The following is a 142,926-nucleotide window of genomic DNA, read 5'->3' as shown; positions in this document are numbered from 1 at the left end:
TAATTATTGTTTGATTTCATACTAATGTTGTATATCTGATGTTAGCTGCCCTGAGCCCGACTTCGGCTAGGGAGGGATATAAATAAAAGTTGTTATTATTATTATTATTATTATTATTATTATTATTATGTGCTCAAGTCTCTCATTGAAATCTATGGGATGTAAAAATGCTCCTTTGAGGCTGGAGCATGCCCAGCGTTCAGAGATGCATTTTGGTTATGACTTAGAGGGGACAAAAGTCTACTGTCATCAAAAATGTCGTTTTCTCAGGGCTGACATTCCCCATCCATCCTGCTTTACTGGTTTTATTACAGGTGCCTGCAGTGACATACAATGAATGTTTTCCCCATGTGCACATTGGCTTCTCATTCTCTTACCTGCTAAAGTAATTTCAGCAATGAAGCAAGCCCTTAAGATAACAACCAGCTGTGCTCCTTAGCAGTCAGAGTGTATATTCTGTTTCAGCAGGCTTTCCGTGCTAGGCTACAGCAAAGGAATTAGAATGAATCCAAAGCCATTTTAAGCTATTAACATTTTATCCTGGGTGAGAACTTTTGAACTGGATATGATTGAAAAGAGACTCCAGTTCCCTGGGATTGTATGGTGTGGTAAGAACAAGCAAGCAGAGTGGGACCAATATGCTGCGTTCACAGTGAGCCAAGAAGTTATTGTTACTATAACTTTTATGACCCCTTTAACACACACACAGGGGCCTCCTCTGTCATTGGTTTTTGGGAGATCTGCATACAGAAATTCCATTAGTTTATGTCAATTACTTATTCGGAGCTCACCAAAGCTTAAAAAATATGGATTGGTTCAGCAGCTGGATTAAAATAGGCCTGTGCTGTATGATCCAGAGGAAAGATTGACCCAAAACAGCTGTAATGATGTAACCAAATGGAGAATTTGATGGTGTGCACTTCTGGGCCAACTGCTAAATATCCTTACTCATACTGAATTTGACCTAAACAAAGTCCCATTAAAAACTAAAATGAAAGGACTTACCCATCACCCATATATGCCAGGTTTGTTAACGTAAAACAGTTAGCATTGTTATTAATTGTTGGCCCCGTCAAGGGCTCCTTTGCAGATCAATTAGCATTAGGAAGAGTTCCCAGCCTGCTGCCATGGGAGCCTGCCAGGTTCATGCAGTTATTGGGCAATTAGTAAAATAGCCTAGCAAGCTATAAGGAACAGAAATAGACATTTGCTCTTGGCATATCTGCAACTGTTATTCTGGGCCAGGCACTCTTATCATTAAGATTGTGCTGGACTGGTCACCTGAAGTTTAGCACTCATTATCTTTAATACTACATGACCAATTGGCATGAAATTTGGCATAGGAATTAAAATTTCAGGCTTTAATCATGCTAATTGTTGTAACTAAAATTTTAATCGTAGGTCAAGATGAATCCCCATTCAACCAGTGGGGCTGAGAAGCTCAGTTCGCACGTAATGCTAAGCCAAACTATGGCTTGGAATGAAGCAACAAGTATGCTGGTGGTGCACATTTAGCAAATCATGACCAAATGTGTGGGCAGGCGGAAGACCTGCTGGTGGGTTTCCCACCCGTGGAGGCTAATGGAAAGCTCCAAAACGCATTCTGAGGATGCTGACTGGCAGAGCTTTCCAGGACGTTAAGCAGAGATTTCCCACATCACTAGCAACTGGACCATTTCAGACAGAGATTCAAAAAGCTAAATTTTAGGACTTTGTGTAGGCAAAAACAGATGTTCCACCACTGGTACCAGTTGGCAATTGGGTCAGTGTGCCTGGCCTCACCCATCTGCTGCTGCCACTGTGAATGGCCAGGATGCAGCCTCTGTGGTGGAAGCAAGCAGTTTGGATGGGTCTCTCCATATAGAAAAGAATACCTTGAAGTTCCTGTCAAGTCTACCTGCTATTCAAGAGTTGCTGTTTTTGGTTTGTCTCAATCCAGGGGCCATATTTTATCAGGAATTCCGAGGTACTGGTTTGCTGAGTGGCTTCATGTTTCTCTTTGGGTAAGCATATTCCTTGAATACTTTACTCACGTTGGTTGTAAGGCATTTAGGCGAATGTAACATTATCGAGAAAGGCAAGGATACATGGCCAAGTCAAACCATGGGAGCACGAGGGCAGGCTGGCTCTGCCTTTCTGCCTACAGCTAAGGAGGGCAACATCGGAGGAGTCACCCTGACTGTGGCTCCCATTCCACAAATGGAAGGAAATGGAACTGGTCGTGTTGCAACCTCACAAAATAGGCTAAACAGTTATGGGGCTTGTGCCAGTGGGGGTGAACTTTTCATTATGTTTATCAGGGATGGGGAATGTGTGGCCTTCTGGGTGTTGCAGGAGTACAGATCCCATCAACTCTGGCCATTGACCATGGATCAACCAATATATATGAGCTAGACTACAGATTATCTCAACCTTAAATAGGCCACTTCTGAATGGCTACAATTCACTTGTGGCATCTACCATCTACAGCTTGTCACTTGAATCCTCCTGATGAACAGAACAAAACAGAGAACAATTCTGATGGATGGACTTCTCACTTATTGTAGCTCCACACATTTCATAGTAAAACACTCCTTCAGGAACTTGAAAAGCTTACACCTTAAAATCTTTTTAAAAAAACCTTCAAGAACCAACTTGAAAAGTGGTAGATCAACATTTTATTCTCACTGCAGTGATGTTCAGTCATCCCAATTCAGGACTGGGCCTTAAGCTTAGCAGCAAGGCATTATGTTCTAGCATACAGAAGGTCTTGTTCAGTTCCTTGCATCTCCAAGTAAAGAGGTTGGGTTGCTAGTGATGTGGGGAGTCATTGCTTAAGACCCTGGAAAGCTCTGCCAGTCAGAGGTGATAGGGAGTCAGAGGGACAAAATGGTCTGACCTGGTGTAAGGCAAGTTTCTGTGCATTTAATTTGTGGAGAGTTTGCACACCAATGCTGGGTAGTGATGGGGACAAGAAAGATTTGTTATGTATCTAAAAGAAAGCAAGGCATGATGCAAAACACAGAATTAAGAGCAACAAAATCCTGATCATAAGCTTATAAGCTTATAAATGTAGTGCTGTTTTACTGTTTTATTGCACTGTAATCTACCTTGAGATTATAGGATGAAGGTCTGAAAATTCTCTTATAAGTAAATAATCTAAAGAAACACAGGAAACAGCTTTATGTTGAGTCAGAGTTTTGGACGATTGAATTCAATATTGCATTGAATAGCACTGGCTCTCCAGGGCTTTCGGGAGATGCAGGGCAGTGAACCTGAGGCATTCAGTGTGTTAACCACGTAGTTTTATCAATGAATTATGGCCCTTCCCTAAGAATACATGTTTACTCACTTTAAAGCACTAGGACAGAAATGCAAGTGCGTTGAAGAGATGCAGTCTCAAAGTCCAACTGTGGTAATCAAATGGTGAATGTAGCACACTCTGAGACACACTGGGAGGAGGAGGAAGAGAGATACTAAATGCTGTTGCCATGGAAAATCTCTGCACAATAGGGAGGACCCGGATTGCCAATTGTGCTAGATGTTGGAGCCAGGGTGTGAAGAGAAACCAGGTGGAAGCAACTTTCCCAAGGGAGCAAGATACCGTGTAAGACTGCCTTAAAAGTGCTGTGTGAGATTTTGATCTCAGTGAGTGGAAACTAAGCTTCCACTTGCTGATACGTTCCGTTAAAAAATCTCACAGAATTATGGCTGAGCTAGTAGAATTCCTCAGACTGCATTGCTTCGCACATGTCCACAGACAGGACTAGAGATGGAGGAGAAATTCACATTTGAAAGCAAGCTTATTAATTTTTCCAAAACAAAAAGTAAACTGAAACACAGCTATCCTCCAAAATTCACACGTCTCTGGATTTTACAACACAGTTTTCCAGCCAAGTAAATTATACAACTGTGTATGTACTGGGGAAACTCTGCATAAAAGGCATGCATTAGTGAAAATAGCATACAGAAATGCATTGTACTGAAGAAAGTTGCATACAAAAATGTGTATATTAAGAGAAATTCAAACTAAAATGCAGATGAATTTCCATGAGGACATTCTGTGTGTGTGTGTGTGTGTGTAAGAGAAACCAAAATTGACTGATTTGCCCACCCTTGGACAGGACAGATGCTATTTATTCTCCCACGTGTCCCCTCACTTCTCACATACACACACATCAGTGGCATGGGATAACACAACCTGAAGGCTGTGCTTTCAACATCAAGCACCACACTCAAGTTCTCCAGAGGTGAAACTATCACAGCACCAGACAGTGGCTGTATCAATGGCATTTCACCATAAAAGTGAGCGCTGGGCACAATTTTGGCTTTAGGCACGATCCCTGGAATGCAACCCTGGCATATGTTGCAGGCTTACTATATGCCAGCTGCTTCACATAGCAATTGGGTGGGTTTAAAAGAGGTTCAAACAAGTTCGGATCCTGCTTGAGGGCAGATCCCACAGGCAACTGTTTGGCCACCCTAAGAACAGGATGCTGGACCAGATCCTGCAAGCTGTTCCTGTGTTCACTTGCTGGAGTAATACAATAAATGCTTGGACTTTAGTGACCAGAGCAGGCCTGGCACCCTTACCTTTTATGACAGACCCCTTAGTTTCTGATTTTAGAAGATTATGAGGCTAAAATGGAAGAGAATAGCAGGTCTGTAGATTTCATTAATCAACAAGCTTATTCCCTCCCCATCATTTTGACACACTTCTCAGCCTCATGGGAAGAGTTGTGTCACAGGCTCCTTCCACATGGCCTAAATCTCCAGACCTTACTGAAGCAATTTGGCTTTCCTTGCCAGCAGGGCCCATAATTATACTGTGGTTTCCTTGGGCACTCTCTTTTGGTATGCAAACCATGGTGTCGTCTGACTTTACGACTTTGACAATTCTTCTGCAGGTGTTTTCTGTCATTTGTTGGGGTGTTTGTACTCACACGGAGAAAAGGCAAGGAATGTTTGAGAAGTTTTTATATCGACTATGGACAGATTCCTGGTAAGTTTTATCCTGGAAATATTTTGCCTGTCATCCCTATCCACACAGCTGAAAAGCATCCATGAGCAGAATGGTCAAAGGGGGGAAAAACAAACCCACATCAGATAGCTCTTCCAATCATGTTTAATAAAAATTGCTTCCCCTTAATTTCTCTTCCCATTTCCAGTAGATTTTTCTTCTTTAAAAAACCCCGAATGACTTCCATCCCATTGCCACAGTCTATCATAGCAAAACAAAATGAAGCCTGCAGTGAGAAGCCTTTTAAGAGGAACATAATTAAACTTGTTAGATTTGATTTATCATTGTTGCTCCGAGTCCTCCTTTTTTTTAAAAAAAACTTCTTCTTTTAATCCCACAGGAAAGGAGATGAGGAGTAAAATACAGCCAGATTCAACCAGCTTATCCTACGGCTCTTTATGTAATGAAGGTGACTCTGTAAAGACTCAAAGCTAAGAGAATAGAGCGTTTTAAATTCCAGTTAACAAGAGAAGCTTTCCATTTATTGGCTCCGTATTCAACACCACCCTTTTATCACACTTGTTCATTACGTGTCAAGTTATTTTATCCTGACAGTTCTTATGGTTATTTAATCCTCTTTGAGGATCCCCTGGCTATCACAAATGCATTGCGGTTTAAGCCAGCTATTGTGCCTGAAAAAAAGAAGAAGCAGCAAGCAAGCAAGCAGTCATTAAATGGACCCAGGGTGTTTTCCTTCTTCAGTGGTTCTTCCTTGCTTTCCTGCAGCCAAAGTGGCTTGGGGCGGGTGGGGATGAGATAAACACACAATTGTGCAAACAGTCTCCTCGATTTCCATTTGAGTGGAACAACGTGAAGGCAGCAAATCAGAATTGCGCCTGAACTGTGGTGGCCACTGACACATCACACATCCCCCCCCCCCAATGCATCACAGAAAGGACAAGAGGACACAGATTTTCATTAAAAGGGCACACGCTATTTCTATGTTTAGATGCAAATTTAGAAATAATTGCTGTAATTTAAATAGAAATATAATACATCTTGCCAAGACTGTCACAAGGTGACTTGTCTGCCTGCTCAGGCTGCTGTCCATACTGCTAATTGTTGATGGGTTTAGAGGACCTGTTGTCCCTTTTCATGGTTGACTTTAAGCCAGACTTGGACTAGACAGGCCTTCAGACAGAGGCTTGGCTTGTAACCGAATTTCAGACGCAGCACCTAGAGGGTGACAGGTCACCCCCAGCCTTTGAAGAAGACGGGTCTTCTCTGTAAAGTAAGACACATAAGCCACCCTACGAAGAACATATCCTCACACTCAGTGTTAAGTCATCTGGAATAATTATTCCTCCTGGATCCAGGACTCGCATTGCCCAAGCAATGCTTCACATCTTGGATGATCTGGAAAAAGGCAAGCTACGTAAATCCAAAATTGTTGTTCTGCTTATGCAAGAAGACACGAAGGCTCTTGAGAACTGCTGTAGGACCTACCAATCAGAGTGCTCCGCAAACCCTTAAGCATTTGCAGAACAGCACTATTTCCCTTCCAATCACAGTTTCTACCCGTCCAAGTTTGGATTCAAAGCCATGTGTAGAAAGCAATAGGATTTTTATTTTTTTTAGCCCCTATCTTTAGTAACCTTTTCCAAACTCATTGGCTGGAGATGTTTCCTCTGTGGTGGGCAGCTTTGCCTAAGGATTTCCTACTGACCGGTACATGAGGTCAGAGAGATAAGTGGAGGCATCTGCACTATGTCACAACCACCCACCCCTGCATTATTAGAGCCAACAGCATCAATTTTGATGGTGTACGAACAGGTTGGGACCATCACACACACATTAACACTAGGTGCTGGTTGTGGAGATTTACCTTAATTGCCATAAATGGAATTTCTAGCTTTCCAGGATTTCCCCCATAGGCAGTCCAAGACAATACTATATACAAGGAAGATAATGGGATGGAAACCTGGCAATTCCATTTAAGATGCTTGATATATTTTTCACATAGAATACAGCTCATCTGTGCTTCAGATGCTAACTAAAATTCAGAATGTTTGTGATGCATTTACTGCCTGCCAGCGGCGTTCATATGGCACTAGTGTTTCTCATCCGCAATCATTTTTTTAGCTTGCTATATTAAAGAGACAAGAGTTTAAGCATGTTTCTGGGCATGCTGAGCCGTTCAAAGAAATGTGCTGTTCTTAGTGCCAAGTTTTCCGTTCTGAATATGTGCCTATGGGTATCAGCTATCAGAACAATTGCCAGTTGCCGTGCTATTGCTGTAGTGGACAAATGTTGTAAAGGCAGCCACAAGCAGATTCGTCTAGGGCAGAGGAGGTTTGCTCCAGGAGCAGCAGAACTTATAACTCCAGGATTGGCAAGTGCATGCAAGGATGTTGAAGGTTAAAATCAACATATTCACTTAGAATCTAGGCCAGAGCTTTCCAAATTGTGTCACGACACGTTAATGTGTCGGCTGCAGTGTGTAGGTGTGTCACACAAACGCTACCCACACTCATCCCGGGGCTGGAAAAGGGTTAGGTTTAACCTCCGGTTTGCTAGTAAAACTGAATTACTGTGTTGTGAAATGATGCATGTCTAAAAAGTGTGTCACCCACATGAAAAGTTTGGGAAGCTCTGATCTAGGCCTTGACTTCATCGCTGAAGCAAAGGCCATGTGCCACTTCACACACAACATCAGAATGGTAGCGACTAACTGCATTTGGCATCACGCCAGCTGCTCCGTCACTTTCTCTGTGGCTTCCTTGCTGGAAAACTGCCTGCACCTTTTAGCACCCTCCTGATTTCATGGTCAAACGAGGTCATTGTTTGTTTCCTACATATTGAATATAACCTGTCATTATAGTGAAGCGTTGTGAGTCAAAAATTCTCCCCCTTCTAGTGTGATGGCTGAAGCTTATCGTCTGGTTCTGCTCTGTTGCTGCAGCCCCAAGAAGAATTACTGCAACCTTACTAGCACTGGCTCACCCTTGTGTTGGCACAGTACTACAGGCTTGTCAAGTGTGTGTGTATGTGTGTGTGTTAGTTGCGCCTGTGCCTTTCACAGAAGTTTAAGCTGCAGGAATCAGTAGGTGCAGCTTTGCATGGCATGGAGACATGGATTATCACCTGCTAGCGGGCTACTATTAAAAGGCACAAGAGAAGAAAAAGTGGCAACCTTTTAATATGCCAAAATGCCTTGTGCTGATTGCCCTTCGCCTCACTTTTTGGTTGCTGCTGATCTCCCCTGAGTAAAGTGGTGGGGAAGGACCAGAGGCACCAGCTTAGGCGGGTGATAGGGTGGACCGACGTTGCGGGTGTGACATCAGGACACTGGAAGGAGCCAGAGGCCGAGCTGAACACAGCGGCTGCTCGGCTTCAATGGCCGGTGGCAGTGCCACTGGCAGGCGGCTATGTCAATCCTCCTTCCCCTCTGCAGCAGGAGGAGAATGAGCCTCCATGCTTTTTGGACATGCCCAGCACCAGCCCCAAAAGCATAGGGGGGGTCAAAAGGGCTTGGGCCCCTGGAGCTGGTGTCCCTAGGAGGGACATAAAGGTAAAGGTACCCCTGACTGTTAGGTCCAGTCACGGATGACTCTGGGGTTTCGGCACACATCTCACTCTATAGGCTGAGGGAGCCAGCATTTGTCCGCAGACAGCTTCTGGGTCATGTGGCCAGCATGACTAAGCCATTCCTGGCGAACCAGAGCAGCGCACAGAAACGCCGTTTACCTTCCCGCCATTTATCTACTTGCACTTGACATGCTTTCAAACTGCTAGGTGGGCAGGGGCTGGGACTGAGCAACGGGAGCTCACCCTGTCGTGGGGATTCGAACCGCTGACCTTCTGATCAGCAAGCCCTAGGCTCTGTGGTTTAGATCACATAGAGACTGACAAAAGGGAGAGGTACCCATCTCTGTTATTCTGACATTTACGCCTTCAGACATAGCACCAAGGCACATAGCCTGCTGCCACTTACAGAGGCATATCTGGGTGCTGCCCTTTCCCAGAGATTGCTCAAAGCTAATGTGCATTATATTTTACCCTTCTAAATTTGATGCATTGATGCTTCATGTTCTTAGCTGGAGAAAGATAGTTTTATTGGAGCTGCTTAAATGTGTAATTCATTTAGTTGTTTGATGTTAGGTGAACGATACATTTAATTAATTCTGTAATCATCACCATCATAAAGAGGGACCTGGAACTTAGATGTGGAAACATCTCAAAAAGAACCATGTACTGGCAGTGGCGTAGCGTGGGTTGTCAGCACCCGGGGCAAGGCAAGTAATTTGCGCCCCCTAACCCGTGGATTTGCGCCCCCTAACCCATGGATTTGCCCTAACCCCAGATGTTGCGCCCGGTGCGGCCCGCCCCCCCTGCACCCCCCACGCTACGCCACTGTGTACTGGCAGCATTGCAAATCCAGCATTCAATCCACAACCATGTTGGCTCTTAAAAAGTCAGCACCCTGATCACCCTGCAGCTCCCTCTAACACAGCATTTCTCAACCTGTCCCCAGATGTTGTTGGACTACAACTCCTATCACCCCTAGCTAGCAAGGCCAGAGCTCAGGGGTGATGGGAGTTGTAGTCCAACAACATCTGGGGACCCACAGGTTGAGAACCGCTACTCTAACATAACATTAATGAATCTAGAGTGTGTGCTGCCATACAATGAGCTATTTTACACAAGAGATGTAGGGGAGTTTCATGTCATCCTACTGGCCCCAACACCAGCAGTCCCCATCCTGGAAGAAGCTCCACATACTGAACAAGAACTGGGCACAGGAAGAGCAAACCGGAGGATACATGAAAATGCCATTCTGTATTATTTATGTTTTCTAGACACATGGGGCATATTCAGTGAAACAGATGGGCCTATGGTAGCTAGTTCAATGAGTCACACTAATGCAATGGGACTTCTCCCCAGAATAGCACATGGGGGAAGGACAAATGCTTGCGTTGACAGAATGACTGCAATAGCGCAATGTTGACTTCCGCCCATGGGGTTGTATCCAATTCTAGCCCTATTCAATGTAAACCCATTGACATGAATAAACATGACTAACTTAGGTCCGTTAATTTCAATGGGAGCAAAACATAGCTGGCTACAACCCATGCTTAGTGCTCTGAATAAAGCATGCAACAGGAATCCAAGAACCTGCTTGCATTCCTCTGCCTACGGTGCACATGTGCATAAAAGAGGAGAAAATATGCATGTGCAGCTCACACTGGATGAAGAGCATCACTCAGAAAGCCCAGCCCACATGGCTCTTGCAACTGATCCTAGGGCTGCATTCACACAGTCCTAGCAGAAAATCAGCAATAGCACCAAGCAGCTGCTTAGGAATGAGAGTAGGTGGGTGAGCTTTGGTCCCTGGTCCTAAGCACACATCTAAGAAATATTTTTTTCAGAGCATCAAAGGCACTTTTGTTAGTCTTTAAGGTGCCACAGGACTCTTTGCTGTTTTTAATGTAATGCGTCCAGGATTACATTGCAAATCATTTGAATTAGCAGAACGGCAATATCATGACTAAAATGCTTACTTTGACCGAATTCCCAGCAGACCTTTCCTCTGCTGTCCAGCTTCGCATGTGTTCCTTGAGAAGCCTACAGCGATTTGCTCTGCGATTGGGATGACTCATTTGCTAATGGCTATTTTGCGACCAAAACCTCTTCCAGTGAACCAGGGTTACTGCTCTTTTCCACACATAACATGAAAAATATCCTTCCACCAAGCAGAGTGAGCTCTAGCACATCTGCTGGAACTTGGCTCTCGTTCACTTAAGCATTACACATGCCCTTTGGTAAAGCAAACCACCTGTTGCCTGCGCACAATTTAGCCCCAAGCGCTCTAAATGTTTCTCTGAGGAGGAAATCCATCCAAACCACTGATGGGGAGTGACAACCTTGGCATTCTTTTCTACTCCATTTGCTGGTGTGCCATTTATTGTACTCTCCAAAGAGCCCTGCGGTCTTTAGCCTAGTTTTTGCCCCTGCAACGAAAACAAAATGGGTTCACACGATGCCAAAAGCAAACAGATTCTGCACTTCCCATTTATTAAGTTCTCTCGTTTCCCAAGTGGGAGCAAAATTCCCTCTTTCCCCCCATGTCACCATTCCAGAGCCTAAGAACGTACGTGGTAAATAAGGTTGGGGGGAGGGAGGGTTAACATCCTACACTTTGCAACGTGATATGGTTAAATAAGCTGCTATGCTAATCTAGCCTGTATTTTGTTTCTGGTGCGAGGCCAAAAATTTACTCGTACTTAAATATTTTATTTTTAGAAACATAAGCTAATCAGTAAGAGTGTGCCAGAAGTCCGTTTCAGGCCAGATCGTTTGAGGAATAAAGTTACTAGAATGTATTTTTGCTGACATTTTGTGAGGTTACTGGTGTTTCCTTTCACTTAGACCCCTGCGTGGTGAGAGATCCGAAGATGACCATGTCGAAGCATAACTGCGAGGCAGGTTGAGCTTCTACTGGCTGTGGTAAATCGTTGTTCTCAGCATGAGGAAGGGGGATGCTGGAGAAATGTTTGCCAGATGAAAGTGAAGGTCGCCTTTTCTGTTGAACTTCCGTCGAAAACAAACATTTAGAATCCACGCTTGGATTCCTTGAAAGCTGTGTGTATCCCAAAATCAGGCCCATGCACTCACTAAAGTTGACAAGAGTTTTTTGAGACAGGGGAATAGGAGTAACTGCTTCCCTCAACCACCTAAAGAACATTGAGCACGATGCCCATGACCACCCAAGCACACTGTTTGTCCAATTCTCCCGGGGCTCCTGAGAGTATGCACCTGAAGCAGTTTCAGCACTGTAGGAAAATCTTATGGCAGTTGTGTGCAGAAGAAGAAGAAGAAGAAGAAGAAGAAGAAGAAGAAGAAGAAGAAGAAGAAGAAGAAGAAGAAGAGGAATAGTAGTAGTAGTAGTAGTTTGGATTTGATATCCCGCTTTATCACTACCCGAAGGAGTCTCAAAGCGGCTAACATTCTCCTTTCCCTTCCTCCCCCACAACAAATATTCTGTGAGGTGAGTGGAGCTGAGAGACTTCAAAGAAGTGTGACTAGCCCAAGGTCTCCCAACAGCAGCTTGTGGAGGAGCGGAGATGCGAACCCGGTTCACCAGATTATGAGTCTACAGCTCTTAACCACTACACCACACTGGCAAATCTTGTCAAGCTCAAGTGCCATGTTTAGGAACTGGCTTTAAGAATAGTGTCATGTGAGTTGCCAGGGACTCCAGCAATGCTTGCATCCAGGCTGCTGAAAATCCCAAACGAAGAACTCCGAGCATGTGTAGGACTCTCCACCATCCTTAGAACAGGGAACAGGGGACAGCTGGTAGAATACGTATAACCTTCACTGCTTATAAAAGCTCTTAGCTGCATTTCATTGCCTCATTTCCAAAACAGATCTATCTACATATGCTAAAATTGCCCTCCTCCAGAGTCCTGAGGCACAACTGGGACAAGCAAGTATTTTAATGCTCTTGCTTTAAAATTTATGGCCGAGGCTACAGCGCAGCTTTTTTCCCTGGCTGCTCCAGCTAATAAAAGTGGCTCTGATGTGATCTGTTTGTCTGTTTGCTCCATCTACAATATTATTCCAACAATGTCACCACAGGCAGTAATGATACATTCTGTTAATAATAATAAAAAAGGAACCAAATGGAGATATTTTTACAAGGTAAAATATAGCACACAATTAAAATTCCCCTTCGAAATAAAAAAAACAACAACAAACATCTGTTTTCCTAATAGCAGGGTTGTATCAAATCTATCTTGTAAAAAGAAGGCATTCCTGACCTTTGGGAATTTAAAAATCCACACATTTTTATAGCCTTCTGCAACCATAAATAAGTAATTTGCATATTCCCCAGCAGACATAGACAAACCATCTGCACTGGGAAGCAACAGCCTCCAAAACTTGTAGATTCCTCAACGGATGCCAAGATGCTAGAATCTGCATGTAGACATCTTTGAGCAATGGGTTTCCATGGGCGACTTCTGAGTAAGAGGGGCCCACGTCTTGGCAAAGGAATATGTGGCTCACTTTCTTTCTGCTTTGGATCTCACTATGCAATTGGGGGGACGGGCATGGTTAGGTTCAGTGCTATTTTTCGAGAAAAGAGGTGCCAGAACTCACCAAGAACACCTCCCATGTTGTGTTATAATGGCAATGGCGCCCACCTAGTGGCATAGCGGTGGTTGCCAGTGCCCGGGGTGGGTACATGTCAGGCAGGGTGTGCCAGCCCAGCCCTCGCCGCCACTGCCAGAGTGACCCCACTCCCACTGGAGCAGAGCAGGGCTGTGCTGAACCGCTTGCCCTCCAGCCCCAGGGGGGCAGGAGCCTGGCCGGCTGACATGGCCCCTGGCAGGTGGGTAGGGCCACATTGGGGCCACCTGCGTGGGTGTGCCTGGTTCACCCCCCTTAAAAATTGTGCACCTGGAGCAATGCCTCTCCCCCAGCACCCGCCATGTTGTGTCTCTGTGCCCACCTGAGAAGTGCCGAAACGGAGTTCTGGTGAGTTCCAGCTGGGGGGGAAAACCCTTGTTATGTTCATTTGGTTCACTCATTTATCTGACTTTTGTAAAGCCTTGTTCTGCATGTGGGATGGCTTTGCCCAGTGGCCCATGGCCTGGAAAGAGGTGGAGAGGCAGAGTTCATTTTTTAAAAAGCAGAAGTTGGTAAAATAAGAAGAGCCCTGCTTGTTCAGACCACTGGCCAATCTTGGTCTACCATCTTGTTTCTTATCCAACAACCTGCCGCTCCTTCACAGTTACTCTGAGCCTTTGAGTTCACATCCAATGCTATGAACAAGAAATTTCTATTTTAATTATTTATATCCCGCCTCTTAAGGAGACAAATCCTTCCAATGTGAGTTGCAAGCAAAATCAAATTACCTTGATAGAATCACAACGAAGCATTATCAAAGCGTCTGCAGATGTTAGTCTGTGGGCAGAAAACTGCAGCGAACAGGAAGCCACGGGCTCTTATGCTTCCTGTCCCCACACCCCCGTGCCCCATTATGCCCCCAAATCACTATGAACACATATCATTTATAAAGAAAATTCAGCTCTACAGACTCTGCATTCATTTGACAATTGCTCTTAACTCCCACTGGATGACGGGCAAACAGGAACTCAAGACACATGGCACTTAAAGGTTGCTTAGTTACAATCAACATGCTTTCTGTGGGATTAAAAGTAGTTTTTTTGAAAATCTGATTACAGAGCGTATTTAAGTCCTTCCCTGCACTCGTCCTGGTGTTCCTATGCATCTCTTCATCTGCTTTCCTTTGGAAAGATCTGGTTATAGTTCTTAGCTAATTTGATACATTTTTGTGATATAATTTGGAGTCCCTTGATATATTTGCCAACTAACTTACAAGAACTATTGCACCGCGAAAGTATTCGGGAAGCCTGGATGCAATTAATATGCTGACAAAATGGCTTGCAGAAAGCAGTTCTGGTTTCGTTAACTCTTTAAACTTGGCAACAGACTAAAACACCTCAACCAAAGTGCCTGCATTACTGCAGCAAGTTGGTCACGTCTTCTGAAAGCCACATTGCATTGGGGAATACTAATCTAGGGGGAGTCTCTAGGTGTGTGGACCACATGTGCTGTTTTGCATATGACAATCTGCTGTGTGGGCCTGGTCTTATGTGCCAAGCATAGCAATAATCAGCCCAGATCAGACAAACTGCTGGTGGTCATTTCTAGTAGACTTTTTTATTAAGCATTTGTCCTTATTTGTTAGCACAAAGCTTGTGGGGAGGTTATACGATGTTGGCTGCTTATGGAACATCCGTGCCAATTTGTTTGTGGGGAGGTTATACAACGCTATGCCAAGCAATTGTTATCCCACGATTTTCAGTTTGCTTTCCTTCCCACAAAAAGTCCAGATCCTGGTTTTTGGAAGCGGTGTCATTGGGCAATTGCACAACCTGAACTTGCCCCTATTTGACAGAATCACACCTGCACAATAGTGACATTTTGGAAACATCCTTGGTCAAGTTGGGACCAAATCTAACAAAACTATGCAACTTGAGAGGAGGGGAAACACCTGATGTAACTGTGAGCCCTTGTGTGTAGCTGTTGACACTTAGCACAGAGGTCTCAGCTCAGCATTAAGATCCTATCCTGGCACCATTGCTTTTTTCACTGTTATGGGCCATAGGCAACCACAAAGAAGTCACGGATATAAATCTTCCAGTTCTTAAAAATGGCTCTTTAAGTCTCAGACATCAACTGTTCCACTAGTGAAAAACAAGTAAGGAATAAAGGGGCTTATTATGACCGCAGCATAATTAGGGGTATTTTATTGAACTCAGAATGGACAAAGGAAGCTGCCTTCTACCAGACTATTTGTCTGTATAACCAAACAGTGTCTACTCTGAACCTGCAAAGTCACTGACAGACAGGCAAGATCTCTTAAATTACCTTAATCTTTTAAACTGAAGACGCCAGAGCCCTAACTCACCAGCAGAACACATGCAGAAGCCAAAGCCCACTTCTCAGCACCTCAGGTCGAAAGATCATTGTCTGAAGCCTTAGGGAACTGACACTCATTATCTATGTGTGCTTCACATGTTTTTATTATTTATTTAATTTATATACTGCCCTATACCCGGAGGTCTCAATTTCCATCAGAACCAGATAGCAAGGCCTGATGGGAGTTGTAGTCAAACAACAACTACTAATTATTGTTATCAATAATCAATAACCATTCATTGTTATCAATAACAACTCATTTAAAGCAACCTACAATCACCAAAATATGGTGAGTACTTTACTCAGAAGATACATCTCAGGCAATTGCCTCTCTCCATAAATACTATTGCTGTTTAAATATTCAGAAATGGTTTTTTCGGTCACCTGTTTCTAAATTCACACTTCTAGCTAAAATATCAACACAGAAAAAATATAGGCGTGTAGGAACCCTCATATTCCACGTAATTCTACCCAAATAGCCATTAAGTGTTTATTTAAAAAGAAAAGAGAAAAAAACACACCAACCACTCACAGAAAGCTACATTTTCAACATTGCCTCAGGCAACAAGAATTTACTGAGGAGGCCTACTACCTCAAACAATTCAGAACTAGAAAAATATCCTAAAAGTGGGCAGCGGTGAATCAGTGGTCAGAAGTGATGAATTGTCCAAGACCTTATTTAAAACTTTTTATACAGACACAAGACTCAGAGGAGTAGTGGGTCTTTTTCAAGAGTGAGTTTCCAGATGAGACAGGCATTTGGTACTTATCAGTTAGGTATCAAATCAGGTAGGATTTGAAATTCTGTGTCAAAGGAAGAGTGCCAGGAAAGATGGTTCATCAAATAGTGTAACGTTGTGTGTTGGTCCCTGGCACTTATCTGAGAGTTATGAGGCAAGATAGTCTCCATTTAGTAGTCATGAAGCTCTTTGGGCTTTGACATTCATTCTAGGAAAAGGGACCCCTTTGCCATCTTAAGTACTGAGAAGAAGAAGAAAGAGAGTTTGGATTTGATATCCCGCTTTACCACTACCCAAAGGAGTCTCAAAGCTGCTACCAATCTCCTTTCCCTTCCTCCCCCACAACAAACACTCTGAGGTCAGTGGGGCTGAGAGACTTCAAAGAAGTGTGACTAGCCCAAGGTCACCCAGAAACTGCATGTGGAGGAGCGGGGACGCGAACCTGGTTCACCAGATTACGAGTCTACCGCTCTTAACCACTACACCACACTGGCTCTTTGTATGGATGCTAATATTGTAAACAGGGATGGGGGAAGCTGTAACCCTCCAACTGTTCTTAGACTACAATTCCCATCACCCCATGACCATTGGTCATGCTGGTAGGAACTAATGGGACCCGGAGCCCAACAATATCTGGGTGGCCACAAATTCCCCCATCCCTTATCTTAGCAGTAGCTTTGGCAAAGATTCCCCTTGCATCCTTTGCTGTGGTCAAGTTGGCTTTGTACCAGACCAATTAACCTCAGATATGACACTCTTCTTGATCATCCATGTTCACTACAACAGAAAAGACTTACCTTTTAGTCTCCCTCACCAGAGGGAGGGGGGGGGAATGCTGTTGATGGATTTCCCTGGGAAGAAAGGCTGACTGTGAAACCGCTCTGGAAATTGTAGCTCTGAGAGGGGAAAAGGGGTCTCCCGACAACTCTTGGCGCCTTTAAGAAATTACACTGATTCCCATGATTCTTTGGGGGAAACCATGGCTGCTTAAAGAGGTATGATACTGCTTTAAATGTATAGTGCAGATGGTTAAAGGGCCATAAATGGCAACTCTTTAACAATGGGAAATAGCAACACGTAAGCAGAAATGCTTGTGATATATATTCGGAGTGGGATATATATCACATAGCATTTCAGCTTATTCTGGCAACCAGATGGAGAGGACAACTCAGCGCAGTCTTCTGATTGTTCTAGGGTGGACTCGATTTCTTGTCAAAAACCACCCCCATATAAATTTTTTTTTTTGCTCGGCTTTAGATTCATAGGCTGAAATGCCCTTCCTGCTCCACATCAACGTGGCGGCGCAGTGTCAAATACCTAAATAAGGATTTCATCAATACTCCTAACTCGAAGTCACCAAGTTAGCACGTACACCCCCTGTTCAAAATAATAACTGGGAAACTGGCCAGCAAAGGGAATCAAATATGTAAGTGGATTTAAAAGAAACCAGGATATATTAGCGAAGTTTGCAAAACCGAAGCTTGTATTTCCCCCAAGAGCCAAAGTGTTAATTCGGGAGAATGCTACCTCCTTACCAAACCATCTGACCCCAAGGCCTGCACCATCTCTATGGCATCTAAATAACTGGTTAAATGTATTTCCTGGGTTTCTAAGTACAGGTTGAGCAGCTCCCCGAGATGAAATGGGGCGGGGAGAGTCATGCAACATACAGCGTGAAAAAATATGGTAAATTAACATATCAAAATCCACACCAGATTACTGTATAAAATTAACTTGCATGCAAATGGTTTGCTGGAAACCTAGATGCACACTCTTGATACACCAGGATGCAAGCACTGCAAAATTTAAGACTGAAACAGTCATTTTATTCTAGGCTTCCTATACCACATTTAAATCTAGATAACAATGTTATTTGTTGTTCTTTAGTCGTTTAGTCGTGTCTGACTCTTCATGACCCCATGGACCAGAGCACGCCAGGCACTCCTGTCTTCCACTGCCTCCCGCAGTTTGGTCAAACTCATGCTGGTTGCTTCGAGAACACTGTCCAACCATGTCGTCCTCTGACATCCCCTTCTCCTTGTGCCCTCCATCTTTCCCAACATCAGGGTCTTTTCCAGGGAGTCTTCTCTTCTCATGAGGTGGCCAAAGTATTGGAGCCTCAGCTTCATGATCTGTCCTTCCCTTGAGCACTCAGGGCTGATTTCCTTAAGAATAGATAGGTTTGATCTTCTTGCAGTCCATGGGACTCTCCAGAGTCTCCTCCAGCACCATAATTCAAAAGCATCAATTCTTCGGCAATCAGCCTTCTTTATGGTCCAGCTCTCACTTCCATACATCACTACTGGGAAAACCATAGTTTTAACTATACGGACCTTTGTTGGCAAGGTGATGTCTCACAATGTTATAATGACTAGCAAAATCTGGACTGTCAACCAAAGAACAGAAGAAAACAGACCGTCAGGACTTCCTCAATTGCCAAATCAATGAAGTGCTAGAAGCAACCAGTTGCTGGAAACCACAGATGGGGAGAGTGCTCTTGAGGCTGAGGCATCTGGTTGGCCACTGTGAGAAGATGGACCAAATGGGCCATTGGCCTGATTCAGCAGGCTCTTCTTATGTTCACTCCAGGCTTTACTTATTGCAGTTTGTCAAAAGTGCAGCTAAAGGAACAAATGCTACCTATGGAGAGACAGGACAGGCAGACACCAAGGAAGCATGGTCCCAACTCTGCAACTCCCATCATCCCCGACCAGTGGCCATGCTGGCTGTGGCTGATGGGACCTGGAGTTCAACAATATCTGGCAGCAACTAAATTGTACAGTGCTGCCCATCGTGAGCCAAATATAGGAGGCTACGTGCTAAGGCAGGGCTGGGGAACCTGTGGGCCTCCAGACGTCATTCCCTATCGCCCTTGACCGCTGGGGCTGATGGGAGATGGAGTCCAACAGCATTCAGGGGGCCACAGCTTCCCATCCCTGGCTTAAGGGATAGACAGGGCAACAGGAAATCCTTCCGTTCTTCTTTAGGGAATCAAGAAGCAAGGTGTGATTAGCCTCACCACTGGCAATTGTTAATGACTTATCTCACTGTGTTCTGTAGACCAAAGCCCATGCTGGTAAGCCAATAAAAACTGTTGGCTTTAAAAAGGAAGAATGAGAAAGAGGTAGTTCAAAACAAACATGATAAAGAGCCTTGGAACTGTCTTTGAATGGGAAACAATTCAAAAGGTTGACTAAAATCCATCATTGCTGACCTGAGAAAAACACGCTCAGCCTATTTAAAGGTTTTTATTATTTGCACATGGTTATAGGACACGTTAAGATTCAAAACCAGCCATTGTTTTTCCTATGGGGACATCTTGTGGCCATTTTCAATGTTGACAGCACCGTTACTTGAAACCAGAATATTGCTGTGGCTTCTGGAAATAAGAAAAACCCAAGAACCAGACACCACCACAAAATAACCAGTTGTAAGCTCCTTAAGCTGCCGCAACCTGCTTCCTGTCTAGCAAGCAGGTGCACTGTGTCAGGCTTAGCACAGGAATGACAAATGTCCCTTAATGAGCTACATGGAAGCGCCAGTGACCCAGTGCACAACAAAGAGTCTTTTCTGCAAAGCAGCTAATTAGGAGGACATCTAGCTGGAACTAAGGAGTCTACAATGCATGGCAAATGCAGCCTTTGAGAAACCCCACCAGCAACTAATCCATCCAGAGCACATCAGTATCTGAATTATTTAACTCCAAGACAAATAGCATTAACCCATGTCTCTCCTCTGTCCACAGCAGCCACTTAGCGAACTTAAGTACCTTGAAGCAGCTGAAAACATGCCAAAGCAAAACCTTCAGTTTCTACAGTTAAAAGCTTTTTGATGTTAAGCAAGCCTGAAATACAAGCTGCCCTGGACTTCTTTTGGAGGAAGTCAGTTAGATCAAGCCCTTCCTTTTATTATTATGCTGAAAGGTTGTGTATTTTATATACCTGATTTTTGAATGGTGTTTATTGTGTCAACCTAAGCCAAACCTTAGCTTAGTGCGAGTTCAGATGCTCACAGCCGCGTTGTTTCTCCCCAATCCTTTTCATTACTGTACAGTGCTAAGATAAGCCAAGACTTGGTTTAGACTTGAGCATCATCTCAACCATGGCTTGCAGTTAAGCTTGTATTACAGTGGTACCTCTGGTTACATACGCTTCAGGTTACAGACTCCGCTAACCCAGAAATAGTACCTCAGGTTAAGAACTTTGCTTCAGGATGAGAACAGAAATCGTGCTCTGGTGGCACGGTGGCAGCAGGGGGCCCCATTAGCTAAAGTGGTCTTCAGGTTAAGAACGGACCTCCAGAATGAATTAAGTACTTAACCCGAGGTACCACTGTATTAGGTATTTTGTGTTCTCATTTTGTATTTTCGTATTATGACCGTCCTGTGATCGTCAGATGAATGGCAATATGCAAATTAAATAATTCAATAAACAAATCCTCACCATGGTTTGGCTTAATGTGGTGTGCAAACTGTGTCTCTGTGCTGAGTTGCCAGAAGCCATTCTTCCTTATTTTGCCCATGCACAGCCCAACTCAGTCATGAAACTCATTGCTTGACCTTGAGCCAATCACCATTTCTCAAGCACAACCTATCTCAAAGGTTTGCGGGGAGGGGGAAGGGGGGGAGAGAATCATGTATCGTAAGCTAACCTGAGCTCCTTGGAGGAGGAAAATGATAATAATAATGATGAAGATAATAATGATAATAATAATGTCAGTTAAAAGCATGCAGCTCATATAGTTTAAACTAGTCATATTATCTTATACTCTAATACGGAAGATGCCATTACTCAACACTGGTCCTCTTTGACACTGTTGCTCCAGCAGTGCCACCAGCAAATGAAGGGATACATGAAGACTGAAATCAACCCAGGCTGGAAAATATACAATAGTATTTAGGATAGTTCCACACTTGGAAGAACAGTTGACTTTCAATACAGTGGTACCTAGGGTTAAGAACTTAAAATTTGTTCCGGAGGTCTGTCCTGAACCTGAAACTGTTCTTAACCTGAGGTACCACTTTAGCTAATGGGGCCTCCCGCTGCTGCCGCCGCACAATTTCTGTTCTCATACTGAAGCAAAGTCTTAACCCGATGTGATGGGATGGTGAGCTGCTTGTGCGTAAAATCCTGATCCCTCAGAGTTTGGCTAAGTTCCCAAACCTCTGTCTGTGATGGAGCTCCTTAAGCATGGCTCCATCAATCGCTCGTTGAATCGGACAGTGGGCGTTTACGGAACTTCTTCCAGCATAAAAGCTCCTTAACGGAAACGCGTCTTCTGGACTCTCGGCGTGACAGTTTCCGCCGAGGAGTGGGTGTCCCTACGGGAGGTCCTGAAACCTCTCCACTGTTCTCGCTTGAAGTATCTCTGAGCCCTCCCTCCGACTCACTTTCCCTTGTAACTCCACTTCTCCCCCTGCTGGTCCCCTCCTCCGCTGAGTGGTCTCTCTCACCCTCCATGAGCCCTTTCACCTCCTTCGTCTCAGATGACAGTTCCCTGACATCCACCTCCCCTCTAGGGCCCCCTTCACCCCCTTCCCTCCCCTCCTCTGCGGGAGGCGAGGGAGCAAAACCCCTGAAGGAACCTCCCTCATCTTCCGAAGTTTCGAACACTTCCCTCCACCTTTTGCTGTTCCCGGTTTCCAAGTACTCCTCCTCCTCGGAGTCTGTACCCCCTTCCAACTCCGATTCCCTGAATCCCTCCAGTTCCTCCTCATCGTCGGTGGTGCCAAAGTACTCCCTCCGGAACCTCGCTACTGTCTGAGGTTTCCTGGGGAACCTTTGGTGGAACGTTTCGATCAAGACCTCGTCATGGACCTCCTCTGCCTTCACCCAGGTGTTTTCCGACTCCGGTTCCCCTTCCCACGCGACCAAATACTCCACCTGATTACCCTTCCAGCTGGAGTCGATGATTTCCGCCACATAGTTGCGGCTTTCCCTTTCTTCTATGGCTGGCCCCCGTGTGGACACCCCTTCACCTTCCCCCCTGTATGGTGACAGTAATGACCTGTGGAATACCGGGTGCAGTTTCATGTGGTTCGGTAACCGGAGTCTGAAAGCCACTGGGTTGACCTGTTGGATGACCTCAAATGGTCCCAATCTTTTGGGTCTCAATTTCTTGCAACTCCCCTTGAACGGCAACCCTTGGGTTGATAGCCAGACCCGACTCCCCACCCTAATTGTTTCACCTTCCCTTCTGCTCTTGTCTGCCTGCCTCTTATATTCTTCTTTGGCCCTTTCTAAGTTGTGTTGGAGTTGACGATGGATCGCTTCCATTTCTTCTACAAAAAGTTCAGCCGCCGGAACACTCCATCTCTCTCCTCCTTCCCCTGGAAACACCCTGGGGTGGCACCCATAATTAGCCAAAAAGGGGCTCATCCCTGTGGACACATTCTCTGCATTATTGTAAGCAAATTCCGCTAGTGCCAACTTTTCGACCCAATCGTTTTCTCTGTCATTGACATAACACCTCAGGTATTGTTGAAGGATACCGTTTGCCCTCTCCGCCTGCCCATTGGTCTCAGGGTGCCTGGCAGTTGAAAAGTTGACCTCTACGTGCAACAAGCTCATAAGCTTCCTCCAGAATCTGGACGTGAACTGTTTCCCTCTGTCGGAAACCAGCCTCAAGGGGGCGCCATGCAGCCTAAAAATATGTTCTACAAACAATTTTGCTGTCTCTTCCGCCGTGACTGCATGTGAGCAAGCTACAAAGTGACCCATCTTAGTTAACTGGTCTACTACGACTAGTATGGCGGTTTTCCCCTGGGATTTGGGCAGATCAGTCATAAAATCTATCGACACCGCCTCCCACGGTCGTTCTGGTGTGGGTAACGGTTCTAATAACCCAGCTGGTGCCCGCCTTTCTCCTTTGGCTCTCTGGCATTGGTCACACCTTCTCACATACTCCCGTACATCCTCCCTCACCTTGGGCCACCAAAACTCCCTGGTCACCAACCACATGGTCTTGTGTTGCCCAAAATGCCCCGCTGTGGGATTGTCGTGCAGCTGTTTGAGTACTCTCCCCCTCAATTCCCCTTCGGGTATATATAGCGCCCCTTTGTAATACAATGCCCCGTTTCTTTCTTCAAAACCTCCGGGGTCTTCTCCCTCTCTCCTTAAACCTCTGAGCTTCTCCTGGGCGTACTCATCATTTACCGTTCCCTCTACCAGTTCTCTTTGCCCCACCCAGGCCGCACCACACACCCAGTGGTCCTCTGGGATAATATGTCTCTCTTCTGGCGCTCCCTCCCCCTCCAAATATTCAGGTTTGCGAGAGAGAGTGTCCGCTCTGATGTTTTCTGGACCTGGCACATAGCAGATTTCAAAATGGAATTTGGAGAACTCCTGGGCCCATCTCACTTGTCGTTGGTTGAGCACTCGTGCCGTTCTCCAATACTCCAAATTCTTGTGGTCCGTACACACTTGCACCTTATGCTGTGCGCCAATTAGTAAGTGTCTCCATCTCCGGAACGCTTCGTGAATGGCGAGTAGTTCTCGGTCATATACCGTGTAATTCCTCTCGGATTTGTTCAGCTTACGCGAAAAGAAGGCACACGGTCTCCATTCCGACTTATTGCTCCCTGGCTGAAGCAGCACCGCCCCCACCGCCCGGTCTGAGGCATCAGTTTCCACTCTCATGGGTTTTTGTAAATCCACATGCAGGAGCTGTTCTTCCGAAGCGAATGCCCTTTTCAATTCCTCAAAAGCGTGCTCCGCCTCCGCCGTCCAAACGAATTTCTTCTTGCTGCTTAGACAGTCCGTGATGGGAGCCGTTAAGTGGGCAAAGTTCTTGATGAATTTACGGTAAAAGTTCCCAAACCCTAAGAACCTTTGCACATCTTTTTTCGTTTTCGGTGTCTTCCATTCCAGCACCGCCTGTACCTTGCCTGGATCCATGGCTAATCCCTTGTCTGATAAGCGGTACCCCAGGAATTCCACCTCCTTGGCGTGGAACTGACACTTCTCCAATTTCACCCACAACTGGTTTGCTTGCAGCTGGCTCAGCACTTCCCTGACATCCTTTACATGCTGCTCCTCATTCTCTGAATATATCAGCACGTCATCAAGGAAGGCCACGCAATTCTTGTAGAGCAAAGGTCCCAGTACATGGTTCATGAGCGATTGAAAACAGGCGGAGCCTGCTTGTAATCCAAAGGGCATAACGAGATATTCGAAAGCCCCTAGGGGGGTGAACATCGTTGTCTTCCATTCATCCCCCTTCTTTATTCGTATCAGGTTGTACGCTCCTCTCATGTCCAGTTTCGTGAATATCTTTCCCTTCCTCACCCTGGTCAAAATGTCATCAATCCTGGGCATGGGGAAAGTCACTGGTTCTGACACGGCATTTAGCCGCCGGTAGTCCACGATCAATCTCGGTTTATCCGTGTTTTTTTTGTCCACAAAAAACACTGGGCTGCCCCCCACCGCTCTGGACTCTCTGATGAAACCTCTCTTCAGGTTTTTGTCAATAAACTCCCTCAACTCCTGCATTTCCCTGTCTGACATGGCGTACAGCTTGCCCACGGGGAGCTGGGCCCCAGGGACCAGGTTAATTTGGCAGTCAAAGTCTCTATGCGGTGGTAGTTTATCTGCTTCCCTTTCGCTGAAGACCTTGCTCAGGTCAGCGTATTGTTTGGGCACCTTCCCTTTGTCCGCCACTTCCATCCCTGCTAGGGAGGCTTTTGCCCCTTCTGGCACCTTTCCCTCTTTGCAGTGTTCCAGGCAATGTGCTGACCCAAAGGAGACCACTCTCTGATGCCAGCCCACTAGCGGGTCATGCAACGCTAGCCAGCTCATTCCCAAAATGACTGGCGCCCCTCCCAGGGTGGCTACATTGAACGCTATCCTTTCAGTGTGCCTTGCCACCCTCATAACCATTGGGGCGGTCTGTAGGCTAACTTCTCCCCCCAACAGCTCCCTCCCATCGATCGTGGTGACCTGCAGGGGGTTGCTTAAAGGGAGTGTCTGTATCTGGTGTTCAGCTGCAAACTCCTTGCTCATAAAATTACAGGAGCTGCCTGAGTCCAACAGCGCCTTGGTCTTTAGTGGGTATCCATTTGCCAGCTCTACCAGCACCTCTATTACTAGAGCTGGTCTTGGAGGTTCCGGAGTGGGCACTTTTACTGCTCCTTGGCCTGTCTGCAGTGCCCTGACAGTGGCAGACAGGCGTTGGCTTTTACTGGCTCCTGGACTTCCTCCTCCTTCCCCCCAACAGCTCCCGCCATCCCTTGCCATTCCTTTCTTTGCGGGCAGACTCTGGCAAAGTGACCTGGCTGCTGGCAGAGGTAACATTTCTTGGCGCTCTTTCCCTCCTTCTTCCTCCCTTCACTGGGATTTGAAACTGCGCGCGCGCGCGCTGTTCCAACTTCCATCGGCTCTCCGGGCGGGAAACTGGGTTCTGGAATCTCTGGAATGCGGAAATCCCTCCAACGCTCTCCTTTCCCCTCCCGCTTCTCCAAGGCTCTTGCCTCCTGGCGCGCTCCAATGGTCAGCAATGATTTGGTCAGCTGGTCCATAGACTCCGCCCTGGGCGCCCGGGAAAGTTCGTCTTTCACCGCCGAAGAAAGCCCCTCTTCAAAGAGCATTTGAATGGGTTCCGCCGATAGATCCCACCCCAATTTATGTATCAACATTGTAAACTCAGTCCAGTACTCACGAACCGATCGGCTCCCCTGTTTGCAAGCCATCAATTGTCTGCGCACCAGTCCCTGTTCAATCTCGCTGGAAAACATCAAATCCATGGCGCGAAAAAACTTCCTCGCGTCCTTCAGCATGTCACTATTCCCTGCCATCAGGGGCCGGACCCAGTCTCTCGCCCCCCCTTCGAGATGGCCAATCACAAACGCCACTCGCGATGCCTCATCGGGAAAGTCGTTAAACTGCAGTTCGAGAGCATACTGCATCTCTGTCCTAAAGGCTTGGTAGTTCCTGGGGTCCCCCCCAAACTTCTGCACCATTCCTGGCATCTTTCTTGCTAGTGTAGCGCCTTTTGCCTTTTCTGCATCCTGCGCCCTCCTTTCTTCTAGCCTCGCCGTTTGCATTGCTAGCTGGAGTTCCAAAACTCTGTACCTTTCTTCCAGAGTTGGACCTTCTCCAGCTCCTGCTGCTCCTCCGGCTCCGGCTGGGTTGCTCATGATGCCTCTCTGCACAAGCTGCTTTCAGGGACTGTCCGATTGCTGTGATGGGATGGTGAGCTGCTTGTGCGTAAAATCCTGATCCCTCAGAGTTTGGCTAAGTTCCCAAACCTCTGTCTGTGATGGAGCTCCTTAAGCATGGCTCCATCAATCGCTCGTTGAATCGGACAGTGGGCGTTTACGGAACTTCTTCCAGCATAAAAGCTCCTTAACGGAAACGCGTCTTCTGGACTCTCGGCGTGACAGTTTCTGCCGAGGAGTGGGTGTCCCTACGGGAGGTCCTGAAACCTCTCCACTGTTCTCGCTTGAAGTATCTCTGAGCCCTCCCTCCGACTCACTTTCCCTTGTAACTCCACTTCTCCCCCTGCTGGTCCCCTCCTCCGCTGAGTGGTCTCTCTCACCCTCCATGAGCCCTTTCACCTCCTTCGTCTCAGATGACAGTTCCCTGACACCCGAGGTACTATTTCTGGGTTAGCGTCTGTAACCCGAGGTACCACTGTATTCATATAGTGATACCTTGGCTCTTGAACAGCTTAGTTGTCGATCAAATTGGCTCCTGAACGCCGCAAACCTGGAAGTGTTCTGGTTTGCGAATGTTTTTCGGAAGCCAAACATCCGATGCAGTTTCCGCTTGAGAGCAGGAAGCTCCTGCAGCCAATCAGAAGCCGCGCCTTGGTTTTTGAACGGTTTCGGGAGTCGAACGGAGTCCTGGAATGGACTAAGTTCGAGAACCAAGGTACCACTGCATTCATTTTGATGAACTGAACTTATCTGGCCCGGCTGTTGCGTTTTTTGTCAATGAATTATGATCCCACCACAATTTTATAACAAAGAAATGTTAGCAGACAGGTTACACAACAGATGAAACTGTGCTTTCTTTTTTTAAAAAAATATTTCTGATTTGACTTTTGCTTAGTTGTCTCAAGCAGGAATTCTTTGTTGAAATGGCATCCCTTTGACATAGATGAGTTTTGTTTTTTTTCAAAAAATGAAAGTAATATTTAAAAGTTTGCATTCACCAGATGGTAAAGCAAACTAAAAATATGGCAACAGGTGCAACGATTATCTACTGGTTTGGAGAATATTATGTATGTATCCAAAACTATTTAAGGCAGGGGTGGCTAAGACGGGAGCCTTCAGATACAGGTGGGGGGCCACAACTTCCATCTGCCCCAACCAGCATGGTCAATACCAAAACCATAGGAAGCTGCTATACACAGTCAGATATGTCCACACTAACTGTCCACACTAACTGGAAGCAGTTCTCCATTATTTCCAACAGGGGCTCCCAACCTTATCTATCTTTACAGGAAGTCAAAACATAGCTGTCAAGTGTCCCTTATTTGAAGGGACAGTCCCTTATTCCAGTGCCATGTCCCGTTGCTGTCCCTTATTGATGGATGTCCCTTAAATGATGTCCCTTAAATGTCAAAGGAAGCAGCTCCTCTCCCTCCCTCCCTGCCGGCCAGGGAGGAGGGAGGCTCCAACTGTGTTGCTTGGCTGCGTTGCTCACCCAATAAGAAGTCTAAGAACGACTGGGGGGTGGAGCTTGCATGCCTTGTGTGTGGCTAGTTAATGCAAGCTGAGGGGTTTTTTGAATGCTGGACGCCGTTTTGTTGCACGTGCTGCTGCAAACTTTGCAGTGCAAAGCCAGGCCAGGGAGCCATCTTAAGTTGAGGCTGCATAGGCCTTGTGGTGCATGTGATTCAGATTCTATTCAGTTGAACCTCTGGTTACAAAGTTGGTTGGACAGTGTTCTCGAAGCTACCCAGCATGAGTTTGACCAGACTGCAGGAGGACAGGAAGACTGGAGTGCCTGGAACAGGTGAGGCTGCAGGTCCCTTATTTTGGCTGCTGGTCCCTTATTTTCAAGGCTGCTGGTCCCTTATTTTCAAATCTGTAAGTTGACAGCTATGGGTCAAAACACTACGACAAATATTTTTATATTGTGAGCAAGTTTATTGCCTTCTATGTGTTTCAGTATACTTACTGATTACAGAATATCACCTCTCGCAGTAAATTCATATTTAAGATGAAGGTAACATGATTCTTCCAACATGATTCTTCCACTTGATCATAAAAGGCAGTGTGGCTTACAGGGAAAGTCAAGCCATCTTCTCTCAGGAATAGTGAAGGACTTTTGTCCAAAGTGGAACACTTGCGCAGTATAATTTGTTCAGAAAAGCTGAGGCTAAGGTGAGGGAGCCAACCCTTCATGTAATTTCCATGGCTTTATTAACATTATTTCAATTCAACATCCAGGGGGTAGGGGGGCAGATTTGGGGGGAATTCTTCCAGTATTAACTGAACATGAGGGAATACCGTGGTTCCAGAAAAAGTACCATCTTAAATACCCTAAAATCTTACTTGCTAAATGTATGGGCCCCAAAACCCACTCTAAGCCTGAAATGTGCAGCCAAAACCACTATGTTACAAGGGGGGACGGGGGCAGAATTCCTTAGTTGAGGCAAATCTGTATGTAAAGTGGGGGGGATAGTATACAACAATGTGGGGAATTCCCCCCCCCCCGTATTGCTGAACTACAACTCCCATCAACCCCATCAAGCATTATCAATTATGGGAGTTGTAGAGCAGCAACATTCAGAGAGCCAAAGGTTCCCCATGCCTGGTTTAAACATAAAAAAGCAATTAGCATTTGTTGTTAAGTATAGATGTTCAGTGTGTGTGCCTCTAAGCAATGGAAGAGATATTTGATATTGAACACAATACAGAATAGTTTTAAAGTCTATTTCATGTCACATATGCACAAAGGTAAGGTATATTTTTGGAAGCTCCGACTCAAAATTAAGATGCCTGTACACGTTCAAGAGAAAAGCGTCTTTGGTACTTTTGAATGCCAATGAGTTCCAACCAAAGTTAGACTTCAACCGTAAGCCTAGCAAATCTGTATTGTAGGGATGCTGGGTTTCTTAACACCACAAGCCCTTTCTTGTCCACTGGCTGACCCACCAACATTTGCAGCAACCCTGTCAGACTAACAAACCCTAACGCCTCACCACAGCCAGAGGCCAAGGAGAAGTCCCCTTGAGTGACAAATCCCAAGAGCACTCTGGAACAGTGTGCTGTAAGATCTGGCAAAGGGTTCGGCCATAAGCCCAGAACCAGATCTTCATGTTCCGTCGGTGCGGCCTTCGTTGTATTCAAGGCACTGCTTTCTGTGGCCTTCCCGACGTCTTGCCTCTTCTTCCTTCCCTTTCGTTTCGACAACTTGCTCTTAAATCTGTCGCTGTGCTTAGGTTCCCGAGGACCACAGTAGTCTTGGTCTTTGCTGAGCTGCAATAAATCTCCTTTCGTTGGAATGCAAATCATTGCGTGTAACTCGGGGCTACCTTTTTTGAGAAGGGACAAGCTGACCCAAACCAGTGACCTGGGATAACGTTGAAGGATAGGCAGGAGGGCATCTTCAGTCAGATCCTTCTGATCTGACTTGGCAACAAGACGCTGTAGCCTCCGATTTCTCCCAGGTGTTGGCTGGCACCAGACCGATACCTGCCTTAATAATTTTCTGCTCCTATTGAAAAAAATACAACAAGAAGTTATGTTTTCCTGCAGTTCAGTACAGAACAAGTGGGCCCTGCAACATAATGTTGCAGTATGGAATACTCCCGTACAGAATTCCCACCCTTTGCTAGGGAACACCGTTCCCCTTCCTTGTTTTCCTGTAGTTAGTCAACTGTATGTGGTCACTGAGGTTGCTCAAGTCTCAATAGGCTGTTTATATAGTTTTATTATTATTATTATTATACTTCTGCCTTCCCTTTGGCATATGGATCCATACCACATAAGGATCCATACCTGCAGAATGAACTCACTGTAAGTATATAGGATGTTTTGCTATGAAAAAGTACAGTATCTGTAAAGATGCGATTTGTCTCTCTCTCTCTCCGTGGATGATGAAGAGCTTACTGAGACTGCACAACTTTGTTCAGAGTTTAAGTACTGCATTTATTACATGTTTATCATGCCCTTCCTTCAAGGAGCACAGGAGTGGCATACAATGTGCTCCAGTCCACCTTTTAGCTTAACTTTCACCCTGCAAAGTAGGCCAAGAGATAGTGACCCAAGGTCACCCAGTACATTTTGGAGCAGAGTTGGATTTTGAATATAGGACTCTTGCACTCCTACGCCACTCAGAAAATATAAGCATGGGCATCTGCAGGGCAAGAGACTCCTATTTAAGAGCTAATTGCTACAGTTCTGGCTTCAGCCTGTTGAAATAATCAGGTGCTAACTGACTACACTCACTTGAAACAAGCCTTTAAAAGCTCCAAAGTGAAGAGGACATTTGTGTACGCAGGTAATAAGCAATTCACAAGTTTGTAAGACAGCTCATAAGCAGAACAGATTCTAAAGCTTGTTACATCTGACCAGGGTAAGCCTCAGAAGATGAAGTACTCAAGGATCTAAGTCTTGTTCCATGGCAACAGCTTGCACACTCAAAATCCCTATGTATGGATTCACATGAGTTGCAAGTTGATTTCCCACTATGGTCAATGGGGGAATTGATTTGGTGTGCATACCTTAGAACACAGAAGGTCCAACCTGATTCAGCTTCATCTCTCTTGCATAGACCCATCATTTTTCTCTCTTCTTCCACCTGCATGTCTGGGGAGCTCATCTCCATTTGATGTTCTGAACTGACAGCCACAGGTGATTCAGCCGCATGTGCTCCACAGCTGGGGCCACAAGAAGCCTGTTCCTCAATTGCACAAGACTCCTGGTCTGATGTGGGTACATGTTTTGCAAAAGCTCTGTTTCTGGCCTCCCAATCTCTGTTCAGCTTATCCCAGGGACAGAGGAATGGTGCCAAGGTCCCATGCTTAACATAATTGGCTCTTTTTGCAGGAGGACGCCTACGATAAAGAAAAAAACTTCTCATTTAGAAGCAGCCAAACATAGAGGGAAATGCAAAATTATTATTATTAATATACCGTATTTTTTGCACCATAACACTCACTTTTTTCCTCCTAGAAAGTAAGGGGAAATGTCTGTGCGTGTTATGGAGCGAATGCCTACGGATGGTGGGGGGATCTGCTGCAGTCGTGAGCAGAGGATCCATGGTTCCCCTTCCTTCCCTCCTCCGCAGCTCGCTTTGAAACAGCAAAGCGGGAGAAGAGCCACTGAGTGGGGAGGAGAGAGGGACAGAGAGCCTGCTTGCTTTAAAGGAGCAAAGCGGGAGAGGAGAGGAGCCGCTTACACGAGTCCGGAGCTGTTTTTTTCAGCGAGCCGGGGAGGAGGGAGAGAACAGCTCGCTAAACAGCAGCAAAGTTTTTCGCAAGCAGGCTCTCTGTCCCTCTCTCCTCCCCACTCAGCTGGCTTAATAGCAGCAAAGTTTTTCAGCGAGCCGGGGAGGAGGGAGAGAAGCAGAGCCTTTAAAGGAGCAAAGCAGGAGAGGAGAGGAGCCTTCTCCTCTTATACCCCCCTTCTGCATTATTAACAGCATCCTTCTCCACCCACCCCACGCATGTTCCTTGTCCCTTGAGTGCTTTTCCTTCCCTCCCCACTTAAAACGTGGTTACAAAGCACGGATCCACATGGATCCTCAGGATTTTTGCACTGGGTCACCCCAAATTCACCATCAGATCACATAGCATGTCCATGGCTACAGCTTGCACCAAAAAAATCACGCAGCCACTGTTGCCTGGGGCCGCAGTGGTGCAAAAACGTGGTTACAAAGCATGGATCCACATGGATCCTCAGGATTTTTGCATTGGGCTACTCCAAACTCACTGTCAGATTACATATCTGTGGCCACAGCATGAACCACAAAAATCATACATCCACTGTTTCGTTTAGAATATTTTTTTTCTTGTTTTCCTCCTCTAAAAACTATGTGCGTGTTATGGTCGGGTGCGTGTTATAGAGCGAAAAATACGGTATTTATATACTGCCTAATTGCCAAGAATTACATTGGTAAAAAGGATAAATTCTTTTTCCCCCCTGTTTTTTTAACCTTGGCTAGATTAAAAGAAATCCTTTCCCTAAATTATTGGCTGGAGGAAAGTGCTTTCACGTCTTTTGCCATACTGAGTTGTGACCTAAAATGTCATGTTCCCATTGCCTTTGGAAAGGTAATTTTTCTGAAGATTTAATCTGAATATATACCACATGTACTGGCTGAGGTAAGGGGGGAAGCTCCCAGGTGCATCTCAGATACCTACCTCTTAAACTTTTCAAGAAGATTTCTCTCCAATGTTTTGGCAAACTGCATGGCAGCAGGAGAGTCTGGGTAATCGTGTGGGATATGTGGTGTCCTCTTATACAGAGAATGTTTCAGAGCCTCCTGCAATCCCCCAACACGTGCACCTCGATACAGCTACAAAACAAATGTGTAAGATTGACTTTCATTTATTTATCAGTTATGAATTGCCTTTTAGGTAAGCCTCAAGGAGATTTACAGACAGGCCATAAAAGCAGTTAAAAAGTACAAACAACAACTGAAGGTAGACTTAGAAACAAAACAAAATGAACACCTAAGGAAGGACCTTTTCATCGAGGTGGGAAAGTTTGCTGGAACAAAAACTTCTTCATTGTTTTTCAGAAGATACAGATATCAGGCGCCTATTGTATCTCAGTGCAGATGCTGTTCCGCAGGCTTGGAAGCTTCAAATTGTAAGAAAAGCTAAGATTGACAAGGTTCTTAGAAACTGCCCAGCTCAGTCCAAATAATCTACTTTCGGTTTCATTATGAAGAGGATCTTTTTTTAATAATCCACAGCAGTTGCAACTTTTGGTTTGCATTTTGTAGCCTTAGGATCTAGTCATAGGGACGGCAGTGCGATATAAAAACTCCTTCTGCAACCATTTATACCATTGACAGTTAAGAGAATGCAAGAACAAGAGGAAAGGTCCGTAAACTAAAGTTACCGCTGCTTTTCTGGATTGCATGAAAACATGGCAACAGATTTGCCTGCAATGAATCCTCCTTTTGAACACCTAAGGCTGGTGTTTAGGAAAAGTGAATCTCGTGTGGATGCTCAGCTTGCATTGCCTTTGGGGCTCTGTTTCTCCAGTAGAATGGAAGGAACATTCTAAGTGGTATCAATATAAAACCACCATGGGATACTTCGTAGAAAACATGGAGTTAATTTCATCATGAGCTTTCAGTGTGTGTGCATTTTAAAAAATGTTTTAATCGTCCTGAAGAGCAAAGGTATGTTAGTCAGCAATTATAGTTCATTACCCACGGTTTTTCGATCTGAAACGTAACTTACAAAAGGTAGCCAAAAAGCCATGCCCCAACCTTTGGGCAAGCAAATATCCCAGCCACTTCCCCATCCTGGTCGATCTTCTCCAGCCATTTTTCCAGGCTGCTGAACCAGGAGAATAGGAATCTTGGATTCTCGGGGGCCTAAGTCAAGATGTGATCCAGGCACCAAGAGTTTACTTCTCAGATGATTCAAGTCCTGGGATGAGAGGGGACACAAAGCACACAAAGGTTTGCTTAAAAAAGGAAAAAGAGGTACCAGAAGAAGAAGAAAATATTCTTATTCTGCATTGTAAGCACTTATACCTTAAAACAATTTAATAAGCCATAAATAAAAGCTTCACTGAAAGCTATTCCTGGAACACAACAATTTTTCTTTAATGCAGTACGTTTCCTGTGTGTTAGTAGAGGAATACGGCAGCTTACAGGCCTGATCTGAATTTCTTTCTGTCAATGGCTCTGTAGTTTAGTAACTCTTATGAATCACTGTTGAAAGGAGAGATAGAGACTGACATGTCGCCCATCTATATCAAACAAAACTATGTCTGCTATGATGCCATTTCCATGTTTACAGATCTCAGGACACAGGATCCAGCCACCTTGCTAAAACCAAGTAGGTCTAAGTCTGGTCTGCATCTTGATGGGAGATCGCCTAGGAATCTCACATATACTTCTTTGAGATCCTGATGGAAGAAAGGCAGGATATAAAATGTACTCAGTAGATTGTCTGTGGGAGGTATCAAACTAAACACGTCTGCAAGAACAAAGACTTCTGGCTGTGCAACGAAACTTCCCCTCCCTCTCCTCTCCCCATGTGCCCCCTAAGTCTGTGGTGGGGGTTCCCCCGTCCAACACTCCAGAGCAGACACAGAGGGAGAGGGAAGGAGGGAAAGGTCCATTTCGTCAGCTGCAAGTCCTTGCACTAGCAGAATGGTTTAGCGGGATATTGCCCTATGTAAGTGCAAATTATGTAACTAGAGATGCAAAGTAAATGAGGAGGTAACATTTTCAAATTAGAAAGCCAAGCCTACTCTGGTACACTTCGCCAGCTGGAAAGAAATGGGCAGGATTTTGAGACAGACATTTCAAATCTCAAAGTAATTGGGCTTAACAGAAATGCACTGAGCGGCTGACATTTATATCCAACTGCTTCATTGTTATTTCTGATGTAAAGGTTACCTGTTCTGGCATTTTATTTTCTGTGACGTTCTTGCGGACGTTCTGGTCCCAGAGAAAGCTCTGTGCACACTCTGCTGGCACCCCTTCCAAGATCAGCTGCTTGACTTTTTCATCCTCTAAAGAAAAGGAAAAAAGAGGGACCTGTTGTCACTCAAAGGTTAAGAGCATACAAAGGGGAATGCAGAACAGCAAGTAGTGGAAAGATCATTAAAGCTTCTAACCTTAATAATTTCAGTTCATATTCCACGAGAAACTAGCTGAATGTTTTATCTTAGGAGCATAGCAACCCTTGCTACTTCATTTAAAGGGGTATTTTGTACAAAGAGCAAACACACATTTAACAGCACAGAGAGAAATGAACTTTGAGCTCTACTCTAACAGAAGTCAAAGCCTTCTGGGAGTTTGTGGAGCTGTAGGCAATAGTCCTAATTTTACAGAAGTCTAAAGCAAGGGAGAAACATTTTATAAGACACAGTCTCACTTTAAAAGCATGAGTGGGGAACTTGTGGTCCTCCAGATATTGATGGATTCCATCTACCATCATCCCTAACCCCTGGCCAAGTTAGCTTGGACTGATGGGAGCAGCAACAACATCTGGAGGGCCACAGGCTTCCCATCCCTGCTTTAAAGGCTGATGTGAAGGTGGTGATTTTGGAGTTCCCCTTGAACTTTACGTTCTGGAACTGCTCTCCTTTTCCTGCCTGAGCATATTGAGATCCAAGCGTGACGCACTATTTTCTCACTGCAGAGTCGAGCACCACTCTCTAAGAGAATATTTAAACATCTCTTCCCTCCTATCTACAGATCTTCAGGAACTGTGTGACAGGATCAGTGTGCACTCATAGTTGGCATTAGGTTTTGGGTGAAGGGTGGGGAAATTGTGGTGCCAAAAGATGCATGTGTTTAAGAGAATTGTTCTATTGAAAGGTTGATATGCCTGTGGCCCATTGTCACCCTTCTTATTTTTAGTACAGTGGAACCTCGGTTGTCAAATGCAATCTGTTCCAGAAGACCGTTGGACTTCTGAAATGTTAAACAATCGAGGCGCAATTGCCGGTTGGCAAAATCCATTGAAAAAATAGAGAAATGTGCCTTGGAAGCCATTCGACTTCCAAGATGCATTTGTAAATGGAAACATTCACTTCCAGGTTGTTGGCGTTCAGAAGCCAAAATGTTCAACTTCCATTTGGCAACCGAGGTTCCACTGTATTAGCTATTCCAGCAAAAGAAAACTTTAGACTGTAACGACATGCTTTGCAAATCAGTATACCCTGCCTAAAGTACCCAACTTCATGTGTGATATTTGGAACACTTTACCCAAAACACACGGCGTCATGAATCTTCAAATGACTACACCTGAAGAAATCATACTCCACCACGTATTTTAAGGGAGATTGCACAACCTTAATGAATAGAATGCCACCCTAAGAATGTGAAAAGCATGCATGCCAAGTAAGAGAATGAACTACTAAATAACTATAGTGAATAAGGAAGATACAGAAAACCAAATCAATGTTTCCTCCATGACTATGGGTTGTATCCAATGCCAGTCGTACTCAAGAGGAGACCAACTGAAATTAAGGGACATGGCTAACTCATCCCTCTAATTTCAATGGTCCTCCTCTGAGTAACAATTTAAGAGCCCTGCTGGATCAGGACCAGCATCCTGTTGCCAGTGGACAACCAACCACATGCCTATGGAAACCTGAAAACAGGACCTGAGCAGAACAGCGTTCTCCCCAGCAACAGAAAGAGAACATAATCTGAGTGGTCAATAGCCACTGATAGCCTTTTCCTCCATGAATCCTCTAATCCTCTTTTTAGGTCATCCAAGTTGTTGGCCAACATTACTTTTTGTGGGCTCTCATTTTCAGCAGGACATTGTTGAACACAACCCTAAGCTAATGGAGGGGAAGAGCTGTGGAGCACTATCCAAAAGAAGCACCAGCTTTCCTTAAGATTTCTTTCTTAGGTGGCATCTTCCCCTCTGCCTGTTTGCAAACACGAGTCTTCAGCCATCCAGGCTCCCATTGCTGGTTCCCCACATACATCCATTTAAGATCTTCTCTTGCTACCCTTTGTTCTTCAGCCATCAGCCTTAGCTTGCATGCACTGCTTATGGGCATGCACTGCCTGCAGAATGCCTCAAAACAGAAAGGGTTATTAAATTCACAAACATATATAGTGAAAGGCTATGGTAGACAGCAGAGTCACACAGGCTTGGAAGGGCTGGCGTGTCCCTGGCTGCCTTGCACAACCCAAAGTTTCTCACAGGGCTAGCTATATATATATGTGTGTGTGTGTGTGTGTGTGTGTGTGTGTGTGTAGAAGATCTAGACGCATTTGTGAATCTACACCGAAGCAATCGGAAGTATCAAACCACGGCTACCTGAGTGCATATTTATGTCTGAAAAGCACTTTATTAGGAAACACCAAGCAATGTTGCCCTGGCAAGTGGAGAAGGGCCTTATAATGTAGAAGAAAAGAACCAAAGTTTTAAGATTTTCTTATGGATTGGTCCAGGAGCAGAAGCCACAGCTCAAGATCATGGCACATCCTTTGCAAATAGAAAAAAATCCAAGCATTAATCCCTGGCATCTTCGGTTGAAGGATCCCAGGACTAAGAGTTACACCTTGCATAACAAAATGGAGAGTGGCTTCAAGTCAGAATATACTGTTTGGTTTGATGGGTGAGTTGTCTGTAGCGGTTAAATCCATATTAAAAGGGAGAGATGTAGATAAGCTTAAGTGAAGCAGATACCAAATGTAGACAGGTAAAAGAAATGTGTGTTCAGAGGGATTCTTTTTGCCCCAAACCTGCCCCATTACTGAAAAATAATTGTTTGTGTGCAAAAAAAATGGTGAAAAGTGAAATAATGAATCCAGTGCCGTGGAATTAATTGGCAAATAAGTACAGTGGGACTGAATTGTGGAACTTCTGATTCTTACTCTCACTACAGAAAAATATTTCTAAGGCTAAATTAGCGTGGTAAGCCAAACATTCCGTTGTTATATGTGGAGAACTCTTTCACACTTTTTCTGAAGTGTATGTTTGTAGGCAATAAGAGCACGTAGAAATGAAGTGTTGCATCTTGAGGTAAAGCACCTGTTGGCCTCGCCAGGATTCGAACCTGGATCATCTGTACCATTTAACAGAGGCTTCCATTGAGCACAAGACCAGTTTGGTGCCAAGTCCCTTCCTGACAACTGCCAGTATTCTCTACATAGCATTAATATAGGATGTGTGCATCTATTTGGTATGTTTAATGGAACCCTAAAAAGCCATGAGATAAGAGAAACGCTCCCTGGAATATACTATATGTTTTAGGAAATGGTTTGCCTGTTTGTTCTCTATAGGTTTGGCTACCTCTTGAGATTTCACTGACAAACTCACTACAAAAGTTCCCAAGGTGGGAGAAGTGGCCTTTATCAATGTTTGGGTGTCAGCCATTTTGAATCAAGATGGTGGACTAAAACGTGACTTTGGCATGACTCCGCCCGATTGTTAGCATGATGGGTCCAAACTCACTACACTATCCATTTAAAAATCACAGTAAGTTTTGGTTTCGAAAAATTCCCAGGCAGCTCTGGGCACTCTCTGCTAATGCTTAATAAAGACACATTAACTTAACCTGACATAAAAGTAGATTGATGTACTCTTTACAGTCACATATTAGATGAGATACTTTACCTTGATATCTTTCAGGATTTGGCTTGGCTTTCACTCTCTTTTTAGGCAAATTCACTCGAGGGTCCCCCACAGTCAAACCCAGTACAGTACCTGATGGAACGTCTGATGAACTTAACCCTTTAAACACATAAAATGGACGCACCTTTAAACATAAACATTTTACCAACAAGTATTATATTTTGATATTTCAAGATCAAATGTACACCAGCAAGTATATAAAGCATGTAAACAGAAGGCACTACTAGAATGCTACCTTGCAACAATTCAAAGATGGCTTCTTGACGGCGATGAAGAGACACCAGATCAGGATCTCTGCAATTATCTATCCACCAGCAGTTGATTTCGGAATCTGTAGGCTCCACTTCCTAGATAACCAATCACAACACGTAAGGTAAGAGGGGGAAATATGTAATTCGCTGCTACAAAGCTCAGTTCCTCCCCTTTTACCTCAAGGGCTGCCAATGGACATATGTGTAACTGTCTCCTAGAGAACCAACTTCTACATGAAAGCTGGTTCTGGTACAACTGCCAAGACCTCCAAGAAGTGGTCAAAGGCTTGGTGACCAAAGTATGGTAATGTATAACTCAAATATATCCAAAACACTCTGGCGTAACCAAGTCAATTGGTCTTCCTGCTCATACCAAAGAGAGCCACAAACTTCAGCTTCTTCTACCACCATGCACACAAGATTGCCACAGAATTTATTTTGCAGTTGGAACACAGGAAGCAGTCTGACACTCAACCAGATCCCTGGTTCACCTAGCTCAGTACTGTCTACACCAGAGCATCCAAAATGGGGCCCTCCAGATGCTGTTAACTACAACTCCCATCATCTCTGACCACTGGCCATGCTGGCTGGGCTGATGGGAGATGAAGTCCACCATGTTGGTTACCACCAGTCTATTCTAATGTCAAGGGCTACCCAAAAGTTTTTCCCAGGAGATGCCAGGAATGGAACCTGGGATCTTTTGCAAGCAAGTGATCTACTACAGTTTTAAAATGAGGGCTTACTATACAGCTCTATCCATTATACAGCTCTAGGCGTTATCCTGTATTATTTTATAATATGGAGGTTCAGGACACTAAGTCAGTGGTATGACTAACACAAGATGTCCCAAACTTTTCTAGATGAGTTGGGAATCCTATGCTAATGTAGTACAAACATGTGCAGTACCACAATACTAGATTCTAGCAGTTGACTACACAGCAATGCAATAACAGCAATGTGATCTTGAGCACATGACAAAAGCAAGCATGAAAATTGCTGATTAGCTTACAGTATGGACGCAAGCAGCTTTGAGTGCCTCTGTAAGGACGCAGTTTGAGAGGGGACCAATTAACCGATATCTGAGAATCTCCATTGTTAGGTCGCTGGAAGAGACAAAAGCTACATGTCAAAACATGAAGTCAGGAGTGATGAATTAATCCACTTCCAGTTTCTGCCCACTTCACATGTGTTGATTCATAAATCCTTTCTATCACATTTTGCATTCATCTGTTGTTGTTTTTTAATAATCTCAAACATTATTATTTCAGTGCCTAATTAAAACTGTATAATCTCATGGCTTTCCCACAAAGAATCCTGGGAACTGTAGTTTGTCAAGGGTGCTGAGAATTGTTAGGAGACTCCCATTTCCCTCACAGAGCTACAATTCCTAGAGTTCTTTGGAAGAGGGATTGGCTGTTAAGCTACACTAAATTGTAGCTCTTTGAGGGGAATAGGGGTTTTATAACAATTCACAGTACCTTTAAAAAACTACAGTTCCCAAGATTCTTTCTGTTTAAAGAGGCTGTTTAAAGTGGTATGACACTGTTTTGAAAATGGGGCCCTAGTTCAGGTGATTAGGCCAATTTGTTTACCAAAGTTCTTCTTCATCCCTTTGTATAATGAGGCAACTTGACTAGACTATAAATGAGAAATGTGTTAAGAGTACCCAAACAAGTACCTTATCACAACTCCAGTAGTTTGAGATGTCCAGCGATAGGACTGGTGGAGATCTCTGGTCCCATCGCCAATAATTTTTTTCACTGGGACAGCCATTTCGCCTCCATTGTCTTTCCTCTTCCTTTTCTGGCCAACTTCCTCAGCAACAACCGACTGGCTTTCTTCGTGAGGCAGTATTGCAGCTGGTTCAGGGTTACAGACTTCCATGGGCTCAGAACACCGGAAGGCTGCTTTTAACTCAGCCAAGATCTCCTAATGGAAAGCAGGGAAAAGGGCTCATCAAATGTGAAGGCCACCATCTTTTATGCAGGTTTCAGGCGAGAGATTAACAGCGGCGTCCTTGGAAATAAGCAGCTGAAAGAGAGGGCTGGCAGGTGGACTATTTAGCTCCACATTCTCAGGTTGCCAGCCCTCTAGATGGAGCTTAAGTCCACTCAGTAGCATATCCTGCTGTCAAAAGAATAAAGAGGCTTTTTATACAGTGGTACCTCGGGTTAAGTACTTAATTCGTTCCAGAGGTCCATACTTAACCTGAAACTGTTCTTAACCTGAAGCACCACTTTAGCTAATGGGGCCTCCTGCTGCCGCCGCGCCGCCAGAGCACGATTTCTGTTCTCATCCTGAAGCAAAGTTCTTAACCTGAAGCACTATTTCTGGGTTAGCGGAGTCTTTAACCTGAAGCGTATGTAACCTGAAGTGTATGTAACCCGAGGTACCACTGTATTTTAAAAGATCTCAATGACCCTACAAACGATTTACGTAAGACTCTTTTTAGAAAGCACTTTCTACAAATCTAGTTTCGCCAGTACTGCGTAAGATGAAACAGTTGCTCAGGCCAAATGTTTGGGTTCTTAGCTCAGCTTGTACAACTTGTGCAGAAGGCCCCAGGCTCAAGCCCTGGCATCTGTGGCTAAAAGCTTCAGGTAGGCTGGGTGGAAGGCCTTTGCTCGAGTTCATGGAGAGAGCTTCTGCCCTTGGGCTAACTGAACAAACAGGCTGGTCTGGTATAAAGACAGCTTCCCCTGATCTTCTACCTGTGTTAAAGGGAGGGTTCAGGCACTCCCTTCACCCACATGACCTTTCCAACCTTTTTTTGGTGGGAATCAACCATGTGAAAGGGGACGCGGGTGGTGCTGTGGGTTAAACCACAGAGCCTAGGACTTGCCGATCAGAAGGTCGGCGGTTCGAATCCCCGCGACGGGGTGAGCTCCCGTTGCTCGGTCCCTGCTCCTGCCAACCTAGCAGTTCGAAAGCACGTCAAAGTGCAAGTAGATAAATAGGTACCGCTCCAGCGGGAAGGTAAACGGCATTTCCGTGCGCTGCTCTGGTTCGCCAGAAGCGGCTTAGTCATGCTGGCCACATGACCCGGAAGCTGTACATCGGCCAATAAAGCGAGATAAGCGCCGCAACCCCAGAGTCAGTCACGACTCGACCTAATGGTCAGGGGTTCCTTTACCTTTTTAACCATGTGAAAGGCTTCCACTTCAAGCCTACTTCCCCTTCACAAGAGGTTAGCTTTTTAATAACAGGTATTTTTTTTACTACACTAATTATAAATGTTAAAAAAAGAAATGAAACGGCTTGTACCTGCTTAAAGACAGGGTGGGTCCATATCCACAGCTGTCTGTTTTCAGAAGTACTGCCAGTCCCAGCTCTGGGTTTCCAAAGGAAAGTAACCGGACCAAGTGCACCTGCAGGGTATCGGTCTGCCTGGTACATGGTGAGAGCACCCTGGCGCTTCCCAGATAGACAAGGAATAGCTGCAAATGTTGGCCCTGAGAAGAGACAGGCTAAAAATGCTCAAGAAAATAGTGCCCACTTAGCAAGATATCATAACCTTTTTAACTGGACGACCACATCTAGAAATAGCATTCCGATTTTAAAATTGGTCAACTGTAACGAATTGATGTAGCAACTACTGCAGTTTTTTCCTTTGTTATTGTTGAATTCTAAATAAAGTATTATTCTTTAAAAAAATAAAAAATAGAAGTAGCATTCCGAAGTCTAAACTGCAGAGTTAAGAGATGGAGCATGGGGATGGTGGGGAAAAATAGCTCCTACAGTAGTTCTTGCTTTAAAGACCTCAGAGCTGGTCACACACCAGGTCCACAATGAAACTTCTTAAGATCATTTTATCCTGCTAAAGTTGTATTGGGAGTGGAAAGGAAATGATGGCTTAGTGTTTTTTCTAAACAAACTTTATGACTAGTCCTGATTAGCTATGACAATAATTTCTTCTAGCTGATCAACTATAGACTTGTTTTGTTTTCCCCCTCACAGACCAACATAACATAAAACAAGCTATCTTGAGAATCTTGAACAAGCCATGTATGCATGTGCTTGCTTGTACTTCACCCCCTTCTTGATTTAATTCCTTATTTTGCCTTTTGTTCTAAGCAGAGTTTACGGCAATACACAAACTAGCAAACTATGGTTTGAACCATTCCTCCAAAGATGTACGGGAACCATGGTTTGGAGGGTTGCTTCAGTATGGGAGAACAGCTTTGGAAGACTTATCTGGAAGGCTGCTCTAAACACAACATGGCCATCACAAGTGACCACTGCTGCAAAAGTCACAGTATGATTTATTTTACAAACTTATAACGTGCCACACTAATCACAGGCATCTATGCCATAGTGGAGCTAAACTATATTCAACAGCAAAATAGATAATTGACTTTCTTGGCATCAGCAAATTAGGTGGGAGGAGTAGGAACAAATAATGGAGTGCAAAGAACTATTAAATATACACCTAGCCCTTCATTATGCTCTTCCCCCTTGCATAATACGCGGTTGTATTTTGCAAAAATACCAAATGAGCATACTTAGTACCACCCAGCCCTAGACAGTAGGCGCCCATGCCCAACCCAACAGTTAGCATTCACAATGTATGCATTTTAAAATAAGGAAATATTACCTGCATCTATGCTACACATTCGAGCAAGTGCTGTAAGCAGCTCTTCCTCTTTTCCAGTCAACTCCAAGCAACAATAATAAGATAAATCCTGATGTAAAAGAAAAGCTATTGAATTTTAAGCTGGGAAAGAGAAACCTGGCATGCTTGAGAGGTCAGAGGAAAATGATGGATTTTGTTTATAAAAAACTGAGTCATTCTTCTAGACTAATTCACATATCAGGAGACTGAGTTTGCAGAAGCGTGGCAAGCATTTAGACAATGTGAATAGAAGCACTACTCAAAATCTATCTCATGTGTTAATAAGCAACATTCTCCGACTATCTTACGAGGTGCATGAAGACCAAAAGCTAACTCTAGATATGCAGATTATAATATGTTAACAAGGACTCAACAGCCAGTATACTGAAGACACGAGGACAGGGTGGTACACAGAAACAGCCAGATACTGATAAGAAAACTTCATTTTCTTTCTCCACTCAACAGGTGCTTTAGAACAGGAAGGAGAAAGACAGTCTATGGGATTGACTTTCCCAAGAGGACATGCTCTGTTTTTTTAAAAAGCTGAAGTGTTTCTCCTGCCAAGTATGAAGGCATAAAAAGCCACAATACCTGAAGGAGACAGTGGCCAGTCATGGCCCGGTAGCAGGCCCTATAGCTCTTGGTTGTGGGCCTGTCTCCTAGGCAGTACCCCCACTTCTTCACCATGTGAAACCGCTTTGCATGCCAGATGTGCGTTTCCAGCCACACATTCTTCTTTTGCCTGCGGTTGAACTCCACCACCAAGTTCGTATGGCGCCGCCTGGCCTTACGGCACTTGCTCTTGGACAGTTCCTTCTTCTGATGTTCAAATTTCTCTGTCTGCATAGGTAGAACAAGGGAACAATGTTTTCCCTCCCTTGAATCTGTTTCCCAAAGGGAAGGCAACCCAATTCAATTCACCCATATGACTTTTAGAAGACATCTGAAGGCAGCGCTCTACAGGGAAGTTTTTTTTATTTTTTATATGTTTTATTGTGTTTTTAGTATTTTGTTGGGAGCTGCCCAGAGTGACTGGGCAACCCAGTCAGATAATTAAATTATTATTATTATCTAGGGTGGAGGGCACAGGGACTCGTGGGGTTTATATTGGAGACACCACAAGATAAATAGAAAATTCTTGGAAATAATAAATAGGCTTAGGGGTAGAATATGTTAGAGTAAATATTAAGGATTAAAATACTAATAAAGGAGAAGAGGTTAGTAAATGAAAGGATTCAATATTATTAGAAATATGAATTTGGAGAACTGTTATATAGGCGACATAATGAAATTCAGTTAGAGGGGATTTGAGGAAGTCAGTTATCAATGTAATGAGAATTAGGTATTTGAAGAAACAATTTTTTGTGTTTAGTTTATTGTAGTGTGATGTGTTTTTCCTTGTTGTGTGTTTTATTATGTTATTTTTGTAATAAATGTGGAAAATCAATAATTTTTTTTGAAAAAAAATATATATTGGAGACAGCACAGTGACCTATCACTACCCTCCAAGCCCTCCTGCCAAAGAATATGGAGAAACCGTCTGGCGTGGGGGAAGTCCCACAGAGGCCTGCCATGCGTTGCTGCATTAACACCATCCTACGTGCAACAGCAATTACATTCCCCCACCCCCCAACACACACAAAAGGAAAGGTAATGTACAAGGATGAACTATTACACGGAAGCACCAGCAAGCTAACTGGGAAAACAAGCTAAAGACACACCTCTATTCTGGCAAGCTCACGAAGTCGCCTGGGCAGGCGTTTGATATTGTGGCTCATAGCTCGCCTCCTCATGTGTCTCGGTAGAGACTGAAACACTAAGGTGTTGGAAGACTTCTGCGTAACAGCTTTCAGCATAGCTTTTATTTCTGCAGCACGAGCCTGAACAAAAGGAGACACTGAAATAAAAAGAGAATTTGTTTAGCACCTGAAAGAACTAAATGAGGACAGTTTCCCACTTGGCAGCAATGAGGTTCATAAATTTTATTAAATCTCTTAAACCTATTGGTGTGTAAGTTAAGGTTCAACATGGAGAATGCTGAAACATTACTGGAAGAAGAACTGTGATTATTAAAAGTCTGGGGTTAATTGTAATTATAAATGAAAATCTCTTAACTCCTCCTCCTTGGCTGTGCAGATGAGTCTCTGACTCTCTTGGCTTGTTCTTATTGCATTAAGAAATAGGTTTGTTTGACATCTTAACACAGACATGTTGGGTGATATTCATTGTTCATGTATGCTTACCTGTGACATATTTGGGCATTTCACAGGAAACTTTTTGTTGCGAAAAGCCCTGTTGTGAGGTTTCAGAACGCATATCTGTTGGCAAGTCAAAGAAGAATTACCATGTAAATTGACTGAAGTCACAAACTAAGAGCATACTACAGCCTATAGCGATAGCCCTGAAAGAAAATTGATTCTAGAATTTGGCAACAACTCTCCTATCACTTAATTTGATCTGTATAAAAGTTAAATCCTTCCTTTATCTAAACAGCATTTTAAACAAGAATTTTTACACTGAACCACGTGAACATATTGTAAAGAAATTTAGATGAAACTACACTTAGAGATAGTTAACATTTTACAGCAGTGAGAAGTTCTGGAGTTAAGCTGTAGCCTCTTCATAAACACCTAAATACCACACCAAGTGACAATGAAATACATCAGCTGAAGCTTAATGAAGCTTCAGGGTGGTGCATGGTATTCCACTCACAGGGTTTTTTGTAGTAACTGTAATACACAATCCTGTAAGATTTTTAATTACATTTCTATAGGCATGCTGCAGACCATTGGTGATCTGTGGACTGCAGTTTGGGATTCTGTCCTTTATTCCTACGATCACTGTTGGACACTCCAACAATGCCGCTTTTCAAGCAAGGAATGAAACACAACCTCTTCTTTTCCAACTGGAGGTATCTGCTGGCCACCTAAGCTACTACACGCATACAAACTTGGGGACCAATCAGTTCTGCCTCCTTATGTTTGACAAGTGGACCAACTAGCCCTAAAGCAGCACACAAGGGAGCTATTTCTCAACCAATCAGCCAGTCCCCTTCCCACCACAAATTTCTCCAGACAAATCTCCCTTCCTCCCTTCCTCAAACTTATATGACCACACATCGCCCTCCTTTGGACCAGGACAAGGGCTGTGTCAAATTTAGCCTTGTTTTTAAAAGACCCCTTCTCTAAGGTTTCATTCTTATCTCCAGATTACCTTTATTTTTTTTAGAGTCAAAGTTTCATGGATAATTCATACCAAATCAGATGTCTGTACTAGTAAAATGGGGATGGGGAACCTCCAGACGTTTTGGGATTGAATTAATTCCCATCCTCTTTGCCCATTGGCCATACTGGCTGAGGCAGATGGGAGCTGGAAGTTCAACAACATCTGGAGGACCATAGATTCCCTAGACTTGTACTAAGCCACAACAGCTACCTTGTTTCTTGCATTCAGAGGCTCCATCACCACCATTTTGAAAGTGTATCTCACTGCGGCTTGGCCCACCATCAAAGGTAAAGGTCACATTGGTAGGCTGATTTTTCATCTTCTTGGCTCTTTTCTTTTCTTTTGCATTTGACATTCCTGTGGTAGCAAAACGGAAGCAACTAAAGATGCAATTCCACCATTACAACCTAGCATTGGAATATAGTAAGCCTGCAAATCATGTGGGAATAATGTTTCAGGGATCATGCCTAAAGCCAAAATCATGTACAGTCAATGCCCTTCGGGTTCAAGGGCAAGTGGAAGTGACAAAGTTATTTTTCCTGGAGGCCTACCATTCAAGTTTTTTTGTTTTTGTTTTTTTTGGCCACTTGCATAAAGCTGAATGTGCACAAATTACACGTGCCTAAGTTGTAGCTCCCGTTGCTCGGTCCCTGCTCCTGCCCACCTAGCAGTTCGAAAGCACATCAAAGTGCAAGTAGATACTGCTATGACAGGAAGAAAATGGTATTTCCATGCGCTGCTCTGGTTTGCCAGAAGCAGCTGAGTCATGCTGGCCACATGACCCAGAAGCTCCCTTGGCCAGTAAAGCGAGATGAGCGCCGCAATCCCAGAGTCATCCGCGACTGGACCTAATGGTCAGGGGTCCCTTTACCTTTAAAGTTGTGGGGTTAATAGCATAATGGATATATGTAGCGCTTCAGAGTTGACCAAGACCTGCAGCTCTTCAAAAGATTCATTACAAAGAAAACATAAAAAAAGATGGTTGCAGAACTATGATTAACAGTGTTGTAAACAAAATCTGCCCTTTTCCCTAATGGGGTATCCAAGCCCTTACGTAGGTTCCCTATTGGTAGGAGAAAATAACAGAGGCCAACCAGAGAATATTGAGAAGCAAAGCAGCTAGTAAGCCTGATCTTTATTGGTCTGTTGCAACAGGGTGCTCCCCTCACACACAGGAAAGGAGGAGGAACCCAGAACAATGGTGCGCAAGGCCTTATATAGACATTTTAAATTCCCTGTCCTGCAGTTCAAGGCCAACCCCCATACATCATACATACCTCAACAGAAAAGGCGGTCTAACACAGAAATTTGAATGTTGTTTTTCTCTTGTTGTTTATCTCCTGTTTGGCAGGTTACTTGATTGGATACCCTGCTTACTTGACTGGATTGCCTGGGGAGCCTGGCCAGTCTTTTGTAATGATAAATACTTTATTCCAGGGCAAGGTCACAGGCTAACACCCTATTTGTATCTTAAATGTGCCCTTAAGACAGGATTTGTCAAGGAAAGGACAATGGGGAGGCTTTTCCACTTTCCTTTGACCTTGCAGAGAAAACATTTGCTCAGTTTGGGAATCAAAATGGTTTCAGGTAGGTCTTCCTATGCTGATCTATGTACGTGCTTGGTTGGTACACTTATGAACATTCAACATATATCTAAGACCTCAAGATTCCTATCAGAACAGCAACATCCCACCAGAAACTGATTTCCACCTGTTTTAGTACACCAACACATATATAATCACGTTTACTTCTGCAATTTATGAAAAAAATATGAATAAAAATGCTATGAAATGAACAATATCAAAGGCATTGTACCAGCAAGTAGTGGACGATGTTGCATTAAGCTTTCCCCTCCCACTTGCCTGCATTTTTGCAGAGTCATCCCATCACCTTCACAGGCAGTGCCCAATACTGAGTCAGCATCTTTCCCTTATCACGGCTGCACTTACATCAGCAGCGTATAATACTGTTTACTCCAGTGCAGAATTACTTTTGGAACAATAAATCGAGGGAAAGCAGCAGCAATTTGGATGGTTAGAATCGTTCTGGTTAACCACTGGCTATCAGGGCAAAAGAGGCTGGGGAATGATTCATGTCATCATTTTCACTACCATTTTAATTTGTGCAATGCCACAGCAAACATTTGCACTTATTTTATTTTTTAAAAAATACAGCCTGCTATATAATTTTGAGCAGCCTAGAACAAAAATGCACGGGCAAGGGAATTGTTTTCATGCGTTTTTCCTCCCGCTGCAAAGCAACTGCAGGCTTCCCAGGGTCTCAGAGTGGCTAGACTAGACAGCCCTAAGTCTGATCTAGCGGGGCTCTTGTGCTCCAGTATTTTCAATGCATTTTTAAGAACATGCACTGAAAATTAAGCCCCTGGTTTCTCCCCTTTTTCAAAGCATGCCCTCTCCCCCTGTCCCCGGGGGGACAAGCCAATGAAAAGGCAAGGCGACATCCTCCCCATGCAGCCACAAATGCGTTAGTGTGGGACGTCCAGTTGGAGAGTAGAGAGCAGGATATCTTAGAAACTGCCTTCTTACAAGTCACTTCTGCACCATGGGCACCATTTCAGCCGGGAGAGCGAGCCTCCTTCCCCGTCCCACGCCCTTTCCCCACAACCCGCTACCTGAAACTGGTCTGGGCTGGGCTGATGAAGCAGGCCTTTAAGGAAAAAGGAGTCAGCCAGGCTCTTCTCCCGAGGATCCGGCGCGCTGCACTTCGCCCAGGCGACCACGTTGCGTCCACTTCCGCCTCGCGGCACTTTCTTTATTCTCCTATCTGCCCCCTTAACCCTCAAGACTACATGTCCCATAATCCTTCGCGGCAGGAGGCTGTACGGTGGGCGGCGAGGGACTTAAAATACAGTATTTAAAAAACCCGCGTGGTTTTAGAGCTGGGGGCGGGGCCTTAAGTTGCTGAGTGGGAGGCGGGGCCGCCGTTGGCTTTTGGGGGGGAGGGGGCGGGGCGGAGTGGGAGTCGGTTAAAGTTCAAGCGCAAAGAGCCGCCGGCTTCGTTCATCCAGCGGTCCGTTGAGCGAGGAGCTGCTGCTTGTTGCTGCCATGGCCGCCTTAGTGAAGAAGATCATCAGCACTGCGAAGGCTCCGGCTGCCATGGGCCCTTACAGGTAAGGGCAGCGTCCCTCCTCTGTACGTGGACTGCAGTTCACCTGCGGGACTCGCTGCCACAAGATGGGCAGATGCCAGCGGCTTTAGAAAAGGAAGCGCCGGCGGGGGAGTTTTCCAAGGAAATCGCTGGAGGGATCAAGAATGGCCACTAGTCACTATGGCTAAATATTCCAGGAGCAGAGAGAGGCATCATATATCTCTGAATACAGTGGTTACTTGCTGGGGGGGGGGGTGTTGCTAGGCTCTGCAAGCGTGTGAAAAATTCAGGAAGTAAGGCAAAGAGCTTCAAATCGCCCCAAATCTGGAAAGGGCTGCTGTATGTTTGGAAGAAAGCACTTCCTCACCCAGCTTGTGGTAAAACTATGGAACTCCTTCCTGCAGAGACGCAGTGATGCCCACCAACTTGGATGAGATGGATTAATGGATAAGGCTTGCCAATGGCTACTGGCCATGATGGCTATGCTCTGACTTAATGGCCGAGGGCAGGGTACCAGTTGCTAGAAGGGTCCTGCTTGGATGATGAATCAGAGGGGCCTTTGGTGGTGGAACACTTGCATTGTATGCAGAATGACCCAGGCTCAATCTCTGCTGCAGATATCAGGTGATGGGAATGACCTGTAGCCTGAAACCCAGAGAGCCACTGTCACTTGGAGTAGTCAGACAAATAGTCTGTCTTGGTATTTGGCAATTTCCAGTGTTCTTAAGTGCATTGTTAACTTGCTGTGCCCCAAAATGTGAGGGGAGATGTACTTATTATTGTTGTTGTTGTTAACAACATAATATCTGCATGTTTACAGCCAGATCAATTGCTTATGTAAAGGAGTAATACTTTAAAAAAACCTCAGTTCAGCCAAAAAAGGAATTGGCTGAAAGTATTATATTCACATATGTGAATACCCCAGATGGGTGGGGTATAAATAATAAATTATTATTATTATTCACTGAGTTCAGTGCTTCAGTTGTAGTCCTGGGTAGAGCGCCGTCTTTAACTAAAAATATTACTTCCTTTTACCAACCTGTAAAAATGCATGATGATAGCTTTTTCTGGCCTCTGGAAAATTTCCCTCAGGGTGACACCTCAGTTTGGCATTCTTTTCTTTTTTTTAACCACCTCCCTGTTGAGGGATGAGGGAGCTACTAATCCTTTCAATTTTTAATAAGGATGTGAAGAACTTTAATACATTTCAAATTTATTCATAAGGCAACCAGAGGCAGGTTGTCATCAAAACCTGAATATATGTAAAGTTTATTGAACTCCTCAAATGGAAAATTCTGTCCTACGCTAAGCTGTCGTAGTAATCTGTCCATTGAGTAAGAGCTGGTTTGCCATTACTGCACTTTTTAATCATTAACGAAGAAGCTAGCTAGACTAAAAGTTTAATTAGTGTAAAATGAAAAAGGCCAAGGAGTCTCTCTTCAAGGCCAAGTCTGGAGTAAGCTGATATACCTGAAGAAGGCATGTTAATAATCTTTAATGAGACTTCAATATTGCAAAAGATATTTTCTTCCCCAATAATAAGAGCTGCGGTCAGCTTTGGTTTCTTAGTTTGTAGTTTCTGTTCTTCACACACTTCAGCATCTGCAAGTAAAGCTATTCTCTTGCATCAAGCAAGACACCAGTTGTAGAATGTGTCATGTTCATAATGTACATACTCTGAGGTGGTCCTGTTCCTAGGTTGTGGTGTTGTTTAGTCGTTTAGTCGTGTCTGACTCTTCGTGACCCCATGGACCAGAGCACGCCAGGCACTCCTGTCTTCCACTGCCTCCCGCAGTTTGGTCAAACTCATGCTGGTTGCTTCGAGAACACTGTCCAACCATCTCGTCCTCTGTCGTCCCCTTCTCCTTTTGTCCTCCATCTTTCCCAACATCAGGGTCTTTTCCAGGGAGTCTTCTCTTCTCATGAGGTGGCCAAAGTACTGGAGCCTCAGCTTCAGGATCTGTCCTTCCAGTGAGCACTCAGGGCTGATTTCCTTCAGAATGGATAGGTTTGATCTTCTTGCAGTCCATGGGACTCTCAAGAATCTCCTCCAACACCATAATTCAAAAGCATCAATTCTTCGATCAGCCTTCTTTATGGTCCAGCTCTCACTTCCATACATCACTACTGGGAAAACCATAGCTTTAACTATATGGACCTTTCATACATGACTACTGGGAAAACCATAGCTTTAACTATATGGACCTTTGTTGGCAAGGTGATGTCTCTGCTTTTTAAGATGTTCCTAGGTTGTAGTCTGCCATTAATAATAGGTTTGGGTCCATATCTGAATCCAGACCCAGATGAAGGCCTCCTTCCCCTGTAACACACAGTGGCAATGAGTTTGCATCCGATCTTAAAAATGGAAAGTGTAATGCTGGTGGTTAACAAAAGAGGTTTAAAGACTGTCTCAAGGAAAATCTTTAAAAATGTAGTATAAACTCTGACAACTGGGGAACACTGGCTTGCGAGCGCTCTAATTGGAGAACAGCCTTTACCAAAGGGTCATGAGCTTTGAAGACGCTCAAACTCAGGACGCAAGGGAGAAACGTGCTAAGAAGGCGGCACTTTTGGCAAACCCTCATCATGATCAACTCCCGCCTGGAAACCTATGTCCCCACTGTGGAAGGACGTGTGGATCCAGAACTGGCCTCCACGGTCACTTACGGACTCACCGTTAAAACCGTGTTCATGGAAGACAATCTTACTCGGCTACGAGTGATCGCCAAAGGAGGAGGTTGCTAGTGGGTGGGGGGTGCATGTCATGGTCTGGTTGTGGCCTGGATATGGTCAGTGAGCATGGAATGCTGACCTACTGGGGGAAAGCTGTTTGTTGGGAGGGGTGTGGAGAGAAATTGAATGCTCCTTGAAAAACACTGTAGAACCCTGAATAGGAGCACTCTACATTTAATGGCTGGTTTCATCTACATATGCTGAACAATGCTGAGCAGCGGTAATGGGTAGAAAGTAGAAGAATAAGGCACAAGGAGGGGGTGACTTCTAAAGTTCTTAGGAAAAAAAGCTCAACCCCATGTGCTCATCAACGGAAGGGATTTTTATCCTTTTGTGTCATGCACTTGGCTTTGTTTACCAACTTGTAACCATTAGTCTAATTTTTAATGTTCTGCCCCGAACAGCAGAAAGGTTGGTCCCAGGCTAAGCTTGCATCATTTTAGCTTGTTTGAAGGTGTTCCCATTTATAATTGAGTGTTGCAATCTGCTGTTCCAAATTAGTTGGCTAGCGCACCATGTATTTAGGAGAGGCCAGTGTTCACTGAGTTGCATGTTAAGGGAACGTGGAGGGCGGTGTCCTTGAGCATTAAATTTGTGCTGAAACAATGCAGTTAAGCGCTTTTTAAAATTTCTTGGGTGTCCATCGTATACTGAAACTTGCAGATAATGTGGTGGTGGTTCATGGATTTCTGTCACTCTGACTGAAAAAGTGTGGTGATATGGTTCTCTCAGCCTGAGTGCTCTTAGAATTGGTGTAGGAATTGGAGTGACCAGCAGAGCGTTAGATTAGAATATTTGCAACTGCACTGGTTCCACCAAATAAACTTTTAAGCCTTAGAAGGGGAAAAGAAAACTTGAAATCACATTTATAATCTGTGGCAGACTGCTGCTTTCTGCTTGGTTGTTTGCCAGGTAGCAGTGGTTATTGGCACCAACTGAACAGGCATGTAACTGCCATAAAGCTGTGTGACCCAGCATACTATAGCAAAACCTACCTTGATGAATCTGTTTCTATCTTGTCCAGCATACAATATCTGTACCAATAACAACAGCATTTCATAAAACACAATTGGTCTCGTAAAATACCAATAAAGACAGTATGCAATGCAACCTTGAGTAAACTGCAACAATGCTAATGTCCAAAGGCCTGAGTGAACAGCCTTTGTGTTTGAATCTGGCGGCTGACTGTCTGCAGTGTAAGTGCCTGCTGAATCTTTATGATTATTAATTAAATATCTTTGTTACTTACCATTAGTTTCTTTGGCTTCTGTCCAATACTGTAAGTCTCACTGAATTCAATGGGACTTACTTCTGAGCAAGGTGTGCCTAAGATTGCATCATGAGTTGGTTTGGAAAGAGAGCTTTATGGCTGCTTAGTTGTAACCTGCAAGTTTCTAGTACTTCATTGGGGTCAAAACTACACGTTATGTGCAGTTGTCTGTAATTGTAGCCTGATTTTTTAGTTTAAATGGGAAGCACTCACAGGGCGCTGTAATCTTGAGCAGAGCATTGGGGGAAGATCCATCTTTCCTCAAACCATTCTCCCACTCAAAATCCCCCTCCCCTTGCTTTTTCTCCCTTTGGATCAGGATTTCTTAGCAGCTGGACAAAGTTATATTGTATTACATGAGAATTTAGAATACTGTAGCTAACTTCAGGACAGAACGAAGAGCAAGATCTTTCTACCACCCAGAAGACCTAGATGTACTGATGCTTATGTTGAGGATTAAGTCAAGCTAGACTTGTTGGAGACGTTTCTGTTCATTCAGACATTTTCAATAACTCATGCAGACTGGACCTCCACGATTTTTAATTAAATCAAAATGTTTTAACTTTGAGGTCAGGTTTTTTTTGTTGAATTCATATTGCTTTGGGTTTAATGGCTCTCTTTTATTTTGTATTTTTTGGGGTGTTTTTTTTTACTTGTTCATTATAATCCACCCAGAGAAATTTATGCTGTGGAGCTGCATGCAAACTAACTAACTAACTAATTAACTAACTAACTAAATAAATAAATAAAGCAAGCAAGCAAGCAAGCAAGCAAGCAAGCAAGCAAGCAAGCTCATGTCTAAGTTATGAATGGGAAATCTTTGGGAAACCAAAATAAAATACTTTAAGATAGCAAAAAAGTAAATCTCTTTCTTTTTCTTGTTTTCTCTCTTCTCTACTGCTGAACCTTAGCCAAGCAGTGTTGGTAGACAGGACCATGTATATCGCAGGGCAACTAGGCCTGGATCCCTCAAATGGACAATTTGTACCTGGAGGAACAAAGGAACAAGCCAAACAGGTGAAACACCATTATTATTTTGACAATGAGTTTGATGTTATTATTCATGTAGCATAAATTAAATCTTAAGGGCATGTCTGCAAGGCTCAAAACAGAAGATCAGATGTACTGTTTCAACGTGTCCAGTCCTGGGGGGCTGGGTCCCACTTAACCACATAGCTGCCAGGGACCATTGAAGATTTTGGTGCCCTGCACCGAGGGATACTGGATGAAAGAGTGCCCACGCTTTTCAGGACCCTTTTGGGTTACAGTGCTGAGTAGGAGCACACGTTCTGGGCCCCTATTTTGGGAATGGGGAAGGCCATAGCTCAGTGGTAGAGCATCTGTAAAACATCCTAGGAACAACCCCCAGCATCTCTCTGCAGGGCTGGGAGAGACCCCTGTCTGAAATCCCAGAGAACCACTGCCAGTCAGTGTAGCCAGATGGTCTGACATTGGCCCTTTGTGACAACCAGCTGCCAAAAACATTTCTATGTGATTTGCATTATTTTTTTTAAACAGTTGCATTTTATTTATATTGGTGGTTTTGCTATTTTATTATTCTATCTATTTAACTCGCGTGCTGCCTGGAGGCTGATTGCAACAGGTAGTATATATTTATTTATTTGTATAAATAAATAACTGACTAAAATCCCAAGGTTCTTGTGCACATAGTTGCCACTGCAGAGAAAGCTAGTTTTCCTTACGTTTCATTGAAATTCATGGAACGTAGGCTGGTTGTGACTTGACTTGTAAGCACAACTCTTTCTAGATGAGGGCCTTGGTGATTTAACGTTTTGCTGAAGTTTGTCATTATAAATTGCTGGTTCCCACCCTGTGTTTCATGACGTTTTAAAATGGTGCATATGTTGTAACCGGCTGTGACTCCTAGGGGTGAGGTGTGCAAATCCAAATAAATGACTCAAACCCATTTTGTGTGTTTAGGCCCTTCACAATATTGGAGAAATTCTGAAAGATGCTGGCTGTGACTATGACAATGGTGAGTAGAAGCTATGCTAAATGAGTTACTTCTGAATTATCTTACCTTGAATCAGACAGGAAAAGGAAGTGTCTCTACCTTGTGAGAGACAATGACAGAGGTGGGGCTGCTGTGAATATCTGCAGGGTTGGAATCAAGAACATTCCCTCTTCTCATATTTACATGACATCCCATGTCCCTTTACAAAAAAAAAATCTGGTTGATATAAACATCTTACTGAGCCCCCATTTTGGTGGGTTTTAGGATTTTGAAAGTTCTTACTATGTCACCTTTATGCTTCATGTGAAATTCTGAATTAACAGGTACCAGCAATCTGAACTACCTCCTGGTTACTATTTAACAAAGTATAAAAGGAGAATTCCTGGGTTCCAAGATCCAAATTTGGGGCAAGTACTCTTTGGTGAAAAAATCCCAGCAGAATTTTAAAATCACAAAATATGCAGCAACAAAGTAAAGCATAGAAATATAGGCTGGAAACATAGACCTTTAAAATCTGCCCTTCCCAAGTTTCCTTCTTCCCCACTTCCAAACTCTCCAAAGGTCAGATTCATGAGCTTTTCAGAAAAAGTTGCACAGGCAGTAAAACTTGGCTTAGGTACAAAGTGGTGAATGTTCCTAAATTATTGATATAGGAACTCAAGAATGACTGATACGAGCCATGCGGCTGAGCTGGAGCAACCAGCTCAAACAATAACACATGCTGAAAAATTGTTGTTATGGTTTTTTAAAGCTTGATAATTGGGAATGGAGTTTAAAATACAATTTTCTCATGTATAGTGGTGAAGACTACTGTGCTGATGGCTGACATGAAGGACTTTGATGATGTGAATGAAATCTACAAGCAATGTAAATACTGCTACAACTCTAACACTTGTGTACCGCCAGCTGTACAAGCAACAATGTTTTGCCCTGTACAAAACATGAAGTGATGTGGTCTCCACCAAGATGGCTTCAGCTGACAAGAGCGACACAGAATGGAATGAGAAAATCAAGATGGGGGGCGGGATTGGAAAGAGAATTATTCTGTTTTGAATGCTCATGCTCTTGTGAGCCCTTTTGTTAAAACAGTCTGTGAGCTGCTTTTTTTTGTAAATGGTTATATCCAGTGCTAGGCCCACAGACACAACTTTGTTCCATTAGTTTCTATGTGTCTACTCTGAGTAGGACTTGGATTCTAGCAAGGCAGTATCACTAGAGAAGAGCATAGAGCAGGCCTGGTGAGGAATTATGGCCTAGTGAAAATGTTTATGGGCCTGGAGGGCTGAATTTGACACCTGGCCTTGACATACCATGACATACAAACAAAGCCTCTCTCAAGGACAGCTGGATTATACAACCTGTATAAATTATGCAAAATATTTTTATTTTGCTTTAGTTAAATCAAATGAAGAGCTTTATGGGATTTTAGTGCTCTGCTCCTTGATTACTGAAAATTCCTCTTTCTTGTAAGGCATCACTTGGCATTTGCCACATATCTGCAAGCTTTTTCTTGCCTTAAGGCTTAAAAACTTAATACTGATTCTACTTCCTGTGGTTGCATAGTACAAGAATACAGATAGTCTGCTGTATCATTGGTGAATCTATTTACCTAACTCAGCAAGCTGCTGCAAATGTAAGCAAAACTCTGTATTTCATGTTGTCAATATAATCATGGCAATGTCTTTTCTATTCTACTCAGTCTTCAAGCGCAACTTTCCAGCCCGAGCCGCTTACCAAGTTGCTGCTCTGCCAAAAGTAAGTGCTGTTCTATTTCTACAAAACAGCTTCTATACGATTTCTTGCAGATAGAATTGCTAAAATTATTTAGACACAAGGACTTTAAAAACTTAACTTACCAGTAATTTTGAGAATTTACAGAAAGGAGCAGGATATGACTGAGAAGCAAGCCCCATTGAGTTGAGTGGGTTTACTCCCAAGTAAGGGCATATAGGATTTCAGTTTAAGAGTCTTTTGGCACCTTAAAGACCAATAGACTTATTGCGACATTAGCTTTCATAGACTAGAGCACATGTTTAGAAGACATGAAGTGTAATCCTAAATAGATTGTTTAGAGCCAAACAAGCATGAAACTTAAGAGACTGTGTGTGACAATTCCATATAAAGCTTAACATATTCAAGATATGCTTTGTGACCATTTATAATAGCACTATCAGGTGTCGCTGTGAATGGCTGCAGTGCTTGTATACATTTAAGCTTTGCATAGAATTCTCATAGACAACAGCACCTCTCACATTTTTACAGCTTTTACGTGGCATGAAGGGCTGCAAATTTTATACATGCCCCCTCCAGCAAGTGGAAGTGCTTTCTATTACACAGAAGCCACCATTGGCATATAGACCCTTGGAGTGTAAGGAGGATTAAATTGGAATGGACACAAAGCTGTGGGGTGCAGAAGACGCCTGCACTGATTTTATAATGCAGTTGTTTGACATCGGCCCAGGACCCACATACCTACGGGACTGTCTCTCCTGGTATGCCCTGCGGAGGACCTTAAGGTCCACAAATGACAACACTTTGGAGGTCCCAAGTAGCAAGGTGGTTAGATTGGTCTCAACTAGGGCCAGGGCCTTTTCAGTACTGGCCCCGACTTGGTGGAACACTCTGTAACAAGAGACTAGGGCCCTGCGGGACTTGACATCTTTCTGCAGGGCCTGCATGACAGAGCTGTTCCGCCTGGCCTTTGGTTTGGACTCAGTCTGACCCTTATTTCCCTCCCCTAATGGTTTTGATCTATGGGCTACTTTTAAAATGAGGCTGCATTTTAAATTGCATTTTAACCTGTATTTTAAATTGGTGGGTTTTTTTCTATTATGTTTTTATTGTAATTTTACTGGTGTTAGCCGTCCTGAGCCTGGCTCTGGCCGGGGAGGGTGGGGTATAAATAAAATTTATTATCTTCCCTACAGGGTGCTCGTGTGGAGATTGAAGCTATTGCCATCACTGGACCTCTGCAAGATGCCCCACCACGACTATAAATTTAGTTGTTCTTGGTATTTCCTTTCCACGGGATCAGGAATGATTTGTGTAGGGAGTTCAGTTCTGACACTGGCTTCATATAATGTAGTCAAATTCAGGACTGGGATCCTACATGAATTCTTCTGGCAAAGATCCTCCTCCTGCATCCCCTTTCTACTGTGCCATAAATGCTCTGAGCCCTTGCAGGATTTGGTACACATGAAGCTCATTAAAGATCTGAATACTTGGGTACATCTTGGCCCTTGAAGTAGTATTTTGAGGGAGACTGTGAAATAGTTTATAGGAAAAATTAATGTAGATTCATTCCGTAGTGATTAGAAGCCAAGATAGCATTCTTGTTATGCACTACATTAAGCAACCCTACCCATAAAAATGTTTGACGGAAAGACTATGATGGATTCTTTCGGAATACTGTATTGGAGGTGGATGTTAACTTTAGATTTAGCCACTTTGAAAAACATAGACTTGGACTTCTGTCCTGACCCCATCTGACTTACTAAACAACCTAATGTTGATGCCAATTTTATACTGAGAGGATCTTTTGAGGTGTTTTGTATTTTTAAATAACATTACCTTCAAAAATAGCTAATTTTAATTAACTTTGTGGTTGTGGGGGTGTTACATAATAAACCAGTTGCATAAAGTATCAGATTTTGACTTGTTTCTTCATTCATAAATAAAAGTGTTTGGGTGTTTAAATTGGACCTTCTATTCCTAAAAATACCACACAGAAATAGGCAGCAGTGAAGGCCAAGTAGGTACCGCTGCATCGCAATTCGGTCATTCACAGTGACACTTCCAAGCCAAATTATATATTTATAGCCTTAAGAATTACGGTACCTCTGTAGGAACCAGTTACACAAACCAAGCATGGAATACAGGTGTGAGAAGAATTTAAGGAGCTTTTTTGAGCACTCCATATTACCTGCACTTATGGGACATGTGCTCTTAATTTGTACATGTGCTGAGGCAAATGCATTAAAAATGGCAATAAACTATTTTCTTCCTGTAATTATTTAACTCTGAAGACTAAATGGGCAGATAGTCCCTTCCATCACAAACATGCAATCCAGCTTTGAAGACTACTTCACCAGACTGAACCCATTTGGAGAGAGGAAAATAATGTATGTACCGGTGGCAACAGAAGAGAGTCTTGGTGCTGCCATTATGAAAGTTGTAGGCAAAATATTTTAGTATGTATGTGCCTAGAAGTGTGAGTGGCCTGAATACCCCACACTAAAGCTTTTACATAGAAGTATTGCCTGAGTAATAGGGATGCGGGTGGTGCTGTGGGTTAAACCACAGAGCCTTGGACTCTCCGATCAGAAGGTCGGCTGTTCAAATCCCCACAATGGGGTGAGCTCCCATTGCTCGGTCCCTGCTCCTGCCAACCTAGCAGTTCGAAAGCACGTCAAAGTGCAAGTAGATAAATAGGTACCGCTCCGGCGGGAAGGTAAACGCCGTTTCCGTGCACTGCTCTGGTTCTCCAGAAGCGGCTTAGTCATGCTGGCCACATAACCCGGAAGCTGTACGCCGGCTCCCTCGGCCAATACAGCGAGATGAGCGCCGCAACCCCAGAGTCGGCCACGACTGGACCTAATGGTCAGGGGTCCCCTTTACCTTTTTATTGCCTGAGTAGAAGGATAGAATTATCTGTCACAGCACTACACTGTTCAGCATTTTCAAAAGCTAATGGTATGTTACAAAAATCTATCTAAAAAGCCCCTTAACAGGCCTCCCAGGACTGGGTGAGCTTGCTTTGCCTCTGAGGTGTGGGGTATAAATGACTCCTCTGTAGGAATCCTTGCCTTCTACCTCACCTGAGGCAAATAGGCAGCCCAATTAATGGATACCTTCAAACTCTTATATACACCTATTCCTTCCATCCAGGAGATATGATAAATACCCACCTAGATTAAAGGAGTAAAGCTTGTCAATTGCTATTCCGTGGTGCATAACAAGTACACAGAGCAGACTACTTCGCAAACCAATAAAAGTGATACTGATTGCAAACTCCAGCAGAGTTTCGGGAGCATCCTAGTATAGGAAGAGCAGGACTTACCATGCTAATACCTCTCAAAAATAAGTTATCCATCAAGTCATGGACACTGATAGCATGTAAGTTACATGGTCCTTACAAAAGGAAATGTATTGCAAGTGGTTTTCGTTTCCGAAGGTAAAGATGTGAAACACACAATACATAAGCCTATCGATATTAGAATAGAGAATTAGTTTTCATGCAGACATTCCATAAATGCTTTATTTCAGTGTTAAAATTACCATTTTATAGACTACATGAGGCACAAATCCCAACCATTATCAAGTATACCCCGGCATAAAACAAAGGTTTCCTGGTTCAGACATAAGGTGGGTGAAGATCAGCTCTGCTCAAGTTTACCCAACTTCTCAAAAATATGCAACCAATAGATTCACACTAAACGTCTGCAAAGTTCTTGCTTTTTATGTGAAATTATTTTCTCTCAGCTATAAGATTTGCACTTCGTTTCTCTTTGAAAAAGACTGAAGGGTTCACTTTTCATAATTACTATCAAATAACAGGTTTATAAAGGCAAATAGAATTCATATACACTTTGGGGGGAAATCTATAAAGTGTTCTAGAAGTACACATAATTGCACACTAGAGGCAGCAATTCATTTGGTTTATACTTTTACTTTAGCGTGTGTTTTCAGGAATTGATTAGAATTTTACAGATTTAAAATTTAACATTTTCATTTTAACAGAAGTGCTACCACCACAATACAGTAACAGTGTATGTTGCTGTTGTGCTTATCAGTAATTTCTTACTAGAGTGTACAGAATTGCTTGTTTTGTCAACAGGTGACAACAGTTATCCTGTGCTTTCAAAGTGCTTTCAAAGTGCCATAATTACATGCTAGCTCTCATCCCCTGAGTGCTGGATTGCAGTGACTACCTTCATTAGTTTTAAAAAAACAAGGCATGAATTGATGCATCTTTCCAGATTGAACCAAAGCAGCAATATTATGCTCCAATATCCATACTTGTTTTATGTAACAAAATTCACTTAAGAGTTGTACTGGTAGAGTTAAAAAAAACCTCATGGCTGCAACATTATTACTAGAACCTAACCATGCTCAGACACTTTCATATCTAGCACTTGGAGAATCTCCAAGCACCCAGTTCTACAATTTATGGTGTCAATACATTATGCCCTAGCAATATTTTTTTTAAAACTGAAATACAGTAGATGAAGTTCTTGATTTGCAACACATGATTTCACTTAAATGGAAGTTTACAGAAGGCACTCTATGGCAAACATGAAAGGTTAACACATTGCAATTCCTCAGTGTCTTGGCAACTTGACTTCCCAAAATAAAATCATTAAAATGGTTTCTTCCCTAGTGCTCAGAAGTGACAAGTCCATACAAGCTTCTATAAAAAACCAGATTATACCAAAAATCACAGTGCTAATATTATTTGAGCAGCCGAAGATGAAGTCCAGGCAGAAGCCACGAGTCACTCTTCATTATTTGTAGCTTCTGCAATATAAAACAAAAACAAAACCTAAAATTTTAAAAGTGGCAATGACTTTCAGACAAATATATTCTAGGAACAGTTCTTTGAAAGGAAGTCATCTGTATGAATCATATGAAGAAGCTTCTGCTGCTTATATTTAGCATGTCAGAACAATGCAAGTAAGGCAGTAAAGCTTAAAGTGGATTATTGGGAAGAATCAGATCTGATGAAAATGGTGATCCTTTCTTTACTGGAAATAATTGGATATTAAATTTATAAAGGTCGGAGAACCTTTTTCAGCCTGATGGCTGCATTCCCTTCTGGGCAACTAGGGGCAGGAGGCACAGGCCAGGGCAGGACAGAAGCAGAAGTAGTCAGCAAACAATATAAATTTTACCTTTGTACAGTAGGCTACTTTCTGCACATGCTTGCATACTCCTGTCTATCCTCAATCCAGGCTAGCAAGTAGTTTTTATTACAGTTGAAGGACACGTTCCAGCAAGGCAAAAAATACTTGAGGGTGGTACAAAACATGGCTGGAGAGAGGTGTGGCCTGGGAACATCTCCCAGGCCTGAGCTTCCCCACCCTGGTCCATAAATACATACTGTATTGACTTCCAGCATCACACAGCAGCTAAACAAAAGCCAAATGGGAGTGCTTAGCAACTGGAGGGTTGAAAGGAGCATGTACAGAAAGGTCCGTAAAACAAGACAAAGCCGTCTGAGCCTCTGTTGACCAGTACTAGGGCTACCTGATGCGAAGTGTTGCCATATGATAAAACATTTAAAGTTCACACTTGTTGAGTCATCTTGTGCTTCAAATTGATTTGAGAAAGCAGATTCAATTAAAGAAAAGAAATCTTGACACTGGTAATTTGAGTTTGCAAAGAGTGAGCAATGCGGGAGAGGGGAGGGTTCCAACTATTTCTTATTTGTAATTCTGCACGACTCAAAACAGCAAGTTACTAAATACATATACGTGTGTGAGAGAGCTAGGAAGACAAAACACAGCTATCTTTTCATGGGCATATTTATGCACAGGCAATTCCTCTTCCCACTATAAGAAATTCCACTAATTATATCAAGCATTTCTCCTGGGTGCTATGATGAGCTTTTAATTGCAGACCCTGGTTTCCAAAGCAGTAGGGGGCCTTCAGTTTCACAGAAAGGAAATCTCCACCATCAATTAAGATTGAGGGAAATTAAAGCGCTGTAATGTTAGATCTGGCCTGAGCGATGAACCCTTTTGCCTGCCTTTTCATTTGTTCTTTTGTCTCTAGTCAAAACCTGTATTTTGTTTTGTCCAGTGAGTGAGCTTCTGAACCCTACCCATTCCTCACCTATTATAACAGAAATCCGAGAATGGGAAATCCCAGAGCCATGGTAGCAATCTGATCATCATCAGAATGTGTTTGGCAAATAGTAAATATGGAATTAAATGTGTATAATTAAGCTTCTCATTTCCTACATGTGCATCTTTTCCAAGTCTATTTTTAACTAGCTTATCTGCTTCAAATGGCTTGGGGCCAAAGTAGATGAAAGCAGGTAGTGGTAGTCCAATTTTGACAGCAAGAGGGTTCACACAAGTGCCCTGCTGCTTGCATCCCTACAGTCTGACCCCTCCTCAAAGGACTTTTCTCTACAGCTGTGCAATTATGACAGAAGTGAACCCAGCTGAAGTGAGGGCTTTCCAAGGGGGTTGTAGGAGGTAAGTGGAAGACAGAGAGGCTCTACCTTCCCCACCCTGCTGCCCTCCAGATGCTCTGGACTGCAGCTCCCATCATTGATGACCACTGGTCATGCTGGCTGCGTTAATGGGAATTTCCTTCCAAGACGTGGCAGGAACTCATTTGGAGAAGGCATCATCCCATGTCCCTACTGCCATTTTTAAACAAAAGCTGACAACCTCTAGATGAATCATAGAATTGGAAGAGACCACAAGGGCCATCGAGTCCAACCCCCTGCCAAGCAGGAAACACCATCAGAGCACTCCTGACATATGGTTGTCAAGCCTCTGCTTAAAGACCTCCAAAGAAGGAGACTCCACCACACTCCTTGGCAGCAAATTCCACTGTCGAACAGCTCTTACTGTCAGGAAGTTCTTCCTAATGTTTAGGTGGAATCTTCTTTCTTGTAGTTTGGATCCATTGCTCCGTGTCCGCTTCTCTGGAGCAGCAGAAAACAACCTTTCTCCCTCCTCTATGTGACATCCTTTTATATATTTGAACATGGCTATCATATCACCCCTTAACCTCCTCTTCTCCAGGCTAAACATGCCCAGCTCCCTTAGCCGTTCCTCATAAGGCATCGTTTCCAGGCCTTTGACCATTTTGGTTGCCCTCCTCTGGACACGTTCCAGTTTGTCAGTGTCCTTCTTGAACTGTGGTGCCCAGAACTGGACACAGTACTCCAGGTGAGGTCTGACCAGAGCAGAATACAGTGGCACTATTACTTCCCTTGATCTAGATGCTATACTCCTATTGATGCAGCCCAGAATTGCATTGGCTTTTTTAGCTGCCGCGTCACACTGTTGGCTCATGTCAAGTTTGTGGTCAACCAAGACTCCTAGATCCTTTTCACATGTACTGCTCTCAAGCCAGGTGTCACCCATCTTGTATTTGTGCCTCTCATTTTTTTTGCCCAAGTGCAATACTTTACATTTCTCCCTGTTAAAATTCATCTTGTTTGTTTTGGCCCAGTTCTCTAATCTGTCAAGGTCGTTTTGAAGTGTGATCCTGTCCTCTGGGGTGTTAGCCACCCCTCCCAGTTTGGTGTCATCTGCAAATTTGATCAGGATGCCCTTGAGTCCATCATCCAAGTCGTTGATAAAGATGTTGAATAAGACCGGGCCCAAGACAGAACCCTGTGGCACCCCACTAGTCACTCTTCTCCAGGATGAAGAGGAACCATTGATGAGCACCCTTTGGGTTCGGTCAGTCAGCCAGTTACAAATCCACTGAGTGGTAGCATAGTCAAGACCGCATTTTACCAGCTTCTTTACAAGAATATCATGGGGCACCTTGTCAAATGCCTTGCTGATATCAAGGTAGGCTACATCCACTGCGTTCCCTTCATCTACCAGGCTTGTAATTCTGTCAAAAAATGAGATCAGGTTCATCTGACATGACTTATTTTTCAGAAATCCATGCTGACTATTGGTGATCACAGCATTCCTTTCTAGGTGCTCACAGACTGTTTGCTTAATGATCTGCTCCAGAATCTTCCCTGGTATTGATGTCAGACTGACTGGGCGGTAATTATTTGGGTCCTCTCTTTTCCCCTTTTTGAGGTTAGAGCAGACCTAGACACACAGACCAGGGATGAGGAACCTGGTTTTCTCCAGATATCGTGGTACCTCAGGTTACAGACTCTGCTAATCCAGAAATAGTACCTTGGGTTAAGAACTTTGCTTCAGGATGAGAACAGAAATTGTGTGGCGGCAGCAGGAGGCCTCATGAGCTAAAGTGGTACCTCAGGTTAACAACAGTTTCAGGTTAAGAACAGACCTCCGCAACAAATTAAGTTCTTAACCCGAGGTACCACTGTATTGTGAGGCTACAGTTCCCATAATCTTTGGCCACTGCTTGGATTGGCTAGCGGCAGAAGTAAGTCAAAGTTCAACATTTGGAGGACCACAGATCCCCCATCTTGGAGTTAATCCTACACAACCTAGGCAGATTTAAAAACAAGCAATTACCTACAGGACACTGTTTACATACCTCTATTTAAATAATGCAGGCAGCATCCAGGACGTACCAATGTAAGGTTATGAATACGAATACAGCATTTTAAACTTCTAATATATTAGCCCTTTGCTCCTCCATCAACATACCTATCTCTGTTGCTGCCGTAGCTTCTCCCATTTCTTCTTCTTTTGTTTCAGAGCCCTCATTTACTGCATCACGGTGCATCTCAGTTTCCTTCTTTTCTCCTGTCTCACCTGGAACAGTAACCATAGAGATCAAGCCAGGGAACACTGAAAGAGTATTGAGTGCCCTAGCAGGTTCTGCACTGGTGGCTGGCACCCTTTGGAACTGGTAGAATGGAAGACAAGAGAGACCAAAAGTAGGTGGAGCCAATGACAGGCAAAACTAATTAATTCCACTTTTGTCCCCATCCTCTTCCTTCTCGCAGAGTTCTATAAAGGGCAAACTTTAGACTGACAAGCTCCCCCTGGGGCTGATGGTAAGGCGGCAGGCAGGTGGCACCTGCCTGAAGCTGGTGGGGCAATGCTCCATTTGTGCTAATGAAACAGCCCCCACTGATGCTATGGGTGTTCTTTATAACATCAAAGAAGAAATAGCTGAAAGCACAGGAGACATGCAGCACTTGCCAGCTGATATAAATGTATTTGCCACATCAAAGTGTACCTACCATTGTCCTCTGTGTACTTTTAGAAAAGTTGTTGGTGAAATAAGTAACTTAAGTTGTATTACTAAACTTCATTCAAAAGATTATATGGTTTTCATCTGTCAGCATTCCACGTGTCAAGACATGTACATCCATGTAAACAGAATTTCCATTCACCCATGCATTAAGCGATTTTGATGTTTTTCAAACCTTTCAGTAAATGAATACTACCTTGTTTCCTACAGCCTGCATTTTGCAGAAATCCTGCTGCACGTACCATAAAAGTGGTACAGAAAAGATTCGTCATGGGAAATGGCTATCATAGCTAATAGCCACTTGGCACTAGGTATAACTCTTGATATGTTCAGATGCAGAATACCTACAGCTACCAAAGGCCACAGCCAAACAGCATCTCAAAGGGGAATTTTCCTGGTGTGATGGGAGACTGATAATGGACAAGATAAACACTTGATGTAATGCAGCAAAGCAATTCTAAAATACTATTACCTCACAAGCAGACTGAAACCAATAACAGCGTTGTATTTTTGGTTAACTATTATACACATCGCAATAATTTTGACTGGACTGATTTGGAATTTAGCAAAAAATTGTAAACCACCCTGTGATCTTTGGATGAAGGGCGGTATACAAATCTAATAAATAAATAAAATAAAAGAGAAACAAGTTACTTTGATGTCAGAATGTTCAGATCCATTACCAAATCAAAGTACAGTCGCCTTTGTGCCATTTGTCTTCTGGCAATATGCACCAAAGAAGGGCTTTCCCACCCACTCTCTTGTTAGCATCTCACCTAGCATAAATAATTGCTGGGGGCGGAGGAGGAAACTAAGTATATGAAATGGGAGCACAAGGAAACAAAACAAGGCAACAATTGGTGGCACTGACCTCAGTTATTCAGAGGGGCCCCTTTTAGTCTAATTATTTGTCAAAGCTACACACAACTCAAACCCACAGGGCAAGATTTTTGCCCTCATGTACCTGCATGCAAAAAAATTCATTACAATCGGTGGAATCTGCATACAGGTCAGAACTTGGCCTTCTCAGTCTGAAATAGCACAATTTATTACCCTCAGTCTGTTGTTCTTCATCCACTTGCAGCTCCTTCACAATTTCTGTTACAAGATTCCTAACAATTTCCTCAGTTGCAGGCTCAGCTGTGCCTGTCTCTGCTGATTCAACAGGATCGGGCTGACTGTCCTGTACAGTTTCCGGAGGCAAAGTGTTGGCAGTTTCTGTGGCAGCTTGAGGCTCACCAACCTCTTCGGCTGGTATCACAGGTCGAGGCTCACCAGCTTCTAAAAGGGCGACAGGCAAACTTTTGCTGAACTTCTCTTCCGGCGCCACGGGTTGAGGCTCTGTGCCTTCGGGGTCGACTCTTTGACAGGTAGAAAGGGCACAGTTGGTCATTCCAGGGATCAAAACATCTGCTTCCTCTTCAGCAACACCCTTGCTTAGTTTTGCTCCATCTGAGCCCAGCTCTACTTCTTCCATTACCCCAAGTTTGGTCTGATCAGAAACTGTTTCATTTTCGACTGTGATGGGCAAGTTGTCCTCTAATTTGGGGATGTCGATGAAGCAAATAGAAAAGAAGAACACAACTTATTACTGAGAGCAAATCTATAGGTGTTTTATATATATATATATATATATATATATATATATATATATATCCCATTTATCCATACAATCAACTGTTCTTCTGTAAACTTGATGCCACCCATATCAAAGCATATCTGAAAGAGTAATTTCTAGGAGCAGCAACTACACCACCAGAAGCAACTCTAGGGCTACTTTTTCTTTTTTGGTAGTGTGATTATCAGTATGCATGTTAGCTATAACTTCTAATGAAACATGTAGAATGCACTATAAGAAATTCAAAACAGAGAGTGGCTCAATTGTCCCATCCAGTTCTAAATTTGGACAAAACAGAGGGGTGCATAAAACCCGCCCCAGTACTAAAGTTAGTAGGAGTAACCCCACTCTAAACCAAGTACTTTTACTGGTCTCCTTCCATATGTGAATAATTGTCGTTTATTGCACAAAAACTACTGTTCTTTTACTGCAGCCAATACAAGTGGACCAGGCCTTCAACAATATAGACATAAGGCAATGCATAACCCTTCCTCCACAGGTATCTTGCATCTCATGATAGCAGCTATTTCACAAATTATTGAATGAACATGTCAAGTCATTTAGTTCTGATGCTTAGAAGCAAAAAGGCAGAGTGTTCATGTTGTAGCCTGAAAGCAGAGGTATGTGTAGATGTTTATGTCCCTTACCCACCCCAACAAGTCTGAATGGTAATGACGAACACAGTGTCCCACCCAAATTAATTTTGACAAGTTAACTTATTAAACCATCCTACAAAAACTGTTTTGAGTGAAGAAGCCTTAAGGGAACTCAGGAAAAAGCTTATAACTTAAGGGAACTCAGGAAAAAGCTTATAACTGCAGAATGACATGTTTGTTTCCTGGTAAAATGATCTCACCAAGAGTAGAATTAGTTACATGCCTTTATATATATATTTATATATTCAGTTGGCCTCCTTACCTTCCACTACGTAGATGTGTAAATCCTTTAAAAAGAAGAGGAAGGCCTCATTAAGATTTTGCCATATGTGTAACTAATTTACACATTTGTCCAAAATGCCCAAGGGAAATAATTTCAACTTTAACCATGGGGTTGATATTTCCCCCAGGATTATTTTTGCTCTTTTTGAAGTGTTAGATTTTTAATTTTATACTATAGCTTTGCCTTTGTCCATTTGTCGTTTATTCACACATTGAATGTAGTCCACAAACTGGAGAATACTGTAGTGGATTTCTCACAAAATCAGCATAATATGTCCCTGACTTGCAGCCCCCAAACCACAAACAAAGTTACCCCATTCTGGACCAGTCACAGTTTCTACACTGCCTTCAAGGCCAGCATATAATGGCTGTCAAGCTCAGAAGTTAACCACAGTAAATTTTTAGACCAGTTGTAAGGAATTGCATTGTTTAGTAGAGTTTGTGTCACATTTCAGTCTCCTGTGGCATCATTTTATAACGCAATGGAATCAGACAAGCCACTTCATCCAGGATAGATCAGAGCATCCAATTTAGAAATGAAGCAAATACTTTTATCATAAATGTTTATACTACACACAAAATCTGGACTCAGACAGAAATATGAAAAGCTGTTTATTCCTAGGTCAGTTTTCACAATGCCAAGGCTGTACTGTATTGTGTTATTGGACATTAAAACAAAAATTTAGACATAACCTTTTCATGTGGCATTTTATCAAGGAGTACCAGATAAGTTAAAAGTCTGATTAAGAAATATACTTGAGAGAAGAAAAATGACTGTAGCGCACTATCTACAAACTATGAAAGCCTGAGAACCTTTTTGCAAGTGTAACCAAGTACCGTAGGTATGTTTACTTAAAAGTAGGTCCTAACATGTTAACTGAGGTTTGCTCACTGGGAAGTATACACAGAATAATAACCCAAACAATATACCTCAGTGTGCCTTAGGTGTAAACACTATTTGTTTATATGCAAATCTATACACAACTTATTCTCAGGCAAATTATGCACAGCTTTTTTTTGAAGCCTGGTTATAATTTATACTGGAGAGTTAATACCTCTTAACTCTTAGCAGTCCAGTTTAACACAGGCCGGTAGACTAGGTTATTAAAACAAAATATCTGCCAAACTTACATAACAATGACACAGCCATATGCAGTTTATCGGTAGTTACAAAATAGGCCCACAGCCCTATAATTGCTTATTTAGAAGTAAAATTAAATGCACTAGCTCCTGTGGATCAGGATGAATATTGCCAGAATGGCAATTTTAGCACTAGAACAAGCCAAGATAAACTAAGGTGGGAAGTGGGCTCCCCCCACCGCAACTTTTGATTCTTTTACTTACCTCCATTAACCACAGAGAAAGTAAAATGGAGGCATGGGGTAGGCAAGAAAAGAGGGAGCAAATTTAGGGTTCTATTCAACTAATTGTTTCCTCAGAACAAACCCACTGAAATTAATGGACCTGAAATTAATTAGCCATGTTCATTATTTTCCATGAGTCTTCTCTAGGTAGGACTAGTAGGGAATACTACCTTATAGATTATGGACTAGAGGTTAAAAGTATCTTCCCATCTGAAGATAGCAAGGAATGCAGAAAGGATAATCAAAGGAAGACTGTACCTGCCTCTTTAATGGATGTACAGAAGGAAACAGAACTTGAGCAATGCACCTTGTTATATAGGCTCGAGAAAAGCAGAATTCCCACCCCAAAACAACAGGAAAAGAACAGGTGTGGCGACCCTAACAATAATACCGCTCCAAACGGTTTTGAATCCTTCTTCCCTCCCCGCACCAGATTCAACTCTATTATAAACTGAGCGCCTCTTGCTACGAAAAGAATATTGCGACACCTTAAAAAAACACAAAAAAACCTTAACACACCGTATATTTCAAACACACAGGATCCCGGGAACTGCGGTTTGCTACGGGTGCTGGGAAATGTAGCTCCGTGAGGGGAAAACCACATTTCTGCCCCTTCCTTACAAACGTACTACGGCTCGAGAGGCTTCCTTTGATGCGCGACGCGCAAACCCTCGACTGAGCGGAACATATAATAAAAGTTTCTCTGGCACATAACTCCCAATATTACAAAGGGAGCGAATATCAAGCGGGAATTAAATTAGGTGCTGCTTTTACCATTAATTACTACAGGTGTTTTAAACGCTCCCCCCCCCCCAAGTGTGCTGAGCCCCCGTCCCCTGCCTGCTCCGCTTTCCAGAGCAGCAGCAGCAATTTTGTAAGGGCAGGATAGAAACCTTTTTTTTAAAGGAGAATTGGTAGCAGCAGCAGGGAGCCTAAGGGGCGCTCACCGCATTTCTGCAGCCCGTTGGCGTCCGGAGACTTGGGAGCCGGCCGGCTGCAGTCCTTGACCTGGGTCTGAGCGCTGCTGGAGCACCCCATTTGCGCGGCGGGACCCCACTCCCCACACCGGGCCGAGGCAAAGAAGCGGGTCTCCCGGGGCGGCTCCTCCGCGGGAAGCGAACCTGCCGCTCCTCTGCCGCCGAAGGGAATGCGCGCAGGTGTCTCCTCTCCCAGGCGCTAAAAAGGGGGGAAAGCGACGGCCGCCGCCCCCCTGCTGAGCTGCGCGTGCCGAGGAACTTCCCTCTCATAGGCTCCCGCCGGAGTGTTTATCGCTCGAGCTCGGTTGCCATGAGAACGGCGCGCGGCCAGGGGTAGCCGAACACGGGGCGCTCCAAACTTTGGGCGTTCTTCTTCGCACGGCGCAGGCGCGGCGGGACGGGAGCCTCGTGGAGGCTCGGCGGGGCAGAGCTCGGGAGGTCCAGTGAGGTGATGGTGACACAACGGGGACGGGGCACGCCGCTGGTGTCGCTTTTTTAAATCGCAATTTAACGCGGCAATAGGGCCTAGTGGGCGGCTGCCCCCTCTGTTTGCTTTGGGCTTGCCTCCCGTGCGACCAATATAGATATTAAACAAGAGCAGGGAGATAAATCGGTGCTGGGGGCTGATGTCCGGGACCCCTTCCAGCAGGGCTGGCTCCCCACAAATTGGAAATAAGCGATCCAATGAATATGATCCCCTGAGAAGACGTGGTGGGCAGCCTTTGACCCTTCGGGTGTTGCCAGGCCCAGACAGAAGGGGGGCCATATGGGCCACTTGGCCCGGGCCTCCCATTCCAAAGGGGGCCTCGGTCAGCATATTTATCTATATTTTCATTTTGTCTTTATATGCAGATATGGTTCAAGCCTTGAAATAAAATTATTTGTCAGCATAACTTTTGTGAAAATTATTTATATACTTACTTATTTATAAGACTTCAGTTATCCCCAGGGTAAAAAAAAGGGGGGGCACATTATCTACCTGGCCCGGGGCCTCTGCCTGGCTCTGGAAGGCCCTGGGTGTTTCTGAACTAAGACTCCCAGGCAAGCCTTGTTTGCTGGGGCTGGTAGGAGTTGTAGTTCAAGGACAGCAGTAGAGCCAAAGGCTCCCCACAGCTGAGCTATACAAAGAGATTCCCCCATGCCCTGTAAATCCTGAGTTTCAAATTACCAATTGCACCCCTGCCTCTCAAAATGTGTGTGAAGCAGCTATAAGGCTCCCATGGTGGGTTTTGTTGTGGATTATATTCTGCAGTGCTGGAAAATAGCCGTTACGAGTGACATGTTTATCCCACCCTTTTGCCAAGGAAATCTGGATGAGGTACATCAAGGGTGGTGTCCCCAAGCAGGAGTGTACCTGCCAGTACCTCCTATAAGGTCCACAAATAGTCTATTGAAAATGCCCAGTGCACCAGAGATGGTTTGTACGTAATTCCTGTTTGCACGACTCATCCTCTTCTGCAATGAACTCATGGGCATAGCTGAAGGGGGGCAGGGGGCACCTGCTCCCCTAAAATAAATAAATAAAAATAGTTAAGTAACTGACCAATCACAGATAGCTTGGTTATGCCCCCCCCCCGAAATAAATCCTGCCCCCCAACATAAATCCTGGCTATGCCCATGATTGAACCTCCCCACTTTAAATATTTCCATATTTCATTGTATGCCAGAATTCAACACCCATTCTCCCATCCCTTCTGAACAGAGAAGAGGTACAAAGAGCTGCTTTCTGTATGTACCTTTTCCCACTTACGGAGCAGTCAATGCAGAGGTAGCATATGTTGCACCATTTTGTGGTCCTCCCTCTTTTTTATGGGGTAGGCATTTGGTGTTATGCTACCATTTTGTGACAGTTGCCAAGGGATCTTTCTAAAAATTCCAAATGTGCCAACTGGCCCATAGAGGTTGGCAACTCTTAATGGTAGGTGGTCCCTTCAGTCTCAATCCCCTCCTCCCAATTTCATCCATACCACAACCCTTACATGTTAACCCTGTGAGGAAGAGATAATTGACTACCCCAACGTCACCCAGTAAGAATCCTAAGTGGGGTCAAGGAGAAGGGGGTGGCAGACCCATTGGGACATCCCAAGATGGGAACGGGTCAGTGGTTTTCTCTAATTTTGCTACACCAGATCAGGCTCCTCAGGAGATCTGTGGGGCTTCAGATCCAGCAGATTCAAATTCGCTGGTGCCCTGTCCCTTTTGGACGCTTTCTGTGTGAATGAAGGTAGGGCCTCCACAACAGTACTGGCAGAGAAATAGCTATATGTCATCCAAACTCTGTCCCCACCTAAACACCAGGCAGTGAGGAAAGACCTGTTTCTTAGCCAGGATTCGACCTGGTGGTCGTAGTCACTGCATGTATGTACAGTATTTCAAATATTTATATCCTACTTTTCCTTGTACAATCCAATGTGACTAATATGAGAAACATGAAATACACTAAAAATTGACAAAGGAACAAATAAGAACAGCCACACAACAAAATATATTGCATGTTTCCATTGTTTTAAATGGCTTCAGTATACAAGTCCTAATAGGCCTTGCTTAAATTCATGTATTTATTTAACAAGATTGTATGCCACCTAACCAAAACAACTCTAAGCAGTTTACATAAAGTTATGTAAAACATTCATAGGAGAATACCAATAAAATAACAGACTTTATAAACAAGTAATTATGGCCTTTTTATGCATTATATAACCAGTACTCATACTTGGTTGCTGTGAGGTTGCTGCTGCTTCCTGCGCATTCCTGGTGGCTTCCTTGAGATTGGCATATTTTCCATGCCAGTCCACAAGGTATGCTGCTCTCATGAGCCCCTGCAACCAAGAAAGCATTTCTTGGCAGCCTCTTCATAGTGACTGTAATTATGAAACTATGGTGGATGTTTTCATATGACAAACCACATAAACTGTGGCTCAACAAATAAATCAAACGGGGGTGTTTTCAGTGTAAAAGCAAAGTGTTTTGAGGGGAGAATGTTATCAATTGTCTTGTTAGTTTGGTAAAATACATTTACAATAGATAAATGTATTTTTGGGGGATGATGTTCTTTGAGTCAGAGTCTTAAGCTGCCCATGAAATCTCTCATGTAGGTGCTGGCTGGACCCCCACCATTTTAGTTTCAGCAAGATGATGGCCCTACGTGCCTTCAAACCATAACCTTGATTGCACTTCTGTGGAATTAAATAAGAAGTTTCCACACAAAACAATGCGAAAAAGAACTGACAATGAACAAATAAGTTTTGAAACCTGGGGGGCTTTTTGGGGAGGGGTGTTACTTTACGAATTAAAGTTTAGTTAAATGAGGTTGCTCTGCTATAGACCTTTACCTGTAAGCCCCACTGAAAGCAGTGAGGCGTATTTCTGAGTTGAATTGTACAGGATTGCACTGCAAACGTTTCCTTCTGTGACTATCTCAAGGAATTGTTATATCAGGTCAAAGAGCATGTGATGCTGGTCACTGTTTAACACCAAATGATGCAATAGTGGTGGCATTTGCAACATACCAGTGGATAGATATGAATTACTAAGGACACTGGTTAAATGAAACAACTGTCACGCTGCAGGGCATGTCCTTGGGGGGCTATGGTCTTGAGCCAAAGTCTAGCACAGAGAATCAGGCTAGGTCCAAAATGTGATCCAAAACTACACCCAAGTTCAACATCACAGTGAATTCAGCAAGGTGAGGGAACTGGAAGCAGGACTAAGGATCCCACAAACAAGAAGAGATATCTGTGTTGTTTCCTACAACTAGAAGGCTAATGTGTGAGACTCATACATAACACCCTAACCCCAGCTGCTGGTAGTAAAGGAGTTCCAAAAATTGCTTACCATGTACGTCTGGGTCTGTAAACCCATGCTGTGTCATTGCTCTTCAGTCTGTGCCCAGGACAATTGGTGCCAGAGTTATTCAGGACTGAGGGCTGGCTCAGTCTCTTCCTCTGATAGCTCAAAGGGTTCTTCAGACAGTTTCTCACCAGACAGCCTGTCAAGGGGATCCTCAGCACTCATTCCAGGCAATCCAGCATGAACCTCAAAGTCCTCCACCTTTGGGGTGTCGGTTTCACCCCTTCAAGTACTTAGTGCCAGTTCAGGGCTAGACATGGCACCAGTTTGTGTAAAGCTGTAAGACACAACAGCCATTTATGTTCTGCCAGAAACCTTTTACATGCAACGCAAACGTAACTGAACACAAAGTGCACAACTCTTTCACGTTTACTGTAGAAATTTAAAACCTTCCTTACATTAACGAAAACAGTGCAAGCCCTCAAATGTCTTAAAATCCAACCACCATCAAAGGTTATCAAAACGCATTATGTCAGAGTAATTTTATTGAAACCACAGACCTAATCATGATCACATTTCTGTTGCCAAACAGACTTCAAGAATCTGTGCCGTAGACACCCATTAACTTCTGCAAATGAGAGGCTGTGTATCTAATTTTTCTAATTATTGCAATATTTGCAATAAAGAGACTTCTAGAATGGTTTTTTAAAAAAAAATGTCAAGCACATGTGAAGCACATGTGATTCCTGTACTGATTGCAGCTTGTTCACAGAGAAGACCAGGGCAGGTATACAATCTAAAAGCTACAGATAGGTAGCCGTGTTGGTCTGCCATAGTCAAAACAAAAAAATTTTTTTCCTTCCAGTAGCACCTTAAAGACCAACTAAGTTAGTTCTTGGTATGAGCTTTCGTGTGCATGCACACTTCTTCAGATACACTGTGTATCTGAAGAAGTGTGCATGCACACGAAAGCTCATACCAAGAACTAACTTAGTTGGTCTTTAAGGTGCTACTGGAAGGAAAAAAATCTAAAAGCTGGGTGGGGAATCTCAGGCCTGGGGCAAAACACCGCCTACAAGGCAGGAATGGAGAACTTGCTGACCTCTGCACACCTCCCCTGGTCTGCTCTGTGAACAAGCTCTTATCATTCCTAAAGACTGGCCATGCTGGCTTAGACTGATGGGAGTTGAAGGGCCATAGGTTCCCCACCCCTATTATAAAGGGATCTCCTACAACTGGCCTTGAATTGTATGATGGAATAAGAGGATATGTTCACAATAATCTAAGCTGTGCACGCACTATAACTTTAAAGCACATTTGAAACACATTCTTTCTCTCAAAAAATTCTGGGCACTGTAGTTTACCTCTCACATAGCTAACATCACCAGCAACCTTAACAAACTACAATGCCCAGAATTTCATGGCTTTTTACAAGATTGCATTTCTTAGAAATGCAACAGCAGGGATCATTCAGCTAGCAACCGAAGGGTTAATTGTTTAGTTAGCCAACCTAGAGCGGGTGGTGGTGTTGCCTAGCAACCAGTGAGATTGGCACAATCCTTGCTGTGATAACTCAAATTCTGATTGGCTGGTTAGGTCCAAAGGTGTTTCTTCCTGTGTGTAATTGTATGCCTCCCTAATGTACTAGATCTGAATTAAGAAACTTCTCTGTATATTTCTGTATAGTTCAGTTTCCCCTAGTAAAGTATTACCAATTTCTTTTCTCTCTGGACTCCATTTGTGTTATTCGAGTGACTCTTCTAACAGTAGAGTGACTCTTATAACAGTATTACTCATGTTTAAACCAGGAATTGAATGTTTTTGGATATGCTCAAATTGACAATAAGCACCAGGATTTTCTCTGCCCTCCAGCGGACTTCATTCCTTTATCCATTTTTGTTCTGGAACTGTTTTTTGATTGGATGGCTGTGTGACAAGAAATGTCGATGCTGATTCAGCAAATGCCAACCTTGTTAGTATCCCAAATTCCAGATTTGCTCACTTTGGAACAATGAGGCATAGTTGTTTTCCCGACAATAAATGAATAGGACAGTGCATGAACCAGGGAAAATTGAATGACCATGTTTACACTTGCTTTAAATATGATCATTATCATAAAGCTCAGTCTGCCACTTTTAATACCCATAGAAAGAAAAGTAATTAGTGTGGGTGCCAGAATGGAATTCTAATAAAGCTTTCTCATTTGTCTGAGGGTGCAAATGTACAAAAGCAATAAGTTTAATATCTGCCTGTTTATAGGGCATGTCAAAACAGCTCTGGCAGCTTTTAGAGTATGACACAGATTAGGACGTCCACACTGATAAAACACAGCTGGACTAGTGAGTCTAAAAGAAGCCAAATCAAATCCATGTGAGAGAAATATGCATTCTGTGTGGCATAAATTTAAGCACAAATTATCCCCAGGTTTGCCATCTTTGATAGCAATAGATTATAAAGAAAACAAGAGTGAGTCTTGTGGCACCTTAAAGAACAACAAATGCATTAAGATTTTATGGGTTACAGTCCAAGCCATCAAACGTATGAAGTGTTTTCCTGAGTGGCAACTATATATACACATAGTGAAGGGAGTAGGGAATTGTAAACAGTGAGGTCAGAAGGAAAGGAAATGCAGAAAGTTGCGCTATTTTGCCGTGTCCAGAAACTGAATTGCTTGCAAAGACTGGCTTAGTCTTAGGTTGTTGGCACAGTGGAATTAATTGAAGCCTTATAGAAACTGCATTAAGTACCTTCTGTTCAGGTGATAAAGATGGAACCCATGTATCTTGGGTAGAAGTGAGACTTTTTGGAGACAGCAGCTAAATGTTGTTCTAACCAGTCATGAAAATGTTGGCATACTGTGGAGTCATGTGGGAGCCCATGAGAGAGCCATTGATTTGAATATACAGTGGTACCTTGGTTCTCAAACTTAATTCGACTTCCAAAACATTCGAAAACCAAGGCGCACTTTTCCATAGAAAATAATGCAAAAAGGATTAATCTCTTCCAGACTTTTAAAAACAACCCCTAAAACAGAAATTTAACATGAATTTTATTATCTAACGAGACCATTGATCCATAAAATGAAAGCAATAAACAATGTGCTGTACTGTAAAATAATACAGTATTATAGATAAAAATGAAAGTGTATTTTTTTTCTTACCTTCACGGATGATAGTCATTGTTTGGATGGAGGGTCAACCGGGTCCTCTTCCGGAATCACAATCGGTGACTCCTCTCCTGCAATTCCTTCCCTTGTTTTTTTTACACCACTGACACCTGGTTCAGACCCGCTGATTCTTTTCCTCACTAAATTTTTTTCAGTTGAGATTTGCTTTTGCTGATGTTTTAAAATTTGTCTAAAGTGAGACATAGCATTATCATTGAAAGTGTTGGCGGCGTGACTTACAGCGGCTTTATCAGGGTGATATTTTTCAACAAAACTTTGCACTTCAGTCCATTTTGCACACATTTCTTTGATCAGTGCAGTAGATACAATTTCTCTGCTCTCCTCCTCTGAAGGTATTTCCTCAGTTGCCGCCTGTTGCTGCTCCGTCAGAATGTTCTGTTCTTCTTCTGTGGCGAGCTCAGTCTTGTGGTCCTCCACATCATCACTATTCACTTGCAATGATTTCTCCTCCTTTGTTATGTAGGTCCTCTTTGGCATTTTCTTCCGAAAGAGGCCTGTCTCATCACAGTTGAAAACTTGTTGGGGAATGAAACCCTGTGACTCAACATAATCTTTAAAATCCAAAACAAATCGGTCAGCATCCAATTTATTGGCACTGGCAGCTTCACCATGTCTCACCACACTGTGTATGCCACTTCTCCTCTTAAAATTATCAAACCAACCTCTACTTGCCTTGAAAACCTCACCCTCAGCACTTGCTCCAGGAGTGTTTCTGATGAGTTCAGCATGCAAATGTAAAGCTTTTTCACAAATCATGCTCTCAGAAATGCTGTCACCGGCCAACTGTTTTTCTTTTATCCATATTAAAAGCAGTTTTTCCACTTCTTCAATTGTCTGTGTTCGTTGCCTTGTGAGTGTTTTAACACCTTTTGCAACATTGGCTCCTTTAATGGCTTCCTTATTTTTTAAGATGGTACAAATTGTAGATTTGGCCATACCAAACTGCGTTGCCAGATCACTTACACGGACACCACTTTCATGCTTGGAGATAATTTGCTTCTTCACCTCTATTGTTGCTCTGTTAATGGTTCTCTTGCCTTTGCAACTTTTATCCATTTTTGCACAGTCACACAATCAAATTGCAAGAGGGCTCCTGAAAATACAGTAGCTGAACTGGGTTCCACAGAGTCACAAAAACAAATTAACCAAAATACTCGCGGAAACAAAATTGCCAAATAAGTTGCAGAAACAAAATCGCCAAGTAAGTCACTAAAACAAAATCACCAAATAAGTCGCAAAAACAAAATTGCCAAATATAAGCTCCAAATATCACCAGCGTGTTGCACGTGTCCTCAGCGGAAGCACTCAGAATGGAAGCATTCAGCTTCCGAAAAAAGTTCACAAATCGGAACTTTTCCAGGTTTGCAGCATTCAGGTTCCGATTTGTTCGTCAACTAAGCCGTTCGAGAACCAAGGTTCCACTGTACACGTTCTCACCAAAGCTGAAATCATTCTAGGTAAGTACAAAGCAGCAAAGTTCAGTGGCCTGGTGTACTTGTTGCCCCATCTACACTGAAAATAGAATTTCAAGATTAAGTGCTAGTGAGCCCTGCTTTGCTTTGAATTAAGTCGTTTGTTTACTCCAGAGTAAAATGTTTTACATTTTTTTTTTAATTTAAGCAGCCATGTCTTTCTTCACAATACATTCTTTGACCATAGATCATATTAAGACTCCCCCTCACCCGAATTATATGCCTTTTTATTTGAGCATATCCTTTCAAGCACAACTGCAGCCTAAGTTAACAGGCCATGCCCCGAGGATGGCTCGATTCCCTCTCATTTACAGAGCTTGCTCTCTGCGGAGAGAAGCAAAGAGAGGAGGCTGCTCAGGCCAAGTGCGGCATAGAGATAGGAAAACGTAAAGACGTCGCCGTTCGTCTCCCAAAGCCTGAATGGAGGGAGCCGCCTCAAACTCCTTTCAGAATGGCCGTTAACAGTTAACAGACCAACCTTGGGTCTCCAAACGCTGCTGGACTACAACAGAGGATCAAGTATGATGGGGAGCGTAGTCCCAACACGGTTTGAGGCACCAAGGTTGAGAAAGTCTGTAATAAGCTTTTTTCTATCTCTATGGTACCATCTCGAGGCTTGTGCGCATGCTCCACGCAACGTACTTCCCGTTTGGCCACGAGGAGTGGGCGGAAATTTCCCCCTCTCGCCAGCGCAGCCGTTCTCGGCGGTCGGGCGAGAAAGCCTGTCATAGGCTTTTTTCTGTCTCTATGGTACCATCTCAAGACTTGTGCGCATGCTCCACGCAACGCACTTCCGGTTTGGGAAATTGGCCACGGGGAGTGGGCGGAAATTTCCTCCTCTCGCGAGCTTAGCCGTTCGCGGCGGCCGGGGGCCGCGTGGTTTTGCGCGTTGCATTGCGGGAGCTCCTTCCTTTCCTCGCGGCCCGGCCATCTTGGAGGTGCCTCTCTGGTAAGCGGGTCTCCGCGGGGTTGGGTGAGGGGAGCCGGGTGAGGGGGGAAAGCCGAGTTCACGCGGGGCGCGGGGCGCAGCAGGTGGGACTGGATACGGTGGGTCATTAATTCTCTCTCTCTCTCCCACCTCCCCGTTTTCCTTGGCGCAGGTAACGGCAGAGCCGACGTGAGCCGACAGGATGGTGGCCGCCAAGAAGACGGTGAGAGGAAGAGCCGGGCCTTGGGGGCAGCAGGAGGGCGGAAGGGGCCTCATGTGGGGAAAGGCAGAAACGGGAGGAGAGGAGGGTGATCTTCGGGGCGAGGAGCTTGTGAAACTTGGGGCCAAACCTGGTTGTAGAGTCATTAATTTTTATTTAATCTTTGTCGGGTTTTAATTTATAGATCGCGTTTTTTTAAAAAATATTGTCTTGCATGAAAGCACAGCCTAATGTGATTTATTTGCTTATTTGGTGGAGCGGTATGCATTTCATAAAGAGTATGTTCTTGGTTCCTTGCAGCTCATAGGCCTTTGCCAATCCAGTACTTCAGTGTTAGTTTCCTAGGCTTTTGCTAGTAGACGTGTGTGCAAGGAGTACTGCTGTGTTTTTCTTCTTCTATAAATAAGGAGCTGCCTGTGGCCTATTTGCACAATGGTGGCTTTATATGAATTTATCTCTCCGTGTGATGAGTTGAATATAAGGTTGCAGGAGAGTGGTGTTGCATGTGGCCTCAACTTTTCTGCTTAATCAAATGGCAGTGAAGTTGAATTGTTTTCGAGAATGACAGGTGTATAAATTTGGGGTGAGGCATGCATTTTCTGTCAGCATAAGGCTGCAGATTTCCCGTACTTTGTAAGAACCCAGGCCCACTGAGATTACCATGTTTTTAAAGTACTTTTTAAAAAACTTGGGTATAAAAGAGAGAGAATTCAGGGGTTTTAGTTTTAGAAAGCAGAGACAATAGTGTGAGGGCAGGAATATGTTCAAAATTGTCAGTAACTCTTACAGTTTAAGAGATATATCCTGTTAGCATTGCTATGTAAGTTGTATGTTATAAGAAACAAGCTGTAACTATTAAATACTATTTTTCATTGGCGATGTTTTTCCATTTTCTTCCTAAGACCCTGGTTTAAGAGCTAAAACACGTAGCTTGATTATTTTTTGATTGTCTTGATTATTGTCTTGATTATTTTTAAGAGTAAAAATTAAAAAACAAAAAATCTAATAATTTTTAACATTGAAGTTCATCATCATTATGCATTATTTGACGTGTTTTGTGTGATACATATTCTTAGATGAGTGCAGTGTAATAAGCCCAGACATGTGGAATATAGAACTTCATTATTCATAAACGCTGGAATCATTTTGAAGTTGCCATACCTCAACATTTTCTTTCAGAAAAAGTCCCTCGAGTCCATAAACTCTAGACTTCAGCTGGTTATGAAAAGTGGTAAATATGTACTGGGATACAAGCAGACTCTGAAAATGATCCGACAGGGCAAAGCCAAGTTGGTCATCCTAGCCAACAACTGCCCAGCTCTAAGGTAAGTTTCTATCTACAGCAGTTACTCAACCTTTTCCTGACTTCTATTTTCTTCACTTCTCACTTCCCTCTGTAGCCCTGGTCTCGTGCTGTGGCCCCCAATTTATTTTCACCTGTGGCCTCCTGTTAGGCAAACAATGATGGCCCCTAGTTGGGTAACAGTGATCTATAGTACTGGAAATTTGAGATTTTGTAAACAAATTGAGCATGTTGTTTAGATGGCTAGGGTTTAATAATAATAATAACAACCAAAAATTGTTTTAAGTGGGACTCCTGTGCACACTTGCCTGGGGGCAAGCCCCATTGAACTAAGTTAGAATTACTTTTTGACAAGCATGCATAGTATTGTGCTGTTAATCTTAGGTGTAATCTCTCACTAAAATAATTTTATAAAATAAATTGCTCCAAGTAATGATGAAGGTAGGTATGTAGACTTGGCCACATTTTCACCTTCATATTTTTGCTCTTGGTAAATGGAAGATAAATAAACTTTGACGCCATGACCCAAAATGTACTGGAAATATTGATTTTGCACTTAAACATGACTATATTTGCTATGGCATAGTAATGTTCCATAATCCCTTATAAAATAAAGATATCTTTATAGCTGCTAGACTCCCTATCTAGATAGTAGAAGGTTGCAGGGATAAATCATGAAGCCTTTCATGAGGAATAATGTTTAGTGCTCATGTGAAATTTCCAGCCTGTGTTGTAGATTAAAACCCATAAATTTAAACTGGTTTTGCTTCCGTGTGTGTTTAATTCTCAGGAAATCAGAAACTGAATACTATGCTATGTTGGCCAAAACTGGTGTGCACCACTACAGCGGTAACAATATTGAATTGGGTACAGCATGTGGAAAGTACTACAGAGTGTGTACACTTGCCATCATTGACCCAGGTATGTGTTTATTTGGTACCACAATACCCTTGGATATGCTGAAGAGTCTTAAGGTGATTTACTTCTATCGAAGTCCATTCATTACACTCTTTGGAAATTGTCCTGATTCTAAACCCCCTGCTCTTCATATATTTATTAGAGAGCACAGTCCCTTTAGAGCTAAATCGTAGTGAACTTCACCGAGCTTGCATTATATTGTAGTCTGAATCAGTTAATTCTGGAGATACATAGAATCCAACCCACTCCAACGTCTTCAAAATATCTAGTCAGTTTAAGTAATATCCTACTGTATAAAAGCCATTACTCTCAATCTACTCCTTAAGGTATTGCATTTTGAACTTTTAAAGCACTGCGAATATTCTCGCTGTCCTGATATTTCAGTGATCAGGGCAGGCTAGACATTCGCTATATTATAACTATGTAGTGTGTCCCCAGAGCTAGATTTGCCTCCCTAGTTCTGGTTTTTAACTGCAAGTAACATATTTAGAGTGTACTTCCCCATATAATTAAAAGTTTTGAATTTATGCTGGAAAATGTTCATCTAAAAGGAAAAATGGGTTGTTGGCATCTTGATACGAAGAATTAATTATGCAGTGCTATTTGCTATAGTGTTTTTAAAAATATGTCTTTTCTCCCTCTCAACAGGTGATTCTGACATCATTAGAAGCATGCCAGAGCAAACCAGTGAGAAGTAGATATTGCTGAACTTTACATTTTGTGTAATAAAACTGGTTACAAATTTACCATTGGCAGGAGCTTTCTTGAGTTGCATATATTCATAGTTGCAAAACACGAAGACCACAAGATTGGGGAAGCCAGGTCTAGGGTATGTTACCACAAACTTTGGAGTGCTGGTGTGCTTTTGACTGCATCTTTAGTAGAAGTTGTACTACCTTATTCTCCACCCTCTAGAATGTAGTGCCTTGCAGCTGTGAAAGCATAATGTTTTATCATACTTGGCTCAAAACTAGTTCAGGCAACAAAAATGTCAATAGTCACTCAGTGAGAAAGGGAGGCAATTGCTTAACAGAATTTATATTAATGGGAGTTTTGTGAATTTGGCTTGTTTACCATAATACCCTGCCCATTTCATCTGGTAACATTACTGGCTTTGCCATGCAGGCCTTTGGCAAATAAGATATGAATTTGCAAACAAGGGTGCTATCAATTGAAAATGATACAATATAAGATAGTTACTATTTGCTACCTTCCCTTCACCCTAAGGTGAAGTTTCAAAAATTAAATAGAATTAAAAATGGGGCTTCTGGGTTCTGTATTCAAATGGCTAAGTGGTCTGGTTGCTGCTCTAAAATTCAAAAATAATGGAGATAATAATTATTAGCCTTTGGTCTGATAATCATAAGTGAAAATCAAATGTTTTCAGAAATATTCAGAGGTGGCTTCCAAGGGCTCTAGAATAAGCTTTATTTTATCGCTGCGGCTCAACCAAAAGTATTTATATAAATTCTCAAATGATCAGAACTTTGATTTCAGGGGCACTTCTGTTTCTTACAATGCTGGAATAAAAATGTCTTACGACTTTTTAAGCTCCAGAAGCCAAAAGGTCTTGGAATCAGTAACGTTCTTTCTTGGCAGCAGAAAGGCGTCTGGGATAGTAGCTTGAGATAAAGCCACTAAAAAACTAGATACTGGGAAGGAAACAAGACTGTTGGGACTTGGGCTTCACTTTTCATGTAATTCAGAGTTGGAGCTGCCTGTATTTCTTAAGACTATTAATGCAGAATTGTACAGTTGTAACAATAACCCAAATGTGCATTCTGGCATAAAAGCCATTTTCTCAATGTACTAAGCGGTCATCCCCTCTTTTGCCCTATTGGCTGATATTTTTAGAGTGTACTTGCATCTAGTGCCATGTTCTTTAGGATAGCAAAGTTGAGATTCAGCTTTGGGGTAGTACTGCATGTTACAATACCACAAGTACCCCAAACTTGGGTTTACTGGTTAACATGAGTGGGGTTTTTGTCAGGGGGAGGTGCATGTGTGTGCTTAAACTTGCTAGCCAAGGTCCTCCCACCAGTGCCTCGGACTATTTTTCCCTTGAGGGTTAAAGCATCTTTCCCCATATTGGTATTTTAGGACAAGCTTGGGAAGCTGCTTGGTAACATGTACATGTTTCCAACTGTCTCGGTTAGAGCAAAGACTATATAATAGGGCCTTGTATGTCTCTAAACAATTAAAACTGTTCTTTTAAAAGCACCATTTTAATATTTCATAGCTTATCTCAAGTGATAAAAATATTACAATTGTATAAAAAATTAAATCTTGCCATTTTTTTCTGCAGTCAATACAAAAATGCAGTCTTGAAGTACTGGAACCATAAATTCTTTCTTCCAGCAGGAGACTGGCTCTTTTACATAGCTTAGATTTGCTCTCTTCATATGTATAAATATCCAACTCAGCACATACTTTTGAGAACGCCATCAGTATCTTAATCGATTTTCCAGGGCTTCCATTCTTTTTGACATTTCTTCTAGTAATCTTAAATTAAGGAAACACCTCTTCACTCTTATAATATTATAAAGTATAGACTACAGCAGCACTGTATTAATGGTTAGAAATTTTCAACCAACTTGTACATAATGAGGATCCCATATAAGGCTGTTCAGTAGAAGTAACTTGTCCTGATTCTGGTCTTCCCAGAGGCATGAAGATCAGGACAGTGTATAACAGTATATTGGCTTAGGTAGGCCTTTGGCAAGGGTAAGAGCAATAGGCCTGCTCCTGCTGTAATAGAGAGTACCGCTATGCTGTTGCAAATACACTTCTAGATATACTGATGAGAGATGAGTTAGCCTGTTTCCCACACTTCTTACCTGCGTGTTCTTGGCTGGATTGGGCTGCATTTGTACTCCTCAAAGATCATCCAAGAATTTATCACTACATGAAATAACTGCGCCACCCATTTGTAAAGTGCACATGTAAGCCCTACGCAGGTGATGCACCTTTGTGGATTGAAGTAGCCTATGAGTCACAGGCCTAACTACCTATTTGATGTTGTAAAGCTTGCTATAGTCTTTATTTTTCTGAATTGAAACTGCACTATATATTGGCCACAGTTCTGAATTTTGGTGTGGCCGCTAGAGGGAGCCTGTGTTCCACATTTATCGCCACTAACATTCTTTCAGAAAGCCACCAGGTAAGCTAAAATTGCCTAGCTGCTACTGCTTGTGCCTCTGATCTCAGCCTCCCTGACACAGTTCAACAGGCTAAGGGGGTTCAGAGGAAAAGTCCTTACATCATTAATGAAAAGCAGAGGTTCTAGTGGAATAGGAAAAGCTATGGATGCCCTTTCCCTCCCACCCCACTTCCCAAAATACTGTGGATACTGGCTGTTGAGCTATTTAGAGTAGATGGGATTGCAACCAACAGGATTTGCATCCTATTAAAGACTAAATGTGATTTAACTATAAATCTGCGTGTCAATTGAGGATTTGCTGTATTACTTTCTCAGAAGCTGAGAATTTATGAAATAGGTATATAAAAAAGGATATGTTGTCGTGTTAGTTTTTTAACTTCAGCATTTGCAAAATTCTGGAATGTCATAAAGTTTTCACATTTACATGGGTCTTTCTTGTCTTCTGAAGGATTTCCTGAAAAACAGATGGGAGAGGTTTAGAAATAAATTAAATAAATACAGATCCATGCTAGAAACATCACTCACTTGCATCTGTCCTATTTAACACAATGAAGGTCACAAACAAGAAACAATGAAGTACATAGGAAACTTACGAAGCTGGTTGAGAAAAACTTTTTGCCTGTCCATTTTTTATTAGATTTATTCATGTTTGCTCTATGACTGAAAGTAATGCATTGATACTAAAAGGGCAGTCCATGACAGATAAATCTTAGATTTGCCATAAGATTTGCTCCAGTTGGGGCAGAGGAAATACTTCCACCTTCAATGAGTTTGAGGACTTGAATCCAAGGAACCCTTAATCTCTTCCAAGAGACAGGGATACAAGCACCAATTTGTTCAGCAAGGAAGCTTGAGAAGCTGCCCCATAGTAGGATGGATTTATTCACCTATTTACAGAATTTCTACTCTGTATTCAGTGTTATTCAAGTACACTGACTAGTGACAGTTCTCTATGGTTGCAAGTATCTGCTATCTAATGCTCCTTAACGGAGATGACAAGATTTAAACATGAGTCATCTAGTCCAACCCCTCGCAATGCAGGGATCTCAACTAAAACATCTGTGTCTCAGCTAAAGCATCTGTAGCCTATGCTTAAAAACCTCCAAGAAAGAAGTGCCCACAACCTCCGGAGGGAGGTTTCCATGCCAAAGCATGTGCTCTACAATTGAGATTATAGTCACTTTCATAGCAGTGCAACATGCAAAACCCAGGATCAAAACAAATTTTTGTATAATCCGTGTAACCCTTCTGAGGATTGGCAATCATGCAGGACAAGAAGTGCATAGCCTGCTGGAAAAAATATATATCAGGATTGGGATTATTTGAAGTAGACATCATTTTTGCACTGACAACATTGATAAAATTGAATATTTAATGCTTTCCCAATTCAGCACAAATCCAAGCTGACCCAGCAGAGCCCTCCTCTCCATTCAGAGTCAGACTTGGCTGTGATGAATTACAGTAAATAGCCAATAAATAGGGTAAACTGAAGTGGTACGTGTGTGTCTGGAATGGACTATTTCAGTTGTAGGTGGGGATTGCAACTGAGGAGGGGTCCTCCTGTGTCGGAGGATAAATATCCATGCTAAAGTGCAGAATGGAAGTAGATTTACCTGAAGCTAGTTTTGATCGCAGCTGTTTTTCTTCAAAGAGATACTTGTGATGCACTGCAAAATTGGAACAGGCAAGAACGTCTTTGATTGCTAGGGTAGCTGCTTCAGGTTCTGTAAGAAGCCATAAAGAACAGAACTGGATTTAATATAGTAAGCCACGTTGTATCTTACATATTTTCTTGTTCCTTATTGCCATCTAGCTTTTTACTTCACAAGTTTTGTGTATTTGTGTGTTTATTTTAGTGAAAGAAGACTGAATACGCTGTGCTAAAAAGATAATTCCTCAGTTTGCTTTTTATGTGAAGCTTTTAGATTAACTCAGATCTACAGAGATAATATATAACATGCATAGTATGTTTTCAAAACTAAAGAACGGATTTAGTTGAGATGTTCTAATTTTAAAAATACTTGCCTGTGTGCCTGAACTTCTACATAAGGTTATGAAAACTGTATCAAGAGCATATGTTGCCTATGGATTTGCGCTCATTTTATATTGATACAGATATTTAAAAATGAGCTCAGCAACAGCATTACAATGAAAGTGGCCTAATACTACTTTTTCAAGAAATGACCGAGAATGACAAATGCTTAGTGGAGAACTAGGTGAGCTGGAAATGGAAGATACACAGACTTAGAATCTCAAACCTTGAGAATGTGAATCTTCTGAATAAAGGACATTTGCTGGCAAATCCTGGTGGCCTTTCAGACCTGGAAGAAATATTGTCAACATGAAATAAAGAAGCATTTATTGCAGAAATCTGTAACATACTAATGATCTAGAATAAACCGGGAAGACTAATGATATTTCAGGGTGATTTAGATGGCTAGAATTGTTTTTGGAGAACAGAAAAGCATTCAACAGGATCATTTCAGTTGTTACTGCTTGTTCTTTTCTAAGTCGTCATTGAATATATACCGTATTTTTCTCTCCATAAGACGCACCAGACCACAAGACGCACCTAGTTTTTGGAGGAGGAAAACAAGAAAAAAAATATTCTGAATCTCAGAAGCTAGAGCAACAAGAGGGATCGCTGCACAGTGAAAGCAGCAATCCCTTTTGCTGTTCTGGCTTCTGTGATAGCTGCGCAGCCTGCATTCGCTCCATAAGACGCACACACATTTCCCCTTATTTTTTAGGAGTGAAAAAGTGAGTCTTATAGAGCAAAAAATACGGTATACCTATGTGCTTGGGAGGTCATGGTCTTGCCTGCAGAAACATGTATTACTTCAGAGAGTATGAAAAATGTTCCTCCTATTGCAGAGGTTGCCACAGATAAAAGGTGAAACAATTGTGAGTGTAGGGATAAAACACACACAAACAAAATATATCGGATACCTGAAGGTGGTATGATGCAAAGTGGGTTATTTGTCAATTATCTGGAGGTGCATAGGGAAGCATCTTATACTCTATTAAAGGTAAAGGGACCCCTGACTGTTAGGTCCAGTCGCGGACAACGCTGGGCTTGTGGCATTCATCTCAATTTACAGGCCGAAGGAGCCGGTGTTTGTCCACAGACAGCTTCCGGGTCATTTGGCCAGCATGATTAAGCCGCTTCTGGCGAAATCAGAGCAGCGCACGGAAACGCCGCTTACCTTCCCGCCAGAGCGGTACCTATTTATCTACTTGCACTTTGACGTGCTTTCGAACTGCTAGGTGGGCAGAAGCAGGGACCGAGCAACGGGAGCCCACCCCATCGCGGGGATTCAAACTGCCAACCTTCTGATCGGCAAGTCCTAGGCTCAGTGGTTTAGACCACTGCGCCACCCGCCTCCCAAAGAGGTTTGGACCTAAAAGTTCTCTGCCTCTGACAGAAGGAGCTTCCTAAGTAAGGAGGCTTTCTCTAATAGAAGTGCTCCTTTAGCTGACAGGAGGACTCCTTTCATTGGATCCAACCCAAACTTTCTGAACTGGGATACACAGTGGTACCTTGGTTCTCAAACGGCTTAGTTGTTGAACAAATTGGCTCCCGAACACTACAAACCCGGAAGTAAGTGCTCTGGTTTGTGAACGCTTTTTGGAAGCCAAACGTCTGACACGGCTTCCAATTGAGTGCAGGAAGCTTCTGCAGCCAATCGGAATTACGTCTTGGTTTTCGAATGGTTTCAGGACTCGAACGGACTCCTGGAACAGATTAAGTTTGAGAGCCAAGGTACCACTGTACTTTGTTTTTAGATTATGCATGAATGTGTCATCTTAGAAGGATTCTTACTTGGTGAGAGAAGAGAGGGAGCAACACCACTTTTAAAGATTGTGCTTGCAGTCTACAGTTTTTTTAAAGTATTGCATTAAAATATTTTTTTAAAAACCCTCAATCTGCTGCCTAATTAATTGGGGACAGCTTTAGTTTTTAAAAATGGTTTAATCAGTTACAATCCTGGCAAGAAGTAGAATTGTGTATGCCAGGCAGCATGATAAGCACTTGGGTTTTCAAAATAGAGCCAGCACTAGTTATCTCCAGCTCTTAGTGGGACATTTTCATACATGACACTAAAAAGCACAACTGAGATTCTTTTGAGCATTTGTGTCATGTATGAATGCAAGTAATGAGCGTGGGAGAGAATATGGAAGATAAATTGAATGCATCTCCTAGCCATTGCAGGGTTTACATTCATGTTAGCAGCTGACCTGAGAGAATAGCGGCCGCCAGGAAGAAATTAAAACAAGCAATAGAAAGCCAGATCCATGGCTCAAAGAACTGGAATAAAATACTTCAAGCCTGGAGTCGTTCATTTCTGAATTTGTCTACTCATTTTTATTCTAAAAATCACTATGCCAAAGAATATGTTTTTACTGTGACTTCATCCTTGTTGCCACTCAGTGCTGCCTGTGTCCTTCCCCTGTATTCCATCATGTTGCCTCAGATGTGACTAATGCTGACCAACAGGCCATCTTAACAGAAAACTATAAATTACCAAATATCCCCAAAGGAATGGATCGTGCATGGTGTAGTTGTTTTTTAGAACTACTGATGATCTTTCTGCAGTATATAGGAAGGGGAGGGCGTTGCCAGTTCTCCTGGGTTTCTTGAGTCGTACATTTCATACATGACTTGTTAAGCTGGCAGAAGTAGTACAAATGATTGTAAATGTCCCTGGCGTTAGAATAAAGTCAAATATTCCCCGAGTGATAAACAGCTGAAATATTACTCTTCCCAGTGGCTCATTGGTCATTGTGTTTTACACATATCCCTGTGATTTCTGCAGATGTTCAAGACAAATGGTTAGATCCCTTCTGCCAGGCCACAAACTTCTGTCTGCATTAATTGTTCATACAAGAAAACTGAATCTGGGACAATTATTACCTTCACAGATTCTGTTTTGCAGTTTTTCACTAATCTCTTCCATGGCACTGAAATCCTCTGCATAGAAAAGATGCTTGTCTGGAGGGTCGGAAGCGATTTCTCGTAATTCTTCCTCAATTGCTTTCCCTATTCCGATGGCATACATTGTGATTCCTAAAAAAACCAAATTGTTTATGGTCAAGTGATACTATGTTAAGGCACAGCATGGTCAATGGAAAGGAAAATGCTTCAGTGTTATCACATGACCCCTTACACCAACGCAAGATAATTCTGCAGGAATGGAGATCAGTGCTGATATTTAGGAAGGGTGTCCATGGGGACAGGACTTGCATTCAGAAACTTTTATTAAAAAAAACAAACCCAGCAGCAATGATACATGCACTAGCTTAAGAGCCATTGAAATCAATGGGGCAAGTTAGTCCCAACAAAGTGAAGCAGATTCAGTTGAAACATGATTTGTATTTGACTGATGCCAAATGTAGTGGCTGCCATGTTCCTTATTCCAGGTGATGGCTCAGTTGGCTATATCTGGCCAGTCTTGTTTAAAATCTCTATTTATTCATTGCCCATTCAGATTCTCAACCAAATCTCAGAATCTCAGTGAAAGGATTTCAGTATAACTGAACTAAAAATTAAATATTTTAAACATCTTAAAACAATTATATAACCTCACAGCTAATAATTTCAAGGTTGCCACGAACAATATCTTTCAGACACCAAACATCTGGGTAAACAGGCATGTTTTTAAATTCCCCGTGAATATTAATAATGAGGGACATAGGCGCACCCCACCAGTGAGGGTATTCCACCGTTGCAGGTCAACACCAACCAGAGAGAAGCTCTTTCATTTGTGGAAGGCTAAAATTTTGGCCATTCCTATGGCATCAATCTGGGGCTTGAGTAACCCAGAAACATCACGGATAGCATACATTATTTTTTTTAAAAAAGGAACAATTATTACTTGTCCAGATTGCTCTGCGTTTGAAAAATCCTCTCAGGCACATCTGACTTATCAATAATGTTGGTGTTTTTTGTTCTTTTAAAATAGAGATCAAGTAGTTCCTTGTATTTAATCAATTTTATTGTGTATTGCATAGCATATTCTTGAACAGAAGTACCGGTAGATCCATGGTCATTCTTTAAATCAGGGATGGCTAACCTGTGGCCCTCTTAAGAGTTTGCTGGACTATAACTCCCATCATCCCTGAATTTCCTGCAAGGCAGCGGGCTGGACTAGATGACCACTGGGTCCCTTGCAGCTCTACCATTCTACTGGCCATGCTGGCTGGGGCTAGTGGGAGCTGGAGTCCAACATCTGGAGGACCATCCATTAGCTACCTCACTTTAAAGGATATCCTTGTTACTGAAGAAGTCTTCGGATATCAGAAAAGATTGCTGCACTTGTCAGTTCTTATATTTCTGTGGAAGCCCCTGGGAACGGTGAATACATCCAGCAACAACTTGCATGTCTACTACATTTTGTCATTGCTTCTGTTCCAGAGGAAATAAACCAATGCAAGCCCTCTCCATTTTGAATTCCTGCACCAATATCCCCTTAAATAGCCTTTCATCAGCCAGGAGAAAAAATATCATTCCAAATTCTTGCTTTATTTTCATGAATGAACTATCCATGCTGGACTCTGTTCTTTAAAAGGTGGGATATCAACAATGAAACATTCCAGACCAAACTTCATGCTGAGCACAACTCTTATTGGCTGCTCTGGGGTTGCACTGACTCATAGGGCTCATTTCTGGCAGAATCTTGGCATGTTTGTCAATGGGGAAAGCAGCAGCATGTGCCATTTTTGATGAATGACTTCACTCTATGTCTTTGGAAGTAAATCTAGGCCTGGATCATAAATGTCTCCTCTGCCTCAGAAGATAACTCACCACAGGCCAATTCCTAGCAATGTATCAAATGTTTCGCGTCCCACAACTTGTGCAGCTCATCAATCTCAGGTTAGGTTCCCGGGCTGAATGCCAGAACAACAGGCATATACCTTTAAATCTGCTAATGAGGCAGGAGACAAGTCCAGATGTGGCTTTTCCCCAGCCTCCTCAGCTCATCTCTCTTCTCCAACTTGCTGTAAGTTATCAGAACTCCAGGCATGCCAGGAATGGGATGTACAGCAGGGCTGAGGAAGGGGTGGGGAGTAGAACCTGTGGCTTGTCTCCTGTCATGTTGTGATACTAAACTATAGCTTAGTACTACAGAAGCAAGCAATGATGAGCTTTGGCCTCGTGTGATCCCCATCCCCTTCGCTTCTCTCACACAGCCAAGAGGAGATCAGGTTTTTTCAACTGCCTTTAAATTAACTCAAGTTCCCCTTTACAACTGACAACTAGGAGCTTTGGTTAATTTAAGACAGGCATAGGCAAACTCAGCCCTCCATATGTTTTGAGACTACAACTCCCATGATCCCTAGCTAACAGGACCAGTGGTTAGGGATGATGGGAGTTGTAGTCCCAAAAACATCTAGAGGGCCGAGTTTGCCTATGCCTGATTTAAGCTATGGACAAACCATAGTTTGAATGAACCAGATTACCCCAAGTTTGCCTGCAATGAGGAATTGTGATTTAGTGCTATGTGCCACTGAAAAATTGAAAGGCATATGCATATATGCTGGCTTTCAATCTGGAAACTTTAGTCCAGACATCCCCAACCTTCGGCCCTCCAGATGTTTTGGACTATAATTCCCTTCATCCCTGACCACTGGTCCTGTTAGCTAGGGATTGTGGGAGTTGTAGGCCAAAACATTTGGAGGGCCGCAGGTTGGGGATGCCTGCTCTTGTCTCAAGAACTCTGGTGTACAAAAAAAAAATATCCATGGATGCTTCCACATTTTCATTGCTTAAAGAAGCTTTTCTCAACCTTGGGTCCCTAGATGTTATTGGACTACAACTCCCATCATCCCTAGTTAGCAGGACCAGTGGTCAGAGATGACCCTAAGACTTGGGGTGGAAGGATTCATCCATTTCAGTTCTCTCTCTTTCATTTTTCCTAATTATAAATTGTTATGAAAGTTCTCCCACATACTGGTGCACATTTCTCCTAATAATTTTTTTTACAGGTGCGCATTTTTAAAGTTATTTTTACCAATAACATTTTAATGCACACATCCAATTTTGTAAACTTCTGTTTGGTTGAAACCCTGCACCACAAAATTCAGATAAGTGCAAATTTTGAATGATACCTGTGTTTCAGTTCTCATATTATTTTGGAAAATCTGAATTTGGTAGATTGGCCTTTAAAATGTGAACTGAATCGAACTTCTCCCCAGCCCCTACCTCAGACACTCTGCAGGATCACCTCTTTGGTGCAAGCACACAATAAACTGTATATACAGGCAACAACCATTTTAACCATTTTAGGTGCATTTAGGGCTCACAAATGCTCTGCACAGGTGTCAAGAATGCAACTCCCGGGCAAAGTGGTCATTGCCTGCATAGTTATGGTGCATACACACATGGGTAACTAGCACTTTCGCAGAATTCCTGTTTATAATTGTAAGTATACTCCCATCATACCCTTTTGCTTTGCTTTAGCAGCCCATTCAGAAACTTCATCTTGGGCCCGTCCATCTGTAAACACAATAGACACTCGGGGAACTTTTGCTGACAAGCGTCTGGCGCCCTCTGCTTCTGTGAAGCTTCTCTCAACCATCTGCTTCAGGGCAAGTCCAGTCATGGAACCTTTCCCCATATATTTAATTTGAGACACTGCTTTCTTCATGTCTTTGGCGGTGCTGAATTGTTTCAGTGTGAATTCGGTGCGAACCTGAGTAGAATATTGTATCAAACCAACTTGTGAAGCTTTGGGAGATATAGTGAGAGTGTCCAAGATTCCCAAAACAAACTCTTTGACAATTTCAAAATTGTTCTCTCCCAGACTTTTTGATCCATCTATCACAAACACGAGATCGACTGGGCCTTCAGTGCATCCTTTGGAAATAAAATGGGAAAGGAAGAATGAATAAATAAAAGAAAAACCGGGGGGGGGGGGTGGAAACACAATGAACGAACATAAAACAGCAACATAAAAACAGTAGCACAGTGAAATAAACTCAGTGTATCACCTAAGGGTGAATAAAGACCTTTTATTCCATTCTGAAAATCCCATACTGACAGCAAATAAATTAAAAAAGAGAAATCAGCCCAGCTTTCCGTCATATTTCAGACATAACTGAGAATGTTGTAAGAAGAAAAGTTATTTGCAATTGAACACAGACAGATTAAAATACAGGCAGCACAGTGTTCATGTGGGCACACAACTAGGATTTATTTCTTGTAACCAATAAAGTCGGTTGCCATCTCTTTCAGAAACTGACATACATACATTCTGTCCAGAATAAAGAAGTGGATGGTAAAAGCAACTATCCAAATCTGATGCCCGAAATGTGCACATATATGCTCCCGTTTACACGACACACATTGTGTTCCATATGAGCACAGACTATCCTGCCATCTTTAATGTTAGGGAACCTTCAATTTGTAATTGTGACTGATGGACTTGAGTCATATCTCTGGAGATCCTTCAGCCGAACAGGGCTGGGCGAAGTGTCAGCTAGTCAAGATAGAACCTGTCAGTTTTAAAAGTCAGACAGGACTTGGAAAGGCCTTGACTAAGAGATTAGCTGGATTCGCCAGGCAAGGTAAACCAGACTGGTTCCCTCAGCTCCTGTAGTATGAGAAGATTTCTGTTCCAAAAGCAGAAGAAAAAGTATCTTGTCCCACAAGTGGGTTAGGCAGAATGGTCCATAATCATCTAGTGAGGTTCAAGCTGAGTTGGGATTTGAGCCAGGGTGTCTTTAGTCCTAACCCAATAGCCTATCCACTTTGCAACCCTACCAGCCTAACAAGGCACAACCCTGAATATGCAGGAGGCCGGGGGGGGGGGGTCACCTGTGTGCAGCATTAAGAGGACTGTCACTTTTCATACTGCAAAATATCTGAGTCCCGTTCCCAGTGCTGCAAAAGAATTGTAGATGTTTATTGATTCCAAAGGAAGGCCACTTATTGTTTCCTCTTGTTGGCTCCTACTGTTGGTTCCTAGAATACTCTGTATTTTCTTAAACCCATTTTCCAGCTTTCATGACCTCAGATTTCATAGCACTTTTACAGTGCTGGATTCTTTCCTTTAAGAATCAAAGGACATCTGAAGAACGAAACAAAGACTAAAGATCTGGTGACTTACTTCTGCATGTCTTCCCATTCTCTTCCAGTACGAATCCCTCATGGCATTTGCAGGAGTAGGAATTGTTATTATTCATGCAAACATGTTCACAGCCATGGTCGACGGTCTTGCAAAAGTCTTTGCCTGAAAACAAATTAGAATACTTAGTTGTTTATCAAAATATTATTGGCAAGTACAAAGATTGTAGAATAGTCAGGTCAGGTGCTTCACATATTTTAATCTTTGCAGCCTTGGGCCTCAAAGAAACAGGGAGATGAGCCTGGCTGACTGGACTCATTTTCCTAACCTGATGCTTCACTCATCTTCCTAACTCTGTTTGACCTCCCAACCAGCATGTACCAGAGAGGCAGACTGACAACATTCTTCCTGGTTTAAACTGCATTGTTTAAAGAGAATTGTTAATGTCTGAACCATGATTGCATCATTTAAACTATGCTTTACTGGAACAAGCCAGAATCAGAAACCATACTTTAATATTGGCTTGTTTTAATACACCATAGCTTAAACTAAAGACAGTTTGACCTCATCAGACATCACAGGGTCTTCTCTGTGGTGGGTATCCCTTTTGTGGAATGCCCTCCCTCGTTATTAACATTCAAGGGGAAATTAAAAACATTTCTGTTCGCCTAGCCATTTGAAACTGAAATCCTGGCAATCTTGAAATTATTGGTCGTGAAGGCATGTTTTTAAATGTTTTTAGGTGTTCTTAATGCTTTTAAATGTTTTTTTTTTATTTAAATGTATTGTTTTAACTGCTTGATGGTTTGCGCTCTGGGCTCATTTGGGAAGAAGAGCAGGACAGAAAAAAATAAAAAATAAAAATGTCAAACTATGGTTAGTATAAAGGTAAAGGTCCATTAGGTCCAGTTGTGACCGACTCTGGGGTTGCGGCGCTCATCTCGCTTTATTGGCCGAGGGAGCCGGCGTACACCTTCCGGGTCATGTGGCCAGCATGACTAAGCCGCTTTTGGTGAACCAGAGCAGCGCAAGAAAACGCCGTTTACCTTCCCGCTGGAGCAGTACCTATTTATCTACTTGCATTTTGATATGCTTTCGAACTGCTAGGTTGGCAGGAGCAGGGACCAAACAACGGGAGCTCACCCCGTTGCGGGGATTTGAACCGCCGACCTTCTGATTGGCAAGTCCTAGGCTCTGTGGTTTAACCCACAGTGCCACCCACGTCGCTATGGTTAGTATAGCCCAGAAGCAAATGCCTCCAATCTCTTCTTGTGTGTGCTGGAGTAGCAGCAGGGTTGCATGTGAACTGGGCCCGTGTTTCTACAAGTAAAACAACAACTTTAAAAAACAGCAATTCATTTGATAGGAGGAATAATCAAATTACTTACTTCCACACATTTTCCCATCTTGCTTTAGTAGAAATCCCTCATGGCACTTGCAGGTATACGAATCCCCATTACTAACACAGACATGCTCGCATCCGTGGTCAACAGATTTGCAGACATCTTGTTCTGAGTATAGTTAAGAGTTTGCAGATTAAAACAGATGGAACAGATTTACAATAACTATCATTTGATCAAGACTGAGCTGCTTACTTCTGCATGTCTTCCCATCATCTCTTAATACAAATCCATTGTGGCACTTGCAGACATAGGAGTATCCACTGTTGACACACAGGTGCTCACAGCCATGATCAACCGATTTACAGAGGTCTTTACCTAATGATAATTTCCATAATTAATAAGTTTTCCAGATGAAATAAATGCAAAGGTAGAATGAGCAATATTGCAAAGATGAAATAAAACTCAGATCACATCCTGCTTTCGCACAATTGTCAAAATGAATTCACATGACAATTATGAGTCCACTTTTCACTGTGTAATTGGTTCAGGTTTTCACATCCTCCTTTAGTATGCATGCTTCCTAGTACTGCAGATATGCTGTATTTATTAGCACAAACACAGCCATAGCCAACTGATCTGAGGACATATTTCTCAATGGAGACTTTAGATTAGAAACAGTGAACTGGTAGACCATCATCTGTCAGAGTCCTGCCTACAAGCTTCCAAGTGAGCTCTCCACGACCTCCCCAGCTCTGTTAGGGGGCTGCAAGCCTGCTTCAGAAGTAGCATGCAACTAGCCATGTGCTAGTCAGAGATGCTCTTTGAGGCACAATCTCAAATTTGCTGAGGACTTCATTGCACGTCACGAGAAATTTGGGGAAATAATATGTGCAAGTGTACTCACATTTCCACTTTCTGCAGCCTCTTATAAAATACAAAAAGGAAACCTGTGCATTTCCCCCATGGAAAGACGTGCAAGACAGCAGAAGCATGAGACCACTCTCATGATACCTAAGGAGGCCTAGAGATCAGGGCTATATGCCCTTGGATGCCCATGGATTCAACATGAGATAGCAGCAGGAACTATCTCTACAGCCCTCACTGGTCCTCCACCTGCAGCACCCAGTTAGTTCAGTAGACAAAGATGAGCTCTAGCATAGCACACATCTGAGCTGCAGGGAGGGAAGCGCTGAAACAGCACTCCCAGCCTCTGCTTCTTACTTCAGAATGAATAGCCCATTAAGGAGTGCTTGCTTACTTCTGCAGGTCTTCCCATCTTCGTTCAGTATGAATTCCTCGTGGCACTTGCAGGCATAGGAAATGCCATCACTCACACAAAGGTGCTCACATCCATGGTCGACAGATCTACAGACATCTCTACCTGAAAACAGACAATTTGTTTCTTTTGTAAAGCCAAATATTCGCCCTATGAGTCAACATGAAGACTATAAAACCTTTGGCTCTGCTTCCCCAAGCTCCCTCTCATAATCACTCATTTGAACTTTGGTTCGAGCTCAACAATCATCATACTACATAATACTGCTTAAATCTACAGTGGTACCTCAGGTTAAGAACTTAATTTGCTCTGGAGATCCGTTCTTAACCTGAAACTGTTTTTAACCTGAGGTACCACTTTAGCTAATGGGGCCTCCTGCTACCACCACACCGCAATTTCTGTTCTCATCCTGAAGCAAAGTTCTTAACCCGAGGCACTATTTCTGGGTTAGTGGAGTCTGTAACCTGAAGCGTCTGTAACCTGAAGTGTCTGTAACCCAAGGTACCACTGTACCGTATTTTTCCATGCATAAGTCTAGTTTCCCCCCCTAAAAAATAAGGTCCAAAATTTGGGGGTGTCTTATACATGGATAGATCTTTCCCCATTTTCTTAAATTGATGTCCCCCAAAATAGGGGGCGTCTTATACATGGGGGCGTCTTATAGATGGAAAAATACGGTACATGCTGGTCCAGTACATTACTTCCATTCAGACTTTACTTCCTTCCTGCTTCTTCTCTATGGTCTTTGGCAGAGGTAGTTTACACTAGTTGCATCTGGAGGCGCTGAGGATCAAACCCATAGTCCTGGGACCCTCTGCATGAAAAAATAGGTACAGTACTAGTGAAGTCCGAAAACATCCCCCCATGGGTAATTCTGTAACTATGTTAACCACAGTAATAACAATTGGCAATTTTTATTTAAGAAATATTTATATATGAAAATAAGTGAACTAGATTGGAGAAAACAAACTTACGTTTGCAAGTTTTCCCATCCCCACGCAGCACATATCCTTCAAAGCACTGGCAGGCATAAGATCTTTCACTATTTACACACAAATGTTCACAGTTGTGGTCATTCAGCAAACAATAGTCCACTCCTGGGAATAAAAAAGTTGCAATTATTATTATGTATTTGCAAAGAAGAGTCCTGACACCCAGGGAACTTGAAAACAGGCAAAGGAAACAACAGAGGAAGATGAAGGCAGGGCAAACAGGGTAATAACTGAGGAAGTTTCTAAAGAGTTGATAGATTTAGTCTCCTGTGCACAAAATGAAAGTAAACACCCCTTGCCCAATCTTTTTTTTTTTTGGGTGCCGGGGGGAAAGGACATACGCACTTTCACTTAGCGCCACACCACTAAGAGCAGACCAATGGACCCTATGACTCTAGCTTGTGTACTCCAATGTGTATCTGGAGTTCCTGTGCATTTAAAGCAGGCAGAATTGACAATGTGGAGTCGTCCAGAGGATACTGGATCACAGCTCCCTTCAGCCAGCATGGCCACTGTTCAGGAAGTTGCAGTCCAACAATATTTGGTGGGCACTACATTGGCTCCCTGTGATTGAAAGTACCACTTGGTAATTAGTCCAATCAATCATTTTAATTCCATGGCACTTTTCCAAAGTTAAAGCCACACTGAAGGTGGCTTACAACCTCTTGAAAAAAGATACATAAATAAAAACATAACAGAAATTTGTCGGCATCCATCTCTCTTGGGAGACAATGGTGGGTCACAAAAAGGTTAATTTGCCCCCGATGTTGCATAATTATTTGCTTGCACAAGGGGTTATAGACACTTATTTCTCAAGTGCTTTGTATTAGAACTAGAAAGAGTGTGCTGGGCTCTTTCCTCTGCTGTTGATTTAAGCAACTGTTAAACTTCAGGTCAATTGAGTAATATAACCCATGAGATTTCCTAGCAGCACAAAATAAGTATTGCCTGCTTCTAAATAATAAGCAAGGCAAATTGGGAAGTAAGAATCTCCAGAAGGAAAAGCCATAAAATGAGAACTTTACACACAGGAGTTGAGTAGCAAATATAAAATTTTAGAGCTTTTGATGCCCGGAGGAAAATAAAACTCCATAAAGGATAAACATTTCTCTTGTTACCCAGGAAAGAACTCTTTCCATTGGTAGGTTGATAAAACTATTTCAGCAAGCCTGTTGCTTTTTGGCTATTCTGGATTCAAACAGACACCTAGGGCTGGGTTAGAATAGCTAGTACTAAAGTGTTATTCCCCTTAATTTTCAGTTTTTCCTTTCAAGCCACAGCATCCAAGTTTCTGTTTTAACTGCTCAACCACAGGGTGTTGCCATATGATTACATACATACCAGGTAGTTATCTTAAAACTACATATTTCTGCTAACCCTCATCAAGTACCATAATCATGAATGGCTGCTTAACACTGTTGTCGTACCGATGGTCACATTCCTTGATTTTACTTTTATGTAGGAGAAAGACTGGCTGATATTAAACTGTTCTACTCAGAGAGAGTAGACCCATCAAAGCTAAGAAGGCAGTGAAGGTCCTGTGTGAGTGTCTGGAGGCAGTTGGAGGATGGATGGCTGCTAAGAGATTGAGGTTGAATCCTGACAAGACAGAAGTACTGTTTTGGGCGGACAGGAGGCGGGCAGGTGTGGAGGACTCCCTGGTCCTGAATGGGGTAACTGTGCCCCTGAAGGACCAGGTGCACAGCCTGGGAGTCATTTTGGATTCACAGCTGTCCATGGAGGCGTAGGTCAATTCTGTGTCCAGGGCAGCTGTTTACCAGCTCCATCTAGTACGCAGGCTGAGACCCTATCTGCCCGCGGACTGTCTCGCCAGAGTGGTGCATGCTCTAGTTATCTCCCGCTTGGACTACTGCAATGTGCTCTACGTGGGGCTACCTTTGAAGGTGACCCAGAAACTAATCCAGAATGCGGCAGCTAGACTGGTGACTGGGAGCGGCCACATAACACCTGTCTTGAAAGATCTACATTGGCTCCCAGTACGTTTCCGAGAACAATTCAAAGTGTTGGTGCTGATCTTTAAAGCCCTAAACGGCCTCGGTCCAGTATACCTGAAAGAGTGTTTCCACCCCCATCCTTCTGCCCGGACACTGAGGTCCAGTACCGAGGGCCTTCTGGCAGTTTCCTCACTGCAAGAAGCCAAGTTACAGGGAACAAGGCAGGTGTTGTTTACCTTTGCATGCATGCATGCTTTTGTTTTTTTTTAAAGATACAAGTCTTCCAATACATCGGACTCGGATAAAACAGTGGGTTAAAACAAAAACAAAAAGGTGTATTATGCCTGGCCCCACTAGCAGCCCACTGATGAATGCCTAACTAACAGAAGTAAAGGGTGGTGCGATATGGAACACATGAAAATAACAGGGAATGTCACTATCAATTTTAAAGGGCTAGCTTGGAATATGGGACTATGAAGCTTTGTTTCTGTTTATTGGCTCAATATTCCAATCTGTCCACTTTAATTATGGATTCCCAAAAAACCTGAGTGCATGCTATAATCTCGAGTTTTCCTCAAAATTGCCTTTCAGAACAAAATTTTAAAAATCAGCACTTTAACCCACCTTGTTTTTCTCTAATTATATGCAATAACCAAATCAAGAGACTTACGTGAACAGGTCTTTAGATCCTCATTAATGATGAAACCTTCAGAACACTGGCAAATGTAAGAGTCCTTGGTGTTCAGGCACAGATGCTCACAGCCATGGTTGGACTCTGCACAGTGGTCTTTTCCTGGATTGTTACGTATCAGCAATGGCAAAAAATGCATTGGAATGTTAAAGCATTTTTAAAGCCCAGAAGTGAAAAATATGCAAGGAACAACCATCAGCAAAGCCCACCATTGTAAACTGTGACTTTGTTAAAACTTTGCACAGAATGGACACAGAATGTACTGTCTGCATTTCATTGTCACGTGATCCCATTGTTTTACACCCGCACCCATATATATACAGTCGTACCTTGGAAGTCGAATGGAATCCATTCCAGTAGTCTATTTGACTTCCAAAATGTTCGGGAACCAAAGCGCGGGCTTCTGAAAGGCTGCAGGAAGCTCCTGCAGCCAATCGGAAGCCGCATCAGATGTTCGACTTCCAAAAAAAGTTCGGAAACTGGAACACTCACTTCACGTTTTCGATCGTTTGGGAGCCTAAGCGCTCGGCAACTAAGCCATTTGAGATGCAAGGTACAAATGTATACCTGAAAACTGAGGGAACATCTGATCAAGTGTACTCTATTATATTAACAAAGCAATCCAAACCTCCCTTAGACTGGGTGGATGGTGGACTGGACTACTGTTTACATTTTTTGAGTAGAAGTCATACTTGGTAAAGTCATTACAATGTGACATTCACAGTGAAATCTTCGGGATTAACTGTGTAGCAGAATTATAATTTAATCATATGAAATGAGGAAACCTAACATCACCATTTTGCAAATTAGTGTGACTGCTCAGCTGTTGCAGGAGCACTTCCTAACAGAGGAGAGAGAATGCCAGATATACACGCAACAGAGGATTTGTTAAGGTCTAAAGCCTGGGCTGTTTGTTTCTCATGCGAAGGAACAACTGGGAGGTGCAGCTGATACGTGCTTTTATGAATGTACATTTCTCTCTATGCTGGCTCTGGCAGTACAGAGCAAAACACTTTTTTTTTCCTGGGGGGAAAATAGATCCGAGAGAGAGAGAGAGAGAGAGAGAGAGAGAGAGAGAGAGAGAGAGAGAGAGAGAGAGAGAATCCCCTTTTCAAACAAACTCCTCTATTAACTTTCTGCTAGCAGACATTCTTTGCTATTTTTATAGCTCACTCTTAGAACCATTTCAAATAGGCAAACAGTCTGCACAATTCCTCCAGACTGTGCCTAAGTACAGGAATGGGATGGAAAAGTGCATTATATGAGCTCACGCTACATGCAAGGGAACACCCTCTTTGATTTCTATGACTATAGTAGAGGCTATTCACTTGCATGACCTGACTTTTCAGGGCCAAACTGGAAAGGACACCAGGGGATCTGTGATCAGATTTCCTGCGTTTTTAGTGGTGAATAAAACCACAAGAAGGAGATTGTGGTTTGACATGTACCTAGTGTTGAGGAGAGGTTTTTTGGGTGTGTTTTTTTTTAAAAAAACAAACCCTGCTTCTGTGTACCATTTTCTCAATATGAATTGCCTCCCTGAAGCTTCAGTTGGTTCAGGGTGGAAACTCGTGGTACCATGGAGGAACCTATAGGCTTTCTCCTGCAGAGCAAATAGCAGTCTGGGGGCAGATTTTGCATCAGGAAAATGTTACAGGGAGAAGGGATTAAAAATCTCATCCTTAGTGCCATAGTCCTGATCCTAATTCTACCCCTCCTGCAGCTGCATTTACCTTTTTTTAAAAGAGACTTTTGGACAGATGATAGATATTCTGACTTCAGAGGCGCCATGTTTCGCGTGACATGGGGTGGGGGAGTGGCTCGTCGCATGCGATCACACTGCTGGATCAGGCCAAGGCCCATCTAGTTCAACATCCTGTTCTCACACTGGCCAATCAGATGCCCGGTGGAAGCTCAAAAGCAGAACCTGATTGCAACAGAGCACTCCCCACTTGTGATTCTTAGCAGCTTGGCAGTCTAAATCATATTGCCACTTACAGCAGAGACAGAATACAGCCTTCATGGCGAACAGCAACTGATAATCTTATTCTCCGTGAATTTGTCTAATTCCCTTTTAAAGCTATACAAGCTGGTAGCCATCATTACTTCTAGTGGGAGTGAATTCCATAGTTTAAGTGCCATGTGGACAACTACTTAATATGTGGAGTTGCAAAAATAAATCAGTAAGTCATTTTTTTGCGTAAGAGATGCCTAAAGCAAGGAAACAGAGAGGCCCAGAACCAATAACAAAACATATACACTGTGTGCTCTCATTGTTTTAGTTATTATCTACACTTTTTAAGATAAGGACCTAAAATACATCCAGCAGTAAGCTCTTCCTCTTTCTAGAACTTTGCAGCAAGTTTGTTTGTTAAAGAAATATATTTAAATCACATGCTGGCATTATCTCAGCTTATGCTGAATCTTGCTAGCTTTACAAAAGCCCATATTTATAAAAGCCTGAGGAGATCTGTAGCATAAGTTTGCTTCAGAACTCTGTCCAGTATACAGATTAACTCCACCAGAATGTCTGACATACTCACTTCTGCATGTTTTGCGGTCACGGTTCAGAGTGTATCCGGCTCGACATCTGCAAGTATACCCGTCTTCTGTGTTAACACATTCATGTTCACAGCCATGCTTTCCCAAAGCACAGACATTTATTCCTGTGGGAGGGAAAGGAAAACATGCAATGTAACAATGCTGGAACGTAATTGTTTAAAAATAATACTTAAGAACCATCATGTAAAACCATTAAAAACACCTCACCTTCCAGTTTGGTGCTAGACACCAAAAGCAAAATTAAGAGTTCACTAGGACTGTTTGCATATGCAAGAGACAGTATCAGGAGGATAAGACCTTTCAAAATATTTGGCTATTGCAGAGAATATCTGTGTGTATTGCACTTGATATGGTTTGTTTATGTAGAGTTCTTGGCTGATTTTAGCAGGTCCAGCATCACTGCTTAGCATACCCAGTAGAACACCTGCTGAAACCCAATGATGACATTGCCTACTGGGGCCTCCACTGCACCTGCCATCTTATTTTCCCCAAAATGCAATGCTCCACAAAATTTCATTTTTGACGTGGTGCATTGTGGGGGGAAGGTGACAAACCATGGTTTGCCAAAAACAAACAAACATGGGGACTGCCATGCTCGTTTGTTCTACTTGTGTAGGAATAATTTGAATTGCATTTCATTTTGGGAAAACTAAGACAGGGTCTGCAACTTTAACTGTTGGCAGTAGTGGATGGTGTGATGGGGCCACAGTGCTCATCTGACCTCCCATCTGTCGTGCTGCTGCTGCTGCTGCTTACAGGCAAGGCGGCAGTAAGGAAGGCATGGTAAAGGTAAAGGGACCCCTGACCATTAGGTCCATCGTGGCTGACTCTGGGGCTGCGGCGCTCATCTCGCTTTATTGGCCGAGGGAGCCGGCGTACAGCTTCCGGGTCATGTGGCCAGCATGACTAAGCCGCTTCTGGCAAACCAGAGCAGTGCATGGAAACGCCGTTTACCTTCCCACCGGAGCAGGACCTATTTATCTACTTGCACTTTGTTGTGCTTTCAAACTGCTAGGTTGGCAGGAGCAGGGACCGAGCAACGGGAGCTCACCCCATCGCGGGGATCCGAACCGCCAACCTTCTGATCGGCAAGTCCTAGGCTCTGTGGTTTAACCCACAGTGCCACCCGTGTCCCTCTAGGAAGGCATGGTACAAACACACAAATGGGAGTGCCAGATAGGCTCCACCACACCAACCTCTCCCCCCTCTACCTCTCAGTAAGCAGCAGTAGCAATGTTGCTGACTGGAGGTCAGGTGAGTGCTGCCTTCTCTCCAAGACATATGCTGCTGGCTCTTGTGGTTCCATTTGACTACCCCCTACCAAGAGCCTGTTAGAATTCCTGCTCCATGACTGCAGTCATGAGATTGTTGTCTATCATATGATGGTATATGTTTTGACTCCACGGAGTGGGAAGTGACAGAAGCTGGATGTTTGTATTACTGTGTTCCATGAAGTGAGACTACTGTCCTTTGTTCATTCTCTATGCTGTCTGATGCTAGAGAGAGAGGGAGCCATGTTGCAGTGCTCCGTGTGTGTTTATATGTAAATAAAGTAGATTAGCCAACGTGCTGAGTTGCTGAGGTCTGTCACGCAAGCTGCGAACACTCTGTGTATCCCTAAGTGTGCCGATGTCTGTTGGCATCAGTCGCTGTGATGTTCGGGCTGAAGAAAGCTTTTGAAGCTCCCGAACAATCGACCAGGAGGGAGAGAACATGCCAGTCGGGTCATGTGTCTCTACCAGGGTCCTACTTGAGTGTAGAACAAGCTCCTGACAAAGCCTACCATTCAACCCTAGATGCAATTCTGCCTCTTAGGGTGGTTTCATCAGTTTCTTTGTGTAAGTATTGTTCTCCAAAATGCATGGCTCTGGTTGATTCTGGGAATATAGTCAAATAAACTTTGCTCTATTGTAATATATAAACATAAGGTTAAAAAGGTAGCATGCAAAATCCTCCACGCAAACCAGCTACCAAAAGTCAGTGCAACTTCTAAGTTTCATATTGGTTTTTAAAGAGGCTTAGAGATTGTCTTTTGGTAGAAGGCCATGGGACTGGAGTTCCACCAAGGAGGCTTCTTAATGCACATGTGCTGCTTTAAGTTGGCACAGAGATACTTCTATGTGCGTGGGGGATTGGTTGGTTGATTTTAGGAATTATAATGAAGACATAAGGAGGAGGTGGTTTTCAGAGGCATGTTCAAAAGTTACACCTCAAAACGGCAAAAAGGAACTAAAAAAAGCTGCGATGGTGATGTTGAGAAGTAAAAACAGATGAACTTACTATACACTTTAGGACAACATACTTTTGCATGTTCTCTTATCTGGATTGAGCATAAACCCTTGCTGGCATCGGCAGTAATAGGATTCATCTGTATTGACACACTCCTGCTGGCATCCATGATTTTGCATTGCACAGTAGTCTGGTCCTGAAGATTGGGAGGGAGGGGGGAATTATTATTATTTAAGTAACAGGAGTAGTAAACAAAGTGAGCAGACTGTAATCAAAAATAAAGGCTTCAGCCAGAGATGTGACTATAAGAAGAGCATTAGTTTTTCACAGAAAACTGAAGAAAATCTTTATAAATCTGGGGACAGAAGCAAACCGCAGGCCAGTCTGACACTCCCAAAGCTGCATCTACACCATGTTGAGGTCAGTGCTACTTTGCTTTGTCCTGCCCTCTCAATAACTGACAGCAACATGAGGGGTTAGGAGGTCCAGAAAGTGATACAGCCCCAGCCATGCAACCCTGCCAGCCACTAATGGGAACAGAATACATCTAATTGGTCTTGTTGGACCCATAACCCCAACATTCTGCAGAAGAAAATAGCGACCTTCTAGTCTACATCAGTATCACTGCCAGGAGAGGCTTTTTTTTTTTTTTGCACATTAATATTTTTATTAAAGTTTTCCATGATACAGACAACCCCTCCCTGAAGCCCAGCTAGCTCCAGTGCCCACCTATGACTCCCATAATCTCCTTGCCCCGCTACCTCTTAAACTCCAGCCCCCCAGAGGCCGGCCTGCACCCCATCAGCTGGTTCCCAGATGTTTTTGGACTACAACTCCCATCATTCCTAGCCAGCATGATCAGTGGTCAGGGATGATGGGAGTTGTAGTCCAACAACATCTGGGGACCCAACAACATCTGGGGACCCACAGGTTGAGAACCACTGAGCTACACCCTTTCCCACGACCTTCAGGGCCTGCTCCTGCCCAGGGTCTCTCCAGCCGCTGTCTTCTCTTCAGGCCTGACCTAGCTCACTTTCTCCTTCTTTTTATTTGGCATGGCCAGCTGGATGGGTGGCTAGGGGTCTGCCAGCCTGGAGAGTCGCAACCTCCCATGGCAAGGATGGCAGTGGCCCTGTTGCCTCCTTCCCCCTTCCTCCTCTTCCTGATGCTGCTGCTACTCCACCGGCTGGCCAGCTGGTCAGCCTGGCTTCCTTCCTTGGACCCAGCACAAGACTCTTCTCCCTTCCTTCCACCCTGCTTTCTTTTGACTGCCAGGAGCGGTGGCAAAGGAGGAGGCTCAGTTGGCAACACTCTCTTCCCCCTACTTCCCCCAACATGAAGCCATGCTTTCTGCCACCTGTATCATATAGACACATGTACTAAAGCGTGTTGTTAATTGTACATTACGGCAGTACTTCATCTAGGCCAGTTTCACCTCCTAGAAATGGCCCTTCAAGAATATCTGCAACCTGAGATCCTTTTCATTGGAGATACCATGGACTGTAGCCAGGACCTCCTGCATGCAAAACAGATGGTGGAACTGTGGCACTTCCCCTTACAACAGACTGTATGCACCTGTGTGCTACTATCTGAAAGAACTGAGCATAGATGTGGAAAACTTACGCCTGCAGGTTTTTTTATCCGGATTGAGAATGAACCCTTTGCGGCATTGACAGTAGTAGGAGTCTTCAGTATTAATGCATTCATGTTGACAGCCTTGGTTATTCAAAGCACAGTAATTTACAACTGAAAAACAAACAAGAACAACAAGCTCACTCAGGGACAGAACTTGACAAATGAATGTTTGCAATGTTGGCGGTGGGCAGGTAGCCCATCTAGGAGATGGAAAACTCTGATCCTAAACCTCCATAGCCTTGCGGGATATCTTCTGGAGAAGATATCCTACCCAAATCTGGAGTAGAGTCTCTAAGATGACTGGATGGTGCCTTGTACACTTCCTGCCAGCAGCTCTTGCAGCTAAGCTGCTGACAAAGGTATAACTCTGCTTTGCTTTGGACAACATCATCAAGGCCAAAGGGTGTGTGTGTGTGTGTGTGTGTTGTCATCTGGGCAGCCCAGGACCTCCATACACACTGCCCAGGCTTGCGCCCTGAGGAAGTCACTTTGGTGTTGCTAACACAGCAGCTTGACTTCATCCCTGGAGGCTCACTCCATTGTCTCTCAAGACAGACGGATGCCAACATAACAACAACTTATCAACTAAGGCCCTTAGTCAGGTGCTGCTGAAAGAAGTGGACAATGTGTGCGTCGTTTTCCATCTAGATTCAATTTGGACTGCAGTGACATGAATAGCATAGCACATGTTTAAACTGACCTTCCCATCACATTGCTGCTATAATCCTGTTGGAGCAGCTGACATGAACTTCATTCTAAGGCATGATCTTCCATACCTTGTGTTCATGGGAAAGAGAAGTGAGGTGTCCTGGGGAAAGGGAAGAATTCCATCATCCCCTGAAGATGTTGGAAGCCAACTGTGTGAACTACACAGTGGACAATTTTCCTGTGCAAGTCAGCTGTGGGTTGGTAAGGGACCAGTGATAACTTAAACCACAGGTAAGGAACATATTGGGTGGCGCTGTGGTCTAAACCACTGAGCCTAGGGCTTGCCGATCGGAAGGTCGGCGGTTTGAATCCTCATGACGGGATGAGCTCCCGTTGTTCAATCCCAGCTCCTACCAACCTATCAGTTCGAAAGCACATCAAAGTGTGAGTAGATAAATAGGTACCGCTCCAGCGGGAAGGTAAATGGCGTTTCCGTGCACTGCTCTGGTTTCGCCAGAAGCGGCTTAGTCATGTTGGCCACATGACCGGAAAAACTGTCTGCGGACAAACGTCGGCCCCCTCAGCACTAAAGCGAGATGAGTGCCACAACCCCAGAGTTGTCTGCGACTGGACTTAACTGTCAGGGGTCTTTTACCTTTACTTTTTTAAGGAACATGTTTAGCCTGAGGGCCACATTCCAATCTGGGTAACCTTCAGGGGGCCACACGTCTGTGGAGGGCAGGGTCAGAGGTAAAGGGGGGGAAGCAACAAATGTGAATTTCACCTTTCTGCAGTAAGCTACTTTCTACACACACACACTCTCCCCACCCTCCATTCCTTTTCATTTTTTCATTTCACTTTTAATTTGTATACTGCCTTTCTATATTACTATACACAAGGTGGTTTACAAGCTGAAGAAACAACAAAACAGACAGCAAAGATCACACACCTCATAACAATCTGATCCAATACCAGAAAAAGTCACAATAACTTTAAAATAAACAACTTATATCAAATAAAGCAACATTCAACAATGCATTAGAATAGTAAACAGTAAAACTAAATAGCAAATAATTAGACAGTTCAGACTTATCAATTACAATAACAATTTTTTTTACTAAGTTATAATCAGTAAAAATAACAGCAAGTCACAATGCATTAAATACCACAAAACCATGTAAAAGGATCAAATTGAGAAGCAAGGACACACAACTTATAAATTGTGTTGTTGTTTTTTTTAAAAAATATCTCCAAGCTCCTCTTCTCTTTTCCCAGCTGCTTTTGTAGTTCTCAAAGACATGGTCTGAGAAAGGCTTCTAAGGTTGGGGCAAGGCAGGTGGAAAAAGCCACTGCCTGATGATCAGGAGCAGACAAGCCAGAGACATTATCAGAGTCCAAGGACACACTGAAGCCGGGTAAAGACATTCAGGCGGGTTAGCAGAGCCAGTGAGGGGTATGGTTTAGGGAGAGGGTAGATGGCCTGCAGAGTGTTCTGAGGGCCAGATGGGGAGACCTGGAAGGTTGCATTTGGCCCCGTGATCTGAGATTCCCTATTTGGTTTAAGCACGCCATACATCTGGACTGCAGAGTCTGGAGGAATGGAAGCAATGTTCACAATCCTTGAAATTAAAGTTGCCTTCATAGACCCTCAGGTGAGACAAAGCACGTGGGTGTAGAAATGGCGCTGTACTTAGTCTGACACAAACCAAACTCTGTGCTAGCTGTTGTAATAGACATTTGAGCACCGATGCTCAACAACAATCTGTTCTCTTTCTTGACTATCACAGTGCAGCCAAAATAAACTTGACTCTGACTGCTCGAGGTTAAACACGAAAGTTTCCTTTGTCATCGCCTAGAAAAATTTACAGTTTGGAAGAAACCGAGGGTGTTACTTAAAATGTGGCGAGTACGGAACAATATTCAGGAACTGGATCCTTTGGGGAGCAGTGATTTGGTTAGAACTAGGCTCTCTCTTCCAGTGCTATTTTTCCAGAAGAAGAAAAAGGTGCTGGAACTCACCATGAACACCTCACTCGTTCTCTTAGAATGACAATGAAGCCCACCTGAGAGGTGCTAGAACTGAGTTCCAGTGAGTTCAAGCTGAAAAAAAGCCCTGTTCTCTCCATACAACACTGAAGAAAGAATTCCATATTGGCAGGTTATCAATGAAACAAACAAATTGACCCAGGAATGCCATTTTTGGTAGATGCTCCGTGTTGTACCCAACACTGAGCATCTACCAAAAATGGCATCCCTGGGTCAATTTGTTTGTTTCATTTGATATCCTGCCTTTCCTCCAAGGAGAAAAAAGGCATGAGAGACTGTGACTGGCCCAGGGTCTCTCACTGAGTTTCATAGCTGAACAGGGATTTGAACCCAGGTTTCCCATGTTCTAGTCTATACTTTACACTGTACCATACTGACTCTCCTTCTCCCCTGTAGAACCAGTTTATTGTGTTGTGATATCAATTCATTGTGAATTTTCCAATTCCCACCGGGGGCAGCTAATTATGTGGATAAATGGTAAAGAAATATGATGTCACCCCTTTAAACCCTCTGAGAAAGGGTGTAGCCTGTACGCTTCACACCTTGTTTCAACCCTGATTCCCCTCACCTGTTCTCCCCATCAAGAGGACCTTATTTGAGCACCACCATGGCAAATGGTGGAGGACATAAGCGGGCATGGTTGAACACAGCAGCTTCCTTCTCTCTCCCTTAAAAAAGCATTTAAAGGAATAAGCAATTTGTGGATCTGGCAACTGTCCAACGAAGCCACTTAATGTTCTGCAAACTAGTTTTGTCCCTCTGTGTTACCAAGCTTATGATGGAAACCCTGGCCTCACAGTTCACCATGACTTGTTTACTTACATTATTATCCCATTCTTCCTCCAAGAAGCTGAAAGATGCATGCATGCTATTCTCCATCCTCTGTCCCCTCTTACAACAACCTTATAAATTAGGCAACTTAGCCTCAGGGCCTCCCATTGAGCTTCACAGCTATTTGAACTTGGGCCTTCCCAGCCCGCCCTCTAGCCATTACACCATACTGGGCTTGTATTGCTCTTTGACAGCAAGAAGCATTGTTGTAGTTATTTTGGTAATTTATATTCACTAAATATAAACAGGACGTAATATTTATCTACAAAGCGCTAGGCAAGATGCCAAAACTAAACTAATTTGTGAAAGTGGTTGTGAAATGGTGTAAGCTATACCCTGAAAATACTAAACATTGTATATCTGTCATTGTGCAAACTCCCATTACCCAAAATTTCTGCTTATTAGAATATATTTGTGCCCTTATCAAATGCCTTTTATTTGCCTAAACGTAAATCTGTTAATCAAACCCTCTTTCAGAACATTCTAAATTGTTTGGAATGCTCTGCAGATTTTGGATAGATGAAGCTGAACTGTATTTATCTCTGTGGAGCTTGTGTCAGTTTTTAAAGAATTATTCTAAACAAAGGATAAACATAATCAAATCGCAAAGTGGTTTCTTAGATCATTTGGACTAATAAAAAGAACAAAGTTTCCATTTTTTGCCCTTTAAATAATGTCATGTTTCATATAAATTTTACCAAGTACGGCATTCCCAACAGTGCCAACTAAGCCATTATGAACTAACTGCTAGATTCTGTTATATTTCTTTTTTTACGTTCCAAAATCATATTACTTTAAAAAAATAAAATTTTAATGTCCATTTGTTTGGATTAATGCATTCTCCCCAAATCCCACAACTATAACTCTGCCATAATTTAGACAACCTTGGGAAAACAGAACAAAAAGCAGCTGATAATATTCTTTCACATTATGGGAGTTTCTGCTTTGCTGATTTAAAGAAATTGGGCAGAGTCCAAACAATTTAGACTTTCCGTCATGTAGGATGTGTAACCACTTTCCTGGCAAACACCTTCCTTGTTCCAGGCCGAAGACAGTCATATGGAACATTTCTTGAAAATTAAAGCAATAATCAGCTTTCCCTTAAAAATCTCAAGTGCAATTTTTCAGCAGCCTCGTGAGACAAAATTATAGTAACAGCAATCTACTCTAACCACAGTACATTTCAGGATATAATTTACTTATTTATACTAATGAAGTCCCAATCAATGGGAAAACATATATTACAAAGTTATTTCGAAACTACAAAAGTAGTCAGCGACTAGCGCCTTTGTCAAATAGATGAGTAATAGGGTTGGATCCCTTACTCAGAGTAGACCCATTGAAATTCATGGATATTAGTTGTGTCCCTTAATTTCAGTGGGTCTGCTCTGAGCTACAACCAGCATTCAGCTTCCTGAGAACAGTTTCTTTCTATCCACTTTCTCGACATCATGCATGATGTTATAAATCTCTATCATGTCCCCTCTTGCTTGCCCTTTTTCTAAACTAAAAAGTCCCAATTACTACACACATCATCATCATCTTATTATTACTATTATTATTTGTACCCTGCCCATCTGATTAGGTTGCCCCAGCCACTCTGGGCAGCTTCCAGCATATACAAAAACATAATAAATCTTTTACAGCTCTACAATATCCACTTTGAAATGAGACAATATGAATTGTAAACATACTAATATAGCATATAGATCAACTATTTATAACATTTATCTGAATAGCATTTATAGGAATATCTAGCAGTGAAGAGCATTTAAGATGATATTTTATTAGACCAACTTCTATCAGTGTAAAGTAGGCAAAACTTTCCATTAGACCATTTTTAATAAATAAATAAATAAATGGCAGTTTGGTTCTTCTTATACTTTACATGTGAATTTGCTTTATAGCTAATTCCCAGCAAGGTAGTTGACAGACGTATATCTTAAAGTCACTTCAGCTAGTCTGCTGTATTGCAGGAGAGAGAATATATGCATAGATTGTTGTTGCTACTAGGGATATTGGCCATTGGCGTGGAAAAAAACTGACTACAATTCTCCCATCTGTTTTTTGTTGTTGTTCCTTTCCCCTGAAAACATGTTTATCTGCTTCTTATTACTACTTTTGTTAAATATTTCACATTGTTTGAAAGCCAGAAGGGTGTGGAGGGTACTGAACATATTGCCTTCTATGGTCTGGTCCCAATCATATATACATTGCAATGGATTCCAACGAAGAGTTGCAAGAAAGAAATTGTAGTATCCTGATGAGGGTCAGTCATCTCTAATATTAAGTGTGAAGGGCACACAATTTTATCTGGTGAGGGATAATGTACGCACACAAAACACCACATATGCAACATCTTTTGTGTGTTCTCACATACACATATGTGCTGTGTTGCAGTATTACTTCAGTTCTGTCAAAACATTGGTTCTTGATGTTTAAACTATTTAGTTTTTTCTGTCCTATACATTCAATTATTAAGTGCCACACAGAATTCAGAATGGCTGGGCTCTGATTCGACTGTAATTTACTCTTTATTCCTGGGGTAAAGTTGAGATGTTCAGACAACATGACTATTCTAGGTTTTTGAAACTAATAGTTATCTGGCACATATCATCTACTCTTGAGAAAAGTAGTAGTATTTCATTTGGCACATATAATCCACTCTTGAGAAAGAAAGCACTTTTGTCTTCTGCAAAACTTGGGGTTCCCCTGAACCTGCTGACACCTCTCCCTTGTGCTCAGGTGGTAAAGTTTTAGCTACTTAAGCAACAACACTCATGCCTGACCACTGGAAATGTAAGGGAACAGTATTCCCGTGAGCCACTGCAAATTGTATCTTAAAAGTTCAAGGTGTAGCAAAAACTAAAATGGAGTGTACAACAGGACCACAACCTTAAGCACTGTTAAATGGATAAAGGTCCACTGAAATAAATGAAAAATAAATCTAAGTAAAGAGCCAGGGTAAGGGCATTCATTTAAAAAAATAATATGATTTTTCAGCACACAATTGGAAGTAACTCCCACTGTGCTCATTTAGATTTACTCATTTGGAAGGTACATAGGACTTCAGCCTAAGCTGCCTTTAAGCTGCACATACTGTATTATGGAGTTCCTCCAAGCTAAATGTAGAGAAGCCACACCTCTGTAGAATTAGGTCAAGAGGAAGGGAAAATACATAACATGAATATGAGAATAGACATGTTTTGAGCAGTGAGAAGAGGACTCATCATTCCATAAGCCACTAATAAGATCCTGCTAAATTATCCAATGAGCCTGGAATATAATTAAGTCTGAGCAAAAAGCTTATACTATGGTTGAAATTGCATGGAAATGTTTTTTTAAAACCCTTGTGTCCCTGAAGTGCCAGAAGCTGCCAGGGCTAGAACTGGGTTCCATTCTCTGTGTAGCTGCCATTTGGAACAAGCTCCTTCTAGTGAAATGTTCTCAGGCTCTGGATTAGTCGCTCCCTTCCCCCCAAGTTGGCCATTGGGCCCTTCTGGATAGAAAAAGCTGTAAAAGTCTTCCTATCAGTCTCTTTAGTCTGTTTCAGCTTCTGGCTCATCTGAGAGCTACCTATAGCTCAGCCCTAGCTTAAAGAAAAAGAAAAGTATCATGACACCTAAGCTAGATATTTGGGCTATGAGAACTCTCTAGGGGAAAGGAGTTGCACAGTTACAGAAGAGCTAGTGTGTCTATGTGCCCCTGGAGAAATTAACAAATACTATACAAAAGAAGATGGCTTTGATTTTTAGGGATCTCAGTAGGGCATAGGACAGGAGGTATTCAAACAAATGAAAATACTTAAATAAACAAAAAGAGAACATAGTGCCTGTAAATGGAAATGCATCCGATTTATATATCATAAGTTTAAGTATTCAGCAATCAGAAAGTAAAGTATTCATTAGAACAAAGAACATCCCATTCCTCATGCAAAGTAGTAACATAAAACAGCTGTTATTTGAAAAGCAGTAAGTTTTATGGGTTTCAGAGTGAAGTTTGCTAGAGAGAATGTACAGCTGTGGGAAGCTGTTTTGCTTACAAAGTATTGGGGTGTGACTGTGTTTATGGGCCTAAGAAAACTTGAACATATGATGGAATCAGTATGCTTTCACATATTTTTTTAGCAAGCTTTTAAAAACTGGAGCCTGAGAAAGACAGTTGTTTAGCATCAAGGAACACTCTTTAATGAAATGTGGAGGTGTTCCCTTCCAGCTCCAGAAAAGGGAAGTCCACAATGTGGGAAACAGCAGACCAATCATAACATTAGGAACAACTCACATAGCTACCACAAAGAGCTTGTGCCCTTAAACTTATTAGTTTGTTGTTGTGTCTGATAATTTTCCCGCCATTGCTGCAGTTCTCCTGCTTAGAGAAATTTCTACAGTGGCACCACATGAATTCTTCCTTCCTTTCATCCTATTCCCACATTAGTTCTGTAAGATTTTATCTTACGGCTTCGCAGCCAGCAGAACCTTCCATTCCCCACAAGCAATGGAACGTATGAGCTGACAGCTTATGGGTCTCAGCCACCTTGTCATCCCTGATACTCCAAACTGAATATAGGAGACTAGAAACTAGAGAGGTTGATCTGCCTGCAGTCATAAGTGACCTTCTTCATGGGAATGAGAGTGACCAATGGGACCCTGTGGCAGGCCCAAGCAGGTGAGGGGGCAGCTGGGTACGCTTCTCTGGCCTTGGAGGGCTAAGAGATATCCAAGACAGTTATCGCAGTAAAAGCAGCCTCTTTTTCCTTGCTTTCTTTTTTTAAGTATAAGAACAATAGGAAGCAGATACATACTGAAGCATTTCTTTCCATCTTCCTCAAGTTCATAACCATCATAGCACTGGCAAACATAGGATCCGGGTGTATTGACGCATATCTGTTCGCAATCATGCTTTTCGACTTCGCATAGGTCCTGGGCTGCAAAATATAAAAATTACACGACAATCTTAGAACTGGGATTGCAGCCTGTGCCATCTTCAGTTCTACCTTTTCTTTTTGTCTCAGGTCCTGCAATCTTTCATATCATATAGTATCTGCATGCAGAGAGGACAGTAATATTGGAGATGTTTGTGAACATATAGATTTGCTTTGTTACCTTACCCAGAATTATCTGTTGGATGCAGAACTAATCTGCAGGAACAGCAAATGTTACAATCAGATCATCAACTGGCTTAAAACCAAGCACTTTGGCTAAAGGTGTATCAGAATCTTCCATTACCACATGGACAGAAATGGGAGAACTTCTGAGATTGAATAGCACTGAATTGCAAACCTATGCAGATTTCCTGATAATTAGTCCACAACATATGGAGGGCTCCACACTGGCTACCACCAGTTTATACCATAATAAATGCTGTGTTGCAAGACTCTGCTGTTGCTTTTGCTGAAGAAGACTACCACAGCTACCTCTCTCAATGTGTGCAGAGTGAAACTGAGGTCAACAAAGTGTGACCTGTGGAATGGGTTTTAATAGGTAAGAGAAGATATACTAATTGCAATTCATTTCTCTGGGCTCCCACATGTGTGGGTTGAACAGTTTCAAAATCCTAACCTCGGCAGCAAAATCAGAAGCATAGGAATTAGGCTGCAAAGCCTCCTTTGGAGCAAATCCAGCTAACAAAGTAAGTTGGCTTTCCCCTTCTTACCCTGCTTAACAAAGAATCAGGCAACAGCTTGTAAAGTAAGTAAAGATATATATAATTTACTTACTTATAATATTGCACTGGTTCACAGAAGTGGCAGCAGTAAAAACTATGCAGGCAAAACACTTATATTTACAACATAACCAGCTTCAGCCATGTGCCTAAAAGCTGCAGCAAGCAGAGGCATATCTGCATGCAACACTAGTCAAAGGAACAGAGAGAGGAACAGGAAGTACTATACGCTCCTTCCTCTCTAGGAGAGGATGGGAAATGAGGTCACACACAGCCCTCTCTACCAATTGTATGGTCTGAGTATCTGCCTATCAGCAGATACTCTGTGGACAGATAGCTCTGTGGATTTAGCCCCTTCTCATGCTAACTAGCAAGAATATGCATTTGTTAGGTTTGGCTGGTAATCTCCTACATGAACTATACTCTGTGTGAGTTGAGTGGGTGCCTTAAAACATGTCTCTATCTTCTGCAATGCAGAAGGGTCCCATCCCAAAGCCAATATATAGCCACCCGGCAGATTTGGTAGCAGTATAAATATGCTTTTAGTTTAAAATTCTGAAAGATCTTTTAAGCTAGAAAGATCTCCCTCAAGAAATAGGGTTCAAGCAATTAAAAGAGAAAATACTTTGCAGTATTGCTTTTTAAAAACCAGTATCAGGTCACTAATTGCCGCTACAGCCTAGAAACTAAATATCCACAATCGGTACTACTTAAGTGATTTAAAGTCACCCTTGCTTATTCAGATTGTTTTTCCTACCTCAGGAATTTATGACCAGGGAGATTTGGACATATTTAAAGATAAATGTGAGAAAGAGATTAAAATAAGCAAGTCATGTTTAACACAAGCCCATGATATATAAACAACTTCATAAAAAATAAAACATTCTAAAACAAAGTGTCAAAACTGATATGTGATACTGATACTTTAAAAACCTAGACATAATTCTGAAAATATAGATTAAATATTTGGTAAAAGAAGCAACTGTTTACTTATACAATCTGTGCTCACTGTGACAAATACACGCATGCTTTCCCAGAGACTGGCATGCTTACTTTTCCCCAGCCAAGACTTACTATAGGTTTGTTTTCTGCACGAACAAACTGGATACGCTATATCTAGTTTCTTCAAAGTTCCCTCTATGCCTGACACATTTTGTTTCCTTTCAAAAAGGAAATCTTAATTGCCCAAATGTGAGAATAAACAAAACATTATTTAAATGGTGCAACTATTTAGAAACCAACAACACAAACAAAATAACAGTAAAGCTAAGGATAGCCATGTTAGTCTGTTGCAGAAAAAAAAACAATGGGGCTGTTGGGGCTGCATCATTGCTGCTTACCAGGACACAAACACACCAGCAGAGCCAATCTGATGCCGTCCCTGGTGTGCCTGAGCCAGTCTAACTTCACTGTTCTTGTAAGCAGCAAAAAACCCCAATGCCAAGAGGCTGGTTTCCATGGCAGGGACCCCACTGACTGCTCCTGATCGTGACACTAAAAATAAAATGAACTCTCATCTGTTTGATGAACCAATTCTGTTTAGCAAGCAGAATGGTTTTAATCGATTTTAAGAAGCCTTCCAAAATCCTCCTCCCCCCCCCTTTTAAATTCTCTTTAAAAATAGGAAGGGATAAGTTGTTGCAGGCTGCTCTGTGCAGGGAATTCCAGACTTGTGATATCAGTACAGCGGTACCTTGGGTTACATACGCTTCAGGTTACAGACTCCACTAACCCAGAAATAGTGCTTCAGGTTAAGAACTTTGCTTCAGGATGAGAACAGAAATCGTGCTCTGGCGGTGCGGCGGCAGCAGGAGGCCCCATTAGCTAAAGTGGTGCTTCAGGTTAAGAACAGTTTCAGGTTAAGTACAGACCTCTGGAACAAATTAAATACTTACCCCTTGGTACCACTGTACTTTAAAAGTACCCTTCTTTGATTCAGTCTCTAATACATGTACACTTCGGGCTTTTCCTGCTACAGGCACTCAACATCTGGATATTGGGTGTAGGGAAGCCATCTAACACAGGGGCACATTTCCTGTACGCCTAAGTCAATGCTGATTAAATTAATGGGTCACATATATGTATAAACTGGTTGTGGAACTGCAGCCAGCGAGTGAAATTCACAAACCTGAACTACTAGTGAGAGCCTTGCCATTTACTTTAATGAGATGTGAATTATAGCTAGTGACTTTGAGAGATTAGAAAGGGTAAGTGATTTTGAGGATGTTAAATTTAGTGTGGAAGTTAACTTAAAGCCGATGCTAGCATTTAGTGAAATACATCTGGTTAATGTTGACCATGTATTGTCTGAAAATGTAAACAAGGCTTATTTATATCTGCAGAGATTAGAGACCATGTGAGGAATGTGCTTTTGGCCTTATATGCTTCTGGGCATTCTACAACACATGCAAATAAAAAAAATTAAAAAATACAATGAGTGGAAATCAACATCACACTCTTCCCAACATTCAATCTATGTAATCATTCCAGCTTGCCAAACAGAATGATACTGCTTTCTTCCTCCTGCACACTGTTATGGGGTGGTTCAGAGCCAATTTTATGTGGTGCAGTGGGAGAAAGAGGAGGAAAACCCTGGCCAGAAAGCTTCTGCTGATGGGACTGGTTAGATGAGTCCACTCAATATTTTTGGATCACACTGCAGTAGTGGTTTTTTAAAAAAATTCTTTTATTTGATACAAACTGTCATTCTGAAAGGTGGCATATTAATATGTAAAACAAATAATTAAAATAAGGCAATAAATAAATCACACTAGGGCTGCATCAGCTTGAATCTAACCCTTGCCAACAAAACTGTTCTAGCATCTTCCTTTCTTAATATTCTACAATAGGTGTGACAGGGCCATCAGCAGCGCATACATCTTCAGCTGCCACACATGCTTCCTTGGCCATAGTTACCAGGGAAAAAATATCTTCGGGAATCTATACTTAGCTTAGGCTACAATATAACTATGACATTTTTTAAAAAGCGAGAAAAACCTTTAGAAAGGTATATAAATGGACCATCATCACTCTTGCTCCCTCCATGGCTCTCTTTCTCTCTGCACTTGATTGCAGTGAAGACACTTATGTGCTGTGTCAGGAAAGGCGATTCTACTGGTGAATTAATGCGTATTCCTACTGCACCAATTTCTGGCAATTTTCATGGTCACCCATTAGGCACCACTCATCATAATGTTCCTTGCAGCCAATTTTCTGCACTACTGTCCTAAATCAGTTACAGGTAGGTAGCCGTGTTGGTCTGCCGTAGTCGAAACAAAATAAAATAATTCCTTCCAGTAGCACCTTAGAGACCAACTAAGTTTGTTATTGGCATGAGCTTTCGTGTGCATGCACACTTCTTCAGATACACCTGAAGAAGATATATGAAGAAGTGTGAAGCTATTTGAAGAAGCGTGCATGCACATGAAAGCTCATACCAATAACAAACTTAATTGGTCTCTAAGGTGCTACTGGAAGGAATTATTTTATTTTGTTTGTCCTAAATCAGTACTTTATAAGAGAAGGCAATAAGCTGTATGTCATAAAGTGGTGGTGTAGGGGCAACTTCTATTTAATTATGCCCATGCTATTTGTAATTTTTATCACTTTGCTGTACATAACTTGAACTAAGTTATCATAGGAAGGAAGGCCACTTAGAATCCAAAAAAAGCCATGTGCTACTATATAATGTTTATTTTGAGACACAAGTGGAGGAAAAACATAATGATTTGCCTCTGAGGGAAATCTTCACTATAAACACTGTGAAGAAGTGTATAAAGCATTTGGTGCCACAATGCCACGTTGATCTTCTGGACAAGACTATTGCAGCTAATTATTTTTTCAACATGTTACAGGGTGACGTAAATAGAAGAGAAGTCCTAGTCTAAGACTCCAGATCTTAGATAAAACATTTTATATTTTAAATGTATTCTACACTATAGCAAGGAATAACCATGACAATAGCTGAGACTAGATATCACACAGTTTTGGCAAGGAAAGTGAAGAAATCTTTGGCACAGAGGAAAAATAAAATGTGAGACAAAATGGAAATACAAAGTATTTTTAAAAAGTTTTCCTACTATTAAAATGATGGGAGAATTGAAAGGGGAAAGACATAGGCAAGAGGTACAGGTACTACCAACTATATAGCAATGTTGGTGTTCCTGTGGGCAGAACCACAAAAAAATGGATCTGTTGCTGAAAATGTTAGCAATTCCCCCCTCAAAGATGTTTCCCCATCATGCATCGTGCATAATATCCTGGGTGTTGTTATGCTGAGAATTGTCCAGTCCCCACCAGAAGCAGCCAATGATATGCAGCAAAGGAAAATACAGCTTTACATTTACATCAGAAACTGCACTATGTTGTACTAGAAAAACTTAACATGTAGCTTTCTTAGAATATGTTTATACACACACCAAAAAACCATTCCACCATTTTACCTTATAAACCAAAGTTATCAGGAGTGGATATATTGATTTTCCAAGGAAGTAGTGTCAAATGCTTTCAGGCCGTTGATACCACAACAGCTTTGCAATTTTACACCAAAGACTGTATCTATGAGTTGATAAGATGTAAGAGAGATACAATAGAAAACTCACTATTGCAAGTCCTCTGGTCCGAGTTCAGAATATACCCTTGTTTGCATTTACATACATAGGATCCAGGAGTGTTGATGCAGAAATGATCACAGCCATGTTCAGTCACACTGCACATGTGTTGGACTGAAAAATAGAAAAGTAATAAACAAAACTACTTCTGCTAAAGACTTAATATACAAAAAGACTAGGTAAGAGGAGTAAAAACCTAGATAAGAGATTTTTCTTTCAACGGACAAAGAGAACATGCATATTAAAGGAATTAAACAAGCACCAAAATAGTCTTTCCTGCTCAAAAATCTTTTTTATATGGACATCTTCATATAAAAATTCCACACTAAAGTAATCCCTTCACAAACCCAGCCATGTGTGCATCGATACTCCTATCCTTTCCTTCCTGTTACTTGCAGCCACAGCATCGTATTTCATTATGACTGAGCAGAGTTGTACCCAGGTCTTCTTGGTCCAAGTTCACCATTCTATCCAACACACCACACTGCCCCTTTTGTTATCCAAAGTGATCAGATGGGCTTGCTAGATGAATTAAGTGAACGTATCTAATACCCACAGTCCCCATACCCACGGGTGTTTAGCAAATCTGTATTGCAGATGAGGATAAAAAGAGAGTTCGGAGGTATGTGCTGTCCACACAATTTAAGATTTGATGTCAGCGTGGTGGTTTTTTGTGCAGATGGTATCTTGATTTTCAGGATTTTTGGGGGCAGTTTCAAGCTCCAGGCAAGCATGCCCTACAGGTCAATTCACAAATTTGTGTTCAGAGCTCAGTAACTAAACACAGAGAGAGCTTTCATATGAGTCAGAATGTGATAAGATTATGGAGAGATGTATATGCAAATGAGAGTAAATCCCGAATAATTTCTGTGGACCGTCCATGTTCTTCTAATACGTACCACAGTGAGAACTATGACATGCTAGGTGTTTATAACCACCCCCTTAAAAAAATAAAATTTATTTGGAAGAAATGCATTTTTTAAATTTAGATTCTAGATTTTGCAGTCCATGTTCAAACTATCACAATTTCTGATTTTCCTGTTACCGTGTGGATGTCATTTCTATCTTCAGGAACATACCACAGATTTCTAAAGACACAAATCCTATGCCAACTGTACCCTGAGAATAAGGGAAAGTAAGAATGTACACACATGTGCAGAAATTGCACATGGTTAGCCAGGCTGAAGATCTGCACAGCTGATTGGTACCCAATGTAAAATAGAAATAAATCTATCATGTCATAGAGAAGGCTTTAATCCTGGTATGACTGTGAATTTCATACAGGATATTAAATTTATATTAAGATTTAGACATAATGATAAATCATCTTTTTTGCCACATGTATGAGCCACAATGAGTTTTGTGCTTGAAGGGACATTGACAGCTTTCATACAAGGTTTGTAACCATCCACAGTTTCCCATTCTGCCTGAACATGGGAAACTCTTTGTACAAATGATAGTTAGTTAACAAACCAGGATATTAAACTATTGTTTGATTCTGGCATGTACAGGTAGGTGAACGACCTATGGCAGCTTACCATATTCAGAGAAAACAGGAAGATGCAGTTCATTACCAACTGCAGTCAGAAGTTTTACATTTCCTCCCTTCGCATGCAAAGAAAGAAAGGGAAAGTGTGTGAGTCCAAGGTTCACTGCGGCTCATGCACATAATGGAAAACTGTTTTTTGTTGTTGCATCTGAACGCAGTCTTAAATAATTATTTGTGGTGCTTCTCAAAAAACCTGTCTATTCATCAAACACACTGCAATTTGTCTTTCATGATAAGGAGCCCATGGTTCTGGCATGAACCTGTTTCTTTTAAAAACAAGAGGGAGGGAGAGAGGCAACTTTAAAAGAATTTTCAACAAAACTTTCAAAATCTACGTTTAAGAGCCTTACCACAAAGTTTAGTCTGGAACACAGAAGTCAGCGTTTCAATCTGGCTAAAATTTGCAACCAAAAACACATGGTCTTCATAAGGTTCGCTCCCAATGGACTTGAGGGTATTCATATCTACTTTCCCCACTCCAATAGCAAAAATCAGAATTCCCGAATTCCTGGCTTTTGCGGCAACATCTGCGACAGGATCCTGAGGCCTCCCATCTGTCACTATCATGATCACTCTAGGCACGTTCTGTCGGAGTGGCCGAGCCCCTTCAGATTCTGAAAATGCGATGTTCACTGCATACTGAATGGCTAATCCCGTCATGGTACCTGTGGCCAGGTACAACATTCTTTTCACTGCTCTCTCCACATCCTGTTTCCTCCTAAAGGTCTTCAGGGAAAATTCCTGTTTGACCGTGCTGGCGTATTGAATGAGTCCCACTCTAGTGGCATCCGGGCCAATGTCCAAAAACTGCAAAATGGTTAAGATGAATTCTTTCACTTTCTCAAAGTCATAAGGGCGAACACTGCGAGAACTGTCGATGATGAACACAAGGTCCAGCCGTTTGTTATTGCAAAAATTTTCTGGAAAAGGAGGGGGGAAAGCAGATATATAAAACAAACAATTCCCCAAAGTGAGTATGATGGGTCAGATAGAGTGCTTCTATTTTGAATTGAGAACTAGGAAGCAAATGAAATTTAATTTACAACCCATAGACACTCAATCTATCAATATTTTTAGTGTTCTGGTTAGAGTGCTGGACTAGGATCTGGGAGACCAAGGTGCAAATCCCCACTCGACCATAAAGCTCAGTGGATGACCTTGCTACAGTCACCATCTTTCAGCCTTACCTACCTCACAGGGTTGTTGTAAGGCTGAAATGGGAGGGGTGAGTAACATATATACCAGTCTCACCTCCAGGAAAGGTGGAGAATAAACATGCTACAGTCAAACCTCGGTAGTTGAATGTAATCCATTCCGGAAGTCCAATCGGCTTCCGAAACGTTCAACAACCAAGGCACGGCTTCCGATTGGTTGCAGGAGCTTCCTGCACCCACCTGGAAGCTGCATCGGACGTTCTGCTTCCGAAAAACATTTAAAAACCGGAACATTTACTTCTGTGTTTTCGGCGTTCAGGAGCCGAAATGTTCCAAAACGGAGACGTTCGGATCCGAGGTTTGACTGTACTAATAATACTAAAAGACGAATTGAGAATTAGCATAAAAGATGTAGGCAACAGCCAAATTTAGCTAGTGGTAAGCAACTAACATTATGGGCTCCTATCCTGAGTCTGCATATTCTATAGTCACTGAAGTAACATTCCATCTTGGGGAGATACAAAGTCAAAATAAGGGTGGTGTTTTTTTTTGGCTTTTTGTACTGTTGTCTATTGTTGCGTACTTAAGCAAATGGTTCAAGGATAAATACTGAAAACATGTTTCTGCAATTTATTGAGGGAAATGGCCATATTTCCCTCTGGTTTATTTGGTCTTTTGTCAGCAACCAGGAGCATCTGTGGGCACAGAACAACAATGTTATTTGTGGTCTATGAAGTAACTATGTTTTATTCATTTCAGGGCTCCAGTCAAGGTTTCTTCAGAGAGTCATAGAAAGGTTGCTAATGCTTTCAGAACCAAAGGTTGCTGAACATCCTCCAAAATGAGCAAAAATGGCATTCCAGTTCTAATGAGATGCAGAAATGCTGGCTTATTTATTAGTTTTCCATATTATTACCTCACTTTTGTATGCAGTTATTTCTCTATCTTTTTTTCTAGCATAGAATAAAACACTAATAATTATGGTATAAGAATTGTACATGGATAACACGCGAGGGATATTTGCAGGAATGAAGTCAGAAAGAAAGAAATTAAAATAGAGTTGGAAGGGCTGAACTTAAGTTTGGTCACCACTGGAGACCAAACTAGGAAGCCTGGATCTCAGTCTGAGGAGTTGGATCCAGTTCATTGTTTCTCTTCCAATTATGCCGTAAGCTGGAATTCTCTGTGTTGATTCAAATGTAGCTGAAAAACTTCAGGGGCGGGGGGAATTAACCTCAAAAGATGCTTATCATTTCAAGTAAAAAAATTAGGTGAGCTATTTTTAGTGTAACTTTTCAGACTCAAGTACATGAAGGAATGGAGACAAAAAGCCAACACTCTTCTCCATGGGCCCTGTCAGTTGTCACAAGGCTGTTACAAGCCTTGAATGCCAGGTGTAGGTTCCTTCTTCCCAGGACATTGCTTTGGCATCAGTTTTAGAAGTAGTGTTGCAGCTTTGGAATACTAATAGTCAGAGGGCAAGTGTTAGTAACTAAAGCTGTGGATTTTGTATATGTTCCATAATTAACTAATCAGAAATAAGAAGAAATTGGGTCAAATGCAGCACTCTAGCCAAGGCAAATTTTGGAGTCTTTGCAAACATCACATGTAAATGAAAAGTTCTGGCTTTGTTCAACCATGCCCACAATTCTGGCTCTGATTTACAATTAATGTAGTCCAAAAAGGAAAGGACAGGATAGGGTATACCCCCCTCATGGAACTTTCTGACGCAATTCTAACAAAGATAACAGTACTAAGCAGCAAGGATTAAAACAACAACTGTGAACATAGAACTTTAATTTTTTGTGATTTTGATCCCTAACCTCTTATTTGGAATCCAGTGTTTATGACACATTCATAAGCAATGGAAATATAAAATGTGCATTAGGTCATCTAGTTGAGCTTCTAGCAAAATAGATTTACGGTACTAGTTTATTCCAAGCACTTCAAACAATAGGGTAAAATTCATATAATTGATGCTATTAATACCAACAATTTCCCCAACATGTACGTGCCATTTTAAGTGTCAAACTAGACATTTATGAATGTAATCATCAACCCACCATGCCTTTTTAAGCAGTAAAAGCTACTTCCAGAAATGAACAGGCACTAGAGAGGCAGTGAAAAGAAGGGAGTGCTTGACTATTTTCTTGCTCACTGTTTCTTGCTCCAAATCCCTCCAAAGCAACTACCGGTATCTCTCCCCCTTCCCCCCTCCCCATAAATTCATGGCTGTTTCGTAATATGATAAAGGAAACAGCAAGCAAAGAAAAGGTTATGCAAGCCTCTCTCTGCCACTTCACCAGGTTCTTTGGTCCATCCAGAAGTAGTGTTGCCTGTTTAAAAAGACCACCCATCATAATGGTATATGCATCTTCCCAAACTGTTCTACTTCTCTGCTTCCCTATCCTATTTCTAGTGTTGTGCCTTCCACAATAATCATCCCCTCCGAAAGAGCAGAGCAGCGCATTCCCCATTGCTTACAATCTACAAGCATTAGGAAGTCCTAAACTATATGCAGGTATTGTTTGATATTGCCAACTTGCAACTCACCAAGTAAAGAAACATCATTTCTTTGACTTAAAAGTGTCCCTGGAAAGCGTTTCTCTCTGGCCAAGGCAGGGAAAAGTCCAACCAGCAAAAGGAAGCATGAGATCATTTTCTTCATTTTTCAGAAAGAACAAAGAATGGAGCAAGATGGATAATCAGGGCACTTCACTGCGACAAGAGGAAATGAGATTAAGTTTTATCGTCAGGCAATCACTGCCAGAAATAAATCATGCACCTTTCTTTTAATGCTGCTTCTTTCTGAATGTACACACAACAATTAATTATTATTATTATTGTTATTATATTTACTTATATCCCACCCTTTCACCAATCCAGGACTCAAGGCAGCTTATACAGATAAAATAAAAAGGTAAAGGTAAAGGTACCCCTGACTGTTAGGCCCAGTCGCGGATAACTCTGGGGTTGCATGCTCATCTCGCTCTATAGGCCAAGGGAGCCGGTATTTGTCCACAGACAGCTTCCGGGTCATGTGGCCAGTATGGCTAAGCCACTTCTGGCAAACCAGAGCAGCACATGGAAACGCTGTTTACCTTCCCGCCAGAGCAGTACCTATTTATCTATTTGCACTTGATGTGCTTTCAAACTGCTAGATTGGCAGGAGCTGGGACTGAGCAACGGGAGCTCACCCCATTGAGGGGATTCGAACAGCCGTCCTGTTCGGCAAGCCCTAGGCTCAGTGGTTTAGACCACAGCGCCACCCGCGTCCCCCTATATAGATAAAATAGAAAAAGCTAAAAACATAGACAATGCCATCATTAACAATCTTATATAAAAAGACTAACAACATTTGTAAAAGACTTTAGAAGGTGCTATAAAACATCTTCCAGTGATTTGATTCATTTGTATTCTGCCCTTCTTCCAAGGATGTTCACGCCTCAAAACAATCATGTGTGAGGCAGGTTACACAGAAGAGGTTGATTCGCATATTGCAACAGGAAGCATACATAGAGCAAAGATTTTGCACCCGGATCTCCTATGGTGAAGCCTAACACTTCACACCACAACAGGTGTTTCTGTGCCACACTAACTTGCTTACTTGCTGTGATCTGAGATTATGAATTTCGTGCATATATTTTCACTTCTTTTTGTACTGTGATATGGGTAGTTTAAGGCTGCAATTCTGCGCAACACTTACTTGCGGTGGGGATAAAATGGGAAAGGGGAGGGGAACTGAGTCTGCAATCTTGAGCTCGTAGAGGAAAGGTGGGTTAACAATTTAATAATAAATAAATAAGTAATACATCGAATTCAATGGGGTTTAGTTCTGAGGAAACATTCCTAGGGCTTTAGCATTGGAGAAAGGCAAGATGTTAAGTTTTTCAACACATAAATGCAAATGTAAAACAAAGAAAAGGTCACATATTTACAAACACTCACAATATTATGTAGCATGGGTTAGAATACAGTATGGGTTAGCATACAGTAAAGGTAAAGGGACCCCTGACCATTAGGTCCAGTCATGACCGACTCTGGGATTGCGGCGCTCATCTCGCTTTATTGGCCAAGGGAGCCGGTGTACAGCTTCCGGGTCATGTGGCCAGCATGACTAACCAGAGCAGCACACGGAAAAGCCGTTTACCTTCCTACCGGAGCGGTACCTATTTATCTACTTGCACTTTGACGTGCTTTCGAACTGCTAGGTTGGCAGGAGCAGGGACCGAGCAACGGGAGCTCACCCCGTCGCGGGGATTTGAACCGCCGACCTTATGATCAGCAAGTCCTAGGCTCTGTGGTTTAACCCACAGCACCACCCGTAGAGCTTATTTATTTACTCAGATTTAGTTTGGGTTAAGCACTCCCTTCCCCTCTGTTCCTTCCCTCCTTCAAAGCACCCCTTTCTTTTTCAAACAAGGTGCCATCCGGGCTCTCTTACACGTGGACGCAGTATCATTTGCTCCACAGAGGGTACAGTCCAAATGGATGACACCCAATTAAACCAGGCAACACATAAATACACATAATGTATCCAAATTAAAATAGCATTGAATCAGCTAAAGCTCAACAGTACTTAAAAACCTTGGGCACATTCTACTGGGGGGGGTGGGATTATGTGCAAGCCTTCATTACTGTGTTCCATTAAAAGACAAATGGATGCAAGAAAACTCTGTCATTGTCATTGTTGGCATCCACCTGTCTCAACAATGGAAGCGTGCGCCAATGGAAGAGTGCGCCATTGGGGCTAAAGTCAAACCATTGGAGAAAACATGGTGCATCTGTAAGAGCGAAACGGGTGCCTTCATCTGGCTCAACTGAAGAGATCAAACAGGAGAGACATCTTCTATTGCAGTTGAGCCAGATGAAGGCACCCGTTTCGCTCTTACAGATGCACCATGTTTTTTCTTCCTTCAGTACTCGTTTCTCCTCTGATCACTGCTGTGGATTTAAAGCTCAACTCCTTCCAAAAAATCCTGGGAACTGTAGTTTGTTGAGGGTACTGGGAGATGTAGGGGTAAACTGCAGTTCCCAAAACCCTTTGACGAAAGTAACATGCTTCAAATGTGCTTCAGTTGTATGGTGTGTACACAGCGTCAGTCTCTAAGGACATAGAGCAATCCTAATTTCAGTTTGGGTGGAAGATGAAGGGGCAGGCAAAGCCCTGTTCTCTGATACAGCAGCCTGGAGCTGGCAGTGAATCAGGTCCAAAGCCATCAAGTGATGGCAGTGGGCCAGCTCTGGAGCCAGTGGATCCCAGACTGGCTCACCCCTCCCTGTTACTGTTTTGAGTCTTTCTGTGGGCTGCTGCCAGTGGGAATCTCACTGGCTGTGTCTCCGACCACCTGCACTTTTGCCAGGTGGAATGGGGATCTCCATGCGAGAGGAGGCCAATGAAGCTGTTTTGGACTGGGCCAAGGAAGATCTCCAACCCATCCAAGACCCACCCACCTTCAGTGCAACAGTTGGGGGTTTGGATCTCTGTCTTATTTGCTTATTATATTTATATCCTAGCTTTATTTACTATGGTGGCATACCTAGGGTTTCTAAGAAGGCTTCAGTCTAGGCAATAACTAGGCCCAGACCTGCTTAGCTGCAGTAATTTTGATGCATCACATGTCTTCATACTATGCTCCAGTGTCAAGGAACAAAATAAGAAAAAAAGGGAGTTGTGTTACTGTTTACTTGGGATCTTTTGGACACTGTCCAATAGGTGCTCATGAGAACACATGCAGACGTAGTCCACAAAGCACTTACAGTTATGCTACTGTAACGGGAATTTCAGTTCCTTAGAGAAACATTTGGAATATTGGTACAAAAAGGGTTGGGATACAATTGTGATTGAAACATTGACAAATAACATAAAATTGGCTCAGTCATCAAAAAAAGAGGAATGGTTTTGGATCACAGTGGTTTGATATTTGTAATGTATGTAAATAAGCAAGCAGTAATGTAACGCCGCCGTCTTAGGATGATACTTTGTGGAACTTATTTTTTTATTTTTACTGTAGTAACATTAAGAATAATAGCGACATTTATTTGAAGAAAGATGTTTGGCTCCCCTACAGCAATCAAGTGATGGGATCTCTTTTTCTTCCTTAAAATACCTGGAAAAGTTCTCATTCACTGCTGCAACATTTCTTGTCAGTAGTCAATCCATACTGAGAAAGCTAAAAGTCATGCTCTATTATCTTAAATTGCATACGGAGCCACTGGGATCTCTGCAGCTAACATTTTCTAGTTTAATAAAGGCAACTATGAAGAAGCATATAGTGATATTTGAAACAGTAATCCCATGGTTTGGTCAGCTTTGCATAATTTCCACTGGATGTGGGGAAGCAAGATTTACTGAGGAAGATTTTTGTAATGACGTTGGTCTCCTAGTTGGCAAGTTACGTTCAACTGCTCTACAGACAAAGTATCTTTTCATCAAATTGATTCTTTGGGGACAGCTCATTTGATCTCTTTGAATTGAATCTGTCATATTTTCCACAAAATACTTAAGATTAATAGTACCATGGAGTTGGCAGAGTTAGGTTATGTGTTTTATGTGGTGGAACAGATTTGATTTCTTAAGATTCAGAACTTATGGGACTGAGATTCCAGTGTTGTATTGACCACAAGTCATCAGCACTGAAACTCATATAGATAAATTTTTCAAAGTGCTTCCATGTGAAAATGTACACAGAGCATGTATTCTACCAGAAGACATATGTATGCACATCTTCTTTGATTTTTGTTTTGTACTGCTCGTGTTTAAAGATTTGAAATAGCTGCGTGGATACCTAGTTCCCAATGCAACATTTCCACATTAAGAGGTCCAGTTTGGAAATGGCAAATCATATACAGTACATTCAAGAAATTTAGCTTTCTTTGCTCTGGGTCACTTTCATTTGTCCTTCCTCCATTCATGCCAATGGAGCCCTTGCACTAATTAAGCCATTATTTAGCCACTAGATATTGTGGGAAAAGGTTGACTGCCTGTTGTTGAGAAAGGGGGGGGGGCAAGATGTATATAATTGCATTTAAAAGAGAGCAGGTGGGGTGGGGTGGGGGGTTAGAAAAGGAAAAATGCAAGTTGCTGAAATAATAATAATAATAATAATAATAATAATAATAATAATAATAATTTATACCCCACCCATAATTTATTATTTATACCCCACCCATCCCTTCCCCAGCCACTCTGGGGGGCTCCCAATCAAGTGTTAAAAACAATACAGCATTAAATATTAAAAACTTCCCTCAAAGGTCTAGCATGTGGTTAGAGTGTTGGACAAGGACCTGGGAGAAGAGGGTTCGAATCCCCACTCAGCCCTTACCATCTCTTAAGCCCAACCTACCTCACAAGGTTGTTGTGAGGGTGAAAAGGGCGGGAAGAGAACCATGCGCACCACCTTGAGAGAAAAGTGATATATAAAATAAATACATAAATAAGTGGGCGCTCCCTTAAAATACTTCCCGCTCCCCTCCCCATGGTCCCTTTGCTTTCAGACACAGATAAGTATTAGGATTCTGTGAAAGCCTTGCTCCCCTACTAATGCTTATTCTATTGCATTCTCCTAAAGCAGTTCCACACCCCACACCCCCCGCCATTGACGCCTGAGGTCCGGCGCCAAAAGTAAAGGCAGCCCTCCTCAGGCGACGCCTCTTACCTGACTCCCTTCCCAGGCGCGGCGGCGGCGGCGGCGGCTCCAGCCCCGAAAGCCCGGAGAGCAGCAGACAAGCGGGCAAGGAGGCAGCAGGCGGCGCGCGTCCGGAGGAGGAGGAGGAGGAGACGGGGCCTCCTGGCAGCGCGGCTCCGGCTCGGCAGCCAAGGAGGACGGAAGGGGGAAGCCGGCGGTGCAGTCGCCTCCCCGTCCCATCCCGGAGAGGGCGCTGAGCGGGGAAGGGGAGGAGACGGCGGGAGAGTCCAGCCCGGCCGCGCTGCCGGGCGGTGGGGAAGGGAAGGCGGTGAGCGAGCGCTGGATGCTCCCGCTCTGGCGACTGGTGGTCCGCAAAGCGGAGGTCGTAGTCTCCCCTCTCTTTCTGTGGCGCCGGATTACCCCTTTGGACTCCTCCTCAGAGACTCATAATTCTGATTTTCTCGATTATGCAACTGAAAAGGAGCAGGACCTTTGAAATCAGTAGTTTTGGTTGTGAACAGAAAGAAGTAAACATTGCTGTGCTGGCCCATTAAAAAAGCCCAAATCCACATATTATAAGGCAATATTATTATTTTTATATTTGTATAGCATCTTTCTGGCCAAAGAAGCCCAATCTGGCGCACAACATCTTGAACATGCAACCGTTTATATACAGTAATTGAAGCAATGTTACAAAACTCAACACAATGGCATAGGATAACAGGCTCAACCAGGGCAGTCCTAGATCCCAGAGTAAATATATATCTGAAATGCCTGGGAAAACAGAAATGTACTGAAGTGACAACTAAAAATGGGAAGTGTGGAGGACAACTGCACTTCCCGGCGGGGTGTGTGTGTGTGCCACAATTGAGGGGCCACCACCGAGAAGGCCCCGTCTTGAATTGCCTGTTGATGGGATGAAGAGCTGGGCATCCCCTTCTCACCTTGGAATACACATTGGAAGGCATGTAGGGCTTTGTACACCAGTACCAACACCTTGAATTGGGCTTGGTACCTTTATTAGGCAAATCAAAATATCGCCAAATAGCATGCAAGCTTTTCAGTTCACCTGATATCTTCATCAGCCCTAAGTCTTAGGACCTTTTCCCAAGAGACACTGAACGTTGTTTCCACAAATCAGTGTTTGCTTTTCGTGCGTCGTTAATTCAGATGACAAATCTAAAACGGCTTGGATGATAAGTTGCTGCTCTGTTTACCTAAGGAGGGGCACCATTTCCATAAATGCCCCCTAGTAGTCCCCTTCACCAAACCCCACATCATTTCCAAGGGTCCTCAACCCTCAGGAGCATACCATCAGGGAGTGAAAAGTTGGTTTCCACAAATAATGGATCATTGGGTTTGGGGATATTCAGACAATCTGCATGTGTGAAAGATCTCTCACTAAATGGTTTAGGGAGCACTCATATGCACATGAAACCGGCATAAAGCTGAAGTTAAGCCAGAGTAAATTACACCAGATCCAAATCCTGTTCAGCAGCACTGCTGCTCTGCCTAAGCTTGGCAAAGGGATTGTTGTTGTTGTTTAGTCGTTTAGTCGTGTCCGACTCTTTGTGACCCCATGGACCAGAGCACGCCAGGCACTTCTGTCCTCCACTGCCTCCTGCAGTTTGATCAAACTCATGCTGGTAGCTTCAAGAACACCATCCAACCATCTCATCCTCTGTCGTCCCCTTCTCCTTGTGTCCTTTCCCAACATCAGGGTCTTTTCCAGGGAGTCTTCTCTTCTCATGAGGTGGCCAAAGTATTGGAGCCTCAGCTTCACGATCTGTCCTTCCAGTGAGCACTCAGGGCTGATTTCCTTAAGAATGGATACGTTTGATCTTCTTGCAGTCCATGGGACTCTCAAGAGTCTCCTGCAGCACCATAATTCAAAAGCATCAATTCTTCGGCGATCAGCCTTCTTTATGGTCCAGCTCTCACTTCCATACATCACTACTGGGAAAACCATAGCTTTAACTATACGGACCTTTGTTGGCAAGGTGATGTCTCTACTTTTTAAGATGCTGTCTAGGTTTGTCATTGCTTTTCTCCCAAGAAGCAGGCGTCTTTTAATTTCGTGACTGCTGTCACCATCTGCAGTGATCATGGAGCCCAAGAAAGTAAAATCTCTTACTGCCTCCATTTCTTCCCCTTCTATTTGCCAGGAGGTGATGGGACCAGTGGCCATGATCTTCGTTTTTTTGATGTTGAGCTTCAGACCATATTTTGCGCTCTCCTCTTTCACCCTCAATAAAAGGTTCTTTAATTCCTCCTCACTTTTTGCCATCAAGGTTGTGTCATCTGCATATCTGAGGTTGTTGATATTTCTTCCGGCAATCTTAATTCCGGCTTCAGATTCATCCAGCCCAGCCTTTCGCATGATGAATTCTGCATATAAGTTAAATAAGCAGGGAGACATTATACAGCCTTGTCGTACTCCTTTCCCAATTTTGAACCAATCAGTTGTTCCATATCCAGTTCTAACTGTAGCTTCTTGTCCCACATAGAGATTTCTCAGGAGACAGATGAGGTGATCAGGCACTCCCATTTCTTTAAGAACTTGCCATAGTTTGCTGTGGTCGACACAGTCAAAGGCTTTTGCATAGTCAATGAAGCAGAAGTAGATGTCTTTCTGGAACTCTCTAGCTTTCTCCATAATCCTGCGCATGTTTGCAATTTGGTCTCTGGTTCCTCTGCCTCTTCTAAATCCAGCTTGCACTTCTGGGAGTTCTCGGTCCACATACTGCTTGAGCCTTCCTTGTAGAATTTTAAGCATAACCTTGCTAGCGTGTGAAATGAGTGCAATTGTGCGGTAGTTGGAGCATTCTTTGGCACTGCCCTTCTTTGGGATTGGGATGTAGACTGATCTTCTCCAATCCTCTGGCCACTGCTGAGTTTTCCAAACTTGCTGGCATATTGAGTGTAGCACCTTAACAGCATCATCTTTTAAAATTTTAAATAGTTCAGCTGGAATACCATCACTTCCACTGGCCTTGTTATTTGCAGTGCTTTCTAAGGCCCATTTGACTTCACTCTCCAGGATGTCTGGCTCAAGGTCAGCAATCACACTGCCTGGGGTGTACGAGACATCCATATCTTTCTGGTATAATTCCTCTGTGTATTCTTGCCACCTCTTCTTGATGTCTTCTGCTTCTGTTAGGTCCTTACCACTTTTGTCCTTTATTATGGTAATCTTTGTACGAAATGTTCCTTTCATATTTCCGATTTTCTTGAACAGATCTCTGGTTCTTCCCATTCTGTTGTTTTCCTCTATTTCTTTGCATTGCTCGTTTAAGTAGGCCTTCTTGTCTCTCCTTGCTATTCTTTGGAAATCTGCATTCAGTTTCCTGTATCTTTCACTATCTCCCTCGCATTTTGCTTGCCTTCTCTCCCCCGCTATTTGTAAGGCCTCGTTGGACAGCCACTTTGCTTTCTTGCATTTCTTTTTCATTGGGATGGTTTTAGTTGCTGCCTCCTGTATAATGTTGCGAGCCTCCACCCATAGTTCTTCAGGCACTCTGTCCAGCAAATCTAAATCCTTAAACCTGTTCCTCACTTCCACTGCGTATTCATAAGGGATTTGGTTTAGATTGTATCTTACTGGCCCAGTGGTTTTTCCTACTTTCTTCAGTTTAAGCTTGAATTTTGCTATAAGAAGCTGATGATCTGAGCCACAGTCAGCTCCAGGTCTTATTTTTGCTGACTGTATAGAGCTTCTCCATCTTTGGCTGCAGAGAATATAATCAATCTGATTTCGATGTTGCCCATCTGGTGATGTTCATGTGTAGAGTCGTCTCTTGTGTTGTTGGAAAAGCGTGTTTGTGATGACCAGCTTGTTCTCTTGACAGAACTCTATTAGCCTTTGCCCTGCTTCGTTTTGATCTCCAAGGCCAAACTTGCCCGTTGTTCCTTTTATCTCTTTATTCCCTACTTTAGCATTCCAATCCCCTATAATGAGAAGAACATCCTTCTTTGGTGTCACTTCTATAAGGTCTTGTAAGTCTTCATAGAATTGGTCAATTTCAGTTTCTTCAGCACCAGTAGTTGGTGCATAAACTTGGATTACTGTGATGTTAAAAGGTCTGCCTTGGATTCGTATCGAGATCATTCTATCATTTTTGAGATTGCATCCCAGTACAGCTTTCGCCACTCTTTAGTTGACTATGAGGGCCACTCCATTTCTTTTATGGGTTTCTTGCCCACAGTAGTAGATATGATAGTCATCCGAACTGAATTCGCCCATTCCCGTCCATTTCAGTTCACTGATTTCCAGGATGTCAATATTTATTCTTGCCATCTCATTTTTGACCACATCCAACTTACCCAGATTCATGGTTCTTACATTCCAGGTTCCTATGCAATATTTTTATTTACAGCATTGGACTTTCCTTTCGCTTCCATGCATATCCGCAACTGAGCGTCCTTTCGGCTTTGGCCCAGCCGCTTCATCAGCTCTGGATCTACTTGTACTTGTCCTCTGCTCTTCCCCAGTAGCATGTTGGACGCCTTCCGACCTGAGGGGCTCATCTTCCAGCGTCATAACTTTTATATGCCTGTTGTCTTTGTCCATGGAGTTTTCTTGGCAGGGATACTGGAGTGGCTTGCCGGTTCCTCCTCCAGGTGGATCACGTTTGGTCAAAACTCTCCACTATGACCTGTTCATCTTGGGTGCCCTGCTCGGCATAGTTCATAGCTTCTCTGAGTTATTCAAGCCCCTTCGCCACGGCAAGGCAGTGATCCATGAAGGGGGGCAAAGGGATAATAAGTGTTTAAAATGATGTTCTATGCTGTACTTCCAGGTCAAGTAACCAAGCTGAATGGGTTTATGATCCAGTGTGGTTCCGCCACTGCCCCATCCCTAAATGTCCCTTTTTGGAGACTTTACACCAGTCTCAGCTCAGCCAGCTTCAACTGAGCCCTAGATGAAAGAAGTTACCCTGGGGTATCTTGGGCTGAGATGAGGTTGGAGATTTAACACCAGGCTGCTCCTAGATATTGTTGGGATTTCATTCCTTCGTTGCAGGATGTGTGATTGTTTTCATCACATGTCTGTGTTGACATTCCATACTGTTGGAGTCATGAGAACGGAAGTTCAGTTACACTGTTCCATTATGTTGTCCTATTGCTTTTAGTCTGCTCTCTCTCAGGGAAGAAGAAGGAGAGAGGAGCCATGTTCCTTTGTTCTGTAACACTTGTATATAATAAAGTAGCTTAGATTCCACACCTCAAATGCCTAGCTTCTGCTTGGACTCTGCTATTGTATTGTGTGCATATATCTTCGGATGTATGTTGTAGAAGAGCATCGGGAAAGAAGAGTGATGAATCATCCTGAGGGTCGCTTGCGGGGGAGAAACCATCTGCCTAGTTTTTATCTTAAGTGACAGAAAAAGCCAACTTGGTTTGTATGTAAGGTAATTATATATATACACATATATATATGTGTATATATATATATTTGCTTTTCATTTTATCTGAAACTGAATTCTGCCAAAATACAACATGTTCCATTCCAACCAATAAAAGTCAATGCAATAAATGGTATCACCTTTCCTATCACTTTTTCTCTTACATTGTGTGGCCAGCTGCAATTGTGATCAAAGCTTATTGCAGTGGATGGAGATGCATAAACTTATTTTGAATAAGGTGGACATAATGACTTAATAATTTGGTTGGAAGCAGTCAGATGGCTGGCATATAAATATTTAGATTATTATCATTACTATTGCTAGCTTACAACCACTACAAATGCAGTCTAGAAATGAGAAAATGTGAACAATATTGTAGTAGGAATAAGTTGGTATAATATTGATTCTGTAAAGTAAAATATATAAAAACGTTTATATCAATCATATCTCAGCACCAAGAAGAAATTGATTCTCATAGTTCTAAGCAAACACCTGAATCTTTGGTCTTTTTCTTATTGAATAATTTTTTAAAAAAAATTAAAATAGCAATCTTAAATTAAACAGAAGAATAATCACTGGGCCATCCAAATATTGCTCAGACATGTAAAGCATAGTGTGGGCAATCTGAATTTGACATGGTTCCATTTCACCAAAACAAATGCAACTCTTCAAAGAAAAACAATGTAGAATCTCCAGGATTCTAGACATTCGAGTTATTGAAATAATTAACTCTCTTGGAATCCTACCCCAATTGATGTAATCTCTTCAGCTTGTTTCTCCAGTAAATATCATAAAGATGTCACTCCCTTTGCCAATCTGATTCCAATCATAAACTGCTTGCTATCTCTTAGGACGAATAAAGAGGCAGATGGAGAACACCTTACTAATAGTAATTGTTTAGTTTTTTCGAACTGGCTGCAATAAATCTCACATCAAGGGGGCAGGATCAGAATGTCAGTAGCACAAATACTGAAGAAAACATATTTGTAGCTCTCTTATTTCTTGAGAACTCCAGCTGTTTGTAAGGGCACTGCTTTTTATGGCAGGATGGTGCACACATTGGGAAGTGAAGAAAGAAAACATTTTTGCTGCAGCTGCAGACAGTAGGAAAGTCCCCTTTGCAGCAACCTTTGAGAGCCTATATTTCTGATGCTCAGGAGCAGTTAAGGAAAAAAAGGAGGATGGGGAAGAAAAAGCCAGGAAATACACCATAGAGTCATAGAATTGTAGAGTTGGAAGGGACCACAAGGGTCATTTAGTTCAACCCCCTGCAATGCAGGAATCTTTTGCCCAACATGGGGCTCAAACCCACAACCCTGAGATTAAGAGTCTCATGCTCTACCAACTGAGCTATCGCTCATGAACCAGATTGCCCAGCATTAATAGCAGGCGAAAGACAAGGGACTAGTTGCCTGAATTCAGGTTGTGAGGTATGCAGAAAAGTGGGAGCACCAACCAAACTGAAACCTAAGAAGCTGCCTTCTGAGTTTAACTTTGTTTATCTAGCTCAGTCTACACGGACTGGCAGTGCCTTTCCATTATTTCAGACAGTTTTTCCAGCTCTATTTGTAGATTGTTATATATTCAGTGGTCTAAGTTTGCCTGAGCTTGAGTCTGGACTAAGGATTCTGAGCTTCTGTGTTCTGATTTGATACATTTGTCCAATCACAGAACATTTCAAGATTTGGGCCTCTGCCATTGGCCCTTGAACTCTGAGTCGTGATGCGCTGTTTGGTAGTGTAGACAGCCAATCACGTTGGGAGTGGGAGTGGCTCAGGCTTTCAGAAATGTATATTAGGAGTTGCTTTGCCTCTGTTTCCCAGTTATGTAGTTCAATAAAGGCTCTTGCTGTTATCACTGTGTCTTGCCTCATGGGAACCCACCTACACTTCATAGATGCTGGGGACTGACCCCAAGACATGCAAAAGCAGATGAGTGACCATTGGGATATGGCTCTTGGAAAATCTCAAATTCCCCCACTCCTTGTTAGTGGCATGTAAAGAAAGCCCTGTTTGGCCTCCAAATACTGGCTCCAGGATTTTGGAGGCCCTTAGCCGTGGCACTCTTGGTGAGTTCCTTGAACCTGAAAGATTCAGAACAAAAATGTTATTAATCTGCATGTGATCCTTTTGGATACTCTGCAAAGTAGGAATGATAGAATGGAAGACGGCTGGCTCTCTGCTGAACCTGAGGTCCTGGCAAATGCTCAACCTTAAGAATATAAGACGAACCTGCTGGAGCAGGTGAAATAACACCTTTTCCAGTAGCTACATTTACTCCTTCATGTAAATATCAGGGCCATTGGCTTAAACTTCTGCCTTCAATGGCCATATAGGAATGATATGAAAGTGTTATTTTTGTTAGTTAAAAAAATGCTACTGTAATGCACACACAAATTCATATACATAGAACCCGTTGCATTTAATTGTGCCTTAATAACTTATACAAAACAAACAGCTGTTTCAGGTAAGTGTCAAGATAAAATGTGTGTTTATAGTGTTTGTTTGTACTTCCAAGTAGCTTTATATTTTTTGGCTGAGCAACAGTGCTGTCATCCCAGTGATCCAGGATCTTATCCATATGACAGTACATGGATGCAAAAGGTCACAGATCTGGCGTCTCCAAATCCAGCTGAATTAATAAAACGAAAAGCTGGCTGGTTTTGCAGAAGCATTTTGGTTGAAATCCAAGGATGTCCAGACAGATGTATTGGAGCCAAAATGTCCTTTGAATGGTGTCAGATGCTATTTTACAGCTTTTAAGATTATGAGTTAAGATGCTGTTAGTGTTTTAATTTTGATTGCTCCTAGCTGAGAAACTCACTTTAAAAACGAGACAGGAGATTGAATTTACTAGAAGCAATTGTGCGGTCTATTTGCATGATCTAGGAACATACAAACCAGTCACTGGACACTTCATTCAGGGCAAGGCATTGTTAGAACACAATTCCCAACTCTTTCCTGACACCTGTTGCTAAACTGGTTACTTTGCTAGAACCATCTCAGAGGTCGCAGCCACGATGCCCATCTTGCTAAATCTTGGTAACACACGACCAATTAACAGCCTCATCAAATATGAAATTCTGAGCAACTGATATTTTGATCGGCACCAGATCTTTCCACTTGTCACGCCACTATTTCAACAGTTTTTGGATCCTTTCTCAAAGTAGCTGGACCTTTTCCTAGAAAGTTCATCCAAGAAAGATTATATTTTTGTCAAAGTAGAGCCACTGTCTGTGCATTTGGGTCCAGCAGGGGTCTTCCCAAAGCACGATGTTCCTACTTATGGCATGAGCATAACTCCTCTCACGCAATGGTGCTTTCTTCACCGTCACTCTACTCCTGAAGAAACACTCCTAGGGGCCAGGGGACCTTTTGAAAGAGCATGGATGTGGCTCGGACAACTGAAAGGAGGCAAATTGGTGGAAACTGGAGGAACACAGTATACAAACCCATAAAATGCACTTTTGAATCCATGTCTATAGCTACCTAGGCTGATTACACACCATATATTCAAAGCACATTCTCCTCCACCCCCACGAGAAGCCTGGGAACTGTAGTTTAAAGGTGCTGGGAAGTGTAGTTCTGTAAGGAATAAACTATGGTACCCAGGATTCTTGATGTGTACGTGCATGTATGCAGCTTGGCTTTTGTAGCTTTACACTTCCATAATAATTTTAAGGTATTAATGTTATTTATTTTCAATATCTATCTACCATCCAAGAACCGAATTTGTCTAGGCAGTTTGCAAGTTAACAAAAATTGAAACCTAATACGAGAAACATAAAATATAAAACCAGCTTTATTCTGTACCAGGGTGTAAGAAAGTCTTGCTGATTAATTGGGCCGCCATAAAATATTTTCTGCTGGTGTCAAGCAATAGCATTCATATTGCCTGCATTTCCTACAAAACAATAGGAGGAACAGATTTGCCATTCAAGTCAGAAGTGCAATAGAGCAAAATTGTTTTAAAACACCCATCAAATGTGAGCCTGCGTATAGGGCTACTTTTACATGCCTGGTTCTTGGCTGCTTTGTACACCTGGACACCTAACACTCAACTATGTATTTTTTTTTTAGTACTTCCTAGGTTTCTATGTTAAATCTGCCCATGTGGTGTCATGAACAGTGTGGCAATCTTAAATTGATATGTGGAATTAAAACTGTGCCGAACCATGCAGACATTGGTCAACATTTAGCTACTGTCCCCTCAGGCCAATGTATCACACATATATATTGGACAGTGACTCCACGTATTTCGCCTTCACCTTCTCAAAGGA

General features: G+C 42.7%; 7 protein-coding genes and 1 long non-coding RNA gene across 11 annotated transcripts in view; 4 read left to right on the top strand and 4 right to left on the bottom strand.

Moving 5' to 3' along the window:
• The window catches only part of NIPAL2 (NIPA like domain containing 2), a 39,167-nt gene extending 33,475 nt beyond the window's left edge, over positions 1 to 5,692 (top strand). For 2 of the 3 annotated variants that reach the window (XM_083622755.1, XM_083622753.1), the window contains 3 exons: positions 1,940 to 2,003; positions 4,887 to 4,981; positions 5,340 to 5,692. In XM_083622755.1, the coding sequence (XP_083478881.1) occupies positions 1,940 to 2,003; positions 4,887 to 4,981; positions 5,340 to 5,434 (254 nt within the window). In that variant the 3' untranslated portion in view covers positions 5,435 to 5,692. The remainder of the gene's footprint in view (positions 1 to 1,939; positions 2,004 to 4,886; positions 4,982 to 5,339) is intronic. The other variant, XM_083622754.1, reaches the window with a different exon arrangement.
• Positions 5,693 to 27,173: 21,481 nt separating this feature from the next.
• POP1 (POP1 homolog, ribonuclease P/MRP subunit) lies at positions 27,174 to 49,322 on the bottom strand. The gene is made up of 17 exons (XM_083622711.1): positions 49,160 to 49,322; positions 46,738 to 46,884; positions 45,546 to 45,620; positions 45,024 to 45,199; positions 43,894 to 44,142; positions 43,285 to 43,372; positions 41,955 to 42,142; positions 40,369 to 40,619; positions 39,700 to 39,793; positions 38,675 to 38,786; positions 38,422 to 38,538; positions 34,731 to 34,846; positions 33,559 to 33,750; positions 32,506 to 32,660; positions 30,865 to 31,197; positions 28,233 to 29,855; positions 27,174 to 27,625 (listed from the first exon to the last, which is right to left on the bottom strand). The coding sequence occupies exons 2-16, from the start codon at positions 46,880 to 46,882 to the stop codon at positions 29,201 to 29,203; spliced, it is 2,946 nt and encodes a 981-aa protein (XP_083478837.1). The 5' UTR covers positions 46,883 to 46,884; positions 49,160 to 49,322; the 3' UTR covers positions 27,174 to 27,625; positions 28,233 to 29,200.
• Positions 49,323 to 49,419: 97 nt separating this feature from the next.
• On the top strand, positions 49,420 to 59,256 carry RIDA (reactive intermediate imine deaminase A). Its single transcript, XM_083622794.1, has 6 exons — positions 49,420 to 49,657; positions 54,550 to 54,655; positions 55,580 to 55,634; positions 56,412 to 56,480; positions 57,313 to 57,368; positions 58,541 to 59,256. The coding sequence occupies exons 1-6, from the start codon at positions 49,593 to 49,595 to the stop codon at positions 58,607 to 58,609; spliced, it is 420 nt and encodes a 139-aa protein (XP_083478920.1). The 5' UTR covers positions 49,420 to 49,592; the 3' UTR covers positions 58,610 to 59,256.
• Positions 59,157 to 71,738, bottom strand: ERICH5 (glutamate rich 5). Its single transcript, XM_083622783.1, has 5 exons — positions 71,359 to 71,738; positions 67,545 to 68,030; positions 65,939 to 66,046; positions 60,242 to 62,129; positions 59,157 to 59,872 (listed from the first exon to the last, which is right to left on the bottom strand). Exons 1-4 carry the CDS (start codon positions 71,447 to 71,449, stop codon positions 62,107 to 62,109), a joined length of 708 nt encoding a protein of 235 aa, XP_083478909.1. The 5' UTR covers positions 71,450 to 71,738; the 3' UTR covers positions 59,157 to 59,872; positions 60,242 to 62,106.
• Positions 66,053 to 66,970, top strand: LOC310766545. The gene is made up of 2 exons (XR_014550239.1): positions 66,053 to 66,171; positions 66,702 to 66,970. It is a non-coding gene; the product is annotated as an uncharacterized lncRNA (long non-coding RNA).
• A 2,194-nt stretch (positions 71,739 to 73,932) lies between the features above and the next one.
• On the bottom strand, positions 73,933 to 80,430 carry LOC310766509 (tigger transposable element-derived protein 1-like). 2 transcript variants are annotated; one of them, XM_083622758.1, is made up of 3 exons: positions 80,315 to 80,430; positions 78,338 to 79,876; positions 73,933 to 75,514 (listed from the first exon to the last, which is right to left on the bottom strand). In XM_083622758.1, the coding sequence occupies exon 2, from the start codon at positions 79,418 to 79,420 to the stop codon at positions 78,353 to 78,355; it is 1,068 nt and encodes a 355-aa protein (XP_083478884.1). In that variant the 5' UTR covers positions 79,421 to 79,876; positions 80,315 to 80,430; the 3' UTR covers positions 73,933 to 75,514; positions 78,338 to 78,352. The 2 variants fall into 2 exon arrangements, with proteins under 2 accessions (XP_083478884.1, XP_083478883.1); XM_083622757.1 differs by lacking the exon at positions 80,315 to 80,430 and having other exon boundaries at positions 78,338 to 80,291.
• Positions 80,431 to 80,676: 246 nt separating this feature from the next.
• On the top strand, positions 80,677 to 83,951 carry RPL30 (ribosomal protein L30). The gene is made up of 5 exons (XM_083622795.1): positions 80,677 to 80,785; positions 80,937 to 80,987; positions 82,164 to 82,309; positions 83,078 to 83,208; positions 83,854 to 83,951. Exons 2-5 carry the CDS (start codon positions 80,967 to 80,969, stop codon positions 83,901 to 83,903), a joined length of 348 nt encoding a protein of 115 aa, XP_083478921.1. The 5' UTR covers positions 80,677 to 80,785; positions 80,937 to 80,966; the 3' UTR covers positions 83,904 to 83,951.
• Positions 83,952 to 84,935: 984 nt separating this feature from the next.
• MATN2 (matrilin 2) lies at positions 84,936 to 133,675 on the bottom strand. Its single transcript, XM_083622712.1, has 20 exons — positions 133,273 to 133,675; positions 128,168 to 128,332; positions 124,811 to 125,380; positions 122,903 to 123,025; positions 117,442 to 117,564; positions 109,104 to 109,226; positions 107,554 to 107,676; positions 105,233 to 105,355; positions 102,669 to 102,791; positions 100,026 to 100,148; positions 99,034 to 99,156; positions 98,028 to 98,150; positions 97,821 to 97,943; positions 96,475 to 96,597; positions 94,809 to 95,222; positions 91,281 to 91,433; positions 88,624 to 88,686; positions 87,979 to 88,089; positions 86,723 to 86,819; positions 84,936 to 85,704 (listed from the first exon to the last, which is right to left on the bottom strand). Exons 2-20 carry the CDS (start codon positions 128,280 to 128,282, stop codon positions 85,650 to 85,652), a joined length of 2,931 nt encoding a protein of 976 aa, XP_083478838.1. The 5' UTR covers positions 128,283 to 128,332; positions 133,273 to 133,675; the 3' UTR covers positions 84,936 to 85,649.
• Between the last annotated feature and the right edge of the window lie 9,251 nt (positions 133,676 to 142,926).

The sequence above is a fragment of the Podarcis filfolensis genome (assembly GCF_964270895.1).
Source record: "Podarcis filfolensis genome assembly, chromosome: 7".
Lineage (NCBI taxonomy): Eukaryota > Metazoa > Chordata > Lepidosauria > Squamata > Lacertidae > Podarcis > Podarcis filfolensis.
Note: the sequence above shows the minus strand (reverse complement) of the source record. Positions and strands in the feature narration are given on the sequence as shown.

Bases quoted from the DNA above. Each gene is read 5' to 3' on its own strand.
- POP1 (XM_083622711.1), bottom strand. From the start codon at position 46,882: ATGTCAAATGCAAAAGAAAAGAAAAGAGCCAAGAAGATGAAAAATCAG. The intron at 43,373-43,893 runs GTATTGTGGCTT...CTTTTACATCAG, and splicing joins CTGGCCACTGTCTCCTTCAG to GATTTATCTTATTATTGTTG. The intron at 34,847-38,421 runs GTAAAGTATCTC...CCTTTTCTTTAG, and splicing joins AAATCCTGAAAGATATCAAG to AGGATGAAAAAGTCAAGCAG.
- RIDA (XM_083622794.1), top strand. From the start codon at position 49,593: ATGGCCGCCTTAGTGAAGAAGATCATCAGCACTGCGAAGGCTCCGGCT. The intron at 54,656-55,579 runs GTGAAACACCAT...TTGTGTGTTTAG, and splicing joins CAAAGGAACAAGCCAAACAG to GCCCTTCACAATATTGGAGA. The intron at 57,369-58,540 runs GTAAGTGCTGTT...TCTTCCCTACAG, and splicing joins AAGTTGCTGCTCTGCCAAAA to GGTGCTCGTGTGGAGATTGA.
- ERICH5 (XM_083622783.1), bottom strand. From the start codon at position 71,449: ATGGGGTGCTCCAGCAGCGCTCAGACCCAGGTCAAGGACTGCAGCCGG. The intron at 66,047-67,544 runs GTAATAAATTGT...TTACTGTTCCAG, and splicing joins TGAAGAACAACAGACTGAGG to GTGAGACAGGAGAAAAGAAG. The intron at 62,130-65,938 runs GTATGTTGATGG...TTTATATTGCAG, and splicing joins TACGGCAGCAACAGAGATAG to AAGCTACAAATAATGAAGAG.
- LOC310766509 (XM_083622758.1), bottom strand. From the start codon at position 79,420: ATGGATAAAAGTTGCAAAGGCAAGAGAACCATTAACAGAGCAACAATA.
- RPL30 (XM_083622795.1), top strand. From the start codon at position 80,967: ATGGTGGCCGCCAAGAAGACG. The intron at 80,988-82,163 runs GTGAGAGGAAGA...ATTTTCTTTCAG, and splicing joins TGGTGGCCGCCAAGAAGACG to AAAAAGTCCCTCGAGTCCAT. The intron at 83,209-83,853 runs GTATGTGTTTAT...CCCTCTCAACAG, and splicing joins ACTTGCCATCATTGACCCAG to GTGATTCTGACATCATTAGA.
- MATN2 (XM_083622712.1), bottom strand. From the start codon at position 128,282: ATGAAGAAAATGATCTCATGCTTCCTTTTGCTGGTTGGACTTTTCCCT. The intron at 95,223-96,474 runs GTAAGTCACCAG...TTATTTCCAAAG, and splicing joins GAATGGGAAGACATGCAGAA to GATGCACTGAAGGCCCAGTC. The intron at 85,705-86,722 runs ACATATCCTTTT...TAATTTAAGATT, and splicing joins GTTAAAAAACTAACACGACA to ACTAGAAGAAATGTCAAAAA.